Source organism: Pristiophorus japonicus, chromosome 19 (assembly GCF_044704955.1).
Source record: "Pristiophorus japonicus isolate sPriJap1 chromosome 19, sPriJap1.hap1, whole genome shotgun sequence".
NCBI classification, from domain to species: domain Eukaryota; kingdom Metazoa; phylum Chordata; class Chondrichthyes; family Pristiophoridae; genus Pristiophorus; species Pristiophorus japonicus.
Window position 1 is genome coordinate 55855958 of NC_091995.1, and position 144179 is coordinate 56000136.

The 144179-nt window shown below is 45.1% G+C and overlaps 1 protein-coding gene across 1 annotated transcript in view; it reads left to right on the top strand.

Annotated features, from left to right (window-relative positions):
- Positions 1-4312, top strand: part of LOC139229871 (H-2 class II histocompatibility antigen, E-S beta chain-like) — a 41059-nt gene extending 36747 nt beyond the window's left edge. Inside the window, exons 4-6 of the mRNA XM_070861505.1 lie at positions 2170-2286; positions 3340-3369; positions 3719-4312. Of these exons, the coding sequence (XP_070717606.1) occupies positions 2170-2286; positions 3340-3369; positions 3719-3744 (173 nt within the window). The 3' untranslated portion in view covers positions 3745-4312. The remainder of the gene's footprint in view (positions 1-2169; positions 2287-3339; positions 3370-3718) is intronic.
- Positions 4313-144179: the final 139867 nt, after the last annotated feature.

Below are 144179 nucleotides of genomic sequence, written 5' to 3' on the forward strand. Positions count from 1 at the left end.
TCACATTTAACTTTCCCACCTGATCATTTATTTCTCCTATGTGGATCTAGCAATCTCCCTTTGTGGTTACACATGCTGCTGAAGGAGTCCAGTACACATTAGGAACTCCATTGTCACTCTATCCCTCCCTTCCTCATTCAATGAATGTACACCTAAAATCTCCTAAACAATATTTATTCCTACCATCTCCCATCACACTACAGATTTCCTCTCACACAGTTAATGTAACAATCCCTTTTCTTTTCTTTGATCTCTAACCATATTGACTGTCTGGACCTTGTGTAAATCAGTCCTCTCTACAGCAGGTATTCACTCCTGGCACCAATGTTGTCACTGCTTCTCCTCTCATGCCTATTTTAAAATCCAATGTTCATTTTCCAGTCTAGTGTCTGTTCATGCTGTTAAAGACATATCTTAAGATATTGCTTCTAATTTCCCAAATTCAACCCATTGCAATACATGCACTTTTTATTCATAAATTACTCCTTGTTCCTTAAATTTGTTTTCAAGTTAATGCTGCATTGCTTTATCTCGGTCTTTCCCTGATTATTGATTTTGTTTCTTCAGTGTGCTATCTTGCTATTTGTTACTTCCTATATTTACATCTCGATCAACCTTCTCTACTTGTTCTGATTTGCCTTTATTTTCCCTGTGCCTCCTTGCTGGTTTAAATGATTCATCCTCTCTCTCTCTCTCTCTCTCTCTCTCTCTCATGCTTTTGCCAGTTCATTAGCTCCCCTCCTGTTTAGATTTAGCCCATCTTCCTCAGAACTGGTGCCAGTGCCCATGTAATGGAAAGTTTAGTCATGTGTTTGAGCTCCCTAATAGTCCTGCACTTCCCTATTGGGATATCGAGCTGGGAGAGTAATCCAGAGATTACCAACCTGCTTCTTAAACTCCTTTCTCACAACTGGATCCCTTCCCATCTCCATGGCTCCATGTGGATCATTGACTGCTCTCCCTCCCCTTCCATAATCTCTCTAAAATGTCCCTGAACCTAGCCCTTGGGGGCAAACAGGACCCTCTACCTGGACTGCAAAAGATGATTCTCACCACTGGACTATTGTCTCTATTACTGCATTCCTGGCTGAATTGCTAATATCCACCCCCTTGAACCATCTTGTTTTTTTAGTATCACTATAATCCCTCCCTTGCCCTGACCTGTGAACCCTCACCACTCTTGCTACTCACAGCTCCTATGGCTCACTGGAGTGACTACCCTCCTGCTTCAGAAATCTGACTCTCCCTGATGTGTCGACTGTCTCCAGCTCCCTTTCACATTCTGACATCTTCAAACTCGAATATTCAGTTGGAGACATTTCCCAGAGATGTTTGTCTGCTACTCAGCTCCCACATCCTGCAGGGGGCTTCCTGTGCTGCCATTCTTACTAGAAATGGTAGTTCAGTTATAGCTGGATAAGAATATAAATGTCTAATTCCAGTTAAACTGCTCCTTGTTTTCCCAATGTCCACAGTGGAAGTTTTATCCTATTACCAGCTCACTACACTGTCTGCTCTCCACTCAAACTGCTGTAAGAGTGGGTTAGTAGGTTTCTTGAAATTCCTTATTCATTGATGAAATAATAAATATGAAATGTCATGAATTTCTCACTAAATATGCTGTTGTACTACACCAAGTAGCAGTTTATGTTCTAATAAGCTGCACATCAGCATTTCATCTGTCTGAGGATGCTAGACTCTTTCCCTTGAAGCTCACTTTCACAGGAATTGTCACTTGGAAAGGATGTGACCATTGTATGGATCCCATACTTCACCAAAATTCAGATACCCTATAGACACATGGGAACATACTGCCGGAGGTCCAGTACAGTCGGCACCTGACACATTCCCACTCCCAGTTTTTCATTCTTTCTCCTTTGGTGAGATTTCTATCTGTGACCTGCATCTGATGGTGTCCTTTGCACCAGTGTCCCTTCACCTGGAAATTCACAACCAAACACCAGGACATTCTCCCTCTTTCCTCCCCAATTACCTGACCGAGGCTGCTGTAACCATCCCCACCCCCTGCAAACTTCCAAGTGCTTGACTGATTCAGTCTGAACAAGGACTCGAGCTGGAATCCTGTTCCCTTGCGATGTGGCTGCAGGTTCTGTATTTGAATAGGACACTCGGTGCTGATCTAACACCTGGATTGTTTCACTTGGACAGAAGTACAGAGCACGCCTGAATCCGAGAGAACCAAGATGGTCATCGGAGGCCTGGGCTTTGGGTTTGGGCTGATCATCCTGCTGGCTGGAGTGATAATGAGGCTGAAGAATGCTAAAGGTGAGATTCTGTTCCTGCCTCACTGAGGAATCGGGGCACTTTTATCCTCGGCAGTGGGGGGGCTCTGACTGTGTCTGGAACTATCATCCCAGGCAGTGTAAGCTGTGTTCATGCTCTATACAAAGCAAAGCTCAGGCTGGTGGCTGGGAACACAGATTTGTTTGTTTTAAAAAAAAAAAAAAATGTCTTCCCAGCTGCTGAACTTGGTAAAGTGAGCAAGTTAACATTGTGCCAAGACCCAAGCCAATGCTGGCAACAATGTTTTTAAAACTGAGCAGGGCAGTAGCTGTAATGTTCTATTTTAACTTTCCAAGCACATCAAAAGTCAAGTGGGGAATTTCTTACCCCAGAGCAGGAATTTCTGAACATCAGTTGGAATATCACAAGCTGGGGTAGGACATTGCTCCTGAAGATGAATCAGGAAATGAGCCAGATGTATACTGGGCTGCAATAGTAACCCACGTTATAACTGGGGTTCTGCATGGATAGCCCTCCACTAATAGGCACATTTCCTGTATTTTACACTTAGATTTAAAGCCCATCTTTCCAAGGCTGGGAATGATTAAATTGGTTGTACATTAAATTGCAATATAGCCAGATACTAACAGGCTGATTCTAGATGCTGCAGTCCAGTAACTACTTCACATTTCAGTGAATGAGGAATGAGGCAGTTATAGAAGTTCACTGAGCTGGTTAAATGCAGGGGAAGTAGGGTCCTGAATTGGATATAGTGCTCAGGAAAAAACATTTAATGCCACAAACACATGGCATGTGAATTTGATTGGGAGCACTCTTTAGTGTGAAAGTTGTAAATCCCCTGCCATGTTTGCTAAATGTTGGATAGATATGGGGCATTCATGAGTTTCAGCTGATTAATTTTAGTAGTTAGAAAATCAGGGCAATGCCAAATCGGTGTCTCTGACCTCGCTTGATCGGTGTTCCCATTGAGTGAGACTCTGAAGGCAGTCTGACATTTACCTGTTTACCATCAGCTGACTGGTGCTGCAGGAGGCTTGATCTTACTGATCTGACCATGTTTGCTTTCTCTTTCAGCTATCCTGGATTCCAGCAATCCTGGCCCACGTAAGTATCCAGCTGGATGTTTACTTTTAGATGTATTGATGTGGAAGGGGATGTTCCTTAAATTGATTCCATTCTGACTGATTCAATATTTTTGTATCTTAGCAGTCACAGCACACGGTTAGATACAGAGCAAAGCTCCCTCTACACTGTCCCATCAAACACTCCTCGGGCAGGTCATGAAAGGTGCTATATAACTCCCGTCTTTCTATCTGCCCACTGAGGTTAATTGTAGGCTGGCCATGTGCAGTGTGCTGACTCAGGGTCAGTGTGTGTGTGCTGAGTGAAAAGGTGGGACGCTCCCGTCTGGGCCCTGGGATTGCTAACCCAGGAATCTTTTTTTGTGTTTCAGGTCTGATGGGTCCGGCCCTCAGTTAAGTGACTCTCCTCACGTGGATTTGATCTGCAATATCTGTGACACAGGATTGAACAGCTTTAAAATGTTCCTTAACTCCTTCCCCTGACTCTTATCAGACTGCAGCTCGCTGGGTGTAAGGCTGCTTGACCTTGGCGCTTCATTTGTTTGAGATTAACTTTGATGTTGCAGGAGATCTGTACACTGCAGTTTGTTTATATCCTACTCGATAACTCCATTTTTAAATGTATGATCAGTATGCAGCTTGTCCTCTGGGTATTGATCAGTGACTGACCTCCCCCAGTACAGACTGTGTAGGGTGTGACTCTGATCACTGACCCTCCCCCAGTGCAGGTGATGCAGTTATCCATGCAGGGTGCAGATCTGATCGAGGCTCTCCTGGTTAACATTTCCTTGTCTGTCCACTCGGTCTTGTTGGAAATTTACATATTTTTAATTATCAGATTCTCTAGATTTTATCTCTAAATGATTTAAAAGGTTATTAAAAAAATCAAGATTTGCAGTAATGATCTTTGGTAAATTTGTATGTCCTAATGGAACCAGTTTGATTAAAAACCTTTGTACTTGGGACTCCTGCTTGTTGGTCCTTTGCTGTCACACTCACTGCCCTGACACACACTGCTGTCACACTCACCAGTTTGAGGGGTTATTTATTCAACTTCAGGGATGTACAATTAGGAATGATCAAAAGGTGGGGTGGGGGAGGTGCAGATACTGTCCTTCCACCTTTTCTGCTGGCAGTAAGGGGCTGATGTGAATTGAGTTTGGGTAATCTGAGCCATACTGGTGTGCACACCTAAACTGGCCATTGTAAGTGGTTTTGCCCTTGGTGGTTTCGAATCGCCCCTCTTTCAATAGTTCTAAACACTGGAAATATAGTTGTGAACAGTAATATACAGTTAGACAGATCTCTGGTCTCCACTGTCATAATGCTTTTATTCCAGTTAAAACACACCTGCACCCAGTAAAAACACACTCCTGATTGAGTGTAATACAAACAAACACAGTACAACAGTCTGGCCTGTCTATGCAGGCCCCTAACATGAAGTACCCATGTCTAAAATGCCCCTGCTTGGAATCAAAGTGGCACCACTGAATCTGTCCAGCAGAATTGTGTACGCTTATGATCCTTGCAAAAACCTCCCCACTAAAACTACTAAACCTGATTAAGACCACTGCATAGTGTGAAAGGGTGTCGTGTCCCAAAGATATGTGTGGGCTGGAATAAATGCTCACCAATTGCCTCTGGCTTTCCCCATGAGTTGTGTCTTCAAGGCCAGCTTCCCAGTCGAAGTAGCAAGGCGCTCTGGTGTTTCTTTCGTCCCAGACTGAGTGCTCAGTCCTTGTGCGTTGTTGTAAGCAGGCGACCGAGATGGTAGCCAAAACTGTGCCTCATAATTGCAAAAATGCATCTTCTTGTGTCAAGTCAACTTTCTCCTGAGGCTGTGCAACTCAAAAGCAAAATCAAGTCTCTGACATGTTCCTGACAACTGGTCTGTACCTCCCTCGAGATACAAGTTGGCTGAATTGCTGGATAGCTGCTGACAGACATTCCTGGTACCAGGCACTACAGTAAGATAGGGGGGGTCTGGAGAACATCACAAGGGCATGAATCCGCTCCAGCTAAACATGAACTGAGCATGCAGCTCCTGATGTGTAGGGGCCAATTCTATTGGCCCAAAGAAACCTATGTAATCTATAATTGTTGTTCATCCCATGTCAGCTGGACACAATCCAATCATAACTGTAATGAACTGTTGGACCAAAGAAATCCATCAACATTTATGTTTTACAACTCCAGGCACTCCTCTGAACAGAGACTTTATTACACCGGCGGGGAAATAAAGACCGTTTTGATGTTGGAACTGACCCAGAGTGTCGAGTGATTCTTCCAGGAAAACATTTTTGCTGGCAGTGGTCAAATAGCTTTTCCTTTGTGTTTCGATGGCCTGAAACCCTGGCCATTTTACTTAATGTCTCTATGACAAAAGGCGCCCATCAACCATCAGAATCAGAACCCATGATGTTCCTGCTTTCAGCCATTCTCATTCCTGCCCAGCTGACATAGGAGCAGGCCCAAACATGTTCAACTTTGTACAGCAGAAGAGCTATTGTGTATTATTGGACATTGCTACTATATTCACTAAGTGTTTTTTGCTGAATTCTTGCACTATGGGATGGTGTATAAGCTGTCGCAGGGAAGAGGCTGGGGATTCTGTGATGAGTGGCTAACACTTGAACCCTCCTATCCCACTCTATCCTGACTTGTAGATGGAGTATAAAAGCAGAGAAGTCCTGATACAACTGTACAGGGTATTGGGTGAGGCCACACCTAGAGTACTGTATACAGTTTTGGTCTCCGCGTATAAAGGATATACTTGCATTGGAGACTGTTCAGAGAAGGTTCATTTGCGAATAGATTGAGTAGGTTGGGCCTATACTCATTGGAGCTCAGAAGAATGAGGTGATTTTATCGAAATGTATAAGAAGATTGAGGGGGCTTGACGAGGTGGATGCCAAAAGGATGCGTCCACTGATGAAGAGTAGAACTAGAGAGCATGATCTTAGTTTTAAATGGGCAGCCCCTTATTCTGAGATGAGGAGAAATTTCTTCTGAGGCAGTGAATTCCACAGATTCACAACCCACTGAGCTGTGGAAACTATGTCTTTGGGACTTAAATTTATTCAGTTTCTTAAACGATAAGGGGTTATGGGGAATGGGTAAGGAAGTGGAGCTGAGTCCATGACCTTATTGAATGGTGGAGCAGGCTCGAGGGGCCGTTTGGCCTACTCCTGCTCCTATTATGTTATGACCCCACTGTGCTTGTAAGCTATCACCCCATCTCCAACCTCCCTTTCCTCTCGAGTCCTTGAACGTGTTGTCACCTCCAAAATCCATGCCCATTGGTCCCTGGCCACTGACTCCATCCATCTCCCTCGCATCTGTCTAAGGCTGAACCAGGCTTTTCACAACCTAGGTGTCATATGACCCTGAAATGAGCTTCTGGCCACTTCTCTGTGACATAACTAAAACTGCCTATTTCCATCTCTGTACATAACATAAGAAATAGGAGTAGGTCATTTGGCCCCTCGAGCCTGCTCCGACATATCATCATGGGCAGTCCCTCGGAATTGAGGAAGACTTGCTCCTCAGGGACTGTGGTTCTTGTATTGTGGACTATTCAGCACCTGTCACAGGTGGGACAGATAGTTGTTGAAGGAAAGGGTGGGTGGGACTAGTTTGCCGCACGCTCTTTCCGATGCGCGCGCTTGATTTCTGCATACTGTCGGCGATGAGACTCGAGGCGCTCAGCGCCCTCCCGGATTCACTTCTTCCACTTAGGGCGGTCTTTGGCCAGGGACTCCCAGGTGTCAGTGGGGATGTTGCACTTCCTCAAAGCCTCCCTGATAGTGTCCTTGTAGCATTTCCTCTGCCCATCTTTGGCTCGTTTGCTGTGAAGGAGTTCAGAGTTAGAGCGCTTGTTTTGGGAGTCTCATATCTGGAATGTGAACAATGTGGCCTGTCCACTGGAGCTGATCAAGTGTGGTCAATGCTGGGGATGTTGGCCTGGTTCAGGATGCTAAAGTTGGTGCGTCTGTCCTCCCAGGGGTTCAGCTTGGGTTCCATTTCCCTGCTCACTCCCCATAACCCTTTACTGCCTTTATCTTATCACTCAAATCTGAATATATTTAAGGCAGACAATGACCCAACCTCCCAGCTCTCTGCCCCAGAGAATTCCACAGATTTACAACCCTCAAAAGAAATTCCTCCTCATCTCAGTTTTAAATGGGTGCCCCTTATTGTGACTCTGCCCCCTAGTTTTAATTTCCCCTGTGAGTGGAAATATCCTCTCTGCATCCACCTTGTCAAGCCCCCTCATTATCTTACATGTCTTGATAAGATCACCCCACACTCTTCTGAACTGTGTAACATGGTCCATCTCCGCCCCTGCCTCAGCTCATCTGCTGCTCAAACCCTCAGCCATGCCTTTGTTACCTCTAAACTTGACTATTCCAATGCACCCTTGGCTGTCCTGCCACATTCTACCCTACATAAACTTGGTACGAGTTAGGACATGAAGTGATCCAAAACTCAGCTGCCCAAGTCCCACTCCCCCTTCACCCCTGTGCTCGCTGACCTCTGTCGGCTCCCAGTTAAGCAACGCCTCGATTTCAACATTCTCATCCTTGTTTTCAAATCCCTCCATAGCATCGCCCCTCCCTATCTCTCATCTCCTTCAGCCTCACAACCCCTTGAGATGTTTGCACTCCTCAAATTCTACCCTCTTGAGCATCCCGATTATAACTGCTCAACCATCGATGGCCATGCCTTCAGCTGTCTGGGCCCTAAGCTCTGGAACTCCCTCCCTAAACCTCTCCTCGTTACCTCTCATTCCTCTAATACGCTCCTCAAGCATACCTCTTTGACCAAACTTTTGGTTATCTGCTGTAATTTTGTCTTATAAAGCTCGGTGTCAATTTTTTAATCTCATAATACTCCTGTGAAGCACCTTGGGACATTCTACTTCATTAAAGGTGCTATATAAAATGCAAGTTGTTGTCATCCTGGTCTTGCTGCATGCCGGCATGGACTGCTCCATTATCTGTACCGTGTTCAGTTCCATGCACAGCTTCTCAATCATCAGCGAACATCCCCACTTCTGACATGCTGGAGGGAAGGTCATTGATGAAGTAGCTGAAGATGGTTGGGCCTAGGACCCTACCCTGAAGAACTCCTGCAGTGATATCCTGGGGCTGGGATGATTGACCTTTAACAACTACAACCATCTTCCTTTGTGCTCGGTATGACTCCAACCAGTGGAGAGTTTTTCCCTGATTCCCATTGACTTCAGTTTAACTCGGGTTCCTTGATCCCACACTCGGTCAAATGGTCTCACCGCACCTCTGGACCAAGGCTGTAATGAGGTCAGGAGCCGAGTGGCTTAGGGGAGACCATGTGATGTGGTCCAGCTATTTCACTCCACCCATTTCGCTCCCCCTGTCTCACGTTAAACCAGTTGTGTGCCAGTTAGGCTGAAATGTGCGACCTTGGACTTGAGCGAACAAAAATCAGGGTTGTGAGAGAGTAAAGGTTTCACTGGCGGACGAGGGCATCAAAGGTGGAGGTGAGGGAGCGGTTAGACAGAATGACAACTGCAGAACTGCCATGATGAATAGAGGACTACAGGCTAGACAGTTGGTAGTTTGTAAGTGATTTGGGGGAAAGCTTTTTCTAGCAGTAGATGTAGAAAGAAGTGGGTGATGAGCCTCATCTTCCCAGGACTCTACTCATAGATATCTGAAAGAGGGTGCTGTAAATAGGGGTAGGAGAGTTTATATGGAGGGAGAGATTAAGGGTGGACAGGAAGTCAGTGAACTCAGGAGAGAGGGCAGGCTGAGTTGAGATGGAGGCTGGAATCACTGAGGATGAGGAGTCTCTGTGCAGAGCTGAGGGAAGAAACGATTGAGGATACCTTAGTGAGAATCTCGAGGAGTGCTCGAAGGTGGAGAAGGGATCAGAGGAGCAGAGTGACTGACTGGGTGATGAGGGCCACACTGTGGTGTTCTGGGCGGGGCAGGTGGTGGGAGGTATAGCCAGGTGGGGAGCTTCAGTAAGGGGGAAGGTGTGGTCACCCATGAGACAAGTTTCAGTCAAGACCATCATCCACAATAAGGTCCTGAAATGCCAGGTCCTGGTTCACAATTGAACAGAGATTCTGGAGGGAGATGTGGAGAGAGGCGGTGATAGTTAACCCACTGGCTGAGGCAGTGGTGAGTTGGGTCAGCAGGTTTGGAGAAGGTTGGTGAGGATAGACCTCAGCATTAGGCGGGAAGGTCAGTGCGAGATGGGGATGGGGCAGTCAGGGTACAGTGTCAATATACAACATCAAACGGCTCTATACCACTCTAAAAATGGTCTTAACTGTAAAAGCAGGTTTATTGCAACAAGTATAACCCCTCCCCCACACACACACAGTACCGCACACCGACACGCAATCAATTTCAAATCCTCTTTCTTTGGTTCGACACATGGGACTGCTCCATTTTCACTTCCCCATACCAAAGTTCCTATTTTATCTCAAACAATATTCCATTCATGTCCAAATAAGGAAGTGTTTTACTGTACCACAGATAAGCACAAAGAATCACTGTCAGCACAGAGACTGGCCATATAATCATAGTATCTGGGTCATTTCCAAATCGAAGCTGTTTACAGGTGGCATGGTGTAAACACTGGGCCAGCTAACCAATAGGCTCTTCGCAATGACAAATTAGTATTGGAAGGCTCCTGACACATGCAGCGACTCAAACTGAAGCCTCATAGAATCATAGAAATTTACAGCACGGAATGAGGCCATTTCGGCCCACCATGTCCGCGTCGGCCAACCAAGAGCTATCCATCCAAGTATTTTTTTAATGTGGTGAGGGTTTCTGCCATTACCACCCTTTCAGGCAGTGAGACCCCCACAACCCTCTGGGTGAAGAAATTTTCCCTCAAATCCCCTCTAAGCCTCCTAAGAATTAGTTTAAATCTTTGCCCCCTGGTTGTTGACCCCCCTGCCAAGAGAAATAGGTCCTTCCTATCCACTCTATCCAGGCCCCTCATAACTTTATACACCTCAATCAGGTCTCTCCTCAGCTTCCTCTGTTCCAAAGAAAACAAACCCAGCCTATCCAATCTTTCCTCATTGCTAAATTCTCCAGTCCAGGCGACATCCTCATAAATCTCCTCTGTACCCTCTCTAGTGCAATCACATCATTCCTGTAATGTGGTGACCAAAACTGCACACAGTACTTATGCTTGAACTATATAAAATATTAGTTAGGCCACAGCTAAACTTCCCTGCTCTTGTATTCTATGCCTCGGCTAATAAAGGCAAGCATTCCGTATGTCTTCTTAACCACCTTATCCACAGATCCCTGAAAGTAGCAGGCCAGGTAGATATATTCTGTTTCTGTTCCTCTAAATGGTACGACACTGAAAAGTGTAATGTGTATTCCCTTGCTTTGTTAACCCTCCCCAAATGCATTACCTCACACTTCTCCAGATTGAATTCCATTTGCCACTTTTCTGCCCAACTGACCATTATCAATTAACTGAAGAAGAAAGCTGTAGACTGCAGGAAGATATCAACCACACGGCCAACTTCTGCAAACTTCTTAATCATACCCCCTACATTTAGGTCTAAATCATTGTTGTGGTAATATACAAATCAAGGGACCCAGTACTGAGCCCTGCGGAACCCCACTGGAAACATCCTTCCAGTCACAAAAACATTCATCAACCATCACCCTCTGCTTCCTGCCTCTGAACTAATTTTGGATCCAACTTGCCACTTAGTATTGGGATCCAAGGCAAACTGTTTCTACCGTCTCCCTAGGGAGCCCGTTCCATAGATTGACCACTCATTGTGGAAACTGTATTTCAGATAGTTTTGATTTACCCCTTCAAGTGCAGGCTTTGTCCAGAACATTAGAACTAGAGGACAAGACGAAACAGCTTGTCACGGTCGACATTAGAATCCTACAACAGCAATCATATGTTCTTAAGGTTCTGGATAAAGAAATAGGAGCAGGAGTAGGCCATACGGCCCCTCGAGCCTGCTCTTCCATTTATTACGATCATGGCTGATCCGATCATGGACTCACCTCGTAACCTTCTCTTTTCCATGGAGAACATATCCAATTTACATAATTACTCCTCATAACCCAATCTCTCCATCCCCTCACTCACTTTGATTGCTCTCTTCTGTATCCTTCCAATATCTGCAATATCCTTAGAATACCATGTACAGTTCTGGTCACCACGGTATACAAGTGCAGCCGCACCAATGATTTATAAGGGGCAGGATCACCTCACTATTTCAGCATAGTAATGACCTTTGAAGTAAATCAGACGTCGGGATGTTTTCACTCACTGCCACCGAGCATTGTTGCGACTGTTTCAATCTATTGTCAGTCAGGACCCCCAGATCGCTCTCATTTTCCCTGCACATTATTTTCTTTCCATTTAATTAATGATCTCTTCCTGGATTTTCTGTCCCCATGTTGCATTTCTCATTGAATTTCATCTGCCACCTGTCTGCCCAATTCCCAACTTTGTTCAAATGCTCTTATAGCTTAGCCTGGTCAGTTTTGGAGTCTACCACCTTCATTAGCTTTGTATCACCTGCAGATTTAGCTACTGCGCTCATGACTCCTATCTCCAGATCATTAATAACTTCACCAAAGAAAAGAGGTCCCAACACAGACACCTGTGGGACCTCACTGGTAGCAATCTCCCAGACTGAGATAAGCCTCTCAGTTCCAGCAGTCAACCAATGACATATCCATTGTAAAATATTTCCACTGATTCCCATTTTATTTTCAGTACCAGTCTCTCCAGACGAACTGTATCAAGGCCTTACTGAAATCCAAGTTCACTACATCCACTGCCTTACCCGTATCAAGTTCTTTAAGGGTGTGACAAAAGAAAAACAGTGAGTTAGATTGGCGAGATCCTGTTAAACCCCTGAATAAGCCACTGTCCACAGATCTCCAAGAAAGGACACCTGTAGCACACAGACTCCCCATAATATATTAAACACTGACTCCTGAAGGGAGGCAGCATTTTCTGCATTCTCCATGGCTCTGTCAGCTTTCTCCCCAGTTTGGTGCAATGTAATCCTCCCAGCAACATTCCCTATCGGTGAACTTTGAACCTGGCACAGGGGGATCATCAGGGTTGATGCTCTCTTCAGCAAGGGCCCGATCCCACCCTCCCTATACTGAGCAGACAAAGTCTCACCCTCGCCCTACTGTGTGAGCTCCAAGGTAGTCTGGCCCCAAACTGTACCTCCAGCAGAACTCAGCAAACATGTCTTCACCCTGAGCATTTCCATCTCAGAAAATGACACAGAAAGCCTGAAGGGGCCCTGGAAATGAGACAACAACTTGTATTTATATAGCGCCTTTAATGTAGTGAAACGTCCCAAGATGCTTCACAGGAGTCTTATGCGATAAAAATTTGACACCGAGCTGCATAAGTGGAAATTAGGGCAGGCGAGGTCAAAGTGGTATGTTTTAAGGGCCGTCTTGAAGGAGGAAAGAGAGGTGGAGAGGCGGAGAGGTTTAGGCAGGGAGTTCCAGAACTTGGGGCCCAGCCAGCTGAAGGCACGGCCACCAATGGTTGAGCGATTATAATCAAGGATGCTCAGGAAGGCAGAATTAGAGGAGTGCAGACATCTCGGGGGTTGTGGGGATGGAGGAGACTACAGAGCTAAGGAGGGGGAGGCCATGGAGGGATTTTTAACAAGGATGAGAATTTTCAAATCGAGGCGTTGCTTAATCAGAAGCTAATGTAGGTCAGCGAGCACAGGGGTGATGGGTGAGCGGGACTTAGTGCGAGTTAGGACACAGGCTGCCGAGTTTTGCGTGACCTCAAGTTTACGTGGGGTAGAATATGGGAGGCCAGCCAGATGTGCGTTGGAGTAGTCAAGTCTACAGGTAACCCAAAACAGAAAAGCAGAGAGGCGTGTAACAAAGTATACAAAGGTCAATTGAAGATCAAATCCTTAATGTTCCAGAGCCCTCACAACCACCACAAATCCCAGACAGACAGATAGACGCTTCCTTTGGACACAGTCTGTGGCTTTGTACTATCAAGTGCGTTAACAAAATGCATGCACGTTTCTGGACAAATAGGGCAGAGGGGCGGCTTCATACTAAGTGGGCCCCACATCAGCTTCTGCGGTGTGTCAGTGATCTCAGAATCTGCATCACAAACAACCTGGGCAGGATGGTGCTCCATATACATCCTGCTAATTAATATCACATACAAACACCGTTATCTACCCAACAATAGCTTCAAACTACAATTGACAGAACTCTGCCGCCAGACTGACTGTAACTGCAAAAACAAAATACTGCGGATGCTGGAATTCTGAAATCAAAACAGAAAGTGGTGGAAACACTCAGCGGCTCAGGCAGGCGGCATCTGTGGAGAGAGAAACAGAGTTAACTCGATGACTGGACACTGCACAAAGTTAGAGATATCATGGTTTTTAAGCAAGTACAGAGGCAGGGAAAGTGGGGGAGGGAGGAAAGAACAAAAGGGAAGGTCTGAGTTAGGATGGAAGGCAGGAGAGATTAAATGACGGTAGATGATGGTGCAAGGCAAATGGGAGTGGGAATGGGACAAGTAAAGAAACAGAGGCTGTGTCTAGAGGAGGTGTAAGTGGCAATAGCAGAATCAGTACCAACAGCTGCTGTCTGAAAAAGTGGGGGCAGAGGTTATGATCTGAAATTGTTGATCTCGATGTTGAGTCCAAAAGGCTGTAAAGTGCCTAAACGAAAGATGAGGTGCTGTTCCTCGAGCTTGCGTTGAGCTTCATTGGAACAGTGTAGGAGACCGAGGACGGAGAGGTCAGAGTGGAGTGAAGCGGAGAATTAAAGTGACAGGCGACCGGAAGCTCAGGGTCACACTTATGGACTGAATGGAGGTGCTCGCAAAGCGATCACCCAATGTAGAGGAGACCACATCGGCCGTTTGAGGAAAAGAGTGTTTGAAGACCAGGCCCTCAAATCTACCACCAAACTCATGGTCTACAGGGCTGTAGTAATACCCACCCTCCTGAGGTATGGACGATGTATAGAAGCCGCTGGAGATATGTCACCAACGATGTCTCCGCAAGATCCTGCAAATCCCCTGGGAGGACAGACGCACCAACATCAGTGTCCTCGACCAGGCTAACATTCCCAGTATTGAAGCACTGACCACACTCGATCAGCTTCGTGGGCAGGTCACATAGTTCGCATGCCAGATACGAGACTCCCTAAGCAAATGCTTTATGCGGAGCTCCTTCATGGTAAATGAGCCAAAGGAGGATGGCAGAAACATTATAAGGACACCCTCAAAGCCTCCCTGGTGAAGTGCGACATCATCACTGACACCTGGGAGACCCTGACCACAGACCGCCCGAGGTGGAGAAAGTCCATTCGGGAGGGCGTTGAGAAAGAGCGTGAAGAGGCCAAGAGCAGGCAACGGAAGGAGCACGCGGCAAACCAGCCCCACCCACCCCTTCCCTCGATGAATGTCTGTCCCACCTGTAATAGGGTCTGTGGCTCTCGTATCGGACTGTTCAGCCATCAAAGAACTCACTTAGGGAGTGGAAGCAAGTCCTCCTCGATTCCGAGGGACTGCCTATGATGATGACTAAATTGAAAGAAGTACAAGTAAATCGCTGTTTCACCTGGAAGGAGTGTTTGGGGCCCTGGACAATAGGAAGGGAGGAGGTAAAAGGGCAGGTGTTGCATCTCCTGTGCTTGCACGGGAAGGTGCTGTGGGAAGGGGAGGGAGAGCTGGGGGTGACTGCGGAATGGACCAGGGTGTCACTGAGGGAATCCTGAAAGGGGAGGGGAGGGGAAGATGTGATTGATGGTGGGATCAGGCTGGAGGTGGCAGAAATGGTGGAGGATGATCGTTGACCACGGAGGCTGGAGGGGGTGAAAGGTGAGGACAAGGGGAACCCTGTCGTGGTTCTGGGAGGGATGGGAAGGGGTGACAGCAGAAGTGCGGGAAATGGGACAAACACAGTCGAGGACCCCGTCAACAACGGCGGAGGGGAATCCTTGGTTCGGAAGAAGGAAGACATATTGGAAGTACTAATATAGAGGTGGCATTGTCAGAAGAGATGCAATGGAGAAACTGGGAGAATGGAATGGACTGGTCGATAGCCTATCCCCAGAGATGGAGACAGAAGTAGAGAAAGGGAAGAGTCGGAGATGGATCATGTGAAGGTGGGGGAAGGGTGAAAATTGAATGGAAAGTGAATGAAATTTTCTAGTTCAGGGCGAGAGCAGGAAACGGCACCGATACAGTAATCTGTGTTCCAGAAATAGAGGTGATGGAGGGGACTAGAGTAGGACTGGAACAAAGAATGTTACACATATCCCATGAAAAGGCAGGCAGAGCTGGGACCCATGTTCCCGTTTTTCCGCGTGGCCGTGAAGTCGCCCAGTTGTCTGAAGCTCAGGCGCAGGCCACTTGCCGGTGTCTCAATGTAAAAACCCGCATGAGCAGGAGATTGGGCCGAGCAGCCCCTTAAAGGGGCCACGCACCGAAAACCAAATTTCAGGGAACACTGGCTCAGACCCATTCGCATTCCCACAGGACGAAGTGAGTGGACTCAGAGGAGAAGTTGTTCAACATGAGAACAAGTTCAGCCAGCGGTGGAGGGTGGTGCTGAATGGGGACTTTGTTATTAAGGTGCTGGATTGAGAAACACAGATCGTGCGAAGGCAGTTCCGCTTGGGCTGTATTTTGCAGGGAGGGGGAAGGGCTCGAGTGGAAAATCCCCGGCTACAAACAGCAGATAAAGAGATTTAATGCAATGTCTCAACCTGCATGGTGTAACTAGTGTGTTATTAAAAACAAACACACTCCAGCCAATGAAATTGCACATCTGCAATGTGTCATCCGTTGCCAGGTAGGATGTGTTTCTGAAGCATTCATTTGGATACAGAGGATTTCATTACCAGCACATGGCCTGCAGAGAGTGTCCCTCAGTCCCAGGTTGGATCTATCACCCTGTGTTCCCCACAGTGTTCCCCAGGTCGGATATATAGAAACATAGAAAATAGGTGCAGGAGTAGGCCATTCGGCCCTTCGAGCCTGCACTGCCATTCAATAAGATCATGGCTGATCACTCCCTCAGTACCCCTTTACTGCTTTCTCTCCATATCCCTTAATCCCTTTAGCCGTAAGGGCCATATCTAACTCCCTCTTGAATATATCCAATGAACTTGCATCAACAACTCTCTGCGGCAGGGAATTCCACAGGTTAACAACTCTCTCAATGAAGAAGTTTCTCCTCATCTCAGTCCTAAATGGCTTACCCCTTATCCTAAGACTATGTCCCCTGGTTCTAGACTTCCCCAACATCGAGAACATTCTTCCTGCATCTAACCTGTCCAGTCCCATCAGAATCTTATACGTTTCTATGAGATCCCCTCTCATCCCTCTAAACTCCAGTGAATAAAGGCCCAGTTGATCCAGTCTCTCCTCATATGACAGTCCAGCCATCCCTGGAATCAGTCTGGTGAACCTTCGCTGCACTCCCTCAATAGCAAGAACGTCCTTCCTCAGATTAGGAGACCAAAACTGAACACAATATTCAAGGTAAGGCCTTACCAAGGCCCTGTACAACTGCAGTAAGACCTCCCTGCTCCTATACTCAAATCCCCTAGCTATGAAGGCCAACATACCATTTGCCTTCTTCACCGCCTGCTGTACCTGTGTGCCCACTTTCAGTGACTGATGAACCATGACAGCCAGGTCTCGTTGCACCTCCCCTTTTCCTAACCTGCCGCCATTCAGATAATATTCCGCCTTCATGTTTTTGCCCCCAAAATGGATAACCTCACATTTATCTACATTATATTGCATCTGCCATGCATTTGCTCACTCACCTAACCTGTCCAAGTTACCCTGCAGCCTCTTAGCATCCTCCTCACAGCTCACACCCCTCCTCACAGCCACCCAGTTTGGTGTCATCTACAAACTTGGAGATATTACACTCAATTCCTTCATCTAAATCATTAATGTATATTGTAAAGAGCTGGGGTCCCAGCACTGAGCCCTGCGGCACTCCACTAGTCACTGCCTGCCATTCTGAAAAGGTCCCGTTTATCCCGACTGTCTGCTTCCTGTTGCCAACCAGTTCTCTATCCATGTCAGTACATTAACCCCAATACCATGCGCTTTGATTTTGCACACCAATCTCTTGTGCGGGACCTTGTCAAAAGCCTTTTGAAAGTCCAAATACACCACATCCACTGGTTCTCCCTTGTCCACTCTGCTAGTTACATCCTCAAAAAATTCCAGAAGATTCGTCAAGCATGATTTCCCTTTCATAAATCCATGCTGACTTGGACCGATCCTGTCACTGCTTTCCAAATACGCTGTTATTTCATCTTTAATAATTGATTCCAACATTTTCCCCACTACTGATGTCAGGCTAACCGGTCTATAATTACCCGTTTTCTCTCTCCCTCCTTTTTAAAAAAGTGGTGTTACATTAGCTACCTCCAGTCCATAGTAACTGATCCAGAGTCGATGGAAAATGATCACCAATGCATCCACTATTTCTAGGGCCACTTCCTTAAGTATCCTGGGATGCAGACTATCAGGCCCCAGGGATTTATCGGCCTCAACCCCATCAATTTACCTAACACAATTTCCCGCCTAATAAGGATATCCTTCAGTTACTCCTTGTCACTAGACCCACTATCCCCTAGTACATTTGCAAGATTATTTGTGTCTTCCCTTGTGAAGACAGAACCGAAGTATTTGTTCAATTGGTCTGCTGTTTCTTTATTCCCCATTATAAATTCACCTGAATCCGACTGCAAGGGACCTAGGTTTGTCTTCTATAAATATGTGAAGAGAAAAAGATTAGTGAAGCTTTTGTCAGTTTTTATGTTCCCTGTAAGCTTCCTCTCGTACTCTATTTTCCCCCTCTTAATTAAACCCTTAGTCCTCCTCTGTTGAATTCTAAATTTCTCCCAGTCCTCAGGTTTGTTGCTTTTTCTAGCCAATTTATATGTCTCTTCCTTGGTTTTAACACTATCCTTAATTTCCCTTGTTAGCCACGGTTGAGCCACCTTCCCTGTTTTATTTTTACTCCAGACAAAGATGTACAAATGCTGAAGTTCATCCATATGATCTTTAAATGTTTGCTATTGTTTATCCACCGTCAACCCTTTAAGTATCCTTTGCCAGTCTATTCTAGCCAATTCACGCCTCATACCATCAAAGTTGCCTTTCCTTAAGTTCAAGACCCTAGTTTCCGAATTAACAGTGTCATACTCCATCTTAAAAAAGAATTCTACCATATTATGGTCACTCTACCCAAGGGGCCTCGCACAACAAGATTGCTCATTAGTCCCTTCTCATTACACATCACCCAGTCTAGGATGGCCAGCTCTCTAGTTGGTTCCTCGACATATTGGTCGAAAACCATCCCTAATACACTCCAGGAGATCCTCCTCCACCGCATTGTTACCAGTTTGGTTAGCCCAATCAATATGTAGATTAAAGTCGCCCATGATAACTGCTGTACCTTTATTGCACACACCCCTTATTTCTTGTTTGATGTTGTCCCCAACCTCACTACTACTGTTTGGTGGTCTGTACACAACTCCCACTAGTGTTTTCTGCCCTTTGGTATTCCGTAGCTCCACCCAGACCGATTTCACATCATCCAGGCTAATGTCCCTCCTTATTAGTGCATTAATATCCTCTTTAACCAGCAACGCCACCCAGCCTCCTTTTCCTCTCTGCCTATCCTTCCTAAATGTTGAATACCCCTGGATGTTGAGTTCCCAGTCTTGCTCACCCTGGAGCCATGTCTCCGTGATGCCAATTACATCATATCTGTTAGCTGCTGTCTGTGCAGTTAATTCGTCCACCTTATATCGAATACTCCGAATACTCCTCGCATTGAGGCACGGAGCCTTCAGGCTTGTCTTTTTAACACCCTTTGCCCCTTTAGAATTTTGCTGTAATGTGGCCCTTTTTGTTTTTTGCCTTGGGTTTCTCTGCCCTCCACTTTTACTACTCTCATTTCTATCTTTTGCTTCTGCCTCCATTTTATTTCCCTCTGTCTCCCTGCATAGGTTCCCATCCCTCTGCCATGTTAGTTTATCACCCAGTGTTCCGCTCACGGTGTTCCCCAGGTCGGATATATCACGCTGTGTTCCCCTCACAGTGTTCCCCAGGTTGGATATATCACGCTGTGTTCCCCTCACAGTGTTCCCCAGGTCGGATATATCACGCTGTGTTCCCTTCACGGTGTTCCCCAGGTCGGATATAGCATGCTGTGTTCCCCTCACAGTGTTCCCCAGGTCAGATATATCACGCTGTGTTCCCTTCACGGTGTTCCCCAGGTCGGATATATCACGCTGTGTTCCCCTCACAGTGTTCCCCAGGTCGGATATATCACGCTGTGTTCCCCTCACAGTGTTCCCCAGGTCGGATATATCATGCTGTGTTCCCCTCACGGTGTTCCCCAGGTCGGATATATCACGCTGTGTTACCCTAAGTGTTCCCCAGGTCGGATATATCATGCTGTGTTCCCCTCACAGTGTTCCCCAGGTCGGATATATTCACCAGGAGTATACAGTATATATGTATACAGTCAGGAGGGAGTGGCCCTGGGAGTCTCAACATTGACTCCAGACCCCATGAAGTCACATGGCATCAGGTCAAGCATGGGCAGGGAAACCTCCTGCTGATCACCACCTACCGCCCTCCTTAAGATGACGAATCTGTGCTCCTCCATGTTGAACACCACTTGGAAGAAGCACTGAGAGTAGCAAGGGCACAGGATGTACTCTGGGTGGGGGACCAAGAGAGGCTCGGTAGCACTATTACTGACCGAACTGGGCGAGACCTGAAGGATATAGCTGCCAGGCTGGGCTTGTGGCAGGTGGTGAGAGAACCAAGACGAGCGAAAAAAGCAACTTAGAATTATAGAAGGAGGCTATTCGGCCCATAAAGTCTGCACTGGCTCTTTCGAAGAGCAATCCAGTTAGTCCCACACCCCCGCTCTTTCCCCAGATACTGCAGTGTTTTCTCTTCAAGTATTTACACAATTCCCTTTTGAAGGCAGTGCATTCCAAATCCTGACCTCTTGTTGTGTAAAAACATTGTTCCTCATGATGCCTCTGGTTGTTTTGCCAATCACCTTAAATCTGTGCTCTCTCGTTATCAACCCTTCAGCCACTGGAAACAGTTTCTCTTTATTTACTCTATTCATGATTTTATATATCTCCAGCAAATCTCCTCTCAACCTTCTCTGCTCTAAGGAAAACAACCCTGGCTTCTCCAGTCTATCCACTCAATCCTGGAACCATTCTCGTAAATCTCTTCTACACCCTCTCCAAAGCCTTCACGTCCTTCCTAAAGTGCGGTGCCCAGAATTGGACACAATACTCCAGCTGGTGCCAAACTATAATTGGGAACAAAGAAATGGCAGACCAGTGGAACAAATACTTTATTTGTGTCTTCCTTCCTGATGACAGAACCAATCTTCCAGAAGTACGAGGGGACCGAGGGTCTAGTGAGAAGAAGGAACTGAAGGATATCCTTATTAGGCGGGAAATTGTGTTAGGGAAATTGATGGGATTGAAGGCCGATAAATCCACGGGGTCTGATAAGTACTCTGGGATGCAGACTAAGGAAGAGGCTATAGAAATAGTGGATGCATTGGTGGTCATTTTCCAACAATCTATCGACTCTGGATCAGTTCCTAAGGACTTGAGGATAGTTAATGTAACACCACTTTTAAAAAAAGGAGCGAGAGAGAAAACGGGTAATTATAGACCGGTTAGCCTGACATCAGTAATGGGGAAAATGTTGGAATCAATTATTAAAGATGAAATAACAGTGCATTTGGAAAGCAGTGACAGGATCGGTCCAAGTCAGCATGGATTTATGAAAGGGAAATCATGCTTGACAAACCTTCTGGAATTTTTTGAGGATGTAACTAGTAGAGTGGACAAGGGAGAACCAGTGGATGTGGTGTATTTGGACTTTCAAAAGGCTTTTGACAAGGTCCCACATAAGAGATTGGTGTGCAAAATCAAAGCACATGGTATTGGGGGTAATGTACTGACATGGATAGAGAACTGGTTGGCAGACAGGAAGCAGAGATTCGGGATAAATGGGTCCTTTTCAGAATGGCAGGCAGTGACTAGTGGAGTGCCGCAGGGCTCAGTGCTGGGACCCCAGCTCTTTACAATATACATTAATGATTTGGATGAAGGAATTGAGTGTATTATCTCAAAGTTTGCAGATGACACCAAGCTGGGTGGTGGTGTGAGCTATGAGGAGGATGCTAAGAGGCTACAGGGTGACTTGGACAGGTTAGGTGAGTGAGCAAATGCATGGCAGATTCAGTATAATGTAGATAAATGTGAGGTTATCCATTTTGGGGGCAAAAACACAAAGGCAGAATATTATCTGAATGGTGGCAGATTAGGAAAAGGGGAGGTGCAATGAGACCTGAGTGTCATGGTTCATCAGTCACTGAAAGTGGGCACGCAGGTACAGCAGGCGGTAAAGAAGGCAAATGGTATGTTGGCCTTCATAGCTAGGGGATTTGAGTATAGGAGCAGGGAGGTCTTACTGCAGTTGTACAGGGCCTTGGTGAGGCCTCACCTGGAATATTGTGTTCAGTTTTGGTCTCCTAATCTGAGGAAGGACGTTCTTGCTAGTGAGGGAGTGCAGCGAAGGTTCACCAGACTGATTCCAGGGATGGCTGGACTGACATATGAGGAGTGACTGAATCAACTGGGCCTTTATACACTGGAGTTTAGAAGGATGAGATCATAGAAACATATAAGATTCTGACGGGACTGGACAGATTAGATGCGGGAAGAATGTTCCCGATGTTGGGGAAGTTCAGAACCAGGGGACATAGAAACATAGAAAATAGGTGCAGGAGCAGGCCATTCAGCCCTTCTAGCCTGCACCGCCATTCAATGAGTTCATGGCTGAACATGAAACTTCAGTACCCCCTTCCTGCTTTCTCGCCATAACCCTTGATCCCCCGAGTAGTAAGGACTTCATCTAACTCCCTTTTGAATATATTTAGTGAATTGGCCTCAACTACTTTCTGTGGTAGAGAATTCCACAGGTTCACCACTCTCTGGGTGAAGAAGTTTCTCCTCATCTCGGTCCTAAATGGCTTACCCCTTATCCTCAGACTGTGACCCCTGGTTCTGGACTTCCCCAACATTGGGAACATTCTTTCTGCATCTAACCTGTCTAAACCCATCAGAATTTTAAACGTTTCTATGAGGTCCCCTCTCATTCTTCTGAACTCCAGTGAATACAAGCCCAGTTGATCCAATCTTTCTTGATAGGTCAGTCCCGCCATCCCGGGAATCAGTCTGGTGAACCTTCGCTGCACTCCCTCAATAGCAAGAATGTCCTTCCTCAAGTTAGGAGACCAAAACTGTACACAATACTCCAGGTGTGGCCTCACCAAGGCCCTGTACAACTGTAGCAACACCTCCCTGCCCCTGTATTCAAATCCCCTCGCTATGAAGGCCAACATGCCATTTGCTTTCTTAACCGCCTGCTGTACCTGCATGCCAACCTTCAATGACTGATGTACCATGACACAGTCTTAAGGATAAGGAATAGGCCATTTAGGACTGAGATAAGGAGAAACTTCTTCACTCAGAGAGTTGTTAAACTGTGGAATTCCCTACCACAGAGAGTTGTTGATGCCAGTTCATTGGATATATTCAAGAGGGAGTTAGATATGGCCCATACGGCTAAAGGGATCATGGAGAGAATGGAGAGAAAGCAGGAAAGGGTACTGAGGGAATGATCAGCCATGATCTTATTGAATGCTGTTGCAGGCTCGAAGGGCCAAATGGCCTACTCCTGAACCTATGTTCTATGTTTCTAATGTTTTATATAGGTTTAGTATAACTTCCTGGCTTTGTTAACTTCCTGTATTCTGTGCCTGTTAATAAAGCATATGGGATCGTGGGGTTTATAAACTGCTTTGTTAACATAAGAACATAAGAAATAGGAGCAGAAGTTGTCCATTTGGCCCATCGAGCCTGCTCCGCCATTTAATAAGATCATAGCTGATCTGATCATGGACTCAGCTCCCCATAACCCTTCCCTGCCCGCTCCCCATAACCCTTTACTCCATTATCGGTCAAAAATCTGTCTATCGCCGCCTTAAATATATTCAATGACCCAGCCTCCACAGCTCTCTGGGGCAGAGAATTCCATAGATTTACAACCCTCTGAGCAGAAATTCCTCTCCATCTCAGTTTTAAATGGGCGGCCCTTATTCTGAGACTATGTCCCCTAGTTTTAGTTTCCCCTATGAGTGGAAATATCCTCTCTGCATCCACCTTGTCAAGCCCCCTCATTGATAAGATCATCTCTCATTCTTCTGTGTATATAGGCCCAACCGACTCAACCTATCCTCCCTCATAAGTTAACCCCTTCATCTCCGGAATCAACCTTGTGAACCTTCTCTGAACAGCCTCCAATGCAAGTATAGCCTTCCTTAAATAAGGAGACCAAAACTGTACGCAGTCCTCCAGGTGTGGCCTTACCAGTCTCTGCTTTTATACTCCATCTCCCTTGCAATAAAGGCCAACATTCCATTTGCCTTTCTGATTTACTTGCTGTACCTGCATACTAACTTTTTGTGTTTCATGCACAAGAACCCCAGGTCTCTCTGTGCTGTAACACTTTGCAATTTTTCTCCATTTAAATTGTAATTTGCTTTTCTACTTTTACTGCCAAAGTGGATCACTTCACATTTTCCCCACATTATATTCCATCTGCTTAACCTGTCCTGACAGCTTAAACCTTCACTCCCTCCACCACCGGCGCACCGTGGCTGCAGTGTGTACCATCTACAAGATGCACAACAGCACCTCGTGATGGCTTCTCCGGCAGCACTTCCCAAACCTGAATCCTCTACCATCCTGACTTGGAAATATATCGCCGTTCCTTCATCGTTGCTGGGCCAAAATCCAGGAACTCCCTAGCTAACAGCACTGTGGGAGTACCTTCACCACACAGACTGCAGCGGTTCAAGAAGGCGGCTCACCACCACCTTCTCAAGGGCAATTAGGGATGGGCAATAAATGCTAGCCTTGTCAGCGATGCTCACATCCCGGAACAAATAAAAAATAAATCAGGGAATACTGAATGGGAAACAATCACAGGGTGGGGTTACTATAGACAGCACCTATTGTGTTCCTAACACAGATGAGGCTGCACACAAGGAGGTTAAAGTAACAGTGACCTCAGTCTTTAATAAGACACTCCAGAGTGCAGAACAGGCCTTAGGGGCCGGCTTATATACAGTGCTCCCAAGGGATGCTGTGATGCCTTGGGACTACAGGGGATGAGCTCCCTGATGGCAGAACATGGGAGTACATGCTTTACAGATACACAACATCACTCCCCCCGCAAAGTCAAAGTGAAAACTATTTACAAGGTGAGGCGGTCGGGAGCCTTTCTTTCCCTGGTGGACCGCCTCGGTACAAGTGTCTGTTCTGGTGTGTTGGCTGTGCCCTCGCTGGGCTGGCGTGCTGTTGGCCCTGCAGGGCTGCTAGGTGAGCCAGGCCTTGTTGGGCTGTTGGGCGTGATGGGTTCGATTTCCTGGTCCGGTGTGGTGTCGTTGATCTTTTGGGTGTGTGTTGTGGGCTCGAAAAAGGTGGTATCTGCTGTGAGTTGTTCAGGGCAGTCTGTGAACCACAGCCTCGTTTGGTCCAGGTGCTTTCTGCAAATTTGTCCATTGTCTAGTTTGACTACAAACACCCTACTCCCTTCTTTAGCTATCACCGTGCCCGCGATCCACTTGGGACCATGTCCATAGTTTAGCACATACACAGGGTCATTCAGATCAATTTCCCGTGACACAGTGACGTGACCATCGTTTACATTTTGTTGCTGCCGCCTGCTCTCTGCCTCATCATGCAATTTGGGGTGAACCAGCGAGAGTCTGGTTTTAAGTGTCCTTTTCATGAGTAGCTCAGCCGGGGTCACTCCTGTGAGCGAGTGAGGTCTCGTGCGGTAACTGAGCAGTATTCGGGACAGGCAGGTTTGGAGTGAGCCTTCTGTGACTCGTTTAAGGCTCTGTTTGATGGTTTGTACTGCCCGCTCTGCCTGCCCATTGGAGGCTGGTTTAAATGGGGTCGAGGTGACATGTTTGATCCCATTTCGGGTCATAAATTCCTTAAATTCGGCACTGGTGAAACATGGCCCGTTGTCACTGACCAGTATGTCAGGCAGGCCGTGGGTGGCAAACATGGCCCTCAGGCTTTCAATGGTTGCGGTGCTTCCCAACATTATTTCACATTCATTCCATTTTGAAAAAGCATCCACCACCACCAGGAACATTTTACCGAGAAACAGGCCCGCATACTCGACATGGATCCTCGACCATGGTCTGGAGGGCCAGGACCACAAACTTAGTGGTGCCTCTCTGGGCATGTTGCTCAACTGAGCACATACGCTGCATTGCCGTACACAGGACTCTAAGTCAGAGTCGATACCGGGCCACCACACGTGGGATCTGGCTATCGCTTTCATCATTACTATACCCGGGTGTGTGCTGTGGGGATCCGAGATGAACGTCTCCCTGCTCTTTTTTGGTAGCACTACGCGGTTACCCCACAACAGGCAGTCTGCCTGAATGGACAGCTCGTCCTTTCGCCGCTGGAACGGCTTGATTAGCTCTTGCATTTCAACGGGGATGCTGGCCCAGCTCCCATGCAGTACACAGTTTTTTACTAGGGACAGCAGAGGATCTTGGCTGGTCCAAGTCCTAATCTGACGAGCCGTGACAGGTGATTTATCATTTTCAAACGCTTCCATGACCATTAACAAGTCTGCGGGCTGCGCCACCATCAACAAGTTTGCAGGCTGCGCCATTTCCACCCCCGTGGTGGGCAATGGTAGCCGACTGAGAGCATCCGCACAGTTCTTGGTGCCTGGCCTGTGGCGGATGGTATAGTTATATGCTGATAGCGCGAGTGCCCACCTTTGTATGCGGGCTGAGGCATTAGTATTTATCCCCTTGTTTTCAGTGAACAGGGATATGAGGGGCTTGTGATCGGTTTCCAGCTCAAATTTGAGGTCAAACAGGTACTGATGCATTTTCTTTACCTCGAACAAACACGCTAATGCCTCTTTCTCAATCAAGCTGTAGGACCTCTCGGCCTTAAGACAAGCTCCTGGAAGCATAGGCGACAGGTTGCAACTTCCCCACAACGTTAGCTTGTTGTAATACACACCCGACTCCGTACGACGATGCATCACATGCTAGCACAAGTCTTTTACACGGTTTATACAATACAAGCAGCTTATTGGAGCATAAAATGTTTCTGGCTTTCTCAAAAGCAATTACTTGGTTTTTTCCCATACCCAGTTCTCACCTTTGCGCAATAACACATGTAGGGGCTCTAAGAGGGTGCTTAACCCCGGTAGGAAGTTACCAAAATAGATGAGGAGTCCCAGGAACGACCGCAGCTCCATGACGTTCTGTGGCCTGGGCGGGTTCCTGATAGCCTCTGTCTTGGCGTCTGCGGGCCGAATGCCGTCCGCCGCGATCTTTCTCCCCAGAAACTCCACTTCTGTTGCCATGAAGACGCATTTCGACCTCTTCAGCCGCAGTCCTATGCAATCCAGTCGCTGGAGGACCTCCTCCAGGTTTTGTAGGTGCTCGGCGGTGTCCCGACCCGTGACCAATATGTCGCCCTGAAAGACCAGTGTGTGTGGTACCGACTTGAGTAGGCTCTCCATGTTTCTCTGGAAGATCGCTGCAGCCGACCGAATTCCAAACGGGCATCTGTTGTAGATGAACAGTCCCTTGTGTGTGTTGATGCAGGTGAGGCCCTTCGAAGACTCCTCCAGCTCCTGCGTCATGTAGGCCGAAGTCAGGTCGAGCTTGGTGAACATCTTGCCTCCTGCCAGCGTCGCAAATAGGTCATGTGCCCAGGTCTGAATCAAGGCTATGATGAGGTCTGGTGGAACTCGAACTGAGTGTTTGTGACTGGGGATCACTCAACGTCACTGTTGATGATTCCATCACTTTACTGATAACCAGGAGGAGGCTGATAGGTGGCAATTGACCGAACATACGTACAATGACGAACAGGTAAAGACCATCTGGCCCATCGAGCCTGTCCCATACAATTGCAATACCTTGTGTATCACAAAATATGCACTCCACCCCACCCAAAACCATGTGATCTCTTGGGAGAGGCAAAAAAACATTTAAAACCCAGGCCAATCTGGGAAAAGAAATCTGGGAAATTCCTCCACGACCATCTAGGTGATCAAAACTAGTCCAGGAGATCACTTTGGCCTTGAATTCCCTGTAGTACCTACTGTTATGTATGCATGCCAATGATGTTTTGATGTACTGTAACACTAGACCTGAATGTACCTTCGCCCTGCATATACCTTACCTGTACATCAGAGGGTGCTGCTGCTGGAGACCTAAGGGTCACCTGTACACTGCAGGTAACCCAGTATAAAAGGGAGCTCACCTCTTGGTGTCCTCACTCCCGGAGCTGCAATAAAGGACTACAGTCTGTACAGTTCAAGTGCCATACCCCTGCCTCGTGGAGTCATTAACAGAGTGCCTACATACACAATACCTACCTTCTAGAAGAGGTGATCTCCGCCGCAGCCAGAAACAAATCCAGCTTTCGCCTGAAGGAATTCAGCGAGTCTGCATCCACCACATGAAACGACAGCTTGTTCCAGAGGTCTAACTATTCTCTGGGAAAAGAACCACCTCCTGATGTCTGAGCTAGATCTAGCCTTATACAACTTAAATTTGTGCCCCCTGGTCCTGCCTAACCTATTTAATTGAAACAAACTGTCAGCTGGAACACAATCATTATCTTATAAACCTCAATCAGATCCCCGCTTCTCGAAAGTGTAGAGTCCCAACTCTTTTAGTCTATCATGATAACTAAGATGCTTTAAACTAGGAATTAGTCCAGTGGCCCTCTTCCGCATCCTTTCCAGAGTCTCAATATCACCCACCGTGTGAGGAGACCAAAACTGGACACAGTATTCCAAGTGTGGCCTGACTAAGGTGTTGTACAAGGACAAAACAGTATGCCTCGGCTTATACTCAATTGTCCTATGGATACACCCCAACATCCTATTTGCTCTCGCTATCGCTCCACGGCATTGCACGTGTACCTTTAAGGATGTATGTCGGGTTAGATTTAGCCTGTTATAGGATAGACCTGGGCAATTTTCCACATAGTCGGGTAGCTGCCAGTGTCATAGCTGCACTTGGCTACTTGTGGCCATATTGCAACTTTCAGCTCAGGATTACTTTTGAAGTGTAGGTGAATGCAGCGGGCAATTTGTGTACAGCAAGGTTCCACCAACAGCAATGAGACAATGACCAGATCATCTGTTTTAGTGATGTTGATTGAGGGATTAATATTGTCCAGGGCACCGGGGATAACTCCCCTGCTCTACTTCAAACAATGCCATGGGATCATTTACATCCACCTGTTTTTACGTCTCATCCGACAGCATCTCTGACAGTGCAGCACTCCCTCAGCACTGCACTGCAGTGTCAGCCTAGATTATATGCTCAAGTCACTGGAGTTGGACTTGAATCCACACCTTCAGACTCAGAGGTGAAAGTGCTACCACTGAACCATGGCTGTCAGTTTTCAGGTCAGTGGATGGGCGGCCTATCAAGAGTTACATACTAGTCCTTCCCTGCACTGAGTGCACAGTGGAGGCCTGTGGGAGAGTAGCTCCCTCTCGCACAATGAGTAGATAATTGCGCCCTGAATGAGGATAGAACACCCCTCACACACCCTTCTCCTCTGTGCTGAAGAGTTATGGGACTTTCAGCGCAATACCCCTCTCCTGATTTAAAAGAAAGTCCAGGTATGAGGATGGAATAGTTTTCCCCCCTGCCTTTCTTCTGCCCACCCCATCACCCTCCCCTCTGCTGTCCCTACCCCTCCCTCGTTCCCCCTTGCCCACTTCTCCATTGCAGCACAGATTCACCAGAATGATACCAGGACTAAAAGGGTTAAATTACAAGATAGGTTACATAGACGAGGCTTACATTCCCTTGAATATAAAAGATTAAGGGCTGATATAATGAGGTTGTAAAGATGGTTAAAGGAGTTGATAGTGTGGATAGAGAGAAACTATCTCCTCTGGTGGAGGAGTCTAGAACAAGGGCATAACTTCACAATTAGTTCAGGGATCATGTCAGGAAGCACTTCTTCACACAAAGGGGAGTGGAAATCTGGAACTCTCTCCTCCAAAATACTGCTGAGTTTGGGAGTCAATTGAATGTTTCAAGATGGAGATTGATAGATTTATTGTTAGGCAAGGGTATTAAGGGTTACGGAACCAAGGCGGGTTGATGGAGGTAAGATACAGATCGGCCATGATCCAACTGAATGGCAGAATAGGCACGAGGGGCTGAATGGCCTCCTCCTTGTCCTAAGTTCCTAACCCCATCATTCCCATCAACTCCAATTGGAAAAAGGAAAGTCCAACTAACATTATCCAGGGTTGGACACTGTTTATACAAGGACCTTCAGTATGTTGTAGATAGAATAACAGCAGCAGAGACAGCATCATACAACTTCCATCACACAGCTGCTGATACAGAGTTTGTTTTAGAAGGACAGACACGAGTTCAGGCGTGTGTTGGGTAAATTACTAACCATGGACGCTGTAATCTAATGGAAGGGAAGCTTTGTGTTGGATGTGACTCCTGGATTGTTGGGAGAAGACAGCATCAAGCTGTCAGAGGGTGCGTGGTGTCATTTATCATTACTGGCTCTCACACCCACAATCACACGTGCAAGAACACAAAGTCTAAACAACATCCAACCAGGGGAACGTACTGCTGAGACATGGCTTCATACTGGCTCCAGGTCACTTTCCATCGGTCATTACCCACTGTGAGTGCAATGGGACAGTAACATCACAGATCCACTCAGTAGCCACTAAATCCCAGGTGACTGGACGATCTTGTCAGAGGAGCCCAGGGGTAAATAAACAATCGTGGACTGGGGACAGTGTCAGGGGAGGGGGCCCAGGGTAAATAAACAACTGTGGACTGGGGACAGTGTCAGGGGAGGGAACCCAGGGGTAAATAAACAATCGTGGACTGGGGACAGTGTCAGGGGAGGGAACCCAGGGGTAAATAAACAATCGTGGACTGGGGACAGTGTCAGGGGAGGGAGCCCAGGGTAAATAAACAACCGTGGACTGGGGACAGTGTCAGGGGAGGGAGCCCAGGGTAAATAAACAATCGTGGACTGGAGACAGTGTCAGGGGAGAGAGCCCAGGGTAAATAAACAACCGTGGACTGGGGACAGTGTCAGGGGAGGGAGCCCAGGGTAAATAAACAATCGTGGACTGGAGACAGTGTCAGGGGAGAGAGCCCAGGGTAAATAAACAACCGTGGACTGGGGACAGTGTCAGGGGAGGGAGCCCAGGGTAAATAAACAATCGTGGACTGGGGACAGTGTCCGGAGAGGGAGCCCAGGGGTAAATAAACAATCGTGGACTGGGGACAGTGTCAGGGGAGTGAGCCCAGGGTAAATAAACAATCGTGGACTGGGGACAGTGTCAGGGGAGGGAGCCCAGGGGTAAATAAACAATCGTGGACTGGGGACAGTGTCAGGGGAGAGAGCCCAGGGGTAAATAAACAACCGTGGACTGGGGACAGTGTCAGGGGAGGGAACCCAGGGGTAAATAAACAATCGTGGACTGGGGACAGTGTCAGGGGAGTGAGCCCAGGGGTAAATAAACAATCGTGGACTGGGGACAGTGTCAGGGGAGGGAGCCAAGCGGTAAATAAACAATTGTGGACTGGGGATAGTGTCAGAGGAGGGAGCCAAGGGGTAAATAAATAATCGTGGACTGGGGACAGTGTCAGGGGAGGGGGCCCAGGGTAAATAAACAATTGTGGACTGGGGACACTGTCAGGGGAGGGAGCCCAGGGTAAATAAACAACCGTGGACTGGGGACAGTGTCAGGGGAGGGATCCCAGGGTAAATAAACAATTGTGGACTGGGGACAGTGTCAGGGGAGGGAGCCAAGCGGTAAATAAACAATTGTGGACTGGGGACAGTGTCAGGGGAGAGAGCCCAGGGTAAATAAACAACCGTGGACTGGGGACAGTGTCAGGGGAGGGAGCCAAGCGGTAAATAAACAATTGTGGACTGGGGATAGTGTCAGAGGAGGGGGCCCAGGGTAAATAAACAATCGTGGACTGGGAACAGTGTCAGGGGAGGGATCCCAGGGTAAATAAACAATCGTGGACTGGGGACAGTGTCAGGGGAGGGATCCCAGGGTAAATAAACAATCGTGGACTGGGGACAGTGTCAGGGGAGAGAGCCCAGGGTAAATAAACAACCGTGGACTGGGAACAGTGTCAGGGGAGCGAGCCCAGGGTAAATAAACAACCGTGGACTGGGGACAGTGTCAGGGGAGAGAGCCCAGGGGTAAATAAACAACCGTGGACTGGGGACAGTGTCAGGGGAGAGAGCCCAGGGGTAAATAAACAACCGTGGACTGGGGACAGTGTCAGGGGAGGGAGCCCAGGGGTAAATAAACAATCGTGGACTGGGGACAGTGTCAGGGGAGGGAGCCCAGGGGTAAATAAACAATCGTGGACTGGGAACAGTGTCAGGGGAGGGAGCCCAGGGGTAAATAAATAATCGTGGACTGGGGACAGTGTCAGGGGAGGGAGCCAAGCGGTAAATAAACAATTGTGGACTGGGGATAGTGTCAGAGGAGGGAGCCAAGGGGTAAATAAACAACCGTGGACTGGGGACAGTGTCAGGGGAGGGAGCCCAGGGTAAATAAATAATCGTGGACTGGGGACAGTGTCAGGGGAGTGAGCCAAGCGGTAAATAAACAATCGTGGACTGGGGACAGTGTCAGGGGAGGGGGCCCAGGGTAAATAAACAATCGTGGACTGGGGACAGTGTCAGGGGAGGGGGCCCAGGGTAAATAAACAATCGTGGACTGGGGACAGTGTCAGGGGAGGGGGCCCAGGGTAAATAAACAACCGTGGACTGGGGACAGTGTCAGGGGAGGGAGCCCAGGGGTAAATAAACAATCGTGGACTGGGGACAGTGTCAGGGGAGGGGGCCCAGGGTAAATAAACAATCGTGGACTGGGGACAGTGTCAGGGGAGGGAGCCCAGGGTAAATAAACAATCGTGGACTGGGGACAGTGTCAGGGGAGCGAGCCCAGGGTAAATAAACAATCGTGGACTGGGGACAGTGTCAGGGGAGCGAGCCCAGGGTAAATAAACAATCGTGGACTGGGGACAGTGTCAGGGGAGCGAGCCCAGGGTAAATAAACAATCGTGGACTGGGGACAGTGTCAGGGGAGGGAGCTCAGGGGTAAATAAACAACCGTGGACTGGGGATAGTGTCAGGGGAGGAAGCCCAGGGTAAATAAACAATCGTGGACTGGGGACAGTGTCAGAGGAGGGAGCCAAGGGGTAAATAAACAACCGTGGACTGGGGATAGTGTCAGAGGAGGGAGCCAAGGGGTAAATAAACAACCGTGGACTGGGAACAGTGTCAGGGGAGGAAGCCCAGGGGTAAATAAACAATCGTGGACTGGGGACAGTGTCAGGGGAGGGAGCCAAGGGGTAAATAAACAATCGTGGACTGGGGACAGTGTCAGGGGAGGGAGCCCAGGGGTAAATAAACAACCGTGGACTGGGGACAGTGTCAGGGGAGGGAGCCCAGGGGTAAATAAACAATCGTGGACTGGGGACAGTGTCAGGGGAGGGAACCCAGGGGTAAATAAACAACCGTGGACTGGGGACAGTGTCAGGGGAGGGAGCACAGGGTAAATAAACAACCGTGGACTGGGGACAGTGTCAGGGGAGGGAGCACAGGGTAAATAAACAATCGTGGACTGGGGACAGTGTCAGGGGAGGGAGCTCAGGGGTAAATAAACAACCGTGGACTGGGGATCGTGTCAGGGGAGGGAGCCCAGGGGTAAATAAACAATCGTGGACTGGGGACTGTGTCAGGAGAGTGAGCCCAGGGGTAAATAAACATTCGTGGACTGGGGACAGTGTCAGGGGAGAGAGCCCAGGGTAAATAAACAACCATGGACTGGGAACAGTGTCAGGGGAGTGAGCCCGGGGGTAAATAAACAACCGTGGACTGGGGACAGTGTCAGGGGAGAGAGCCCAGAGGTAAATAAATAATCGTGAACTGGGGACAATGTCAGGGGAGGGAACCCAGGGGTAAATAAACATTCGTGGACTGGGGACAGTGTCAGGGGAGGGAGCCCAGGGGTAAATAAACAATCGTGGAATTGGGGTACAGTGTCAGGGGAGGGAGCTCAGGGGTAAATAAACAATCATGGACTGGGGACAGTGTCTGGGGAGGGAGCTCAGGGGTAAATAAACAACCGTGGAATTGGGGTACAGTGTCAGGTGAGCTGCTGATATGGTGTTTGTTTAAGAAGGACAGACACGAGTTCAGGCAGAGCTTTGATCTGATCCGTTGGTTGTGGGACCGCTTTATCTCCGTCTATAGCAAACTGGTTCCACTGTTTAGCGTGTATATCGTCGTGTGTTATAGCTTCAGTGTCAGCTGTGGCTCAGTTTCTAGCACTCTCGTCTCAAAGTCAGAAGGTTGTGGGTTCAAGTCCCACTCCCAATCTAGGCTGACACTCCAATGCAGTGCTGAGGCAGTGCTGCACTGTTGGAGGTGCCGTCTTTCAAATGAGGTGTTAAACCGAGGTCCCATCTGCCCTCTCAGGTGGATGTAAAATATCCCATGGCACTGTTTCAAAGAAGAGCAGGGGAGTTATCCCCGGTGGCCTGGCCAATATTTATCCCTCAATCAACATAACAAAACATCACAGATTATGTGGTCATTATCACATTGTTGTTTCTGAGAGCTTGCTTACGTGCTAATTGTCTGCTGCATTTCCCACATGGGCCAATGGGCTGAAATGGTCTCCTTCCATGCTGTAAATTTCTACAATTCTATGATTACAACAGTCACTACACTCCAAAAGTACTCCATTGGCTGTAAAGCTTTTTGAGATGTTCGGTGATCGTGAAAAGCGTGATATAAATCCAAGTCTATATTTCTTTACCAGGTTGGCATCTCATTTTTAGGCACGCCTGGTGCTGCTCCTGGCATGCTCGTATACATCCTTATTGGAACCAGGGTTGGTCCCCTGGCCTGATGGTAATGGTAGGTCCATGAGGTTACACATTGTGGTGGAATACAATTCTGCTGCTGCTGATGGCCCACAGCATCTCATGGATGCCCAGTTTTAAACTGCTACATCTGTTCTCAATCTATCCCATTTAGCACGGTGGTAGTGCCACACAATTTGATGGAGGGTGTCCTCAATGTGAAGATGGGACTTCGCCTCCACAATGAGGGGAGACCTGATTGAGGTATATTCAATTATGAAGGGCCTGGTTAGAGTGGATAGAAAGGACCTGTTTCCCTTGGCAGAGGTGTCAACAACCAGGGGGCACAGATTTAAAGTAGTTGGGGGGAGGTATACAGAAGATATGAAGGAAAATGTCTTCACCCAGAGGGTGGTGGGGGTCTGGAACTCACTGCCTGAAGGGGTGGTAGAGGCAGAAACCCTCACCACATTTAAAAAATACTTGGATGTGCACAGGGCTACGGACCAAGAGTTGGAAAGTGGGATTAGGCTGGATAGCTCTTGGTCGGTCGGCGTGGACACGATGGGCTGAAATGGCCTCCTTCAATGTTGTAAATGACTATAATTCTATGATTCTAATACTGTGCGGTGATCACGGTTACCAGTTCTGTCATGGACAGATGCATCTGTGACAGGTAGATCGGTGAGGACGAGGTCAAGTAAGTTTTTCCCTTGTGTTGGTTCTCTCACCACCTGCTGCAGGCCCAGTCTGGCAGCTGTGTCCTCCAGGACTGCCAGCTCGGTCAGTACTGGTGCTGAGTCACTCTTGGTGATGGACATTGTAATCCTCCACCCAGAGTACACTCTGTGCCCTTTCTGCTCTCACTGCTTCTTCCAAGTGATGTTCAACATGGAGGAGTACTGAGTCATCAGCTGAGGGAGGGCGGTAGGTGGAAATCAGCAGGGGGTTTCCTTGCTGTTTGACCTGATACCATGAGACCTCATGGGGTCCGGAGTTAATGTTGAGGACTCCCAGGGTCACTCCCTCCCGACTGTATACCACTGTGTCACCATCTCTAATGGGTCCGTCCTGCCGGTGGGATGGTGATGGAGAAGGGGACATTGGCAGTAAGGTACGATATTGGTGCTGTGTATAATAACCCTGCCCCGAGATCACTCCCCATTCTGTTTCACTATTTCTCCCTCTAGTACTCCCCGATATTGGTGCTGTGTATAATAACCCTGCCCCGGGATCACTCCCTATTCTGTTTCACTATTTCCCCCTCTAGTACTCCCCGATATTGGTGCTGTATAAAACTTCTTGCCCCGTGATCACTCCCGTCCTGTTTCTCAGCTGCGTAGCTCTGTGGTCACACACTGAGTCCAATGTCCTACCTACTGACGACAGTACCACACAGTGTCAGACAGACAGCTCTCCGCCCCATTTCTTGCTGTGGGGAAGTGAAAAAGGAAGTTGTTTCAGTGCTTTGGTTTGACCCAAGATCGTTCCAAAGAATATTCCCAAATAAGGGTGTGTTGTGCGTGCCTAGGTTTGGGGGGAGACCATGGTGGCTGTGAGTGAGAGTAGACAAGGAGAACACAGTGTAAAACCACAGCTTCTGTTTGGGCACCTGATAACTTAGTAGATCATAAACAGTGTTGACAGCTACACCGCTAGCCAATGGGATCGGTCAAACGCCAGGCTGTCATCTGTTGCTGAGAGAGGCTCACTCATGGAGTTCACAGATTTACAACAATCATTCTGCTTATGAAATTTCAGGCACTTGGCCTTCTCCAGGATGAGCAGGAGATGCAGGTCCATGAACTTCCCTGTGGTGAAACCCCTCAATGCAAGAGGAATAACTCACACATACAGATACAGGCACCATAGTCCCAGATATAGGTGCACTGTCCCATAGGTCAATACTTGGTTCATCTCCCGAAGAGGAACTACACGGTGTTGGGAACAATCTCACCCAGGGGGAAATGGAGACAGGTGGTGATTTTGATTGAGTGCTAAGGTCCCTGCTATACTGCAATCTGAGAGAATGCAACATTTCACAGCACCCTGTCTGCTTACATAGACAAAAGACAAGGCAATCAATGCCAGATAATAAGAGTCTGCACTGTACTGTCCCAGTATGATCACACCCAGTGTAGTGAGGGACAGTCTGCACTGTACTGTCCCAGTGTGATCACACCCAGTGTAGTGAGGGACAGACTGAACTGTACTGTCCCAGTGAGTGTGATCACACCCAATGTAGTGAGGGATAGACTGAACTGTACTGTCCCAGTGAGTGTGATCACACCCAGTGTAGTGAGGGACAGACTGCACTGTACTGTCCCAGTGTGATCACATCCAGTGTAGTGAGGGACAGTCTGCACTGTACTGTCCCAGTGAGTGTGATCACACCCAGTGTAGTGAGGGACCTTGCAAAGAGAGCACCGAGAAGTTGCCGTCATGGAAAGTATATTGGGGGCCCAGAAGAGCCGAGGGCCCAGGGGCAGCACGGGCCTGCCCACACTGCGATATGTGTGTGCACTAGGTCCGTGCAGCAGAGCTGGTCTCCAGTCATCCTGATTAACCCTTGCCGCTGGATAAAAGCCTAGCTCTGACAAGCCCGTGTGGTGGCTGATGTGCAACGGTCACCACACGTTAAAAAAATCCACGCACAGGCATCTTCCACCCCCTCAACTGGAGTTCAGGACTGGAACATCGGGTCCTTCATTGAAACATCTGTGAACTCTTGTGGAAGCAAATCATCCTCGTTCAAGGGAGCGCCTATGATGATGATGAGTGAGGGACACAATGGACAGTACTGTCTTAGTGAGTGTGATCACACCCAGTGTAGTGAGGGACACACTGCACTGTACTGTCTCAGTGAGTGTGATCACACCCAGTGTAGTGAGGGACAGACTGCACTGTACTGTCTCAGTGTGATCACACCCAGTGTAGTGAGGGACAGTCTGCACTGTACTGTCTCAGTGTGATCACACCCAGTGTAGTGAGGGACAGTCTGCATTGTACTGTCTCAGTGAGTGTGATCACACCCAGTGTAGTGAGGGACAGACTGCACTGTACTGTCTCAGTGAGTGTGATCACACCCAGTGTAGTGAGGGACAGACTGCACTTTACTGTCCCAGTGAGTGTGATCACACCCAGTGTAGTGAGGGACAGACTGCACTGTACTGTCCCAGTGAGTGTGATCACACCCAGTGTAGTGAGGGACAGACTGTATTGTACTGTCCCAGTGAGTGTGATCACACCCAGTGTAGTGAGGGACAGACTGAACTGTACTGTCCCAGTGAGTGTGATCACACCCAGTGTAGTGAGGGACAGACTGCACTGTACTGTCCCAGTGTGATCACACCCAGTGTAGTGAGGGACAGACTGTACTGTACTGTCTCAGTGAGTGTGATCACACCCAGTGTAGTGAGGGACACAATGGACTGTACTGTCCCAGTGTGATCACACACAGTGTAGTGAGGGACAGACTGCACTGTGCTGTCCCAGTGTGATCACACCCAGTGTAGTGAGGGACACAATGGACTGTACTGTCTCAGTGAGTGTGATCACACCCAGTGTAGTGAGGGACACAATGGACTGTACTGTCTCAGTGAGTGTGATCACACCCAGTGTAGTGAGGGACACAATGGACTGTACTGTCTCAGTGAGTGTGATCACACACAGTGTAGTGAGGGACACAATGGACTGTACTGTCTCAGTGAGTGTGATCACACACAGTGTCGTCTTCTTCTGAGGCAGTCCCCCGAAGTCGAGGATGACTTGCTTCCACACTAATATTATCAGGTGACTGATGCGTCCTATGCGGGATCGACAGACTCTGCGACAGGTGGGGCAGGTGGTGGTTGAAGGAACGGGTGGGTGGGGTGCCTTGAACTGGCCTTTTCTTGCCCGTCGTATCTCGCTCAGGGCGGCGATGTCAACGTTGAAGCATCTGTGTGCCTGGGCAATGATAGCGGTTAAGGTGTGTCGCTGTTGTGGTTGTCCATGAGGGTCCTGGCATTCCAGGTCCCGAACTTCATTTTAGAGGATGAAAGATGCCTGTGCGTGAATTCTTTTTACATGGGGTGGCCATTGCACACCAGCTGCCACATGGGCTTGACAGAGCAAGGTCTTTGTCCAGGGGCAAGGGGATCCAAGACAACTGGAGACCAGGCTCTGCTGCATGGGCCTTGCACACACACACACACACACACACATATGTCTGCACTGTACTGTCCCAGTGAGAGTGATCACACCCAGTGTAGTGAGGGACAGACTGCACTTACTGTCCCAGTGAGAGTGATCACACCCAGTGTAGTGAGGGACAGACTGCACTGTACTGTCACAGTGTGATCACACCCAGTGTAGTGAGGGACAGACTGCACTGCACTGTCCCAGTGTGATCACACCCAGTGTAGTGAGGGACAGACTGAACTGTACTGTCCCAGTGTGATCACACCCAGTGTAGTGAGGGACACACTGCACTGTACTGTCCCAGTATGATCACACCCAGTGTAGTGAGGGACAAACTGAACTGTACTGTCCCAGTGTGATCACACCCAGTGTAGTGAGGGACACACTGCACTGTACTGCCCCAGTGAGAGTGATCACACCCAGTGTAGTGAGGGACACACTGCACTGTACTGTCCCAGTGTGATCACACCCAGTGTAGTGAGGGACAGTCTGAACTGTACTGTCCCAGTGTGATCACACCCAGTGTAGTGAGGGACAGTCTGCACTGTACTGCCCCAGTGAGTGTGATCACACCCAGTGTACTGAGGGACAGTCTGCACTGTACTGTCCCAGTGAGAGTGATCACACCCAGTGTAGTGAGGGACAGACTGCACTGTACTGTCCCAGTGAGAGTGATCACACCCAGTGTAGTGAGGGACAGACTGAACTGTACTGTCCCAGTGTGATCACACCCAGTGTAGTGAGGGACAGACTGAACTGTACTGTCCCAATGTGATCACACCCAGTGTAGTGAGGGACACACTGCACTGTACTGTCCCAGTGTGATCACACCCAGTGTAGTGAGGGACAGTTTGCACTGTACTGCCCCAGTGAGTGTGATCACACCCAGTGTAGTGAGAGACACACTGCACTGTACTGTCCCAGTGTGATCACACCCAGTGTAGTGAGGGACAGTCTGCACTGTACTGCCCCAGTGAGTGTGATCACACCCAGTGTAGTGAGGGACAGTCTGCACTGTACTGTCCCACTGTGATCATACCCAGTGTAGTGAGGGACACACTGCACTGTCCCAGTGTGATCATACCCAGTGTAGTGAGGGACACATTGCACTGTACTGTCCCAGTGTGATCACACCCAGTGTAGTGAGGGACAGTCTGCACTGTACTGTCCCAGTGTGATCACTCCCAGTGTAGTGAGGGACAGACTGCACTGTCCCAGTGTGATCACACCCAGTGTAGTGAGGGACAGACTGCACTGTACTGTCTCAGTGAGTGTGATCACACCCAGTGTTGTGAGGGACAGACTGCACTTTACTGTCCCAGTGAGTGTGATCACACCCAGTGTAGTGAGGGACAGACTGCACTGTACTGTCCCAGTGAGTGTGATCACACCCAGTGTAGTGAGGGACAGACTGTACTGTACTGTCCAGTGAGTGTGATCACACCCAGTGTAGTGAGGGACAGACTGAACTGTACTGTCCCAGTGTGATCACACCCAGTGTAGTGAGGGACAGTCTGCACTGTACTGCCCCAGTGAGTGTGATCACACCCAGTGTAGTGAGGGACAGTCTGCACTGTACTGTCCCACTGTGATCATACCCAGTGTAGTGAGGGACACACTGCACTGTCCCAGTGTGATCATACCCAGTGTAGTGAGGGACACATTGCACTGTACTGTCCCAGTGTGATCACACCCAGTGTAGTGAGGGACAGTCTGCACTGTACTGTCCCAGTGTGTTCACTCCCAGTGTAGTGAGGGACAGACTGCACTGTCCCAGTGTGATCACACCCAGTGTAGTGAGGGACAGACTGCACTGTACTGTCCCAGTGAGTGTGATCACACCCAGTGTAGTGAGGGACAGTCTGCACTGTACTGTCCCAGTGTGATCACACCCAGTGTAGTGAGGTACAGACTGCACTGTACTGTCCCAGTGTGATCACACCCAGTGTAGTGAGGGACAGTCTGTACTGTACTGTCGCAGTGTGATCACATCCAGTGTAGTGAGGGACAGATAGTACTGTCCCAGTGTGATCACACCCAGTGTAGTGAGGGACAGACTGTACTGTACTGTCGCAGTGTGATCACATCCAGTGTAGTGAGGGACAGTCTGCACTGTACTGTCCCAGTGTGATCACACCCAGTGTAGTGAGGGACAGTCTGCACTGTACTGTCCCAGTGTGATCACACCCAGTGTAGTGAGGGACACAATGCACTGTACTGTCCCAGTGAGTGTGATCACACCCAGTGTAGTGAGAGACACACTGCACTGTACTGTCTCAGTGAGTGTGATCACACCCAGTGTAGTGAGGGACACACTGCAATGTACTGTCGCAGTGTGATCACACCCAGTGTAGTGAGGGACACAATGGACTGTACTGTCCCAGTGTGATCACACCCAGTGTAGTGAGGGACAGGCTGAACTGTACTGTCCCAGTGAGTGTGATCACACCCAGTGTAGTGAGGGACAGACTGTACTGTACTGTCCCAGTGAGTGTGATCACACCCAGTGTAGTGAGGGACAGACTGTACTGTACTGTCCCAGTGAGTGTGATCACACCCAGTGTAGTGAGGGACAGACTGAACTGTACTGTCCCAGTGAGAGTGATCACACCCAGTGTAGTGAGGGACAGACTGCACTGTACTGTCTCAGTGAGTGTGATCACACCCAGTGTAGTGAGGGACAGTCTGCACTGTACTGTCCCAGTGTGATCACACCCAGTGTAGTGAGGGACACAATGCACTGTACTGTCTCAGTGAGTGTGATCACACCCAGTGTAGTGAGGGACAGTCTGCACTGTACTGTCCCAGTGTGATCACACCCAGTGTAGTGAGGGACACAATGCACTGTACTGTCCCAGTGAGTGTGATCACACCCAGTGTAGTGAGGGACAGTGTGCACTTTACTGTCCCAGTGAGTGTGATCACACCCAGTGTAGTGAGGGACAGTCTGCATTGTACTGTCCCAGTGAGAGTGATTACACCCAGTGTAGTGAGGGACAGTGTGCACTTTACTGTCCCAGTGAGAGTGATCACACCCAGTGTAGTGAGGTACAGACTGCACTGTACTGTCCCAGTGAGTGTGATCACACCCAGTGTAGTGAGGGACAGTCTGCATTGTACTGTCCCAGTGAAAGTGATCACACCCAGTGTAGTGAGGGACAGTGTGCACTTTACTGTCCCAGTGAGAGTGATCACACCCAGTGTAGTGAGGTACAGACTGCACTGTACTGTCCCAGTGAGTGTGATCACACCCAGTGTAGTGAGGGACAGTCTGCATTGTACTGTCCCAGTGAGTGTGATCACACCCAGTGTAGTGAGGGACAGTCTGCATTGTACTGTCCCAGTGAGAGTGATCACACCCAGTGTAGTGAAGGACAGTGTGCACTTTACTGTCCCAGTGAGAGTGATCACACCCAGTGTAGTGAGGGACAGACTGCATTGTACTGTCCCAGTGAGAGTGATCACACCCAGTGTAGTGAGGGACAGTGTGCACTTTACTGTCCCAGTGAGAGTGATCACACCCAGTGTAGTGAGGGACAGACTGCATTGTACTGTCCCAGTGAGAGTGATCACACCCAGTGTAGTGAGGGACAGTGTGCACTTTACTGTCCCAGTGAGTGTGATCACACCCAGTGTAGTGAGGTACAGACTGAACTGTACTGTCGCAGTGTGATCACACCCAGTGTAGTGAGGGACAGTGTGCACTTTACTGTCCCAGTGAGAGTGATCACACCCAGTGTTGTGAGGGACAGACTGAACTGTACTGTCGCAGTGTGATCACACCCAGTGTAGTGAGGGACAGTCTGCACTGTACTGTCCCAGTGTGATCACACCCAGTGTAGTGAGGGACACAATGCACTGTACTGTCCCAGTGAGTGTGATCAAACCCAGTGTAGTGAGAGACACACTGCACTGTACTGTCTCAGTGAGTGTGATCACACCCAGTGTAGTGAGGGACACACTGCACTGTACTGTCCCAGTGTGATCACACCCAGTGTAGTGAGGGACAGGCTGAACTGTACTGTCGCAGTGTGATCACACCCAGTGTAGTGAGGGACAGACTGCACTGTACTGTCCCAGTGTGATCACACCCAGTGTAGTGAGGGACAGACTGCACTGTACTGTCTCAGTGAGTGTGATCACACCCAGTGTAGTGAGGGACAGACTGCACTTTACTGTCCCAGTGAGTGTGATCACACCCAGTGTAGTAAGGGACAGACTGCACTGTACTGTCCCAGTGAGTGTGATCACACCCAGTGTAGTGAGGGACAGACTGTACTGTACTGTCCCAGTGAGTGTGATCACACCCAGTGTAGTGAGGGACAGACTGTACTGTACTGTCCCAGTGAGTGTGATCACACCCAGTGTAGTGAGGGACAGACTGTACTGTACTGTCCCAGTGAGAGTGATCACACCCAGTGTAGTGAGGGACAGACTGCACTGTACTGTCTCAGTGAGTGTGATCACACCCAGTGTAGTGAGGGACAGACTGTACTGTACTGTCCCAGTGAGTGTGATCACACCCAGTGTAGTGAGGGACAGACTGCACTGTACTGTCTCAGTGAGTGTGATCACACCCAGTGTAGTGAGGGACACAATGGACTGTACTGTCTCAGTGAGTGTGATCACACACAGTGTAGTGAGGGACACAATGGACTGTACTGTCTCAGTGAGTGTGATCACACACAGTGTCGTCTTCTTCTGAGGCAGTCCCCCGAAGTCGAGGATGACTTGCTTCCACACTAATATTATCAGGTGACTGATGCGTCCTATGCGGGATCGACAGACTCTGCGACAGGTGGGGCAGGTGGTGGTTGAAGGAACGGGTGGGTGGGGTGCCTTGAACTGGCCTTTTCTTGCCCGTCGTATCTCGCTCAGGGCGGCGATGTCAACGTTGAAGCATCTGTGTGCCTGGGCAATGATAGCGGTTAAGGTGTGTCGCTGTTGTGGTTGTCCATGAGGGTCCTGGCATTCCAGGTCCCGAACTTCATTTTAGAGGATGAAAGATGCCTGTGCGTGAATTCTTTTTACATGGGGTGGCCATTGCACACCAGCTGCCACACGGGCTTGACAGAGCAAGGTCTTTGTCCAGGGGCAAGGGGATCCAAGACAACTGGAGACCAGGCTCTGCTGCATGGGCCTTGCACACAGACACACACACACACACACACACACACACACACACATATGTCTGCACTGTACTGTCCCAGTGAGAGTGACCACACCCAGTGTAGTGAGGGACAGACTGCACTGTACTGTCCCAGTGTGATCACACCCAGTGTAGTGAGGGACACACTGCACTGTACTGTCCCAGTGTGATCACACCCAGTGTAGTGAGGGACACACTGCACTGTACTGTCCCAGTGTGATCACACCGAGTGTAGTGAGGGACAGTCTGCACTGTACTGCCCCAGTGAGTGTGATCACACCCAGTGTAGTGAGGGACAGTCTGCACTGTACTGTCCCAGTGAGAGTGATCACACCCAGTGTAGTGAGGGACAGACTGCACTGTACTGTCTCAGTGAGAGTGATCACACCCAGTGTAGTGAGGGACAGTCTTCACTGTACTGCCCCAGTGAGTGTGATCACACCCAGTGTAGTGAGAGACACACTGCACTGTACTGTCCCAGTGTGATCACACCCAGTGTAGTGAGGGACAGTCTGCACTGTACTGCCCCAGTGAGTGTGATCACACCCAGTGTAGTGAGGGACAGTCTGCACTGTACTGTCCCACTGTGATCATACCCAGTGTAGTGAGGGCCACACTGCACTGTCCCAGTGTGATCATACCCAGTGTATTGAGGGACACATTGCACTGTACTGTCCCAGTGTGATCACACCCAGTGTAGTGAGGGACAGTCTGCACTGTACTGTCCCAGTGTGATCACTCCCAGTGTAGTGAGGGACAGACTGCACTGTCCCAGTGTGATCACACCCAGTGTAGTGAGGGACAGACTGCACTGTACTGTCCCAGTGAGTGTGATCACACCCAGTGTAGTGAGGGACAGTCTGCACTGTACTGTCCCAGTGTGATCACACCCAGTGTAGTGAGGTACAGACTGCACTGTACTGTCCCAGTGTGATCACACCCAGTGTAGTGAGGGACAGTCTGTACTGTACTGTCGCAGTGTGATCACATCCAGTGTAGTGAGGGATAGATTGTACTGTCCCAGTGTGATCACACCCAGTGTAGTGAGGGACAGTCAGCACTGTACTGTCCCAGTGTGATCACACCCAGTGTAGTGAGGGACAGACTGAACTGTACTGTCCCAGTGAGAGTGATCACACCCAGTGTAGTGAGGGACAGACTGTACTGTACTGTCGCAGTGTGATCACATCCAGTGTAGTGAGGGACAGTCTGCACTGTACTGTCCCAGTGTGATCACACCCAGTGTAGTGAGGGACAGTCTGCACTGTACTGTCCCAGTGTGATCACACCCAGTGTAGTGAGGGACACAATGCACTGTACTGTCCCAGTGAGTGTGATCACACCCAGTGTAGTGAGGGACACACTGCACTGTACTGTCTCAGTGAGTGTGATCACACCCAGTGTAGTGAGGGACACACTGCACTGTACTGTCGCAGTGTGATCACACCCAGTGTAGTGAGGGACACACTGAACTGTACTGTCGCAGTGTGATCACACCCATTGTAGTGAGGGACACACTGCACTGTACTGTCCCAGTGAGTGTGATCACACCCAGTGTAGTGAGGGACAGTGTGCACTTTACTGTCCCAGTGAGAGTGATCACACCCAGTGTAGTGAGGTACAGACTGCACTGTACTGTCCCAGTGAGTGTGATCACACCCAGTGTAGTGAGGGACAGTGTGCACTTTACTGTCCCAGTGAGAGTGATCACACCCAGTGTAGTGAGGGACAGTCTGCACTGTACTGTCCCAGTGTGATCACACCCAGTGTAGTGAGGGACACAATGCACTGTACTGTCCCAGTGAGTGTGATCACACCCAGTGTAGTGAGGGACAGTGTGCACTTTACTGTCCCAGTAAGAGTGATCACACCCAGTGTAGTGAGGTACAGACTGCACTGTACTGTCCCAGTGAGTGTGATCACACCCAGTGTAGTGAGGGACAGTCTGCATTGTACTGTCCCAGTGAGTGTGATCACACCCAGTGTAGTGAGGGACAGTCTGCATTGTACTGTCCCAGTGAAAGTGATTACACCCAGTGTAGTGAGGGACAGTGTGCACTTTACTGTCCCAGTGAGAGTGATCACACCCAGTGTAGTGAGGTACAGACTGCACTGTACTGTCCCAGTGAGTGTGATCACACCCAGTGTAGTGAGGGACAGTCTGCATTGTACTGTCCCAGTGAGAGTGATCACACCCAGTGTAGTGAGGGACAGTGTGCACTTTACTGTCCCAGTGAGAGTGATCACACCCAGTGTAGTGAGGTACAGACTGCACTGTACTGTCCCAGTGAGTGTGATCACACCCAGTGTAGTGAGGGACAGTCTGCATTGTACTGTCCCAGTGAGTGTGATCACACCCAGTGTAGTGAGGGACAGTCTGCATTGTACTGTCCCAGTGAGAGTGATCACACCCAGTGTAGTGAGGGACAGTGTGCACTTTACTGTCCCAGTGAGAGTGATCACACCCAGTGTAGTGAGGTACAGACTGCACTGTACTGTCCCAGTGAGTGTGATCACACCCAGTGTAGTGAGGGACAGTCTGCATTGTACTGTCCCAGTGAGAGTGATCACACCCAGTGTAGTGAAGGACAGTGTGCACTTTACTGTCCCAGTGAGAGTGATCACACCCAGTGTAGTGAGGGACAGACTGCATTGTACTGTCCCAGTGAGAGTGATCACACCCAGTGTAGTGAGGGACAGTGTGCACTTTACTGTCCCAGTGAGAGTGATCACACCCAGTGTAGTGAGGGACAGACTGCATTGTACTGTCCCAGTGAGAGTGATCACACCCAGTGTAGTGAGGGACAGTGTGCACTTTACTGTCCCAGTGAGTGTGATCACACCCAGTGTAGTGAGGTACAGACTGAACTGTACTGTCGCATTGTGATCACACCCAGTGTAGTGAGGGACAGTGTGCACTTTACTGTCCCAGTGAGAGTGATCACACCCAGTGTAGTGAGTTACAGACTGAACTGTACTGTCGCAGTGTGATCTCACCCAGTGTAGTGAGGGACAGTCTGCACTGTACTGTCCCAGTGTGATCACACCCAGTGTAGTGAGGGACAGTCTGCACTGTACTGTCCCAGTGTGATCACACCCAGTGTAGTGAGGGACACAATGCACTGTACTGTCCCAGTGAGTGTGATCACACCCAGTGTAGTGAGGGACACACTGCACTGTACTGTCTCAGTGAGTGTGATCACACCCAGTGTAGTGAGGGACACACTGCACTGTACTGTCGCAGTGTGATCACACCCAGTGTAGTGAGGGACACACTGCACTGTACTGTCGCAGTGTGATCACACCCATTGTAGTGAGGGACACACTGCACTGTACTGTCCCAGTGAGTGTGATCACACCCAGTGTAGTGAGGGACAGTGTGCACTTTACTGTCCCAGTGAGAGTGATCACACCCAGTGTAGTGAGGTACAGACTGCACTGTACTGTCCCAGTGAGTGTGATCACACCCAGTGTAGTGAGGGACAGTGTGCACTTTACTGTCCCAGTGAGAGTGATCACACCCAGTGTAGTGAGGTACAGACTGCACTGTACTGTCCCAGTGAGTGTGATCACACCCAGTGTAGTGAGGGACAGTCTGCATTGTACTGTCCCAGTGAGTGTGATCACACCCAGTGTAGTGAGGGACAGTCTGCACTGTACTGTCCCAGTGTGATCACACCCAGTGTAGTGAGGGACACAATGCACTGTACTGTCCCAGTGAGTGTGATCACACCCAGTGTAGTGAGGGACAGTGTGCACTTTACTGTCCCAGTAAGAGTGATCACACCCAGTGTAGTGAGGTACAGACTGCACTGTACTGTCCCAGTGAGTGTGATCACACCCAGTGTAGTGAGGGACAGTCTGCATTGTACTGTCCCAGTGAGTGTGATCACACCCAGTGTAGTGAGGGACAGTCTGCATTGTACTGTCCCAGTGAAAGTGATTACACCCAGTGTAGTGAGGGACAGTGTGCACTTTACTGTCCCAGTGAGAGTGATCACACCCAGTGTAGTGAGGTACAGACTGCACTGTACTGTCCCAGTGAGTGTGATCACACCCAGTGTAGTGAGGGACAGTCTGCATTGTACTGTCCCAGTGAGAGTGATCACACCCAGTGTAGTGAGGGACAGTGTGCACTTTACTGTCCCAGTGAGAGTGATCACACCCAGTGTAGTGAGGTACAGACTGCACTGTACTGTCCCAGTGAGTGTGATCACACCCAGTGTAGTGAGGGACAGTCTGCATTGTACTGTCCCAGTGAGTGTGATCACACCCAGTGTAGTGAGGGACAGTCTGCATTGTACTGTCCCAGTGAGAGTGATCACACCCAGTGTAGTGAGGGACAGTGTGCACTTTACTGTCCCAGTGAGAGTGATCACACCCAGTGTAGTGAGGTACAGACTGCACTGTACTGTCCCAGTGAGTGTGATCACACCCAGTGTAGTGAGGGACAGTCTGCATTGTACTGTCCCAGTGAGAGTGATCACACCCAGTGTAGTGAAGGACAGTGTGCACTTTACTGTCCCAGTGAGAGTGATCACACCCAGTGTAGTGAGGGACAGACTGCATTGTACTGTCCCAGTGAGAGTGATCACACCCAGTGTAGTGAGGGACAGTGTGCACTTTACTGTCCCAGTGAGAGTGATCACACCCAGTGCAGTGAGGGACAGACTGCATTGTACTGTCCCAGTGAGAGTGATCACACCCAGTGTAGTGAGGGACAGTGTGCACTTTACTGTCCCAGTGAGTGTGATCACACCCAGTGTAGTGAGGTACAGACTGAACTGTACTGTCGCAGTGTGATCACACCCAGTGTAGTGAGGGACAGTGTGCACTTTACTGTCCCAGTGAGAGTGATCACACCCAGTGTAGTGAGTTACAGACTGAACTGTACTGTCGCAGTGTGATCTCACCCAGTGTAGTGAGGGACAGTCTGCACTGTACTGTCCCAGTGTGATCACACCCAGTGTAGTGAGGGACAGTCTGCACTGTACTGTCCCAGTGTGATCACACCCAGTGTAGTGAGGGACACAATGCACTGTACTGTCCCAGTGAGTGTGATCACACCCAGTGTAGTGAGGGACACACTGCACTGTACTGTCTCAGTGAGTGTGATCACACCCAGTGTAGTGAGGGACACACTGCACTGTACTGTCGCAGTGTGATCACACCCAGTGTAGTGAGGGACACACTGCACTGTACTGTCGCAGTGTGATCACACCCATTGTAGTGAGGGACACACTGCACTGTACTGTCCCAGTGAGTGTGATCACACCCAGTGTAGTGAGGGACAGTGTGCACTTTACTGTCCCAGTGAGAGTGATCACACCCAGTGTAGTGAGGTACAGGCTGCACTGTACTGTCCCAGTGAGTGTGATCACACCCAGTGTAGACAGGGACAGTGTGCACTTTACTGTCCCAGTGAGAGTGATCACACCCAGTGTAGTGAGGTACAGACTGCACTGTACTGTCCCAGTGAGTGTGATCAAACCCAGTGTAGTGAGGGACAGTCTGCATTGTACTGTCCCAGTGAGTGTGATCACACCCAGTGTAGTGAGGGACAGTCTGCACTGTACTGTCCCAGTGTGATCACACCCAGTGTAGTGAGGGACAGACTGCATTGTACTGTCCCAGTGAGAGTGATCACACCCAGTGTAGTGAGGGACAGTGTGCACTTTACTGTCCCAGTGAGAGTGATCACACCCAGTGTAATGAGGGACAGACTGCATTGTACTGTCCCAGTGAGAGTGATCACACCCAGTGTAGTGAGGGACAGTGTGCACTTTACTGTCCCAGTGAGAGTGATCACACCCAGTGTAGTGAGGTACAGACTGAACTGTACTGTCGCAGTGTGATCACACCCAGTGTAGTGAGGGACAGTGTGCACTTTACTGTCCCAGTGAGAGTGATCACACCCAGTGTAGTGAGGGACAGACTGAACTGTACTGTCGCAGTGTGATCACACCCAGTGTAGTGAGGGACAGTCTGCACTGTACTGTCCCAGTGTGATCACACCCAGTGTAGTGAGGGACACAATGCACTGTACTGTCCCAGTGAGTGTGATCACACCCAGTGTAGTGAGAGACACACTGCACTGTACTGTCTCAGTGAGTGTGATCACACCCAGTGTAGTGAGGGACACACTGCACTGTACTGTCGCAGTGTGATCACACCCAGTGTAGTGAGGGACACAATGGACTGTACTGTCCCAGTGTGATCACACCCAGTGTAGTGAGGGACAGGCTGAACTGTACTGTTGCAGTGTGATCACACCCAGTGTAGTGAGGGACAGACTGCACTGTACTATCCCAGTGTGATCACACCCAGTGTAGTGAGGGACAGACTGCACTGTACTGTCTCAGTGAGTGTGATCACACCCAGTGTAGTGAGGGACAGACTGCACTTTACTGTCCCAGTGAGTGTGATCACACCCAGTGTAGTAAGGGACAGACTGCACTGTACTGTCCCAGTGAGTGTGATCACACCCAGTGTAGTGAGGGACAGACTGTACTGTACTGTCCCAGTGAGTGTGATCACACCCAGTGTAGTGAGGGACAGACTGTACTGTACTGTCCCAGTGAGTGTGATCACACCCAGTGTAGTGAGGGACAGACTGAACTGTACTGTCCCAGTGAGAGTGATCACACCCAGTGTAGTGAGGGACAGACTGTACTGTACTGTCCCAGTGAGTGTGATCACACCCAGTGTAGTGAGGGACAGACTGCACTGTACTGTCTCAGTGAGTGTGATCACACCCAGTGTAGTGAGGGACACAATGGACTGTACTGTCTCAGTGAGTGTGATCACACACAGTGTCGTCTTCTTCTGAGGCAGTCCCCCGAAGTCGAGGATGACTTGCTTCCACACTAATATTATCAGGTGACTGATGCGTCCTATGCGGGATCGACAGACTCTGCGACAGGTGGGGCAGGTGGTGGTTGAAGGAACGGGTGGGTGGGGTGCCTTGAACTGGCCTTTTCTTGCCCGTCGTATCTCGCTCAGGGCGGCGATGTCAACGTTGAAGCATCTGTGTGCCTGGGCAATGATAGCGGTTAAGGTGTGTCGCTGTTGTGGTTGTCCATGAGGGTCCTGGCATTCCAGGTCCCGAACTTCATTTTAGAGGATGAAAGATGCCTGTGCGTGAATTCTTTTTACATGGGGTGGCCATTGCACACCAGCTGCCACACGGGCTTGACAGAGCAAGGTCTTTGTCCAGGGGCAAGGGGATCCAAGACAACTGGAGACCAGGCTCTGCTGCATGGGCCTTGCACACACACACACACACACACACACACACACACACACACATATGTCTGCACTGTACTGTCCCAGTGAGAGTGATCACACCCAGTGTAGTGAGGGACAGACTGCACTGTACTGTCCCAGTGTGATCACACCCAGTGTAGTGAGGGACACACTGCACTGTACTGCTCCAGTGAGAGTGATCACACCCAGTGTAGTGAGGGACACACTGCACTGTACTGTCCCAGTGTGATCACACCCAGTGTAGTGAGGGACAGTCTGAACTGTACTGTCCCAGTGTGATCACACCAGTGTAGTGAGGGACAGACTGAACTGTACTGTCCCAGTGTGATCACACCCAGTGTAGTGAGGGACACACTGCACTGTACTGTCCCAGTGTGATCACACCCAGTGTAGTGAGGGACAGTCTGCACTGTACTGCCCCAGTGAGTGTGATCACACCCAGTGTAGTGAGGGACAGTCTGCACTGTACTGTCCCAGTGAGAGTGATCACACCCAGTGTAGTGAGGGACAGACTGCACTGTACTGTCCCAGTGAGAGTGATCACACCCAGTGTAGTGAGGGACAGTCTTCACTGTACTGCCCCAGTGAGTGTGATCACACCCAGTGTAGTGAGAGACACACTGCACTGTACTGTCCCAGTGTGATCACACCCAGTGTAGTGAGGGACAGTCTGCACTGTACTGCCCCAGTGAGTGTGATCACACCCAGTGTAGTGAGGGACAGTCTGCACTGTACTGTCCCACTGTGATCATACCCAGTGTAGTGAGGGCCACACTGCACTGTCCCAGTGTGATCATACCCAGTGTATTGAGGGACACATTGCACTGTACTGTCCCAGTGTGATCACACCCAGTGTAGTGAGGGACAGTCTGCACTGTACTGTCCCAGTGTGATCACTCCCAGTGTAGTGAGGGACAGACTGCACTGTCCCAGTGTGATCACACCCAGTGCAGTGAGGGACAGACTGCACTGTACTGTCCCAGTGAGTGTGATCACACCCAGTGTAGTGAGGGACAGTCTGCACTGTACTGTCCCAGTGTGATCACACCCAGTGTAGTGAGGTACAGACTGCACTGTACTGTCCCAGTGTGATCACACCCAGTGTAGTGAGGGACAGTCTGTACTGTACTGTCGCAGTGTGATCACATCCAGTGTAGTGAGGGACAGATTGTACTGTCCCAGTGTGATCACACCCAGTGTAGTGAGGGACAGTCAGCACTGTACTGTCCCAGTGTGATCACACCCAGTGTAGTGAGGGACAGACTGAACTGTACTGTCCCAGTGAGAGTGATCACACCCAGTGTAGTGAGGGACAGACTGTACTGTACTGTCGCAGTGTGATCACATCCAGTGTAGTGAGGGACAGTCTGCACTGTACTGTCCCAGTGTGATCACACCCAGTGTAGTGAGGGACAGTCTGCACTGTACTGTCCCAGTGTGATCACACCCAGTGTAGTGAGGGACACAATGCACTGTACTGCCCAGTGAGTGTGATCACACCCAGTGTAGTGAGGGACACACTGAGACAGTACAGTGCAGTGAGTGTGATCACACCCAGTGTAGTGAGGGACACACTGCACTGTACTGTCGCAGTGTGATCACACCCAGTGTAGTGAGGGACACACTGCACTGTACTGTCGCAGTGTGATCACACCCATTGTAGTGAGGGACACACTGCACTGTACTGTCCCAGTGAGTGTGATCACACCCAGTGTAGTGAGGGACAGTGTGCACTTTACTGTCCCAGTGAGAGTGATCACACCCAGTGTAGTGAGGGACAGTGTGCACTTTACTGTCCCAGTGAGAGTGATCACACCCAATGTAGTGAGGTACAGACTGCACTGTACTGTCCCAGTGAGTGTGATCACACCCAGTGTAGTGAGGGACAGTCTGCATTGTACTGTCCCAGTGAGTGTGATCACACCCAGTGTAGTGAGGGACAGTCTGCACTGTACTGTCCCAGTGTGATCACACCCAGTGTAGTGAGGGACACAATGCACTGTACTGTCCCAGTGTGTGTGATCACACCCAGTGTAGTGAGGGACAGTGTGCACTTTACTGTCCCAGTGAGTGTGATCACACCCAGTGTAGTGAGGTACAGACTGCACTGTACTGTCCCAGTGAGTGTGATCACACCCAGTGTAGTGAGGGACAGTCTGCATTGTACTGTCCCAGTGAGTGTGATCACACCCAGTGTAGTGAGGGACAGACTGCACTGTCCCAGTGTGATCACACCCAGTGTAGTGAGGGACAGACTGCACTGTACTGTCCCAGTGAGTGTGATCACAACCAGTGTAGTGAGGGACAGTCTGCACTGTACTGTCCCAGTGTGATCACACCCAGTGTAGTGAGGTACAGACTGCACTGTACTGTCCCAGTGTGATCACACCCAGTGTAGTGAGGGACAGTCTGTACTGTACTGTCGCAGTGTGATCACATCCAGTGTAGTGAGGGACAGATTGTACTGTCCCAGTGTGATCACACCCAGTGTAGTGAGGGACAGTCAGCACTGTACTGTCCCAGTGTGATCACACCCAGTGTAGTGAGGGACAGACTGAACTGTACTGTCCCAGTGAGTGTGATCACACCCAGTGTAGTGAGGTACAGACTGAACTGTACTGTCGCAGTGTGATCACACCCAGTGTAGTGAGGGACAGTGTGCACTTTACTGTCCCAGTGAGAGTGATCACACCCAGTGTAGTGAGTTACAGACTGAACTGTACTGTCGCAGTGTGATCTCACCCAGTGTAGTGAGGGACAGTCTGCACTGTACTGTCCCAGTGTGATCACACCCAGTGTAGTGAGGGACAGTCTGCACTGTACTGTCCCAGTGTGATCACACCCAGTGTAGTGAGGGACACAATGCACTGTACTGTCCCAGTGAGTGTGATCACACCCAGTGTAGTGAGGGACACACTGCACAGTACTGTCTCAGTGAGTGTGATCACACCCAGTGTAGTGAGGGACACACTGCACTGTGCTGTCGCAGTGTGATCACACCCATTGTAGTGAGGGACACACTGCACTGTACTGTCCCAGTGAGTGTGATCACACCCAGTGTAGTGAGGGACAGTGTGCACTTTACTGTCCCAGTGAGAGTGATCACACCCAGTGTAGTGAGGTACAGACTGCACTGTACTGTCCCAGTGAGTGTGATCACACCCAGTGTAGTGAGGGACAGTGTGCACTTTACTGTCCCAGTGACAGTGATCACACCCAGTGTAGTGAGGTACAGACTGCACTGTACTGTCCCAGTGAGTGTGATCACACCCAGTGTAGTGAGGGACAGTCTGCATTGTACTGTCCCAGTGAGTGTGATCACACCCAGTGTAGTGAGGGACAGTCTGCACTGTACTGTCCCAGTGTGATCACACCCAGTGTAGTGAGGGACACAATGCACTGTACTGTCCCAGTGAGTGTGATCACACCCAGTGTAGTGAGGGACAGTGTGCACTTTACTGTCCCAGTGAGTGTGATCACACCCAGTGTAGTGAGGGACAGTCTGCATTGTACTGTCCCAGTGAGAGTGATTACACCCAGTGTAGTGAGGGACAGTCTGCATTGTACTGTCCCAGTGAGTGTGATCACACCCAGTGTAGTGAGGGACAGTCTGCATTGTACTGTCCCAGTGAGAGTGATCACACCCAGTGTAGTGAAGGACAGTGTGCACTTTACTGTCCCAGTGAGAGTGATCACACCCAGTGTAGTGAGGGACAGACTGCATTGTACTGTCCCAGTGAGAGTGATCACACCCAGTGTAGTGAGGGACAGTGTGCACTTTACTGTCCCAGTGAGAGTGATCACACCCAGTGTAGTGAGGGACAGACTGCATTGTACTGTCCCAGTGAGAGTGATCACACCCAGTGTAGTGAGGGACAGTGTGCACTTTACTGTCCCAGTGAGTGTGATCACACCCAGTGTAGTGAGGTACAGACTGAACTGTACTGTCGCAGTGTGATCACACCCAGTGTAGTGAGGGACAGTGTGCACTTTACTGTCCCAGTGAGAGTGATCACACCCAGTGTAGTGAGTTACAGACTGAACTGTACTGTCGCAGTGTGATCTCACTCAGTGTAGTGAGGGACAGTCTGTACTGTACTGTCGCAGTGTGATCACACCCAGTGTAGTGGGGGACAGTCTGCACTGTACTGTCCCAGTGTGATCACACCCAGTGCAGTGAGGGACGGACTGAACAGTACTGTTGTTAAATACATCATCTCCCCCCTTTAGTCTTTTCGTTTCAGAGGTTGAGTCTGTCAGGTGGTCGACACTCTCTCGTGGAGTGCCACAGTTGTGGCTCTGGTGGCTGAGCCTCGGCACGTGTCTCTGTCACTCGAGGTGATTCCGGCCTGGCCGAGCTGGCCGCAGGGACTGTGCATGCTGAGAACTGTCTTTGTTGCTTGTCCACTGGCAGTGTTGTGGGTGCCATCTCATGTTCTTCTTCAGGTTCCTCTTGTCCATGCTGAACCTTTTCTTTACTTGGTCCAAGTGTTTGCGGCATATCTGCCCATTGTTTAGTCGAACCACCATTACTCTATTTCCTTCTTTGCCAATTACAGTACCCTCAAGCCACTTGGGTCCCAAAGCATGGTTAAGAACAAATACCGGGTCATCTAGTTCTATACACCTTCCCCTTGGGCCTCGATCATGGAGCTCGGTTTGGGACTGCCGCTTGTCCTCAACAATGTCTGCCAGGGCTGGGTGAATGAGGGACAGCTGCGTCTTGAGCGTGCGTTTCATGAGGATTTCCGCTGGCGGGACTCCTGTGGGGGAGTGCGGGCGGGACCTGTAGGCCAGCAGGAGGCACGATAGGCAATACTGAAGGGAGGGTCCTTGGATGCGTAGGATGCCTTGTTTTATGATTTGGATCGCTCGTTCCGCCTGGCCATTGGAAGCCGGCTTGAACGGCGCTGTCCGGACGTGCTTGATTAACCACTGCCCGACATAAACTCCTGGAATTCATGGCTGGTAAAACACGGGCCATTGTCGCTGACCAGGATGTCCGGCAAGCCATGGGTCGCGAAAACCGTACGCAGACTCTCCACGGTGATGGATGTCGTGCACGAGTTCAATATGATGCACTCGATCCACTTCGAGTATGCATCGACAACGATAAGGAACATTTTCCCCATGAACGGGCCCGCATAGTCGACATGAATACGTGACTATGGTCTGGTGGGCCAGGGCCACGGGCTGAGTGGGGCCTCCCTGGGGGCACTGCCCAGCTGGGCACACGTCTTGCACCTGCAAACCCAGTGTTCCAGGTCTGAGTCAATCCCGGCCACCATACATGTGACCGGGCAATGGCCTTCATTAACACGATGCCAGGGTGCTTGCTGTGGAGTTTCCTGATGAACGCTTCCCTTCCTTTCTGGGGCATAATTATCCGGCTGCCCCATAGCAGGCAGTCGGCTTGGATGGAGAGCTCATTCATCCGTCTGTGAAACGGTCTGACCTCCTCGGGGCACGCCCCGTGTGCAGGCGCCCAATCCCCAGTCAGGACACATTTCTTTATCATGGATAGGAGGGGGTCCCTGTTGGTCCAGAGTTTGATCTGGCGGGCTGTGATGGGAGAGCCCGCAGTGTCAAAAGCCTCAACGGCCATGACCATCTCGGCGCTCTGCTCTGACACCACCTCGGTGTTAGCCAGTGGGAGCCTGCTGAGCGAACAGCGCAATTTTCGGTGCCTGGCCGGTGCCATGTGGTGTAGTCATATGCAGCCAGCGTGAGGGCCAGCGCTATATGCGAGCTGACGCATTGGCGTTGACAGCCTTGCTCTAGCTCGAACTGTCTACCAAAATGTTACTGGTGCATCTTCTTCACACCGTAAACACATGCGAGTGCCTCTTTCTCGACCATGCCGTATCCACGCTCTGCCTGGGAGAGCGACCTGGAGGCGTAAGCCACCGGTTGGAGTCGGCCGTCATCGTTACGCTGCTGCAACACACACCCAACCCCGTAGGATGACGCATCGCATGTTAAAACCAGTTTTTTACAGGGGTCATACAAAGTCAACAGTTTGTTGGAATACAGCAGGTTCCTCGCCTTATTGAAAGCCCGTTCTTTACAGTCCCCCCAAAACCACACACAACCTTTACGCAGGAGCATGTGTAACGGCTCCAACAATGTGCTTAAGTTCGGCAGAAAGTTCCCAAAATAGTTCAAAAGTCCCAGGAATGATCGCAACTCCGACGTGTTGCCGGGCCTGGGCGCCCAGCGGATCATTTCCGTTTTTGATTCAGTGGACTGTACGGATCCCGTCTGCGGCAACCCTCCTGCCCAAAAACTCGACCTCTGGGACCAAAAACACGCACTTGGCCTTTTTCAGCCTCAAGCCTACCCGATCCAATCGGCGTAGCATCTCCTCCAGGTTGTGGAGGTGTTCCTCAGTGTCTCGACCCGTTATAAGGATGTCGTTTAGGAATACGATCGTTCCAGGGATGGATTTCAGCAAGCTTTCCATGGTTCTCTGAAAGATAGCTGCCGCCGAACGAATGCCAAACGGACACCTGTTGTAGACAAATAATCCCCTGTGCGTCGTGATGGTGGTCAGAAGCTTGGATTCTTCAGCCAGTTCCTGAGTCATGTCGGCCGAAGTGAGGTCCAGCTTCGTGAACAGCTTGCCACCTGCCAGCGTGGCAAAAAGGTCCTCCGCTCTCGGGAGCGGGTATTGGTCTTGCAGCAATACTCGTTTGATGGTGGCTTTGTAGTCGCCACAAATCCTAACCGAGCCATCTGCTTTGAGGACAGGAACGATGGGACTTGCCCAGTCGCTGAATTCAATGGCCGAAATTCTGCCCTCTCTGAGCAGCCTATCCAGTTCACATTCAATTTTTTCACGCATCACATACGGCACCGCTCTGGCTTTGTGGTGCACTGGTCTGGCGTCCGGAGTGATGCGTATCACTACTTTAGTGCCCTTGAACGTTCCGACACCAGGTCGAAACAGTGACCAGAATTTTTGCAGGACCTGTGAGCATGAATTTCGCTCCATGGATGAAATGGCATGCACATCCCCCCATTTCCAATTCATCTCAGCTAGCAACTCCTCCCCAAAAGCGCGGGGCCATTTTCCGGAACAATCCAGAGTGGCAGCCGGTTTTGTAATCTATTATGTGTTACCACCAAGTTTGCACTGCCCAGCACTGGGATGATCTCTTTGGTGTCCGTCCATAGCTGTGTCTCAATGTGGTCCAGTTTGGGCCTGCTAGCTCTGTGTGGCCATAGTCTCTCGTGAGTGACTGGCTAGCTCCCGTATGCAGCTCCATGTGCACCGGGATGCATTTCAGTAAGACTTTCATCATCATGGGTGGCGTTTTAGTGTATGAGCTGTGGACATCAGCCACATGAACCCACTGAACTTCAGCATCTATGGCTTTACCCCAGGCCTCATCCTACAGTGCAGACCCCTTGTCTGGTTCCTCTGTCTTGTAGATTAGCCTCGTTACTGCCTTTTTGCACATCCTGGCCAAGTGTCCACTGACATTACAAATCCTATAGGTGTATTGCTGGAACCTGCAGCTTTTCGCAGTGTGTCTACCCCCGCACCTCGAGCATGAGCTGAGATTGAGATTGCTGTTAACAAAAGGACTATTACCAGGCATTCCTCTCTGATTGGCCATTTGGTTATTTCTAAGCACTCTGATGGTCAGTGTCAATGGTCCCATCGCGGGACGCATTGTTCCTCGAGATGTCGTGAATTGCCGATCCCCTTTCCATTGTCCCTGTTGCGGGCCACCCTAGAGCCTGTTGCTGCCTGAGCGGTTTCGAACTGCCCTTGCCTGCCTGCGGGGTCCCGAGCCGTGTTCACCATGTTAACTCCCTGGTCCATCGCCCTGGTCCAGGGCTGCATGCGTAAATTAGCTTGGTCTCCTCTTCCCCTGCCATAAAGATCTGAGCTATCAACGCCGCCCCTTCTAGAGTCAATCCTTAGTCTTTATGAGCTTCCTGAAAACGCCGGCATGATTAATGCCCTCGATGAAAAAGTCCCTTAACATCTCCCCCCTGCAGGAATCGGAGAACTTACAGAGACTGGCCAAGCGCCACAGTTCCGCCACGAAGTCTGAGATGTTTTGTCCCTCCCGACGCCGGTGAGAGTAGAACTGGTGCCGGGCCATGTGTACGCTGCTCGCCGGCTTGAGATGTTCAATGATCAGCTGGCTGAGCTCTTCAAAGGACTTGTCCGCCGGCTTTTGGGGTGCAAGCAGGTCTTTCATCAGCGCATACATCTGTGGTCCACAGCTGGTCAGTAGATGCGCCCTCCACTTGTCAGCCGCTGTCTCTTCCAGCCAGTCCTTTGTGACAAAGCTCTGCTGGAGTCTTTCCACGATGTCGTCCCAGTCCTCACCCACACAGTAATGTTCCTCTGTGCCACCGGTGGCCATCCTGGTGGTTCGGTGATTCCCTTTTCGCATCGCCAAATGTAGTGTTCCTGCACCTTACTACAAATTCATACGAGGCATAGATATATCAGACACGGTCACTCTGTGACCTTCACCTTTATTGCCAGGACCAAAGAGTCCTGACCCTGGGTGGGACCTCCCCTTTTATACCTGGAAACCCAGGTGAGGAGTGTCTCCCGCAAGTTCACCCCCTGTGGTCAAGGTGTACATTTCTAGGGTACAGGTACAATGTGCATGAGTTATAGTTGAATGACTATGTCATTGCACGATGGTTAAATACATGACAGTCCCAGCGTGTTCACACCCAGTATAGTGAGGAAGTCTTGCTTTCTAGTTCAGCACATGTTGTAATGCTACTAAAGCTGTGGGTTTTATTAAGATTCTTCCTTGTGCTGGCATGGTATTAGCTCACATTCGCTGTGTGAATGATCAGACAGTAATTGTGGGTCATAAAAATCATCATCATCATAGACGGTCCCTCCAATGAGGATGACTTGCTTCCACACGAGTTCATAGAGAGGTGCGGCGAATGTTTATGGCGGTAGTGCGGTGAATGAGGGTACGAGGCCCAGAAGAGCCGAGGACCCAGGGGCAGCACGGGCCAGCCCACACTGCGATATGTGTGCGCACTAGGTCTGTGCAGCAGAGGTCTCCAGTCATCCTGGTTAACCCTTGCCACTGGACCAAAACCTAGCTCTGTCAAGCCCGTGTGGTGGCTGGTGTGCAACGGTCACCACACGTTAAAAAAATCCACGCACAGGCATCTTCCACCCCCTCAATTGGAGTTCAGGACTAGAACATCGGGTCTGTAGGATGAGTGGCTATATATTCATTTGGCGAAATGGTCTTTGACCTGAAACATTGTTGGCCCAATTCATTCACACTGCACAAAGTGTACCTTTCTGCAATGAATGTGGTTCCCAGCATTGTTTCAGAGTCTGGACGGTGAAGGGCTAGTGTTTCAGTGGGTTAAGAGAGCTGTGGTTACCCTCCTGGGATCGGTTCACATGTAACCTGGTATTAACCACTCGATACCAGCAATGAAACTCAGAATCTCAGTTGTGAGAGGTTGGTGTTCGGAGCGGTTTCCTGGTGTGGGGGAAGTTTCATGTGAAAGTCCCTGGCTGCGATTCAATGTCGCTGATACAAATCAACAGTAAACAATAATTTAAACAGAATCAGCACTGTAATTTCATCAGTTTGGATTTGAAGCAATATTTAGCTGGGACTGGCCAATGAGCTGCCTATTCCTGCCAGTGTCATTAGTTGCTAGGTAGAGTTGGTTTGGAACTGTTGCCCAGCGAGAGATGAGGCCTATGCTCCTCCCTGACCTTCCAGCCTTGGCCTGGTGCGAGCCAGTGTTCCTGTAACATGAGCTTTATTCATTTTACAGCGCCTTTGTACTCATTCTGTGTTTGCTTGCTTTGGGTTTTTCACTCGTTGGTAATTGTCGCCCACCTGGTCAGGCTCGCCATTTCCTTTGGGGCCAAAGCACACATCAGGCTACAAATCATCTCAGAGCAGGTAGGCCCGAGGAGGCACGGTCAACATTGGCTCCTCGGGCCTCATGACAATAGGACTGCGGGCTGAGGACTCCTCGGGCTGGATTTTCGGTTGAGGGGGTTTGGAGGCGGTAATGTCGGGCGGTGGGTAAATTTAGCGGCGGGAAATGGTTTGTGTCGGCAGCCACAGAATTCAACAGCTGGGCACTGAGAGCGGAGTGCAGCGCTAAGGGAGGCGCTGCCCCCGTGGGCCGCTCACCCCCCACCCAGGGCCCCCCATGGGCCGCTCATCCTCTCCCACCCGGTCAATAATCATTTCCAGAGCCTCCGGGGCACTAACAGAGACACAATCCAAAGGACAATCCAGCCCCTACTGCCTACACTGCTCCCCGGGGAGGCGAGGAATGAATGGAAGGCAGTGAATCCCAGCAGCAGCCCATGGGGGCACTGGGTGTGGGGGATGAGCGGCCCACGGGGGAGGGGGGCCCTGGGTGGGGGGTGGGATGAGCAGCTCATGGGGGGAGGGGCCCTGGTGGGGGGGGGGGATGAGCGGGGGCAGGAATGGCTAACGGGGGGCCCTGGGTGGTGGGTGAGCAGCCCACAGGGGATCCTGGGGGGGATTGAGGGGTTGGCCAGTAGGGGCTGGGACAGATCCTGAGTCGAGCTGAGGAGTCGGGAGAAGCTCTCCTGCTCCACATTAAGTTAAGTATTGTTACAAATACACCTGCCATGTTGGTGGCAACCTGCAGTGGCCCTTTTAAGGACCAGCGGTTAGGCTGCAGGTGCACCCAGTAATCCTGATGCCTGGTCCACTCAGTGCTAACCAAGGTCCGAAAACAGGTGTTAGGACCTGCATTAGCATATTCAATGTGTAAGGGACATCGATACAGCACCCGAACTAATAGGCAGTCGGTCGTGTTTCCGATACTGTTCAGCACTACAGGAGGGGTAGTACTGAGGGAGCGCTGCCCTGTCGGAGTGGTGGCACTGAGGGAGCCCTACACTGTGGCAGGGGCAGTACTGAGGGAGCCCTGCACTGTGGGAGGGGCAGTACTGAGGGAGCGCTGCACTGTGGGAGGGGCAGTACTGAGGGAGCGCTGCACTGTGGGAGGGCCGTACTGAGGGAGCCCTGCACTGTGGGAGGGGCAGTACTGAGGGAGCCCTGCACTGTGGGAGGGCCTTACTGAGGGAGCCCTGCACTGTGGGAGGGGCAGTACTGAGGGAGCCCTGCACTGTGGGAGGGGCAGTACTGAGGGAGCCCTGCACTGTGGGAGGGGCAGTACTGAGGGAGCGCTGCACTGTGGGAGGGCCGTACTGAGGGAGCCCTGCACTGTGGGAGGGGCAGTACTGAGGGAGCCCTGCACTGTGGGAGGGGCAGTACTGAGGGAGCGCTGCACTGTGGGAGGGCCGTACTGAGGGAGCCCTGCACTATGGGAGGGGCAGTACTGAGAGAGCCCTGCACTGTGGGAGGGGCAGTACTGAGGGAGCGCTACACTGTGGGAGGGGCAGTACTGAGGGAGAGCTGCACTGTTGGAGGGGCAGTACTGAGGGAGAGCTGCACTGTCGGAGGAGCAGTACTGAGGGAGTCCTGCACTGTCGTAGGGGCGGTACCAAGGGAACCCTGTACTGTCAGAGGGGCAGTACTGAGGGAGAGCTGCACTGTCAGAGGGGCAGTACTGAGGGAGCACTGCACTGTCGGAGGAGCAGTACTGAGGGAGTGCTGCCCTGTCGGAGGGGCAGTACTGAGAGAGTGTTGCCCAGTCAGAGGGGCAGTACTGAGGGAGTGCTGCACTGTCGGAGGGGCAGTACTGAGGGAGAGCTGCACTGTCGGAGGGGCAGTACTGAGGGAGTCCTGCACTGTCGGAGGGGCGGTACTGGAGAGTGTTGCCCAGTCAGAGGGTCAGTACTGAAGGGGTGCTGCACTGTCGGAGGGGCAGTACTGAGAGAGTGTTGCCCAGTCAGAGGGTCAGTACTGAAGGGGTGCTGCACTGTCGGAGGGGCAGTACTGAGGGAGCGCTGCCCTGTCGCAGGGGTTGTACTGAGGGAGCGCTGCAACATCAGAGGGACTGTATTGTGGGAGCGGCACTGTCGGAGGGGCAGTACTCAGGGAGAGCTGCACTGTCAGAAGTGCTGTCTTTTGGCTGAGACGTTAAAACGAGGACACGTCAGCACTCTCAGGTGGATGTAAAAGATCCCTTGGCACTATTTCGAAGAGCAGGAGAGTTATCCCCACTGTCCTAGCAAATATTTACACCTCAACTTAGATAACTGAAACAGATTATCTGGTCACTATCACATTGCAGATTACAGCACACAATCGAATCAAGCACAGTTCATGAGAGAATACGGCACACAGCCTGTGCTGGGACAGTGTAGAGGGAGCTTTACTCTGTATCTAAACCGTGCTGTACCTGCCCCTGGGAGTGTTTGATGGGACAGTGTAGAGGGAGCTTACTCTGTATCTAACCCGTGCTGTACCTGCCCTGGGAGCGTTTGATTGAACAGTGTACAGAGAGCTTTACTCTGTATCTAACCCCGTGCTGTACCTTGCCCTGGGAGTGTTTGATGGGACAGTGTAGAGGGAGCTTACTCTGTATCTAACCCGTGCTGTACCTGCCCTGGGAGCGTTTGATTGAACAGTGTACAGAGAGCTTTACTCTGTATCTAACCTGTGCTGTACCTGCCCCTGGGAGCTTTTGATGGGACAGTGTAGAGGGAGCTTACTCTGTATCTAACCCGTGCTGTACCTGACCTGGGAGTGTTTGATGGGACAGTGTACAGAGAGCTTTACTCTGTATCTAACCCGTGCTGTACCTGCCCTGGGAGTGTTTGATGGGACAGTGTAGAGGGAACTTTACTCTGTATCTAACCCCGTGCTGTACCTGACCTGGGAGTGTTTGATGGGACAATGTAGAGGGAGCTTTACTTTGTTTCTAACCTGTGCTGTACCTGACCTGGGAGTGTTTGATGGGACAGTGTACAGAGAGCTTTACTCTGTATCTAACCCCGTGCTGTACCTGACCTGGGAGTGTTTGATGGGACAATGTAGAGGGAGCTTTACTTTGTTTCTAACCTGTGCTGTACCTGCCCTGGGAGTGTCTGATGGAACAGTGTACAGAGAGCTTTACTCTGTATCTAACCCCGTGCTGTACCTTGCCCTGGGAGTGTTTGATGGGACAGTGTACAGGGAGTTTTACTGTGTATCTAACCCCGTGCTATACCTGCCCTGGGAGTGTTTGATGGGACAGTGTAGAGGGGGATTTACTGTGTATCTAACCCATGCTATACCTGCCCTGGGAGTGTTTGATGGGACAGTGTAGAGGGGGATTTACTGTGTATCTAACCCATGCTATACCTGCCCTGGGAGTGTTTGATGGGACAGTGTAGAGGGGGATTTACTGTGTAGAGGGGGATTTACTGTGTATCTAACCCATGCTGTACCTTGCCCTGGGAGTGTTTGATGGGACAGTGTAGAGGGAGTTTTACTCTGTATCTAACCCCGTGCTGTACGTGTCCCAGAGTACCTGTACCTTGTCTATCAGATGGAGGAGTCACCAGTTGCCGGGTAGTTTATGTTGGTGAAGGTTTGATTTTGGAGGGCCTTTGTACAGGGGACAGCAGTGACAGTCCCTCCTCACAGCCCCGGCCTATCCTGCAGGCTTTCCAATGTTTATAAAGTCTGCAGTTAAACAGATCATGATCTAAGAGCAGATGCTCACAGTTCAACATGTCTGTCTCTCAGGCAGACATAAATGACATTATTCGAAGAAGAGTAGTGGAGTTCTCCCCAGTGTCCTGGCAAATATTTATCTCTCAACCAATTATCACTAAAACAGATTATCAGGTCATTTATCACATTGCTGTCTATAGGACTTTGCAGTGTGCAAACTGGCTGCTGCATTTCCTTACTTTATTGGCTGTAAAGCGCTATGGGAGGTCATGAAAGGCGCTATATAAATGCAAGTCTTTCTTTTTAAGCATCCACTCCCTCCACCACCGGTGCACCGTGGCTGCAGTGTATACCATCTATAAATGCACTGCAGCAACTCACCAAGGCTTCTTCGGCAGCACTTCCCAAACCCACGACCTCTAGCACCTAGGACAAGGGCAGCAGGCGCATGGGAGCACCATCACCTGCAAGTTCCCCTCCAAGTCACACACCATCCTGACTTGGAAATACATTGTCACTGGATCAAAGTCCTGAAACTCCCTCCCTAACAGCAGTGTGGGAGTACCTTCACCACACGGACTGCAGCGATTTAACAAGAAGGCTTACCGCCACCTTATCCAGGGCTATTAGGGAAGGGCAATAAATACCGGCCTTGCCAGCGACACCCATATCCTGAGAATGTATGTTGGAAAGTCCCTGTCCCCAGGACTGAAATGAGCATAGTCATTGACTTCTGTAATTACACCAGGTGAATGTAGTTTGTTTGTTGCAGGGGGAGGGCCAATTACATGTCACTGGTGATTGATGGTTTAGTTGGAAAGTCCCTGTTCCTGGAGGTGAACCCAGCCCCACATTGTGCAGTCTAATTGCCGAATGTTGAGAAAACATTACCTTGCCTACCACGCAGCCAATAATATGGAGTAGTCATCAGTCGCCGGATAGAGTAAGTTGGTGAAGGTTCGATCCTGGATGGGTTTGTACAGGGAAGAGTGGTGACAGCCCCTCCTCATAGCCCCAGCTTATCCTGCAGGCTCTCCAATGTTTATAAAGTCCGATACGTTCATAATAAAGGATGAAACTGTGTACAATGAGCAAGAGTGACCTTAGCTCCTTTAATAATACGCCAGAGTGCAGGTACCTCGTGGGTGGCCTACTTATATACCGTGCTCCAAGGGATGCTGGGATCCCTTGGGACTCCTACAGGTAGGCCCTCTGGTGGTAGTGTAATACAGGTTACAAGGGGTTAAATACATAACATCACTCCCCCGTGCAGTCAACAGTACACTTATTTACAAGGTGAGATGATCTGGGGCTTTTCGCTCCCCGTCGCGGTACAAATGTGGGTGTGGGTGAGTTGGTCTGTTCTTCACTGGGCTGTTGGGCAGCCGGCCTTGCCGGGCTGCTGGGGATTGTGAGTTCGGCTTCGTGGTCAACCATGATGTCGGTTGCCACTTGTGTGTGTGTTGGAGGGTCAAAGTTGGCGATGTCTTCTTCGGGTTGTTCGTAGCTGTTGGTGAACCGCAATTTGATTTGGTCCAAATGTTTTCTGCACGTTTGTCCATTGGCCAATTTGACCTGAAACACCCTACTCCCCTCTTTGGCTATGACAGTGCCAGCGAGCCATTTGGGAACATGTCCATAATTGAGTACAGACATAGGATCATTGACCTCAATATCGCGTGATAAATTTGCGCAGTCATGGTACACACTTTGTTGATGCTACCTTCCCTCCACGTGATCATGGAGATCAGGGTGGACAAGAGAGAGCCTTGTTTTGAGCGCCCTTTTCATGAGCAGCTCGGCTGGGGGAGCTCCGGTGAGTGAGTGGGGTCTGGTGCGGTAACTGAGCAACTCGGGATCGTAGGGTCTGCAGGGAGCCTTCTGACACGCGTTTCAGGCTTTGCTTGATGGTCTGAACTGCCCGTTCTGCCTGGCCGTTGAATGCGGGCTTGAACGGGGCAAATGTGACATGCTTGATCCCATTGCAGGTCATAAATTCCTTGAATTCAGCACTGGTGAAACACGGCCCATTGTTGCTGACTAGGACATCAGGCAGGCCGAGCGTGGCAAACATGGTTTGTAGGCTTTCAATAGTGGCCATGGACGTGCTTACAGATATTATTGCACATTCAATCCATTTTGAGTAAGTGTCCACGACAACCAAAAACATTTTGCCTAGAAACTGGCTCGCATAGTCCACGTGGATCCTCAACCACAGTTTGGAGGGCCACAACCACAAACTTAGCGGTGCCTCTCTGGGTGCATTGCTCAGCTGACAGCAAGTGTTGCACTGGCGCACGCATGACTCTAAATCTGAGTCGATGCCGGGCCACCACACATGGGATCTGGCTATGGCTTTCATCATTACGATGCCTGGGTGGGTGCTGTGCAGTTCACAAATGAACAAATCTCTGCCTTTCTTGGGCAAGACCACGCGATTGCCCCACAACAGACAGTCCGCCTGCAGGGACATTCCGTCTTTGCGCCTGTGGAACAGCTTAATTGCCTCCTGCATCTCTGCTGGGACGGTGGACCAGCTCCCATGGAGGACACAGTTTTTTAGCAAGGACAGTAAAGGATCCTGGCTGGCCCAGGTCCTGATCTGGCAGGCCATAACGGGGAATTTTTCGTTTTCGAATGCATCCATTACCATGAACAAGTCCGCTGGCTGTGCCATTTCCACCCCGGTGGTGGGTAATGGCAGCCGACTGAGAGCATCTGCGCAGTTCTCTGTGCCCGGACTGTGGCGGATTACATAGTTGTATGCCGACAGCGTGAGCACCCATCTTTGGATGCGAGTAGAGGCATTGGTGTTAATCCCTTTGCTCTCAGAGAACAGCAATATGAGCGGCTTGTGGTCAGTTTCAAGCTCAAACTTGAGGCCAAATAAGTACTGTTGCATTTTCTTTACCCCGTAAACACATGCCAGAGCCTCTTTTTCAATTATGTTGTAGGCCCTTTCGGCCTTGGACAAACTCCTGGACGCATAAGCGAGCGGTTGCAAAATCCCCGATTCATTAGCCTGTTGTAACACACACCCGACCCTGTATGATGACGCATCGCAAGCTAGCACTAATTGTTTACAAGGGTCATACTGGACAAGCAGTTTGTTTGAACACAACAGATTTCTGGCTTTCTTAAAGGCAGCCTCTTGTGAATTACACCATACCCAGTCATCTCCCTTGCACAGTAGCGCATGTAGGGGTTCTAGCAGGGTGCTTAACCCAGGTAAGAAATTACCAAAATAGTTAAGGAGTCCCAGGAATGACCGCAGCTCCGTCACGTTCTGTGGTCTCGGCGCGTTCTTGATGGCCTCCGTCTTGGCGTCGGTGGGTCTGATGCCGTCTGCCGCGATTCTTCTTCACAAGAACTCCACCTCCTGCGACAGGGAAACACACTTCGAGCGTTTCAACCTGAGCCCCACACGATCCAACCGACTAAGAACCTCTTCCAGATTCTTCAAGTGCTCAATGGTGTCCCGACCTGTAACCAGTATGTCGTCCTGGAAAACCATGGTGCGAGGAACCGACTTTAGCAGGCTCTCCATGTTCCGTTGGAAGGTTGCCGCGGCCGACCGAATCCCGAATGGGCATCTGTTATAGATGAACAGACCTTTGTACGTGTTGCTGCAGGTGAGGCCTTTCGAAGACTGTTCCAGCTTCTGCGTCATGTAGACCGAGGTCAGGTCCAGCTTGGTGAACGTCTTCCCTCCAGCCAGGGTCGCAAATAAGTCGTCTGCCTTGGGTAGCGGGTACTGGTCCTATAGTGAAAAATGGTTAATCGTTACTTTATAGTCCCCACAAATTCTGACCGTGCCATCCTCTAAATACCGGGACAATCAGACTGGCCCACTTGTTGAATTCTACCGGTGCGATGATGCCTTCTCTCTGCAGCCTGTCCAGTTCAATTTCCACTTTCTCACACATCATATATGGTACTGCCCGTGCCTTGTGGTGGATGGGTTGCGTACCGGGAACCAAATGGATCTGCACTTTCGCCCCCGAGAAGCTTCCAATGCTTGGCTCGAACAACGATGGAAACCTGCTCAGAACCTGGGCACATGAGGCGTCGTCGACGGATGAAAGCATTCGGATTCGTCCCAGTTCCAGCGGATGTTTCCCAGCCAGCTTCTGCCAACACAACGTGGGGCCATCCCCTGGCACAATCCACAGCGGGAGTTCATGTACTGCTCCATCATAGGAGACTTTGACCTCAGCACTGCCAATTACAGGGATTAGTTCCTTGGTGTAAGTCCTTAGTTTGGTGTGAATGGGGCTGAGCTTGGGCCCACAGCCTGTCGAAGGCCTTTTTACTCATTATGGACTGACTCACACCCGTGTCCAGTTCCACAGATACTGGAATTCCGTTCAGTTCAACTTTCAACATTATTGGTGGACATTTCGTGGTGAATTTGTGTACCCCGTACACTTCTGTCTCCTCGGTACGAGTTTCTAATTCAGCCTGATCCACCGTGGATCGATCTTCCTCTGCAACGTGGTGGTTTGCAGGGTTTGCAGCTCGCCTGCACATTCGCTGGAGGTGTCCCATTGTTCTACAACCGTTGCACAGATAGTGCTTAAAGCGGCATTGATGGGCCGATGATCACCTCCAGCGCCAACAAGGTGTTAACTGCCTCACATTAACGATCGATGGCAGACTCTGGGTCATCTGGGGTCGGGCAGCAGCAGCCGGCGTGTATGTTCTGCCAGGTATATTTCTACTCGAAAACGATGTTACTTTGTGCACAGTACTGGCTGAAACTTCTTTACTCTGTGAAATCTGTTTGGTGTTGTCGCTGGTGGACATAAATGCCTGGGCTATCGTTATGGCTTTACTTAGATTCGGAGTTTCAACAGTTAACAGTTTGCGAAGGATTACCTCATGGCCAATGCCCAGTACAAAAAAGTCTCCAAGCATTTGTTCTAGGAATCCCTCAAATTCGCAATGTCCTGCGAGGCGCCTTAGTTCAGCGACATAGCTCGCCACTTCCTGGCCCTCCGACCATTGACACGTGTAGAAGCGATATCTTGCCATCAAAACGCTTTCCTTAAGATTTAGGTGCTCCCGGACCAGCGTACACAATTCTTCAATAGGATTTAGCTGTTGGTTTTGCCGGAGCTCGGAGATTCTTCATGAGGCCATAGGTTGTTGCCCCAGACAGTTAGGAGGATCGCCCTTCGTTTGGCAGCGTTCTCGTCCCCTTCCAGCTCGTTGGCCATGAAGTATTGGTCGAGTCTCTCCACGAAGGCCTCCCAGTCGTCCCTTCTGAGAACTTCTCCAGGATACCAACTGTTCTTTGCATTTTCGCGTGGTTGTTTGTTATCTCATCGCCAATTGATACGTTCACAATAAAGGATGAAACGGAGTATTGTGTTCAATGAGCAAGTATGACCTTAGCTCCTTTAATGAGACTCCAGAGTGCAGGTACCTTGTGGGTGGCCTGCTTATATACCGTGCTCCCAAGGGATCCCTTGGGACTCCAACAGGTAGGCCCTCTGGTGGTAGTGTAATACGGGTTACAAGGGGTTAAATACATAACAAAGTCTGCAGTTAAACAGATCGTGATCTAACAGCAGATACTCACAGCTTCATTCCTCCAGCAACATCCTGGCGTCCCTTCCTCCAGCAACATTCTGGCCTCTCCCCGGCCGCTGACCCCACTCAACTGCCGAGTCTGTGTCGAGCACGTGGTGTACACAATGGCTGTGGCCACTCTGACCTCTCCTCCTTCCACAAAGTGGACCTCTGACCATCCCAATGCCTGCCCTCAGTCAGGAGCTGAAGCCTGTGAGAGGGAAGCATTAGCTCAAATCTCTCACCCCCACTTTCCATGTCTCGGATCTCTCACCATCTCACCAAAGGGCGCTGCTTAGCACCGAGCTTACGGCTCGCATTCCGCCATAGGCAACTAGGCTGATACAGCAGAGCCTGGTCTCCAGTCGTCTTGGATCCCCTTGCCCCTGGACCAAGACCGTGCTCTGCTAAGCCCGTGTGGTAGTTGGTGTGCAACGACCACCCCACGTTAAAACATCTCACACACACTCCTTCAAAAAAGAATAGATGGTGGGTGGAGAAAGCACAGGAGATTCAGCAGCTGGCTGACACCCATGATGTGCGAGGATTCTTCATCATAGTTAAGTCCACCTACGGCCCAAGTACCCAAGGCCCCACCCCACTGCTGGCCAAGAATGGGGAGACACTCATTAACGACACCGAGGCAGTCAGGGCCCACTGGAAGGAGCACTTCGAAGATCTCCTTAATTGAGACTCTGCCTTTGACACGAGTGTCCTTGACTCCATCCCGCAGCATGCTACCTGCCACAATCTCAGCAAAATCCCAGCCCTGCACAAGGTAGAAAAGGCCATCTGTCAGCTCAAGCACAACAAGGCATCAGGAGCAGATGGAATCCCTGCTGAGGCATTGAAATATGTTGGAGAAGCACTATTGGCACGAATGCATGACCTCATCTCTCCTATCGGGAGGGTGGAGAGCATGCCGGGAGATCTCAGAGATGCCGTAATCATAACCATCTTTAAAAATGGGACAGGACCGACTGCGGCAACTACAGAGGAATCTCCCTGTTGTCGGCCACTGGGAAAGTCATCACTAGAATCCTCCTCATCCGTCTTCTCCCTGTGGCTGAGGAGCTCCTCCCGGAGTCACAGTGCGGATTCCATCCAGTAAGGGGTACAACGGACATGATCTTCACCATGCGAGAAGTGCAGGAAACAGCACCAACCCTTGTACATGGTCTTCTTTGACCTCATAAAGGCCTTTGACACTGTTAACCGTGAGGGACTATGGAGCGTCCTCCTCCGTTTCGGCTTCCCCCAAAAGATTGTCACCATCCTCCGCCTGCTCCACGACGACATGCAAGCCATGATCCTGACCAACGGATCCATTACAGACCCAATCCACATCCGGACCGGGGTCAAGCAGGGCTGTGACGTTGCACCAACTCTCTTCTCAATCTTCCTCGCTGCCATGCTCCACCTCACACTCAACAAGCTCCCCGCTGGAGTGGAACTAAACTACAGAACCAGTGGGAACCTGTTCAACCTTCATCGTCTCCAGGCCAGATCCAAGACTGTCCCAACCTCTGACGTTGAGCTACAGTACGCGGATGCCGCTTGCATCTGCGCACATTCAGAGGACGAACTCCAAGCCATCGTTAACATCTTCACCGAGGCATACGAAAGCATAGGCCTTACACTAAACAGCCGTAAGATAAAGGTCCTCCACCAACCTGACCCTGCCACACAGCACTGCCCCCTGATCATCAAAATCCACGGCGCGGCCTTGGACAACGTGGACCATTTTCTGTACCTCGGGAGCCTATTATGAGCAAGGGCAGACATCAACGATGAGGTCCAACATCACCTCCAGTGCACCAGCGCAGCCTTCGGCCACCTGAGGAAGAGAGTGTTCAAAGACCAGGACCTCAAATCTGGCACCAAGCTTATGGCCTACAGGGCTGTAGTGATACCCGCCCTCCTGTATGGCTCAGAGACATGGACCATATACAGTAGACACCTCAAAGCGCTGGAGAAATACTCCCAACGCTGCTTTCGCAAGATCCTGCAAATCCACTGGGAGGACAGACGCACCAACGTAATTATTCTCGATCAGGCCAACATCCCCAGCATCGAAGCACTGACCATACTCGACCAGCTCTATTGGGCAGGCCACATCATCCGCATGCCTGACACAAGACTCCTAAAGCAAGCACTCTACTCGGAACTCCTACACAGCAAGCGAGCCCCAGGTGGGCAGAGGAAACGTTTCAAGGACACCCTCAAAGCCTCTTTGATAAAGTGCAACATTCCCACTGACACCAGGGAATCCCTGGCCAAAGACCGCCCTAAGTGGAGGAAGAACATCCGGGAGGGTGCTGAGCACCTCTAGTCTCATCGCCAAGACCATGCAGAGAACAAGCGCAGGCAGCGGAAGGAGCATGCGGCAAACCAGACACCTCACCCACCCTTTCCCTCAACCACTGTCTGTCCCACCTGTGACAGAGACTAATTCCCATATTGGACTGTTCAGTCACCTGAGAACTCACTTTTAGAGTGGAAGCAAGTCTTCCTCGATTTCCAGGGATTGCCTATGATGATGATGCCTCACAGCTCAACATGTGGCTGGAAATAATCCTCAACACTGCCTGGGTCATTCCAGTCACACCTCGTACATTCTGCCTCTGGTTAGTGATAGAAAACTGGGTGCTCACACTAGAATCATAGAACCTTAAAGCACGAAGGAGGCCTTCGGCCCAACGTGCCTGTGCTGGCTCTGTGAAAGAGCTAGCTAATTAGTCCTACACCCCTTGCTCTTTCCCCATAGCCCTGCAAATTCTTCCCCTTCAAGTGTTTATCCAATTCCCTTTTGAAAGTAACTAAAATCTGTGCCCTCTTGTTACTGACCCTTCTGCCATTGAAAACAGTTTCTCCTTATTCACTCTATATGATTTTAAGCAGCTCTATTAAATCTCCCCTTAACCTTCTCTGATCTGAGAACAATCTCACCATCTCCAGTCTCCCCACGTAACTGAAGTTCCTCATCGCTGGTCCCGTTCTAGTAAATCTCCTCTGCACCCTCTCTATTGCCTTGACATCTTGCTAAAGTCTGGTGCCCAGAATTGGACACAATACTCCAGCTGGGGCCTAACCAATGGTTTATAAAGGTTTAGCCTAACGTCTTTCCTTTTGTACTCTATAAGAGCTGGATTTTCGGTCCGTTGCTGCCTTTGTTTTCGCCCTGGAGGGGCAATAATGGTGACAGGCGGCCAGCTTCCAGCGCCCCACCAGGACATTCAGTGGCGGGTTTGCGGGGGCCCAGAACAGGACCGCCCATGAGAGGCGAGCCGGTGTGTAACACCCGTGGTTGCGACACCGGCTCACAATGTGAAACTCGCCCGATCGATAGCGCTCCGCAGCATGGCCTGATGGGAATGCCTGTGAAAGCTGGTGGTCCGAGCTGTAGCGGGCACAGTGAGGGAAGGAATGTGGGTGTTTTAATTTTTTTATTTTCATGCTTCATGTGATTCTGGCCTCAGGAAAGTATTGGGAATGTTTTGGGTTTTTTTCCCCACAGAAACCTCTCAGAGCGCTGTGAGGCCTGCTGTTTAGCTCGGGATTTTCAGTTGCTCAGCCGGCCTAATGCCCCAAAGGAACACCTGCCTTAGCGCTCCGCTCCACACTCAGGGCCCAGCTGGTGAATTTTGCGGCTGGAATCACAAACCATTTCCCGGCCCAAACTTTACCGCCCCCCTCGGTTAACACCGCAACAGAGGCACGGCCGAATTTCCACCCCATGTCTCTTTTTAAAAGTCCAAGGATCTTGTATGCTTTTTAACAGCTTTCTCAACTTGTCCTTCCACCTTCAAAGATTTGTGTATGTACACCCACAGGTCTCTCTCTTCCTGCACCATGTAATCTGAAAACTTTGAAATTATGTCCTCTAAACCCAAGTCTAAGTTATTAATATATATCAAAAAGAGCAGTGCTCCGAATACCGATCTCCGGGGAACAACAGTGAACTTCCCCCTCGTCTGAGAAATAACTGTTCACCATGATGTCAACTGTGGCTCAGTGGGCAGCACCCTCACCTCTGAGTCAGAAGGTTGTGGGTTCAAGTCCCACTGCAGGGATTTAAGGACAAACAATTAGCCAGATGCCTAGTGCACTACTAAAGGAGCGCTGCACTGCTGGAGGTGTCATCTTTTGGATGAGTTGTTAAACCGAGGCCCCATCTGTTCTCGTAGGTGGACGTAAAAGATTCCACGGCACTATTCTGAAGAAGAGCAGGGGTGTTATCCCTGGTGTCCTGGTTGATATATACCCATCAATAAAATCCCTTAAAAAAAAACCAGATTATCTGGTCATCAGCGAGAGCTTGCTGTGTTTCCTACATTACAACACAGACTACACTTCAAAAGTACTTCATTGGCTGTAAAGTGCTTTAGGATATCTGGTGGTCATGAGGTGCTACATAAATGCAAGACTTTCTTTTACCACAACTCTCTGCTTTCAGTCCCTCAGCCTATTTCGTAGCCACTGCCCATTTAATCCCATTGGTTTCAATTTTGCTGACAAGTTTATTATGTGTTACTTTGTCAAACGCCTTTTGAAGGTCCATATACACAAATTCAAATGCCTCACACCACTTCTATGACAGTGTAAAACAGTCACATTGAACCGAGGTCACGGAGCCTCAGCAACAGGGCATTTGATTCACGGGAGGCTACAGCGATTATTCAAAAACATAAACAAACGCGAAAATGGACAGTGCCTGGTTCTCCTTCCTGCTTCTCCCATCATACAACAGCCCCTGAACGGGGGTGGGGGGGGGGGAAGAGTCAGTAACCAGCTGGGGGTATGGGAGGGAGGGTCAGTAACCGGGGGATATGGGAGGGGGGGGTCAGTAATCAGCTGGGGGTATGGGAGGGAGGGTCAGTAACCGGGGGGAGGTCAGGGAGGGGGGGTATGAGAGGGGGGGTCAGTGGGGGGGGGGTATGGGAGGGGGGGTCAGTAACCAGGGGGATATGGGAAGGGGGGGTCAGTGGGGGAGGGGTATAGATGGGGGGGGGTCAGTAACTGGTGGTGGGGGGGGTCAGTAGCCAGGGGGGGGGGGTTATGGGAGGGGGCGTATAGGAGGGGGGGGGGTATGGGTGGGGGGGTCAGTAACCGGTGGGGGCGGTCAGTAGCCGGGGTGGGGGGGGTGGGTATGGGAGGGGGTGTATGGGAGGGGGGGTCAGTAACCGGTGGGGGGGGGGGGCGGGTATGGGAGGGGGCGTATGGGAGGGGGGGGTCAGTAACTGGTGGGGGGGGGGGGCGGGTATGGGAGGGGGCGTATGGGAGGGGGGGTCAGTAACTGGTGGGGGGTATGGGTGGGGGGGTCAGTAACCAGTGGGGGGGAGGGTCAGTAGCCGGGGTGGGGGGGGGGGTATGGGAGGGGGCGTATGGGAGGGGGGGGGTCAGTAACCGGTGGGGGGGTATGGGTGGGGGGGTCAGTAACCAGTGGGGGGGGGGTCAGTAGCCGGGGTGGGGGGGGGTATGGGAGGGGGCGTATGGGAGGGGGGGGGTCAGTAACTGGTGGGGGGGGGGCGGGTATGGGAGGGGGCGTATGGGAGGGGGGTGTCAGTAACCGGGGGGTATGGGAGGAGGGGGGGGTACACAGGACTCTGCCCCAGACATTATTTTGGGTGTGTTGTGGGTACACTGGATGGCAGTGTCAGTGTGCTGCCCTGTGGATGAGATTTTATACCGAGGCCCGATCAGCCTGTTTGTGGGTTACAGACGTTCCTAAGGCACTACTGGAGGAAGAGCTGGGATATCCCCCAGTGTGCTCGACTACATTCCTCGCACAACCAAAACTCGCACAGATTGGTTGCTGCATTTCTCAACATTGCACGGGTGACTAACCTTCAGAAGTGTTTCACTGAGCAGGAAGAGTTTGAGGAAAATCCTGGGGAGTTGGGCAATGCTTTGTGAATGCAAGTTGTACATTGTGTTCGGATTGGAGAGCGCACATTGAGGGTGGTGTGGGGTCAATGTAGGATTGACGTGAGGAAGGGTCACTTCACATACACACAGAGGGAGTGTGCTGAGGTTATCAGTGACTGGCACCTTCAGACTATGATTACCACCCACAGCAGTATGGCAGCTCTCGGCGTTGCTCTCGGTACTGAGAGGGTTACATTTTACTGTATGATCTGTGAATTATCAGAGGCGGGACAGTTGGAAAGTCCCCAGAACTGAAACCAGTCCCGCGGTGAAACCACAGACCAGAAGTACGAATAAATATAAACCAACTGGAAGCCCGGCACTGGCCAATAACAATCCAGCTTCCTGCAGAGTCACCGGTCTCTGGGTGAACCTGTTGGAGCAGTCGGTCTTTTTCTCCACAATGTAGAAGTGCCCTGGTGCCCTCTGGTAGCATAGCAGTGAACTATTTCACACACACAGCAGCGCAAACATTGGGGGAATGGGGGCGGAGGTGGGGGAGAGGGAAAGAACATGTCATAGTCCATGGCACGCAGATACTAGGAGGGGAGCAGACATTCACACAGCCACCCCCAATCCTACCGGTTGGCCCCATACAGTGTCAGCTGTGGCTCAGTGGGCAGCACTCTCGCCTCTGAGCCAGAAAATTGTGGGTTCAAGTCCCACTCCAAGGAATTGAACACAAAAATATTGAGTGACAACCCAAGTGCGGTGCTGACGGAGCACCACACTGTCGGAGGTGCCATCTTTTGGATGAGACGTTAAACCGAGGCCCCGTCTGCCCGCTCAGTTTGATGTTTTTGAAGAGCAGGGGAGTTATCCCTGGTGTCCTGGCCAATGTTTATCCCTCAATCAACACAACAAAAAACAGATTATCTGGTCATTGTCGCATTGCTGTTTGTGGGAGCTTGCTGCGCGCAAATTGGCTGCTGCGTTTCCTACATTACAACAGTGACTACACTCCAAAAGTACTTCATTGATTGTAAAGTGCTTTGAGACATCCGGTGATCATGAAAGGCGCTATATAAATCCAAGTCTTGCTTTCTAAACATGTCGTACATTCTATGAAGCGGTGAAAACTACAGTGCCCGAGATACAGCTGCTTATTAACTGGCCTCAGTGCCCTTCCGCAATCCAACTGTTGATCACCCTCTGTGATATCTGTCCTAAACCTATCCTGAACTTGTGCCACTGGAGGTACTGTTTGGGAGTGTGTCTCTCGACACTGTTAATACCTTATGTTGCTCTGTAACGTCCCCTCTGTTTGAGGTTGAAGACCCCAGAGTTATAGCTTTGGGTCTGCTGCAAATACCGACAGAGGTTGACTCCCACTACCCTGTCGCCCAGTAATGGGACTCAGGAGTGTAGCAGGCGCATAGGACATTAAAAGCAGCACCTCAAGTTGATATGGCCAGAAAGACGGGTAATGTGTCAGCTGTGGCTCAGTGAGTAGCACACTTGCTTCTGAGTCAGATGGTTGTGGGTTCAAGTCCCAGTCCAGAAATTTGAGCACATAAATCTAGGCTGGCACTCCAGTGCAGTGCTGAGGGACTGCTGCACTGTTGGAGGTGCCGTCTTTTGGATGAGATGTTAAACCGAGGTCCCGTCTGCCCTCTCAGGTGGATGTAAATTATTACATGGCACTATTTCGAAGAACAGCAGCAGAGTTATCCCCGGTGTCCTGGCCAATATTTATCCCTCAATCAACATCACTAAGTCAGTGTTTCATTGCTGTTTGTGGGAGCTTGCTGTGCGCAAATTGGCTGCCACACTTCCTATATTACAACAGTAACTACACTTCAAAAGTACTTAATTGGCTGTAATGCAATTCAGGGTGTGCTGAGGTTGTGAAAGGTGCTATATAAATGCAAGTCTTTCTTTGACTGGGTTTTATGGCCAGAGGTATAGAATGTAAAAGTCGAGATGCAATGGTGAATCTAGCAAGGGCACAATTGGAGACTGCGTACAGTATTGGGCTCCATAATGCAGGAAGGATAGTGAGGGTACAGCACAGACGCACTAGGACGCTGCCTGGTACAAGGACACACAAATAAGATCAGAAAACTAAGGCTTCGCTTCACAAAAGAGGTCATGACTGAAATCAGCCACAACTGCAACCGCAAAACAGGGCAGGGACACATTGCCTGTGGCTCTTCACCTTTCTGCATCTGGCTGCTTCCCAGCTGCTGCTGGAGATATGAGCAACATCTCTCAGTTTACAGAGAGAGACAGCTTCTTCTCACTCCCTCTGAGGAGGAGCACGAGGAAGCAGGCAGCCCCCAGCAATTTAGACAGCTCCTTTCTGCCTGGTCTCTATGTGATCAATTAATGAATGCACAATACCAGTAACCTCAACCACATCTCCCCATTCACCAACAGTCCCATAGTCTTTACCACTCTTCTATCACTGATCATCACATTGTCCTCTTTTCGACAACACCAGAAAATGCACATTCTAATCCAATTTGATAAATTCACTCGTTAACGAATGTATACAAACTCACCCTTGTGCACTCCCTCAGTGCCTGTCTCCCGTGTGCCTTTGCCTCTCCTGCTGTTCCTACGAGGTGTTTCACCAGTGGCTGCAGCATGGGTGGTGGAAAGCTGCTGACCTTCAATTGAGGAGTCTGCGAATGGCCTTAGAGGGTGGCCTGGAGAAGCTCTGGGCCTAGAGGGCCCCGCTTCAAACTGCACCGTTTCGGCCTGGGCTGCAGCAGTCTGGGCTGGCTGGCTGACAGGCAACAGCAGAGTGGCAGGGGTGAGGGCAGGAATGCTGTCATCCTGAGGGAGGACAGCAGGAAGTTGTGCTCTATGGTGCCACTGTCACTCTCCCGGGGCGGTACCTCAGCAATCCTACTGGTATGTTGAGGGGACACATTGCTGGACTGCTGTGACACCCTGTAAGCCCCTCTGAACACTGGTATCCAGAGGCATGACAGGAGCAGTCTGAGCTTCCACTGCATCACTCAGACCTTTGGTGGAAGCTGTTTGTGCTGAACTGGAAGCTGTGACATTGACCATCAGAGATGCTGCATCATGGTGGGTTCCACAGGTGTGCCGATGGAGGTGACTACCTGTTCCATGGTAGAAAGGATGGGCCCCATGCTCTGTGCAAAGCCCTGTACTGGTGCAGAACTGCCCCCCGCCCCCCCCCCCCCCCCCCCCCATGCACTGTGTAAGGTCCTGTACTGGAGTGGGACTCTCCCATGCACTGTGCAAGGCCCTGTGCTGGTGTGGGACTCTCCCATGCTCTGTGCAAGGCCCTGTGCTGGTGTGGGACTCTCCCATGCTCTGTGCAAGGCCCTGTACTGGTGCAGGACTCCCCCCCGCCCCCATGCACAGTGCAAGGCCCTGTACTGGTGTGGGACTCCCTATGCTCTGTGCAAGGCCCTGTACTGGTGTGGGACTCCCCCATGCACTGTGTAAGGTCCTGTACTGGAGTGGGACTCTCCCATGCACTGTGCAAGGCCCTGTGCTGGTGTGGGACTCTCCCATGCTCTGTGCGAGGCCCTGTACTGGTGCAGGACTCCCCCCCGCCCCCATGCACAGTGCAAGGCCCTGTACTGGTGTGGGACTCCCTATGCTCTGTGCAAGGCCCTGTACTGGTGTGGGACTCCCCCATGCTCTGTGCAAGGCCCTGTACTGGTGTGGGACTCCCCCATGCTCTGTGCAAGGCCCTGTCCTGGTGTGGGACTCCCCCATGCTCTGTGCAAGGCCCTGTACTGGTGTGGGACTCCCCCATGCTCTGTGCAAGGCCCTGTACTGGTGTGGGACTTTCCCATGCTCTGTGCAAGGCCCTGTACTGGTGTGGGACTCTCCCATGCTCTGTGCAAGGCCCTGTACTGGTGTGGGACGCTCCCATGCTCTGTGCAAGGCCCTGTACTGGTGTGGGACTCCCCCATGCTCTGTGCAAGGCCCTGTACTGGTGTGGGATTTTCCCATGCTCTGTGCAAGGCCCTGTACTGGTGTGGGACGCTCCCATGCTCTGTGCAAGGCCCTGTACTGGTGTGGGAATCTGCCATGCTCTGTGCAAGGCCCTGTACTGGTGTGGGACTCTCCCATGCTCTGTGCAAGGCCCTGTACTGGTTTGGGACTCCCCCATGCTCCGTGCAAGGCCCTGTACTGGTGTGGGACTCCCCCATGCTCCGTGCCAGGCCCTGTACTGGTGTGGGACTCCCCCATGCTCTGTGCAAGGCCCTGTACTGGTGTGGGACTTTCCCATGCTCTGTGCAAGGCCCTGTACTGGTGTGGGACTCTCCCATGCTCTGTGGAAGGCCCTGTACTGGTGTGGGACGCTCCCATGCTCTGTGCAAGGCCCTGTACTGGTGTGGGACTCCCCCATGCTCTGTGCAAGGCCCTGTACTGGTGTGGGATTTTCCCATGCTCTGTGCAAGGCCCTGTACTGGTGTGGGACGCTCCCATGCTCTGTGCAAGGCCCTGTACTGGTGTGGGAATCTGCCATGCTCCGTGCCAGGCCCTGTACTGGTGTGGGACTCTCCCATGCTCTGTGCAAGGCCCTGTACTGGTGTGGGACTCCCCCATGCTCCGTGCAAGGCCCTGTACTTGTGTGGGACTCCCCCATGCTCTGTGCCAGGTCCTGTACTGGTGTGGGATTTTCCCATGCTCTGTGCAAGGCCCTGTACTGGTGTGGGACTCTCCCATGCTCTGTGCAAGGCCCTGTACTGGTGTGGGACTCTGCCATGCTCTGTGCAAGGCCCTGTACTGGTGTAGGACTCCCCCCCGCCCCCATGCACTGTGCAAGGCCCTGTACTGGTGTGGGACTCCCTATGCTCTGTGCAAGGCCCTGTACTGGTGTGGGACTCCCGCATGCTCTGTGCAAGGCCCTGTACTGGTGTGGGACTCCTCCATGCTCTGTGCAAGGCCCTGTACTGGTGTGGGACGCTCCCATGCCCTGTGCAAGGCCCTGTACTGGTGTGGGACTCCCCCATGCTCTGTGCAAGGCCCCGTACTGGTGTGGGATTTTCCCATGCTCTGTGCAAGGCCCTGTACGGGTGTGGGACTCCCCCATGCTCTGTGCAAGGCCCTGTACTGGTGTGGGACTTTCCCATGCTCTGTGCAAGGCCCTGTACGGGTGTGGGACTCTCCCATGCTCTGTGCAAGGCCCTGTACTGGTGTGGGATGCTCCCATGCTCTGTGCAAGGCCCTGTACTGGTGTGGGACTTTCCCATGCTCTGTGCAAGGCCCTGTACTGGTGTGAGACTCCCCCATGCTCTGTGCAAGGCCCTGTACTGGTGTGGGACTCCCCCATGCTCTGTGCAAGGCCCTGTACTGGTGTGGGACTCTCCCATGCACTGTGCAAGGCCCTGTGCTGGTATGGGACTCTCCCATGCACTGTGAAAGGCCCTGTGCTGGTGTGGGACTCTCCCATGCTCTGTGCAAGGCCCTGTACTGGTGCAGGACTCCCCCCCGCCCCCATGCACAGTGCAAGGCCCTGTACTGGTGTGGGACTCCCTATGCTCTGTGCAAGGCCCTGTACTGGTGTGGGACTCCCTATGCTCTGTGCAAGGCCCTGTCCTGGTGTGGGACTCCCCCATGCTCTGTGCAAGGCCCTGTACTGGTGTGGGACTCCCCCATGCTCTGTGCAAGGCCCTGTACTGGTGTGGGACTCTCCCATGCTCTGTGCAAGGCCCTGTACTGGTGTGGGACTCCCCCATGCTCTGTGCAAGGCCCTGTACTGGTGTGGGACTTTCCCATGCTCTGTGCAAGGCCCTGTACTGGTGTGGGACTCTCCCATGCTCTGTGCAAGGCCCTGTACTGGTGTGGGACGCTCTCATGCTCTGTGCAAGGCCCTGTACTGGTGTGGGACTCCCCCATGCTCTGTGCAAGGCCCTGTACTGGTGTGGGATTTTCCCATGCTCTGTGCAAGGCCCTGTACTGGTGTGGGACGCTCCCATGCTCTGTGCAAGGCCCTGTACTGGTGTGGGAATCTGCCATGCTCTGTGCAAGGCCCTGTACTGGTGTGGGACTCTCCCATGCTCTGTGCAAGGCCCTGTACTGGTTTGGGACTCCCCCATGCTCCGTGCAAGGCCCTGTACTGGTGTGGGACTCCCCCATGCTCCGTGCCAGGCCCTGTACTGGTGTGGGATTTTCCCATGCTCTGTGCAAGGCCCTGTACTGGTGTGGGATTTTCCCATGCTCTGTGCAAGGCCCTGTACTGGTGTGGGACTCCCCCATGCTCTGTGCAAGGCCCTGTACTGGTGTGGGACTCTGCCATGCTCCGTGCAAGGCCCTGTACTGGTGTGGGACTCTGCCATGCTCCGTGCAAGGCCCTGTACTGGTGTGGGACTCTCCCATGCTCTGTGCAAGGCCCTGTACTGGTGTGGGACTCCCCCATGCTCTGTGCAAGACCCTGTACTGGTGTGGGACTCTCCCATGCTCCGTGCAAGGCCCTGTACTGGTGTGGGACTCCGCCATGCTCCGTGCAAGGCCCTGTACTGGTGTGGGACTCTCCCATGCTCCGTGAAAGGCCCTGTACTGGTTTGGGACTCTCCCATGCTCTGTGCAAGGCCCTGTACTGGTGTGGGACTCTCCCATGCTCTGTGCAAGGCCCTGTACTGGTGTGGGACTCCCCCATGCTCTGTGCAAGGCCCTGTACTGGTGTGGGACTCCCCCATGCTCTGTGCAAGGCCCTGTACTGGTGTGGGACTCCGCCATGCTCCGTCATATTGAGCGCGGGCATTTTGACAGGCTTCCCAATGCATCAAGCATTTGGTTGTGTACACCGACCGGCCTTCTTCTATAGCCTGGCCCATTGGTGTCCCCACCTGAGTCCTCTGCAGCAGAACCTTTGTACTACCTTGCCCTCAGGTGAACTGGCACCTGAGCTACCCTTTACCCCCCCCCCCCCCACCGCTCTGGCCCCTATGCACGTGTGCCCGGTGTCTCACCACATGCAGATCCATCCTCTATTCAAGCCTCTAAACTATGCACAGTGTCAGTCTCTGAGCTGGTGGCAGCGCGTGTAAGATCGAGTGACAGTGTCTCTTGGTTATCTGAAATGACAAAGGGACAAGGGTTGGGTTGTGATGAGGGGAGAGGAGAAAGTAAGTGTGTGTTTACTCCACCTGAGGATTGAGGGATGAGGGGGCAGTGGGATTAGAGCAGGAACATTAGGTATGATGATGCCCTCATTATCGATCCCTCCAGTCCTGCCTGGCCAAAGTCTCAGTAATTCCCGTTCCCATGATAGCCAGCACTGTCTCCTCTATGGGGATTAAAACATGCAGGCGAGCTTGTCCTCCTCCAGTTCTTTCCTGCTGCCTCCTGTTATGTGCCACCTTCTCGTGCAAGAAAGGGAAGTTTGTCAGTGTCGTGCAATATGTTTGGGTGATGTGGTTGTCAGTATATGTGAGCTGTGGGTGAGAGGCTTGCAACAGTGCTAAGTGTGTGAGGGTGAGGAAAAGCATGTGAAGTGAAGGGCTGAGTCCTGATTGATAGATTGTTGGTAGGTGGGTGATGGGGGTGTGGTGAATTGAGCAATGGACGAGGCTAGTTGTGCAGTTGGGGGATATGCCATTTGAAGATTGAACTCATGCACCTTGGTAACTCATGTCAGATCGTTAAACTTCTTCCTGCACTGCATCCATGTTCTTGGAACACTCTTGCATTGGCCTCCGTTACTACTTGTTCCCACAGTACCCAAGCATGTCTGGAGAGCTTCATGCCCTCCAGTGGATACAGGGCGTCTCTCCTCCTCTCTATCTCTTGCACCCAGGCCTCCAGTGTAGTGTCAGAAAACCTGGGTACACGTTCTCTCCCATGGTCGGCCATTCTTCACTCTTTCACAGGACAGATTCAGGTCTGAAAGGCCTCCCTCCATTTCCTGCAGCCGCAATGCACCTTCCCTTTAAGAGGTGCAAGCTAGCTTTAAGTAGCGCTAGCCACTCGCGATATCGGGGTCCTTGCTGACGCACGCAGCAATGATTTAAAACACGAATTTACCGTCACACAGTGAATGTGCCTGTTAATTGCACACCACCACCTCCACGCCCATTCGTGGGGCCTATCCAAGTGTCAGCTGGGTAGCACTCTCACCTCTGAGTCAGAAGGTTGTGGGTTCAAGTCCCACTCTTGGAACTTGAGCACATAAATCTAGGCTGATGCTCCAGTGCAGTCCTGAGGGAGTGCTGCACTGGCGCAGGTGCCGTCTTTAAACCGAGGCCCCGTCTGACCTCCCAAGTGGACGTAAATGGTCCCATGGCACTATTTTGAAAAAGAACAGGGGAGTTATCCTCGGTGTCCTGGCCAATATTTATCCCTCAATCAACATAACAAAAACACAGATTAACTGGTCATTATCACATTGCTGTTTGTGGGAGCTTGCTGTATGTAAATTGGCTGCTGTGTTTCCTACATTACAAGAGTGACTACACTCCCAAAGTAATTCATTGGCTGTAAAGTGCTTTGAGATGTCTGCTGGTCGTGAAAGGCACTATATAAATGCAATTCTGCCTTTTGCTAGTTTCATAAATTTGCTTACATACTTCTTCCTCTACGTCCCTTCCACTATTGGGTGAGAGGCATGGACGATGTATAGAAGGCACCTCAAGTCGCTGGAGATATACCACCAACGATGTCTCCACAAGATCCTGCAAATCCCCTGGGAAGACAGACGCACCAACATCAGTGTCCTCGACCAGGCTAACATCCCCAGTATTGAAGCACTGACCACACTCGATCAGCTTCGCTGGGCAGACCACATGGTCCGCATGCCAGATACGAGACTCCCTAAGCAAATGCTTTGTGCGGAGCTCCTTTTTGGTAAACGAGCCAAAGGAGGACAGCGGAAACATTATAAGGACACCCTCAAAGCCTCCCTGGTAAAGTGTGACATCACCACTGACACCTGGGAGACCCTGGCCGAAGACCGCCCGAGGTGGAGAAAGTGCATCCGGGAGGGTGCGGAGCTCCTCAAGTCTCATCGCCAAGACCGTGAAGAGATCAAGCGCAGGCAGCGGATTGGAGCGCACGACAAACCAGTCCCACTCTCCCTTACCCTCAACGAATGTCTGTCCCACCTGTGACAGAATCTGTGGCTCTCATACTGGACTGTTCAGTCATCCAAGGACTCACTTCAGTAGTAGAAGGAAGTCTTCCTCGATTCCGAGGGACTGCCTATAATGATGATGATGGTCTGTGCAATACCCCTATTAGCACGATCGATCCCTGCTATCCTTTATCTCAATCCATATGGATCAATAGGATAGCAGTAGACGAATGGACATTATCGCACTGGCCACAATAGTGAGGTCTATTACACGAGGCGTGTAATAGACCTCACTATCGGGTGGGGGTGGGGGGTGGGTTGATTCGATACTGTGCATTGTGCTCATCCGCCCGATACGAATTTCTATCCTGTGATTTTAAACATTATTTTGCACCCTGTTTCCTCTCCAAGTGGTTCCTCTGGTTTTTAACAATGAGAACTTGTGACCTGGGCTGGAAATTCCCGAGAAGTGATACCAGGCACCGAGCCACAGAAACCATTGGCTCCATGGAACATTTCCAGCATTCTCGCTGCCAGCGTTGACCAATCACAATCCGAGTCTCTTGAGCATCATCAGTCGCCGGGTGACCTGTGCCGATCCAGAGCTGAAAAGTCTCAGTAGATGTAGAGTGATCCCTAGAGAGCGGTGGTGGGACTGCAGACAACCCATTGAACCCCTTTCCTTCAATCACCCACACTCTGTGCACTGGACAGCACACAGATCCAATGTGACGATTAATTCAATTACCCATCATAGAATCATTGAATCACAGAAATTTACAGCATAGAATGAGGCCATGTTGGCCCATCGTGTCCATGCCAGCCGACCAAGAGCTATCCAGCCTAATCCCACTTTCCAGCTCTAGGTCCGTAGCCCTGCGGGTTACAGCATGTCAAATGCACATCCAAGTACTTTTTAAATGTGGTGAGGGTTTCTGCCTCTACCACCCTTTCAGGCAGTGAGTTCCAGACCCCCACCACCCTCTGGGTAAAGACATTTCCCCTCAAATCCACTCTAAACCTCCTACCAATGACTTTAAATCAATGCACCCTGGATGTTTACCCCTCTGCTAAAAGAAATAGTTACATCCTATCTGTGAAGTCCTTGCTCTACAGCATGAAACCACACGAGGCACATTCCAGGGACAAGGCCACTCTGTGACCTTAGCTCTTTATTACAGGACTCCAGAAGTGATGATCCTGCGTGGGACCTCCCTTTATATACTGTGTGATCAGGTAAGGTGTCTCCCACAAGTTCACTCCCTGTGGTCAAGGTGTGCATCTAAGTTGAGTGTATACAGTAATAGTGGTGTTACATTGTGGTTACAAACATGACATCACCCGTCCCCCTTCCCCCCACCCAAGTCTTACTGGGATCATAGGTTCAGTCTCCCTCGTGGAGCGCCGCAGTTGGGGCTCTGGTTGTTGGACACTGACGTGAGTGTCTCACCTGTGGTGATTCCGGCCTGTCCGGGCTGACCGCAGGGACTGTGCATTCTTCTGATTGCTCTTGTTGCTCGTTCACTGGTGGTGGTGTGAGCTCCATCTCATGGTCTTCTTCAGGTTCCTCCGTGTTGATGCTGAACCTTTTTTTTTTATGTGGTCCAGATGCTTACGGCATATCTGGCCATTGTTGAGTTTGACCACGATGATCCTATTCCCCCCTTTGTCAATTACAGTGCCCTCAAGTCATTTGGGCCCCATGGCGTGATTGAGGACGAATACAGGATCATTTATTTCTATACATCTCCCCCTTGAATTACGGTCACGGTACTCATTTTGTGACTTGCGCTTGTCCTCAACTATGTCGGTCAGGACTGGGTGGATGAGGGACAACCGAGTTTTGAGTGTCCGCTCCATGAGTAGCTCTGCGGGCGGGACCCCCGTGAACGAGTGCGGTCGGGATCTATAGGCCAGCAGGAGACGCGATAGGCGGCATTGTAGGGAGGGTCCTTGAATCCTGAGCATACCTTGCTTAATGATTTGGACTGCCCGTCCCGCCTGGCCATTGGAGGCCGGCTTGAACGGCGCAGTCCTGACATGGTTGATGCCATTGCCCGACATAAACTCCCGGAATTCATAGCTCGTGAAACACGGGCCATTTTCATTAACCAGGATGTCCGGCAAGCCATGGTTTGCAAAGATCGCACGTAGGCTTTCCACGGCGGTGGATGACGTGCATGAATTCAGGATGATGCACTCGATCCATTTCGAGTACGCATCTACTACAATGAGGAACATCTTCCCCATGAACGGGCCCATGTAGTCAACATGAATGTGTAACCATGGCCTGGTGGGTCAGGGCCACGGGCTGAGCGGGGCCTCCCTGGGGGCATTACCCAGCTGGGCACACATCGTGCATCTGCGAACACAGTGTTCCAGGTCTGAGTCAATTCCAGGCCACCAAACGTGTGACCGGGCAATGGCCTTCATCAGCACAATGCCTGGGTGCTCGCTATGGAGTTCCCTGATGAATGCCTCCCTGCCCTTCTGGGGCATAACTACCCGGCTGCCCCATAGTAGGCATTCAGCTTAGATGGAGAGCTCATCCATCTGCCTGTGGAACGGTCTGACCTCCTCAGGGCATGCTCCGTGTGCGGGTGCCCAATCCCCAGTCAGGACACATTTCTTAATCAGGGATAGGAGGGGATCGCTGTTTGTCCAGATTTTGATCTGGCGGGCTGTGATAGGGGAGCCTGCACTGTCAAAGGCATCGGACAGCCATGACCATCTCAGCACTTTGCTCCGCTGCCCCCTCGGTGGTGGCCAGTGGGAGCCTGCTGAGCGCGTCAGCGCAATTTTTAGTGTCGGGCCGGTGCCGGATGGAGTAGTCATAAGCAGCCAGCGTGAGAGCCCATCGCTGTATGCGAGTTGATGCGTTGGCATTGATAGCCTTGCTGTTTGACAACAGGGATGTGTGTGGCTTGTGGTCCGTCTCTAATTCAAACTTCCTACCGAAGAGGTACTGATGCATTTTTTTTTCACCATAGACATATGCAAGCGCTTCTTTCTCAACCATCCCATATCCCCGTTCTGCTTGAGAGAGCGACCTGGAGGCATAAGCCACAGGTTGTAGTTGACCCTCAGCATTGCCCTGCTGCAACACGCACCCAACCCCATAGGACGATGCATCACATGTCAGAACTAAACGTTTAAAGGGGTCGTACAGGGTCAACAACTTGTTTGAACAAAGTAGGTTTCACGCCCGATCAAAAGCCCGTTCCTGACAGTTCCCCCAAAACCAATCGCTACCCTTACGCAGGAGCACATCTAGCGGCTCCAACAACGTGCTCAAGTTCGGCAGAAAGTTCCCGAAATAGTTCAACAGTCCCAGGAATGAACGCAGCTCCGATGTGTTGCAGGGCCTGGGTGCTCGTTGAATCGTCTCTGTTTTGGATTCGGTGGGCCGAATCCCATCTGCAGCAACCCTCCTGCTCAGAAACTCAACCTCAGGAGCTAAAAACACACATTTAGAATTCTTGAGTCGCAGGCCTACCCGGTCCAGTCAGCGTAGCACCTCCTCCAGGTTGTGGAGGTGTTCCTCGGTGTCACGACCCGTGATGAGGATGTCGTCCTGGAATACGATCATTCCAGGAATGGATTTAAGCAGGCTTTCCATGTTGCATTGAAAAATCACGGCCGCTGATCGAATGCCAAACGGGCACCTGTTATACGCAAACAGTCCCTTGTGCGTGGTGATGGTGGTCAGTAGTTTGGATTCGTCAGCCAGTTCCTGGGTCATATAAGCTGAAGTGAGGTCCAACTTGGTGAACAGCTTGCCGCCTGCCAGCGTGGCGAAAAGGTCCTCCGCTCTTGGGAGCGGGTATTGATCTTGTCGGGACACCCGATTGATGGTGGCCTTGTAGTCGCCACAGATCCTGACAGAGCCATCCACTTTTGGGACTTTTGGAACGATGGGGCTCGCCCAGTCGCTGAATTCAACAGGTGAGATGATGCCCTCTTGCAACAGCCGGTCCAATTCGCTCTCGATTTTTTTCCCGCATCACATACGGCATCGCTCTGGCTTTGTGGTGCACTGGCCTGGCATCCGGGGTGATGTGTATCACTACTTTAGTGCCTTTGAAAGTCCCGATGCCCGGTTGAAATAGTGACTCGAATTGTTGTAGGACTTGTGAGCTCGAACTTCGCTCCACCGAGGACATTGCGTGAACATCCCCCATTTCCAGTTCATCTCGGCTAACCAGCTCCTCCCCAACAGAGCGGGACCATTGCCAGGGACAATCCAGAATGGCAGCCGGTTCACTAACCCATTGTGTGTGACAGCCATCATTGCACTGCCTAGCACCGGAATGATTTCCTTGGTGTAAGTCCGTAATTGTGTCTCAATACATTCAAATTTGGGTCCACTGGCTTTGAGTGGCCATAGCTTCTCGAATTGCTGAACGCCCATGTGTGACTGGCTGGCCCCAGTGTCCAGCTCCATGCATACTGGGATACCGTTCAACAAAACCCTCATCATCATTGGTGGCGTTTTGGTGTATGAACTGTATTCACCGCATATATTCACCGCATGTATTCACCGCATGGACCCGCTGAACCTTGGCGTCCATCGATTTGCCCCAAAAGTCATCCTGCCTCACAGAGCCCTCTTCTGGTCCATCTGTCTCATATATCAGTCTGGTTACAGGTTTTCTACACATTCGAGCTAAATGGCCACTGAGTTTGCCGTTTCTGCAGACAAAATGTTGAAATCTGCAAAATCTGGCTGAGTGTTTTCCCCCAAACCTCCAGCATGAGTTAAAGTTTCCATTGTTGGGGACAAAGGGACTATGGCCAGGAATTCCGCGCTGACTGTCCCACAACTGCTCTTAAGTACCCTATTAGTGGGTGTCAATGGCCCCATCCCGGGCCGCATTGTCCACTGTCCGTTCAGCCTGTCATTGTCTCTGTTGAGATCCTGCTCTGGGATCTATTGCTGCCTTGTAAATGTCGGACTGCCCCTGCCTGCCTGTGGGGCTCTGAGTAGCATTTATGATGTTGACGCCCTGATCCATCGCCGCGTTAGAGGCAGCATTGCGCGCGTAAATCATTTTCGTCTCTTCCTCCCCCGCCAAGAAAGTTTGAGCTATCAACGCCACCGCTTCCAAGGTCAAGTCCTTGGTCTCAATTAACTTGCGAAAAATTCCTGCTTGACTGATACCCTCGACAAAGAAGTCCCTTAGCATCTCCCCCCTGCTGGCATCTGTGAACTTAGAGGCTGGCCAAACGGCGGAGGTCCGCTACAAAGTCCGGTATGCTCTGTCCTTCACGATGTCAGTGGGTGTAAAATCTGTGTCGAGCCATGTGTATGCTGCTCGCCGGCTTGAGGTGCTCCCCGATTAATTTGCTGAGCTCTTCAAAGGTTTTATCCGACGGCTTTTCGGGTGCCAGTAAGTCCTTCATGAGCACATAAGTCTTTGGCCCGCAGCTGGTCAGGAGATGAGCCCGTCGCTTGTCAGTCGCTGCATCCCCCAGCCAGTCTTTAGTTACGAAGCTTTGCTGAAGCCTCTCTACAAAATCGGCCCAGTCTTCTCCAACACAGTACCGTTCCTCTGTGCTACCAGTGGCCATTTTCGTGGGTCGTGAATTCTCGTTTCTCGTCACCAATGTGAAGTCCTTACTCTACAGCATGAAACCACACGAGGCACATTCCAGGGACAAGGTCACTCTGTGACCTGAACTCTTTATTACAGGACTCCAGAAGTGATGACCCTGCGTGGGACCTCCCTTTATATACCTGAGTGATCAGGTAAGGAGTGTCTCCCACAAGTTCACCCCCTGTGGTCAAGGGTACAGTAATATAGTGGTGTTACATTGTAGTTACAAACATGACACTATCCACTCTATCCAGGCTCCTCATAATTTTATACACCTCAATCTCCTCTGTTCCAAGGAAAACAGACCCAGCATCTCCAATCTTTCCTCATAGCCAAAATTCTCCAGTCCAGGCAACATTCTTGTAAATCTCCTCTGCACCCTTTCCAGTGCAATCACATCTTTCCTGTAATGTGGTGACCAGAACTGCACACAGTACTCCAGCTGCAGCCTAACCAGTGTTTTATATAGTTCAAGCATAATGTCCTTGCTCTTGTATTCCATGCATCGACTAATAAAGGCAAGTATTCCATATGCCTTCTTAACCACCTAATCTACCTGGTCTGCTACCTTCAGGGATCTCTTTGTTCCTCTACACTTCTGTGTCGTACCATTAATTTGTATTCCCTTGCCTTGTTGGACCTCCCCAAATGCATTACCTCACACTTGTCAGGATTGAATTCTATTTGCCACTGTTCTGCCCACCTGACCAGTACATTGATATCTTCCTGCAGTCTACAGCTTTCTTCTTCGTTATCAACCACACAGCCGATTTTAGTATCATCTGCAAACTTCTTAATCAAACCCCCAACATTCAAGTCCAAGTCATTGATACATACCACAAAAAGCAAGTGACCCAGTACTGAGCCCTGCGGAACCCCACTGCATACAGCCTTCCAGTCACAAAAACATCCATCAACCATTAATCTCTGCTTCCTGCCTCCGAGCCACTCTTGGATCAAATTTGCCACTTTCAAGCGTAACTATCAGGCATATCTACTATTCTGTTTGAATTCATCCACAGCCAATGTATAAGCACACTGATAGATATCCAACGTGCCATTGCTGAGGCCAGGAATTCAAACCAAGAGCTTGCCATTCCAGCCAGTCCCACTCCAACATGGTGAGAGTCCATCCATCAGTAATCAGCTCCACCGCCCTCCCATCACCCGCACCCAATCAAACAACCCTCTCGCACTGAAGATTGGGATTCAATCGAGTCAGAGCTTTGTGGGTTCAAGCCCTACTCCAGAGGCTTGAACACATAATGTAGGCTGACACCCCCAGTGCACTACTGAGGGAGTGCAGCACTGTCGGACGAACCAACTTCCAGACGAGACATTATACCGAAGGTCCGCCTGGCTCTCAAATGGATGTAAAGGACCCCATGGCATTATTCAACGAGCAGGGGAGTGCACCCTGATGTCCTGGCCCATGTAGAAAGGTGTGTTGTAAATGGGAGGAATCCAGTGTTCGGGTATAATTGTACACACCACCTTGTACACTCCACACACACTCACACCTTGTACACTCCACACACTCACACTTTATGCACTCCACACACTCACACCTTGTACACACTCTTACGTATGCAACACCTTGTAACCAGCATTCTACCGCCACCAGAGAGTGCATCTGTTGGAGTCCCAAGGATGCTGGGATATAAGCACTGCATATAAGCAGGCCTCCCATGCTCTGCCCGCAATCTGGAGTCAGAATAAAGAGACTAAGGTCACACTTACTCACGTCTACAGTACTCAGTCACATTACTTTATTTGAGACACAACAACTGGCGACGAGTAATAGATAACGAACCATCACGCGAAAATGCAGAGAACTGTTGGTATCGTGGAGAAATTCTCAGGTGACGATTGGGAAGCCTTTGTGGAGCGATTCGACCAATACTTCGTGGCCAACGAGCTGGAAGGGGATGAGAATGCTGCCAAACGAAGGGCGATCCTCCTCACCGTCTGCGGGGCAACAACCTATGGCCTCATGAAGAATCTTCTTGTTCCGGCGAAACCGACAACCAAATCGTATGAAGAATTGTGTACGCTGGTCCGGGAGCACCTAAATCCGAAGGAGAGCGTTCTGATGGCATGGTATAGATTTTCTACATGTCAACGGTCTGAAGGCCAGGAAGTGGCGAGCTACGTCGCCGAACTAAGGCGCCTTGCAGGACATTGCAAATTCGGTGGATTCCTGGAGCAAATGCTAAGAGACTTTTTTGTGCTTGGCATTGGCCATGAGGTTATCCTTCGCAAACTATTGACTGTTGAAACACCGAACCTGAGCAAAGCCATAGCGATAGCCCAGGCATTTATGTCCACCAGCGATAATACCAAACAAATTTTGCAGCGTAAAGATGCATTGGCAAGTACTGTACACAAAGCAACGTAGTTTTCAGGCAGGAATGCAAATGGCAGAACGTACATGCCTGCAGCTGCATGATCTCAGATGACTCAGAGTCCGCCATCAAGTGTGAATGCGAGGCAATTAACACCTTGTTGGCGCTGCGGAGATGATCATCGAGCCCATCAATGCCGCTTCAAACACTATGCGTGCAAAGGCTGTGGAACAATGGGACACCTCCAGCGAATGTGCAGACGAGCTGCAAATTCTGCAAACCACCACGTTGCAGAGGAAGACCGATCCATGGTGCATCAAACTGAACTAGAGACTCGAACCGAGGAGGCAGAAGTGTACGGGGTACACACCTTCACCACGAAATGTCCACCGATAATGTTAAAAGTTGAACTGAACGGAATTCCAGTATCCATAGAATTGGACACTGGTGCGAGTCAGTCTATCCTGAGCAAAAAGGCCTTCGAGAGGCTGTGGTGCAACAAGGCACAAAGGCCCAAGCTGAACCCTATTCATACCAAGCTGAGAACGTACACTAAAGAACTGATCCCTGTAATTGGCAGTGCAGCAGTAAAAGTCTCCTATGATGGAGCAGTGCACGAACTACCACTGTGGATTGTACCAGGAGATGGCCCCACACTGTTCGGCAGAAGCTGGTTGGGAAAAATCCGCTGGAACTCGGACGACATCCGAGCACTCTCGTCCGTCGACAACGCCTCATGTGTCCAGGTTTTGAGCAAGTTCCAGTCGTTGTTTGAGGCAGGCATCGGAAATTTCTCTGGGGCGAAGGTGCAGATCCACTTGGTTCCCGGTACACGACCCATCCACCACAAGGCACGGGCGGTGCCATACATGATGCGAGAGAACGTGTATATCGAGCTAGACAGGCTGCAACGAAAGGGCATCATCGCGCCGGTTGAGTTCAACGAGTGGGCCAGTCCGATTCTTCCGGTTCTCAAGGGCGATGGCACGGTCAGAATTTGTGGGGACTATAAAGTAACAATTTACCGTTTTTCGCTGCAGGACCAGTATCCGCTACCCAAGGTAGATGACCTATTTGTGACGCTGGCAGGAGGGAAGACATTCACCAAGTTGGACCTGACCTCGGCCTACATGACGCAGGAGCTTGCGGAATCTTCGAAAGGCCTCACCTGCATCAACACGCACAAAGGTCTGTTCATCTATAACAGATGCCCGTTTGGGATTCAATCGGCTGCAGTTATTTTTCAAAGGAACATGGAGAGTCTGCTAAAGTCGGTTCCGTGCACCGTGGTTTTCCAGGACAACATATTGATCACAGGTCGGGACACCATCGAACACTTGCAGAACCTGGAAGAGGTTCTAAGTCGGCTAGATCGTGTGGGACTCAGGTTGAAACACTCGAAGTGTGTTTTCCTGGCGCCAGAGGTCGAGTTCTTAGGGAGAAGAATTGTGGCAAACAGCATCAGACCCACCGACGGCAAGACGGAGGCCACCAAGAACGCGCCGGGACCACAGAACGTGACGGAGTTGTGGTCATTCCTCAATTATTTTGGTAATTTCCTACCCGGGTTAAGCACCTTACTAGAACCTCTCCATGTGTTGCTCTGCAAGGGAGATGACTGAGTATGGGGGAAATCACAAGAGACTGTTTTTGAGAAAGCCAGAAATCTGTTATGTTCCAACAAACTGCTTGTTCTGTATGACCCATGTAACCGTTTAGTGTTAGCTTGCGATGTGTCTTCGTACGGGGTCGGGTGTGTGTTACAACAAGCAAACGAATAGGGAACATTGCAACCGGTCGCTCATGCATCCAGGAGTTTGTCCAAGGCTGAAAGGGCCTACAGCATGATTGGAAAAGAAGCCCTGACATGCGTTTACGGGGTGAAAAAAATGCACCAGTATCTGTTTGGGCTTAAGTTCGAGTTAGAAACGAACCACAAGCCGCTCATATCGCTATTCTCAGAGAGCAAAGGTATCAATACCAATGCCTCTGCTCGCATCCAAAGATGGGCGCTCACGCTATCTGCACATAACTATGTAATTCGCCACAGGCCAGGCACAGAGGACTGCGCTGATGCTCTCAGTCGGCTACCATCGCCCACCACCGGGGTGGAAATGGCACAGCCTGCAAACTTGCTCTTGGTGATGGATGCATTTGAAAACGAAAAGTCACCCATTACGGCCCGCCAGATCAGGACCTGGACCAGCCAGGATCCTTTACTGTCCTTGTAAAAAAACTGTGTCCTCCATGGGAGCTGGTCCAGCATCCCAGCGGAGATGCATGAAGAGATCAAGCCGTTCCAGCGGCACAAAGACAAAATGTCCATACAGGCGGACTGTCTTTTGTGGGGTAATCGCGTGGTTTTGCCTAAGAAAGGCAGGGAAATTTTCATATGTGATCTACACAGTACCCACCCAGGCACAGTAATGATGAAAGCTATAGCCAGATCCCACGTGTGGTGGCCCAGCATCGACTCAGATTTGGAGTCATATGTGCGCCAATGCAACACTTGCTCTCAAGTGAGCAATGCATCCAGGGAGGCACCGCTAAGTTTGTGGTCATGGCCCTCCAAACTGTGGTCTAGGATCCACATTGATTTCGCTGGCCCGTTCCTAGGCAAAATGTTTTTGGTTGTTATGGATGCTTATTCAAAACGGATTGAGTGTGTAATAATGTCTGTAAGCACGTCCACTGCCACCAGTGAAAGCCTACGAGCCATGTTTGCCAAGCACGGTCTGCCTGATGTCCTCGTCAGCAACAATGGACCGTGCTTCACCAGTGCTGAATTCAAGGAATTCATGACCTGCATTGGGATCAAGCACGTTACATCTGCCCGTTCAAGCCTGCATCTAACAGCCAGGCAGAACGGGCAGTCCAAACCATCAAGCAAAACTTGAAACGCATGTCGGAAGGCTCCCTGCAGACCCGCCTGTCCCGAGGTCTGCTCAGCTACCGCACCAGACCCCACTCGCTCACTGGGGTTCCCCCTGCCGAACTGCTCATGAAAAGGGCACTCAATATAAGGCTCTCTCTAGTCCACCCTGATCTCCATGATTATGTTGAGGGCAGGCGACATCAACAAAGCATGTACCATGATCGCCCAAATTTGTCACGCGATATTGAAGTCAATGACCTGTATTTGTACTCAACTATGGACATGGTCCCAAATGGCTTGCTGGCACTGTCATAGCCAAAGAAGGGAGTAGGGTGTTTGAGGTCAAACTTGCTAATGGACTAACTTGCAGAAAGCATTTGGACCAAACCAAACTGCGATTCACAGACAGCCACGAGCAACCTGAAGAGGACACCACCAACTTCGACCCTCCGATACACACACACACGTGGCAACCGACATCACGGTTGACCACGAAGCTGAACTCATCATCCCAGCAGCCCAGCAAGGACAGCTGTGCAGCAGCCCAGCGAAGGCCCAACCAACTCACCCACAGCTGTGTTTGTACCGAGATGTTCGACTAGGGAGCAGAAAACCCCAGATTCCTCTCACCCTGTAAATAAGTGTACTATTGATTTTGGAGGGGAGTCGGGGGAGGGGGAGGGGGAGTGATGTTATGTATGCAACACCTTGTAACCAGCATTCTACCGCCACCAGAAGGCGCATCTGTTGGAGTCCTAAGGGATCCCAGCATCCCTTGGAGCACTGTATATAAGCAGGCCTTCCATGCTGTGCCAGCACTCGAGTCGGAATAAAGAGACTAAGGTCACACTTACTCAAGTCTACAGTACTCAGTCACATTGCTTTATTTAAGACATAACACACTCCACACACACACACCTTGTATACACTCTCCACACACGCACACACTTTGTACACTCCACACACACACACACATCTTGTACACACTCCACATACACATCTTGTACACACTCCACATACACACCTTGTACGCTCCACACACTCGCACCTTGTACGCTCCACACACTCGCACCTTGTGTACACTCCTCACTCACACCTTGTACACTCCACACTCACACCTTGTACACTCCACACTCACACACACCTTGTACACTCCACACACCTTGGTACACTCCACACTCACACCTTGTACACTCCACACACTCACACCTTGTACACTCCACACATTCACACCTTGTACACTCCACACACTCACACCTTGTACACTCCACATACATTGTGTGAACATATAATTGAAATTTGTATCTGGTTCCTTCAATGCTTTCTATTATCTCTCTATTTTGCTTTACATGTGATGTTACATTTCATCAAATCTGTCGAATTGCATAAGGAACAAAACTGCTTCAGGGCAGGCTGCAGGATTACTTTGCTGTATATCAAGAGTTGTTTTCAGTTGTGTGATGGAGATGCAGTGGTTAGCATGGTTACCTTCCAAGCTGTTGACCTGGGTTCGATTCCCAACCATCACATCCCTTACTTTCTACTTGAGGATGAAATGATCCTCTGATGACTCTGGCCTGTAAGCAGTGCTTACAACAGCATCTCATGGCTTTTGCTTAGCAAACCGATTTTCAAAGGGCCATATACGAATGCTCATAATGCAAAGTCTACATGCCATCAATGTATTGACTACACTGCTACCCAAGTTCATACTATGAGCTCTCACTAGCCAAAGACATCATAGTCAGAGCTGGGGCTCAGGCCATGGGAGTCAAGCAACAGCATTTCAGAGGCTTTAACAACATCAGTGAGATTTTCTAGTTAAGTTCTGGGGAATTGGTCCCTGAGAGGGCAGAGGCAGACAAAATAGGAAGAGTGTAAAGGGTAATATATTACCGTGGCTAACAGAGAATCGGGATAAATGAGTAATTTTCCGGTTGACAAACAGTGACTAGTGGGGTGCTGCAGGGATCGGTGCTGGGTCCTCAACTCTTTATAATTTATATTAATGACTTGGTGACCGAGTGTAATGTAGCCAAGTTTTCTGATGATACAAAGATGGATGGGAAAGCAAATTGTGAGGAGGACACAAAACATCTACAAAGGGATATAGACAGGCTAAGTGAGTGGGCAAAAATTTGGCAGATGGAGTATAATGTGGGGAAAATGTGAGGTTATACACTTTGGCAGAAATAATAGAAAAGCAAATTTAAATTTAAATGGAGAAAAATTGCAAAATGCTGCAGTACAGAGGGATCTGGGGATCCTTGTGCATGAAACACAAAAAGTTAGTATGCAGGTACAGCAAGTAATCAGGAAGGCAAATGGAATGTTGGCCTTTATTGCAAGGGGGATAGAGTATAAAAGCAGAGAAGTCCTGCTACAACTGTATTGGTGAAGCCAAACCTGGAGTACCGCGTACAGTTTTGGTCTCCAAATTTAAGGATGGATATACTTGCATTGGAGGCTTTCAGTGAAGGTTCACTAGGTTGATTCTGGAGATGAGGGGGTTGACTTATGAGAATAGGTTGAGTAGATTGGGCCTATACATATTGGAGTTCAGAAGATTGAGAGGTGATCTTATTGAAACTAAGATAATGAGGGGACTCGACAAGGTGGATGAAGAGAGGATATTTCCACTCATAGGCGAAACTAAAACTAGGAGATATAGTCTTAGAATAAGGAGCCGTCCATTTAAAATTGAGATGAGGAGAAATTTTTTTCTCAGAGGTTTGTAAATCTATGGAATTCTCTGCCCCAGAGAGCTGTGGAGGTTGGGTCATTGAATATATTTAAGGCGGAGATAGACAGATTTTTGAGCGATAAGGGAGTAAAGGGTTATGGGGAGCGGGCAGGGAAGTGGAGCTGAGTCCATGATCTTATTGAATGATGGAGCAGGCTCGAGGGGCCAAATTAACTTATGTTCTTATGTTGTTAACCTGAGAGTAGTACAGAAACTGCATGCATAACATGACATCATTCATATATTATAATGAAATGCCATTAATTACTTTAAATTACCACTGGTTTACACATTCCTCACGTGACGAAACAACGAGATCTGCACCACCACGGGTGGCAGGACAACTGTGGCTGCTCACTAGTGCTGCAGTATGTTCTTCCAAGTCAGTGAGCAGCAGGGCCTCCTCCGGTGCACCTCTGCTCCGCCCGATTTTTAGCTATCATCCTCTGCAAACGTGGCAAGACAATGGCATAAGCTAATTGACGAGGTACTATTACGGAAAGTCAACAGATTCTAACGTTATATGCTAATACGGTTTGTGTCCTCAATGGATGTATGGTTATAACATCTACGTTCAGAGAAAATATTTAATAAGATCGTGTTTAGGAACTAATGCTGGACACCAAACATCTCGCGTACAATCTCCAGGAAGGGCCCCATCCACGGCCCGTTGCATTCGGCTCCTGAGGGGAGGTAGACGCTTTATTTGACTCGCTGGACGTCCCCCAGGGTGGGAATCAGGACCAGTGTAATGGGAGGGGGCACCGTGTCCATGGGCTGTGCTCGGAGACCTCCGTATGGCTGGAGCTAATGTCCCAAAGTGTCCCAGGCCAGCTCTCCCCCAGTCCAGGCTGGGTCACAGTGTGAATGACAGCAGCCGGAGAAACTCACACAGTCTGGGTAAAGGTGACTGGATCCCTCAGTGCTCAGTCGTGCCCTATCCACCAACATAATCAAAAAGGAGACGGACTCCAAATTAGACTTAAAGGGTGCAGGCTCCGACCCCCAGATTACCCAGCTTCATTACAATCCGTCAGATTTACATAATCAGTGGATCATTACAATTTAAAATCTCATAATTTAATACTTACTCTTGCGGAAACAACCAGGCTGTTCCACCTCTTGCGGCACTGGTCCGACTCAAGCCTAGCGTGGGACACCGAGGGAACATCGGCGATTTCACCCCATGTTTTTTGATAAATCCGTGGCGGAGGTTTCCCACGGCCACCCCGGGTTAATTGGCCCCGAGTCTCGACCTCGTTCAGTAAGGCTGTTATATATGTAAACCTGTATTTACACTGTACAGCCACCAGAGGGCTCTTCCCCTGGAGTCCCAAGGGATCCCATAATCCCTTGGGAGCACAGGTATTTAAGGAGGCCTCATAGGTTGGAGAGGCACTCTGGAGACCTGCAATGAAAGACTACGGTCACACTTTACTTTGAGCTCAGTCTGACACTTTCTCCATACATAACAACTGGTGACAAGATACAGATAGCGAACCCAAAGATGCAGAGAACATTGGGCATCCTGGAGAAATTCTCGGAGGGAGATGATTGGGAAACTTTTGTGGAGCAACTCGACCCATACTTTGTGGCCAATGAGCTAAATGGGGAAGAGACGGCTGCCAAACGAAGGGCGATCCTCCTCACCGTCTGTGGGGCACCTGTATAGCCTCATGAAGAATCTGCTTACTCCAGCGAAACTCACGGAGAAATCGTACGATGATTTGTGCACACTGGTCCGAGAGCATCTGAACTCGAAGGAAAGTGTTCTGATGGCGAGGTACCGGTTCTACACCTACAAAAGGTCTGAAGGCCAGGAAGTGGTGAGTTATGTCGCCGAGCTAAGACGTCTTGCAGGACATTGTGAATTTGAAGGACATTTGGAGCACATGCTCAGAGACTTTTCCGTACTTGGCATTGGCCACGAAACCATACTTCGCAAACTTTTGACTGTAGAGACCCCAACCTTGAGTAAGGCCATAGCGATAGCTGAGGCATTCATTGCCACCAGTGACAATACTAAGCAAATCTCTCAGCACACAAGTGCTGCTACAAGTACTGTGAACAAAGTGATGTTGTTTCCAAATCGCAATGTACAGGGCAGGTCATACATGCCTGCAGCTACACGTCCGCAGATGTCTCAGAGTCCATCATCAAGGGTGATGAATGCAAGGCCATTAACACCTTGTTGGCGCTGCGGGGGTGATCATCGTTTCCATTCATGCCGATTCAAAGGGTACGTCTGCAAGGGCTTTGGAACAATGGGCCATCTCCAACGAGTGTGCAGGTGAGCTGCTAATCCTGTTAAAGCTGCAAACCACCATGTTGCAGAGGAGGACAGATCCACGGAGGATCACGACGAACCGGAGCCTCAGACCGAGGAGGCAGAGGTACACAGGGTGCACACATTCACCACAAATTGTACCCCGATAATGCTGAATGTCGAACTAAATGGACTCCCAGTGTCAATGGAGCTGGACACGGGCGCGAGGCAGTCCATCATGGGCAAAAAGACTTTCGAAAGATTGTGGTGCAGCAAGGCCTCAAGGCCAGTCTTAACTTCCATTCGTACGAAACTAAGAACTTACACAAAAGAACTGATTCCTGTAATTGGCAGTTCTACCGTAAAGGTCTTCCACGATGGAACGGTGCACAAGCTACCGCTCTGGGTGGTACCGGGCAATGGTCCCACACTGCTCGGCAGGACCTGGGACGATGTCCGAGCACTATCGCCTGTTGACGACACTTCATGTGCCCAGGTCTTAAACAAGTTCCCTTCACTGTTTGAACCAGGCATCGGGAAATTCCAAGGAGCAAAAGTGAAGATCCACCTAATTCCGGGGGTGTGACCCATCCATCACAAGGCGAGAGCAGTACCGTACATGATGAGAGAAAGGACAGAGATCGAACTAGACCGGCTGCAATGAGAAGGCATAATTTCACCGATCGAGTTCAACGAGTGGGCCAGCCCGATTGTTCCTGTCCTCAAGGGAGACGGCACTGTCAGAATCTGTGGCGATTACAAAGTAACTATTAATCGTTTCTCCCTGCAGGACCAATACCCACTACCAAAGGCCGATGGCCTCTTTGCAACACTGGCGGGAGGAAAGACGTTCACGAAGCTGGATTTGACTTCAGCCTACAAGATGCAGGAACTGGAGGAATCATCGAAGACCTGCATCAACACACACAAAGGTCCTTTCATTTATAACAGGTGCCCGTTTGGAATTCGATCAGCGGCGGCGATATTCCAGAGAAACATGGAAAGCTTACTGAAGTTGGTCCCGTGCACCGTGGTCTTCTAGGACGACATCTTGGTCACAGGTCGGGACACAGTCGAGCATCTGCAGAACCTGGAGGAGGTTCTTAGTCGACTTAACCGCGTGGAGCTCAGATTAAAACACTCGAAGTGCGTTTTCCTGGCGCCTGAAGTGGAGTTCTTGGGGAGGAGGATCGCGGCAGATGGCATCAGGCCCACCGATTCGAAGACGGAGGTAATCGGGAACGCACTGAGGCCACAGAACGTGACGGAGCTGCGGTTATTTTTAGGACCCTTGGCCTACTTTAGTAACTTCTTACTGGGTCTCAGCACAATGTTAGAACCACTGCATGTCTTACTACAAAAAGGGGACAAAAGGGTTTGGGGCAAAAGCCAAGAAAATGCCTTTGTAAAAGCGAGAAAACTGTTATGCTCAAACAAATTGCTTGTGTTGTGTGATCCATGTAAGCGTTTGGTACAAGCATGTGATGCCTCGTCATATGGCGTCGGGTATGTATTGTAACAAGCTAATGATTTCAGGAAACTGTAACCGGTTGCTTATGCATTCAGAAGTCTGTCTAAGTCTGAGAGAGCCTGCAGCACGATTGAGAAAGAAGCGTTAACGTTTGTCTATGGAGTAAAGAAAATGCATCAATACCTGTTTGTGCTAAAATTCGAATTGGAAACTGACCATAAGCCACTTCTATCCCTGTTTTCTGAGAGTAAAGGGATAAATACCAATGCTTCGGCCCGCATCCGGAGATGGGCGCTCACGTTGTCCGCATACAACTACGCCATCCGCCACAGGCCAGGCACAGAAAACTGCGCCGATGCTCTCAGTAGGCTGCCATTGCCCACCGCGGGGGTGGAAATGGCGCAGCCTGCAGATCTAGTCATGGTTATGGAAGCATTTGAGAGAGTAAGCAATCGAGAGTAAGCAATCACCCGTCACTGCCCGGCGGATCAAAACTTGGACGAGCCAGGACCCCTTATTGTCCTCAATCAAAAACGGTGCGCTTCACGGGAGCTGGTCCAGTGTCCCAGTGGAAATGCAGGAAGAGATAAAGCTGTTAGTGGCACAAAGATGAACTGTCTATACAGGCAGACTGCCTTCTGTGGGGCAATTGAGTAGTGGTTCCCAAGAAGGGCAGAGATATCTTCATCAGTGACCGCCACAGTACCCACCCAGACATCGTAATGATGAAAGTGATAGCCAGATCCCACGTGTGGTGGCCCGGTATCGATGCGGACTTAGAGTCCTGCGTTGACAAATGTAATACATGCTCGCAGTTAAGCAATGTACCCAGGGAGGCGCCGCTAAGTTTATGGTCTTGGCCCTCCAAACTGTGGTCTAGGGTACACATCGACTATGCAGGCCCGTTCTTGGGTAAAACGTTCCTTGTGGTTGTAGACGCGTATTCCAAGTGGATTGAATGTGAGATAATGTCGGCTAGCACATCCGCTGCCACTACCGAAAGCCTGAGGGCCATGTTTACCACACACGGCTTACCCAATGTCCTGGTGAGTGACAACAGGCCATGCTATACCAGTGCTGAGTTCAAAGAATTCATGACCCGCAACGGGATCAAACATGTCACATCTGCCCCATTTAAACCAGCGTCCAATGGTCAGGCAGACAGAGCAGTGCAAACCATCAAGCAAGGCTTGAAGAGGGTAACTGAAGGCTCACTGCAGACTCGCCTATCCCGAGTCCTGCTTAGCTACCGCACGAGACCCACTCACTCACTGGGATCCCACCTGCTGAACTGCTCATAAAAAGAGCACTTAAGAGAAGGCTCTCGTTAGTTCACCCTGATCTACATGAACAGGTAGAGAGCAGGCGGCTTCAACAAAGTACAAACCATGATAGTGCAAATGTGTCACGCGAGATTGAAATCAATGATCCTGTATTTGTATTGAATTATGGACAAGGTCCCAAGTGGCTTCCTGGCACTGTTCTGGCCAAAGAGGAGAGCAGGGTGTTTCGGGTCAAACTTTCAAATGGACTCATTCACCGGAAACACTTGGACCAAATCAAACTCAGATTCACGGACTATCCTGAGCAACCCACCTTGGACCCTACCTTCTTTGACCTCCCAACATACACACCAGTGGCAATCGGCACCACGGTTGACCATGAAGCAGAACCCATCATCCACAGCAGCCCAGCAGGACCCAGCACACTAGGCAGCCCAGCAAGGCCAGCTGCACAGCAGCCCAGTGAGGGCCCAACAATTGATTTCACACTGAGACAATCAACCAGGGCAAGAAGGGCACCAGATCGACTCACATTGTAAATAGTTACACTATTGACTTTGGGGGGTGGGGGGTGCAGTGTTGTTATATGTGTAAACCTGTATTTACTTTGTACAGCCACCAGAGGCTCATTCCCTGGAGTCCCAAGGGATCCCATAATCCGTTGGGAGCACATGTATTTAAGGAGGCCTCACAGGTTAGGGAGGCACTCTGGAGACCTGCAATAAAAGACTACGGTCACACTTTACTTTGAACTCAGTGTTCAGTCTGACTCTTTCTCTATACATAACAAAGGCCTCATTAGCCTTGTCGGAGAAGGCTTTTGCTCTCCTTCTCCCTGCAACCTCCTGCAGACTGTCTCCCAAATCTTCCTGGGACATCTGCATCATTTTAACTTTAGCACTCCTTCACAATCAACGTTCTTCAAGAGCTTTCTTCTCCCTCTCCCTCCCTTTGTCTTCTGAGCATGCGCAGATGACCCGACCTCCCGAATCGACGGAAAAGCGTATGCGCAGAACGGCCGTTGCTATGGACACCAGCCTTGCACAACTGAATACATCGCTAAGGCCCATTTCACATCGCTAAGGCTATCACCCAAAATAAAAATCTGAAACTAGCAGTCAAAAAAAAATGGGCAGCATGCCAGAGATCCTAAAACATAAAATAAGGCCGGAAATATCGTCCACTTTTGCGGGATAGCGATCATAGTGGAAGGTCTAGAGCTATATAAATACAGGTTGTTGGTGTTAAAAGCATGATATAAATACAGGTTGTTGTTGTTAAAGGCACTATATAGATACAGGTTGTTGGTGTTAAAGGCACTATATAAATACAGGTTGTTGTTGTTAAAGGCACTATATAGATACAGGTTGTTGGTGTTAAAGGCACAATATAAATACAGGTTGTTGGTGTTAAAAGCATGATATAAATACAGGTTGTTGTTGTTAAAGGCACTATATAGATACAGGTTGTTGGTGTTAAAGGCACTATATAAATACAGGTTGTTGTTGTTAAAGGCACTATATAGATACAGGTTGTTGGTGTTAAAGGCACTATATAAATACAGATTGTTATTGTTAAAGGCACTATATAAATACAGGTTGTTGTTGTTGTTAAAGGCACAATATAAATACAGGTTGTTGGTGTTAAAGGCACTATATAAATACAGGTTGTTGGTGTGAAAGGCACGATATAAATACAGGTTGTTGTTGTTAAAGGCACTTTATAAATACAGGTTGTTGTTCAAGGCAATATATAAATACAGGTTGTTGTTGTTAAAGGCACTATATAAATACAGGTTGTTCTTCAAGGCAATATATAAATACAGTTTGTTGTTGTTAAAGACACTATATAAATACAGGTTGTTGTTAAAGGCACTATATAAATACAGGTTGTTGTTGTTAAAGGCACAATATAAATACAGGTTGTTGTTGTTAAAGGCACTATATAACTACAGGTTGTTGTTGTTAAAGGCACTATATAAATACAGGTTGTTGTTGTTAAAGGCATTATATAAATACAGGTTGTTGGTGTTAAAGGCATTATATAAATACAGGTTGTTGTTCAAGGCATTATATAAATACAGGTTGTTGGTGTTAAAGGCATTATATAAATACAGGTTGTTGTTAAAGGCACTATATAAATACAGGTTGTTGTTGTTAAAGGCACTATATAAATACAGGTTGTTGGTGTTAAAGGCACGATATAAATACAGGTTGTTCTTCAAGGCAATATATAAATACAGTTTGTTGTTGTTAAAGGCACTATATAAATACAGGTTGTTGTTAAAGGCACTATATAAATACAGATTGTTGTTAAAGGCACTATATAAATACAGGTTGTTGTTGTTAAAGGCACGATATAAATACAGGTTGTTGTTGTTAAAGGTACGATATAAATACAGGTTGTTGTTCAAGGCAATATATAAATACAGGTTGTTGTTAAAGGCACGATATAAATACAGCTGGTTGTTGTTAAAGATACTATATAAATACAGATTGTTGTTGTTAAAGGCACTATATAAATACAAGTTGTTGTTAAAGGCACGATATAAATACAGGTTGATGTTAGAGGCACTATATAAATATAGGTTGGTGTTAAAGGCACTATAGAAATACAGGTTGTTGTTGTTAAAGGCACAATATAAATACAGGTTGTTGGTGTTAAAGGCATTATATAAATACAGGTTGTTGTTAAAGGCACTATATAAATACAGGTTGTTGTTGTTAAAGGCACTATATAAATACAGGTTGTTGTTAAAGGCACGAAATAAATACAGGTTGTTGTTAAAGGCACTATATAAATACAGGTTGTTGTTGTTAAAGGCACGATATAAATACAGGTTGTTGTTGTTAAAGGCACGATATAAATACAGGTTGTTGTTCAAGGCAATATATAAATACACGTTGTTGTTAAAGGCACGATATAAATACAGCTGGTTGTTGTTAAAGATACTATATAAATACAGATTGTTGTTGTTAAAGGCACTATATAAATACAAGTTGTTGTTAAAGGCACGATATAAATACAGTTTGTTGTTAAAGGCACGAAATAAATACAGGTTGTTGTTAAAGGCACTATATAAATACAGGTTGTTGTTGTTAAAGGCACGATATAAATACAGGTTGTTGTTGTTAAAGGCACTATATAAATACAGGTTGTTGTTCAAGGCAATATATAAATACACGTTGTTGTTAAAGGCACTATATAAATACAGATTGTTGTTGTTAAAGGCACTATATAAATACAAGTTGTTGTTAAAGGCACGATATAAATACAGGTTGTTGTTATTAAAGGCACTATATAAATACAAGTTGTTGTTAAAGGCACGATATAAATACAGGTTGTTGTTGTTAAAGGCACTATACAAATACAGGTTGTTGTTGTTAAAGGCACTATATAAATACAGGTTGTTGTTCAAGGCAATATATAAATACAGGTTGTTGTTAAAGGCACGATATAAATACAGCTGGTTGTTGTTAAAGATACTATATAAATACAGATTGTTGTTGTTAAAGGCACTATATAAATACAAGTTGTTGTTAAAGGCACGATATAATTACAGGTTGTTGTTAGAGGTACTATATAAATACAGGTTGGTGTTAAAGGCACTATATAAATACAGGTTGTTGTTGTTAAAGGCACGATATAAATACAGGTTGTTGGTGTTAAAGGCATTATATAAATACAGGTTGTTGTTAAAGGCACCATATAAATACAGGTTGATGTTGTTAAAGGCACTATATAAATACAGGTTGTTGTTCAAGGCAATATATAAATACAGGTTGTTGTTGTTAAAGGCACTATATAAATACAGGTTGTTGTTAAAGGCAATATATAAATACAGTCTGTTGTTGTTAAAGGCACTATATAAATACAGGTTGTTGTTAAAGGCACTATATAAATACAGGTTGTTGTTAAAGGCACTATATAAATACAGGTTGTTGTTGTTAAAGGCACGATATAAATACAGGTTGTTGTTCAAGGCAATATATAAATACAGGTTGTTGTTAAAGGCACTATATAAATACAGGTTGTTGTTGTTAAAGGCACTATATAAATACAGATTGTTGTTGTTAAAGGCACTATATAAATACAAGTTGTTGTTAAAGGCACGATATAAATACAGGTTGTTGTTGTTGAAGGCACTATATAAATACAGGTTGTTGTTAGAGGCACTATATAAATACAGGTTGGTGTTAAAGGCATTATATAAATACAGGTTGTTGGTGTTAAAGGCATTATATAAATACAGGTTGTTCTTCAAGGCAATATATAAATACAGTTTGTTGTTCTTCAAGGCAATATATAAATACAGTTTGTTGTTGTTAAAGGCACTATATAAATACAGGTTGTTCTTCAAGGCAATATATAAATACAGTTTGTTGTTGATAAAGACACTACATAAATACAGGTTGTTGTTAAAGGCACTATATAAATACAGGTTGTTGTTAAAGGCACTATATAAATACAGGTTGTTGTTGTTAAAGGCACGATATAAATACAGGTTGTTGTTGTTAACGGCACGATATAAATACAGGTTGTTGTTCAAGGCAATATATAAATACAGGTTGTTGTTAAAGGCACGATATAAATACAGCTGGTTGTTGTTAAAGATACTATATAAATACAGATTGTTGTTGTTAAAGGCACGATATAAATACAGGTTGTTGTTAAAGGCACGATATAAATACAGGTTGTTGTTAGAGGCACTATATAAATACAGGTTGGTGTTAAAGGCACTATATAAATACAGGTTGTTGTTGTTAAAGGCACGATATAAATACAGGTTGTTGGTGTTAAAGGCATTATATAAATACAGGTTGTTGTTAAAGGCACTATATAAATACAGGTTGTTGTTGTTAAAGGCACTATATAAATACAGGTTGTTGTTCAAGGCAATATATAAATACAGGTTGTTGTTGTTAAAGGCACTATATAAATACAGGTTGTTGTTAAAGGCAATATATAAATACAGTTTGTTGTTGTTAAAGGCACTATATACATACAGGTTGTTGTTAAAGGCACGAAATAAATACAGGTTGTTGTTAAAGGCACTATATAAATACAGGTTGTTGTTAAAGGCACGATATAAATACAGGTTGTTGTTGTTAAAGGCACGATATAAATACAGGTTGTTGTTCAAGGCAATATATAAATACAGGTTGTTGTTAAAGGCACTATATAAATACAGGTTGTTGTTGTTAAAGGCACTATATAAATACAGATTGTTGGTGTTAAAGGCATTATATAAATACAGGTTGTTGTTGTTAAAGGCACTATATAAATACATATTGTTGTTGTCAAAGACACGATATAAATACAGGTTGTTGTTATTAAAGGCACTATATAAATACAAGTTGTTGTTCAAGGCACGATATAAATACAGGTTGTTGTTGTTAAAGGCACTATACAAATACAGGTTGTTGTTGTTAAAGGCACGATACAAATACAGGTTGTTGTTAGAGGCACTATATAAATACAGGTTGTTGTTAAAGGCACTATATAAATACAGGTTGTTGTTGTTAAAGGCACTATATAAATACAGGTTGTTGTTCAAGGCAATATATAAATACAGGTTGTTGTTAAAGGCAATATATAAATACAGGTTGTTGTTGTTAAAGGCACTATATAAATACAGGTTGTTATTGTTAACGGCACTATATAAATACAGGTTGTTGTTGTTAAATGCACTATATAAATACAGGTTGTTGTTGTTAAAGGCACAATATAAATACAGGTTGTTGTTCAAGGCAATATATAAATACAGGTTGTTGTTAAAGGCAATATATAAATACAGGTGGTTGTTGTTAAAGATACTATATAAATACAGGTTGTTATTGTTAACGGCACTATATAAATACAGGTGTTGTTGTTAAAGGCACTATATAAATACAGGTTGTTGTTGTTAAAGGCACGATATAAATACAGGTTGTTGTTCAAGGCAATATATAAATACAGATTGTTGTGAAAGGCACGATATAAATACAGCTGGTTGTTGTTAAAGATACTATATAAATACAGATTGTTGTTGTTAAAGGCACTATATAAATACAAGTTGTTGTTAAAGGCACTATATAAATACAGGTTGTTGTTCGAGGCAATATATAAATACAGGTTGTTGTTGTTAAAGGCACTATATAAATACAGGTTGTTGTTAAAGGCAATATATAAATACAGTTTGTTGTTGTTAAAGGCACTATATAAATACAGGTTGTTGTTGTTAAAGGCACTATATAAATACAGGTTGTTGTTCAAGGCAATATATAAATACAGGTTGTTGTTGTTAAAGGCACTATATAAATACAGGTTGTTGTTAAAGGCAATATATAAATACAGTTTGTTGTTGTTAAAGGCACTATATACATACAGGTTGTTGTTAAAGGCACGAAATAAATACAGGTTGTTGTTAAAGGCACTATATAAATACAGGTTGTTGTTAAAGGCACGATATAAATACAGGTTGTTGTTGTTAAAGGCACGATATAAATACAGGTTGTTGTTCAAGGCAATATATAAATACAGGTTGTTGTTAAAGGCACTATATAAATACAGGTTGTTGTTGTTAAAGGCACTATATAAATACAGATTGTTGGTGTTAAAGGCATTATATAAATACAGGTTGTTGTTGTTAAAGGCACTATATAAATACATATTGTTGTTGTCAAAGACACGATATAAATACAGGTTGTTGTTATTAAAGGCACTATATAAATACAAGTTGTTGTTCAAGGCACGATATAAATACAGGTTGTTGTTGTTAAAGGCACTATACAAATACAGGTTGTTGTTGTTAAAGGCACGATACAAATACAGGTTGTTGTTAGAGGCACTATATAAATACAGGTTGTTGTTAAAGGCACTATATAAATACAGGTTGTTGTTGTTAAAGGCACTATATAAATACAGGTTGTTGTTCAAGGCAATATATAAATACAGGTTGTTGTTAAAGGCAATATATAAATACAGGTTGTTGTTGTTAAAGGCACTATATAAATACAGGTTGTTATTGTTAACGGCACTATATAAATACAGGTTGTTGTTGTTAAATGCACTATATAAATACAGGTTGTTGTTGTTAAAGGCACAATATAAATACAGGTTGTTGTTCAAGGCAATATATAAATACAGGTTGTTGTTAAAGGCAATATATAAATACAGGTGGTTGTTGTTAAAGATACTATATAAATACAGGTTGTTATTGTTAACGGCACTATATAAATACAGGTGTTGTTGTTAAAGGCACTATATAAATACAGGTTGTTGTTGTTAAAGGCACGATATAAATACAGGTTGTTGTTCAAGGCAATATATAAATACAGATTGTTGTGAAAGGCACGATATAAATACAGCTGGTTGTTGTTAAAGATACTATATAAATACAGATTGTTGTTGTTAAAGGCACTATATAAATACAAGTTGTTGTTAAAGGCACTATATAAATACAGGTTGTTGTTCGAGGCAATATATAAATACAGGTTGTTGTTGTTAAAGGCACTATATAAATACAGGTTGTTGTTAAAGGCAATATATAAATACAGTTTGTTGTTGTTAAAGGCACTATATAAATACAGGTTGTTGTTAAAGGCACGAAATAAATACAGGTTGTTGTTAAAGGCACTATATAAATACAGGTTGTTGTTGTTAAAGGCACGATATAAATACAGGTTGTTGTTGTTAAAGGCACTATATAAATACAGGTTGTTGTTCAAGGCAATATATAAATACAGGTTGTTGTTGTTAAAGGCACTATATAAATACAGGTTGTTGTTAAAGGCAATATATAAATACAGGTTGTTGTTGTTAAAGGCACGATATAAATACAGGTTGTTGTTGTTAAAGGCACTATATAAATACAGGTTGTTGTTCAAGGCAATATATAAATACAGGTTGTTGTTAAAGGCACTATATAAATACAGGTTGTTGTTGTTAAAGGCACTATATAAATACAGATTGTTGTTGTTAAAGGCACTATATAAATACAAGTTGTTGTTAAAGGCACGATATAAATACAGGTTGTTGTTGTTAAAGGCACTATATAAATACAGGTTGTTGTTAGAGGCACGATATAAATACAGGTTGGTGTTAAAGGCACTATATAAATACAGGTTGTTGTTGTTAAAGGCACGATATAAATACAGGTTGTTGGTGTTAAAGGCATTCTATAAATACAGGTTGTTGTTAAAGGCACTATATAAATACAGGTTGTTGTTGTTAAAGGAATTATATAAATACAGGTTGTTGGTGTTAAAGGCATTATATAAATACAGGTTGTTCTTCAAGGCAATATATAAATACAGTTTGTTGTTGTTAAAGGCACTATATAAATACAGATTGTTGGTGTTAAAGGCACGATATAAATACAGGTTGTTCTTCAAGGCAATATATAAATACAGTTTGTTGTTGTTAAAGACACTATATAAATACAGGTTGTTGTTAAAGGCACTATATAAATACAGGTTGTTGTTAAAGGCACTATATAAATACAGGTTGTTGTTGTTAAAGGCACGACATAAATACAGGTTGTTGTTGTTAAAGGCACGATATAAATACAGGTTGTTGTTCAAGGCAATATATAAATACAGGTTGTTGTTAAAGGCACGATATAAATACAGCTGGTTGTTGTTAAAGATACTATATAAATACAGATTGTTGTTGTTAAAGGCACGATATAAATACAGGTTGTTGTTAAAGGCACGATATAAATACAGGTTGTTGTTAGAGGCACTATATAAATACAGGTTGGTGTTAAAGGCACTATATAAATACAGGTTGTTGTTGTTAAAGGCACGATATAAATACAGGTTGTTGGTGTTAAAGGCATTATATAAATACAGGTTGTTGTTAAAGGCACTATATAAATACAGGTTGTTGTTGTTAAAGGCACTATATAAATACAGGTTGTTGGTGTTAAAGGCACGATATAAATACAGGTTGTTCTTCAAGGCAATATATAAATACAGTTTGTTGTTGTTAAAGGCACTATATAAATACAGGTTGTTCTTCAAGGCAATATATAAATAAAGTTTGTTGTTGTTAAAGGCACGATATAAATACAGGTTGTTGTTAAAGGCACTATATAAATACAGATTGTTGTTAAAGGCACTATATAAATACAGGTTGTTGTTGTTAAAGGCACGATATAAATACAGGTTGTTGTTGTTAAAGGCACGATATAAATACAGGTTGTTGTTCAAGGCAATATATAAATACAGGTTGTTGTTAAAGGCACGATATAAATACAGCTGGTTGTTGTTAAAGATACTATATAAATACAGATTGTTGTTGTTAAAGGCACTATATAAATACAAGTTATTGTTAAAGGCACGATATAAATACAGGTTGATGTTAGAGGCACTATATAAATATAGGTTGGTGTTAAAGGCACTATAGAAATACAGGTTGTTGTTGTTAAAGGCACAATATAAATACAGGTTGTTGGTGTTAAAGGCATTATATAAATACAGGTTGTTGTTAAAGGCACTATATAAATACAGGTTGTTGTTGTGAAAGGCACTATATAAATACAGGTTGTTGTTAAAGGCACGAAATAAATACAGGTTGTTGTTAAAGGCACTATATAAATACAGGTTGTTGTTGTTAAAGGCACGATATAAATACAGGTTGTTGTTGTTAAAGGCACGATATAAATACAGGTTGTTGTTCAAGGCAATATATAAATACACGTTGTTGTTAAAGGCACGATATAAATACAGCTGGTTGTTGTTAAAGATACTATATAAATACAGATTGTTGTTGTTAAAGGCACTATATAAATACAAGTTGTTGTTAAAGGCACGATATAAATACAGGTTGATGTTAGAGGCACTATATAAATACAGGTTGGTGTTAACGGCACTATAGAAATACAGGTTGTTGTTGTTAAAGGCACTATATAAATACAGGTTGTTGTTGTTAAAGGCACTATATAAATACAGGTTGTTGTTAAAGGCAATATATAAATACAGTTTGTTGTTGTTAAAGGCACTATATAAATACAGTTTGTTGTTAAAGGCACGAAATAAATACAGGTTGTTGTTAAAGGCACTATATAAATACAGGTTGTTGTTGTTAAAGGCACGATATAAATACAGGTTGTTGTTGTTAAAGGCACGATATAAATACAGGTTGTTGTTCAAGGCAATATATAAATACACGTTGTTGTTAAAGGCACTATATAAATACAGGTTGTTGTTGTTAAAGGCACAATATAAATACAGGTTGTTGGTGTTAAAGGCATTATATAAATACAGGTTGTTGTTGTTAAAGGCACTATATAAATACAGATTGTTGTTGTCAAAGACAGGATATAAATACAGGTTGTTGTTATTAAAGGCACTATATAAATACAAGTTGTTTTAAAGGCACGATATAAATACAGGTTGTTGTTGTTAAAGGCACTATACAAATACAGGTTGTTGTTGTTAAAGGCACTATATAAATACAGGTTGTTGGTGTTAAAGGCATTATATAAATACAGGTTGTTGTTAAAGGCACCATATAAATACAGTTTGATGTTGTTAAAGGCACTATATAAATACAGGTTGTTGTTCAAGGCAATATATAAATACAGGTTGTTGTTGTTAAAGGCACTATATAAATACAGGTTGTTGTTAAAGGCAATATATAAATACAGTTTGTTGTTGTTAAAGGCACTATATAAATACAGGTTGTTGTTAAAGGCACTATATAAATACAGGTTGTTGTTAAAGGCACTATATAAATACAGGTTGTTGTTGTTAAAGGCACGATATAAATACAGGTTGTTGTTCAAGGCAATATATAAATACAGGTTGTTGTTAAAGGCACTATATAAATACAGGTTGTTGTTGTTAAAGGCACTATATAAATACAGATTGTTGTTGTTAAAGGCACTATATAAATACAAGTTGTTGTTAAAGGCACGATATAAATACAGGTTGTTGTTGTTGAAGGCACTATATAAATACAGGTTGTTGTTAGAGGCACTATATAAATACAGGTTGGTGTTAAAGGCACTATATAAATACAGGTTGTTGTTGTTAAAGGCACGATATAAATACAGGTTGTTGGTGTTAAAGGCATTCTATAAATACAGGTTGTTGTTAAAGGCACTATATAAATACAGGTTGTTGTTGTTAAAGGCATTATATAAATACAGGTTGTTGGTGTTAAAGGCATTATATAAATACAGGTTGTTCTTCAAGGCAATATATAAATACAGTTTGTTGTTCTTCAAGGCAATATATAAATACAGTTTGTTGTTGTTAAAGGCACTATATAAATACAGGTTGTTCTTCTAGGCAATATATAAATACAGTTTGTTGTTGATAAAGACACTACATAAATACAGGTTGTTGTTAAAGGCACTATATAAATACAGGTTGTTGTTAAAGGCACTATATAAATACAGGTTGTTGTTGTTAAAGGCACGATATAAATACAGGTTGTTGTTGTTAACGGCACGATATAAATACAGGTTGTTGTTCAAGGCAATATATAAATACAGGTTGTTGTTAAAGGCACGATATAAATACAGCTGGTTGTTGTTAAAGATACTATATAAATACAGATTGTTGTTGTTAAAGGCACGATATAAATACAGGTTGTTGTTAAAGGCACGATATAAATACAGGTTGTTGTTAGAGGCACTATATAAATACAGGTTGGTGTTAAAGGCACTATATAAATACAGGTTGTTGTTGTTAAAGGCACGATATAAATACAGGTTGTTGGTGTTAAAGGCATTATATAAATACAGGTTGTTGTTAAAGGCACTATATAAATACAGGTTGTTGTTGTTAAAGGCACTATATAAATACAGGTTGTTGTTCAAGGCAATATATAAATACAGGTTGTTGTTGTTAAAGGCACTATATAAATACAGGTTGTTGTTAAAGGCAATATATAAATACAGTTTGTTGTTGTTAAAGGCACTATATACATACAGGTTGTTGTTAAAGGCACGAAATAAATACAGGTTGTTGTTAAAGGCACTATATAAATACAGGTTGTTGTTAAAGGCACGATATAAATACAGGTTGTTGTTGTTAAAGGCACGATATAAATACAGGTTGTTGTTCAAGGCAATATATAAATACAGGTTGTTGTTAAAGGCACTATATAAATACAGGTTGTTGTTGTTAAAGGCACTATATAAATACAGATTGTTGGTGTTAAAGGCATTATATAAATACAGGTTGTTGTTGTTAAAGGCACTATATAAATACATATTGTTGTTGTCAAAGACACGATATAAATACAGGTTGTTGTTATTAAAGGCACTATATAAATACAAGTTGTTGTTCAAGGCACGATATAAATACAGGTTGTTGTTGTTAAAGGCACTATACAAATACAGGTTGTTGTTGTTAAAGGCACGATACAAATACAGGTTGTTGTTAGAGGCACTATATAAATACAGGTTGTTGTTAAAGGCACTATATAAATATAGGTTGTTGTTGTTAAAGGCACTATATAAATACAGGTTGTTGTTCAACGCAATATATAAATACAGGTTGTTGTTAAAGGCAATATATAAATACAGGTTGTTGTTGTTAAAGGCACTATATAAATACAGGTTGTTATTGTTAACGGCACTATATAAATACAGGTTGTTGTTGTTAAATGCACTATATAAATACAGGTTGTTGTTAAAGGCAATATATAAATACAGGTGGTTGTTGTTAAAGATACTATATAAATACAGGTTGTTATTGTTAACGGCACTATATAAATACAGGTTGTTGTTGTTAAAGGCACTATATAAATACAGGTTGTTGTTGTTAAAGGCACGATATAAATACAGGTTGTTGTTCAAGGCAATATATAAATACAGATTGTTGTGAAAGGCACGATATAAATACAGCTGGTTGTTGTTAAAGATACTATATAAATACAGATTGTTGTTGTTAAAGGCACTATATAAATACAAGTTGTTGTTAAAGGCACGATATAATTACAGGTTGTTGTTAGAGGCACTATATAAATACAGGTTGGTGTTAAAGGCACTATATAAATACAGGTTGTTGTTGTTAAAGGCACGATATAAATACAGGTTGTTGGTGTTAAAGGCATTATATAAATACAGGTTGTTGTTAAAGGCACTATATAAATACAGGTTGTTGTTGTTAAAGGCACTATATAAATACAGGTTGTTGTTCAAGGCAATATATAAATACAGGTTGTTGTTGTTAAAGGCACTATATAAATACAGGTTGTTGTTAAAGGCAATATATAAATACAGTTTGTTGTTGTTAAAGGCACTATATAAATACAGGTTGTTGTTAAAGGCACGAAATAAATACAGGTTGTTGTTAAAGGCACTATATAAATACAGGTTGTTGTTGTTAAAGGCACGATATAAATACAGGTTGTTGTTGTTAAAGGCACTATATAAATACAGGTTGTTGTTCAAGGCAATATATAAATACAGGTTGTTGTTGTTAAAGGCACTATATAAATACAGGTTGTTGTTAAAGGCAATATATAAATACAGGTTGTTGTTGTTAAAGGCACGATATAAATACAGGTTGTTGTTGTTAAAGGCACTATATAAATACAGGTTGTTGTTCAAGGCAATATATAAATACAGGTTGTTGTTAAAGGCACTATATAAATACAGGTTGTTGTTGTTAAAGGCACTATATAAATACAGATTGTTGTTGTTAAAGGCACTATATAAATACAAGTTGTTGTTAAAGGCACGATATAAATACAGTTTGTTGTTGTTAAAGGCACTATATAAATACAGGTTGTTGTTAGAGGCACGATATAAATACAGGTTGGTGTTAAAGGCACTATATAAATACAGGTTGTTGTTGTTAAAGGCACGATATAAATACAGGTTGTTGGTGTTAAAGGCATTCTATAAATACAGGTTGTTGTTAAAGGCACTATATAAATACAGGTTGTTGTTGTTAAAGGAATTATATAAATACAGGTTGTTGGTGTTAAAGGCATTATATAAATACAGGTTGTTCTTCAAGGCAATATATAAATACAGTTTGTTGTTGTTAAAGGCACTATATAAATACAGGTTGTTGGTGTTAAAGGCACGATATAAATACAGGTTGTTCTTCAAGGCAATATATAAATACAGTTTGTTGTTGTTAAAGACACTATATAAATACAGGTTGTTGTTAAAGGCACTATATAAATACAGGTTGTTGTTGTTAAAGGCACGACATAAATACAGGTTGTTGTTGTTAAAGGCACGATATAAATACAGGTTGTTGTTCAAGGCAATATATAAATACAGGTTGTTGTTAAAGGCACGATATAAATACAGCTGGTTGTTGTTAAAGATACTATATAAATACAGATTGTTGTTGTTAAAGGCACGATATAAATACAGGTTGTTGTTAAAGGCACGATATAAATACAGGTTGTTGTTAGAGGCACTATATAAATACAGGTTGGTGTTAAAGGCACTATATAAATACAGGTTGTTGTTGTTAAAGGCACGATATAAATACAGGTTGTTGGTGTTAAAGGCATTATATAAATACAGGTTGTTGTTAAAGGCACTATATAAATACAGGTTGTTGTTAAAGGCACTATATAAATACAGGTTGTTGTTGTTAAAGGCACGATATAAATACAGGTTGTTGTTGTTAAAGGCACGATATAAATACAGGTTGTTGTTCAAGGCAATATATAAATACAGGTTGTTGTTAAAGGCACTATATAAATACAGGTTGTTGTTGTTAAAGGCACTATATAAATACAGATTGTTGTTGTTAAAGGCACTATATAAATACAAGTTGTTGTTAAAGGCACGATATAAATACAGGTTGTTGTTGTTAAAGGCACTATATAAATACAGGTTGTTGTTAGAGGCACGACATAAATACAGGTTGGTGTTAAAGGCACTATATAAATACAGGTTGTTGTTGTTAAAGGCACGATATAAATACAGGTTGTGGGTGTTGAAGGCATTCTATAAATACAGGTTGTTGTTAAAGGCACTATATAAATACAGGTTGTTGTTGTTAAAGGCATTATATAAATACAGGTTGTTGGTGTTAAAGGCATTATATAAATACAGGTTGTTCTTCAAGGCAATATATAAATACAGTTTGTTGTTGTTAAAGGCACTATATAAATACAGGTTGTTGTTGTTAAAGGCACGATATAAATACAGGTTTTTCTTCAAGGCAATATATAAATACAGTTTGTTGTTGTTAAAGGCACTATATAAATACAGGTTGTTCTTCAAGGCAATATATAAATACAGTTTGTTGTTGTTAAAGACACTATATAAATACAGGTTGTTGTTAAAGGCACTATATAAATACAGGTTGTTGTTAAAGGCACTATATAAATACAGGTTGTTGTTGTTAAAGGCACGACATAAATACAGGTTGTTGTTGTTAAAGGCACGATATAAATACAGGTTGTTGTTCAAGGCAATATATAAATACAGGTTGTTGTTAAAGGCACGATATAAATACAGCTGGTTGTTGTTAAAGATACTATATAAATACAGATTGTTGTTGTTAAAGGCACGATATAAATACAGGTTGTTGTTAAAGGCACGATATAAATACAGGTTGTTGTTAGAGGCACGATATAAATACAGGTTGGTGTTAAAGGCACTATATAAATACAGGTTGTTGTTGTTAAAGGCACGATATAAATACAGGTTGTTGGTGTTAAAGGCATTATATAAATACAGGTTGTTGTTAAAGGCACTATATAAATACAGGTTGTTGTTGTTAAAGGCACTATATAAATTCAGGTTGTTGTTCAAGGCAATATATAAATACAGGTTGTTGTTGTTAAAGGCACTATATAAATACAGGTTGTTGTTAAAGGCAATATATAAATACAGTTTGTTGTTGTTAAAGGCACTATATAAATACAGGTTGTTGTTAAAGGCACGAAATAAATACAGGTTGTTGTTAAAGGCACTATATAAATACAGGTTGTTGTTGTTAAAGGCACGATATAAATACAGGTTGTTGTTAGAGGCACTATATAAATACAGGTTGGTGTTAAAGGCACTATATAAATACAGGTTGTTGTTAAAGGCACTATATAAATACAGGTTGTTGTTGTTAAAGGCATTATATAAATACAGGTTGTTGGTGTTAAAGGCATTATATAAATACAGGTTGTTCTTCAAGGCAATATATAAATACAGTTTGTTGTTGTTAAAGGCACTATATAAATACAGGTTGTTGGTGTTAAAGGCACGATATAAATACAGGTTGTTCTTCAAGGCAATATATAAATACAGTTTGTTGTTGTTAAAGGCACTATATAAATACAGGTTGTTCTTCAAGGCAATATATAAATACAGTTTGTTGTTGTTAAAGACACTATATAAATACAGGTTGTTGTTAAAGGCACTATATAAATACAGGTTGTTGTTAAAGGCACTATATAAATACAGGTTGTTGTTGTTAAAGGCACGACATAAATACAGGTTGTTGTTGTTAAAGGCACGATATAAATACAGGTTGTTGTTCAAGGCAATATATAAATACAGGTTGTTGTTAAAGGCACGATATAAATACAGCTGGTTGTTGTTAAAGATACTATATAAATACAGATTGTTGTTGTTAAAGGCACGATATAAATACAGGTTGTTGTTAAAGGCACGATATAAATACAGGTTGTTGTTAGAGGCACTATATAAATACAGGTTGGTGTAAAAGGCACTATATAAATACAGGTTGTTGTTGTTAAAGGCACGATATAAATACAGGTTGTTGGTGTTAAAGGCATTATATAAATACAGGTTTTTGTTAAAGGCACTATATAAATACAGGTTGTTGTTGTTAAAGGCAATATATAAATACAGGTTGTTGTTCAAGGCAATATATAAATACAGGTTGTTGTTGTTAAAGGCACTATATAAATACAGGTTGTTGTTAAAGGCAATATATAAATACAGTTTGTTGTTGTTAAAGGCACTAAATAAATACAGGTTGTTGTTAAAGGCACGAAATAAATACAGGTTGTTGTTAAAGGCACTATATAAATACAGGTTGTTGTTGTTAAAGGCACGATATAAATACAGGTTGTTGTTGTTAAAGGCACGATATAAATACAGGTTGTTGTTCAAGGCAATATATAAATACAGGTTGTTGTTAAAGGCACTATATAAATACAGGTTGTTGTTGTTAAAGGCACTATATAAATACAGATTGTTGGTGTTAAAGGCATTATATAAATACAGGTTGTTGTTGTTAAAGGCACTATATAAATACATATTGTTGTTGTCAAAGACACGATATAAATACAGGTTGTTGTTATTAAAGGCACTATATAAATACAAGTTGTTGTTCAAGGCACGATATAAATACAGGTTGTTGTTGTTAAAGGCACAAAACAAATACAGGTTGTTGTTGTTAAAGGCACTATATAAATACAGGTTGTTGTTAGAGGCACTATATAAATAGGGTTGGTGTTAAAGGCACTATATAAATACAGGTTGTTGTTGTTAAAGGCACGATACAAATACAGGTTGTTGGTGTTAAAGGCATTATATAAATACAGGTTGTTGTTAAAGGCACTATATAAATACAGGTTGTTGTTGTTAAAGTCACTATATAAATACAGGTTGTTGTTCAAGGCAATATATAAATACAGGTTGTTGTTAACGGCAATATATAAATACAGGTTGTTGTTGTTAAAGGCACTATATAAATACAGGTTGTTATTGTTAACGGCACTATATAAATACAGGTTGTTGGTGTTAAATGCACGATATAAATACAGGTTGTTGTTGTTAAAGGCACGATATAAATACAGGTTGTTGTTAAAGGCACGATATAAATACAGGTTGTTGTTGTTAAAGGCACTATATAAATACAGGTTGTTGTTGTTAAAGGCACGATATAAATACAGGTTGTTGTTCAAGGCAATATATAAATACAGGTTGTTGTTAAAGTCACGATATAAATACAGCTGGTTGTTGTTAAAGATACTATATAAATACAGATTGTTGTTGTTAAAGGCACTATATAAATACAAGTTGTTGTCCAAGGCACGATATAATTACAGGTTGTTGTTAGAGGCACTATATAAATACAGGTTGGTGTTAAAGGCACTATATAAATACAGGTTGTTGTTGTTAAAGGCACGATATAAATACAGGTTGTTGGTGTTAAAGGCATTATATAAATACAGGATGTTGTTAAAGGCAATATATAAATACAGGTTGTTGTTGTTAAAGGCACTATATAAATACAGGTTGTTGTTCAAGGCAATATATAAATACAGGTTGTTGTTGTTAAAGGCACTATATAAATACAGGTTGTTGTTAAAGGCAATATATAAATACAGTTTGTTGTTGTTAAAGGCACGATATAAATACAGGTTGTTGTTAAAGGCACTATATAAATACAGGTTGTTGTTAAAGGCACTATATAAATACAGGTTGTTGTTGTTAAAGGCACGATATAAATACAGGTTGTTGTTGTTAAAGGCACGATATAAATACAGGTTGTTGTTCAAGGCAATATAAAATACAGGTTGTTGTTAAAGGCACTATATAAATACAGGTTGTTGTTGTTAAAGGCACTATATAAATACAGGTTGTTGGTGTTAAAGGCATTATATAAATACAGGTTGTTGTTGTTAAAGGCACTATATAAATACAGGTTGTTGTTGTTAAAGGCACGATACAAATACAGGTTGTTGTTAGAGGCACTATATAAATACAGGTTGTTGTTAAAGGCACTATATAAATACAGGTTGTTGTTGTTAAAGGCACTATATAAATACAGGTTGTTGTTCAAGGCAATATATAAATACAGGTTGTTGTTAAAGGCAATATATAAATACAGGTTGTTGTTGTTAAAGGCACTATATAAATACAGGTTGTTATTGTTAACGGCACTATATAAATACAGGTTGTTGTTGTTAAATGCACTATATAAATACAGGTTGTTGTTGTTAAAGGCACGATATAAATACAGGTTGTTGTTAAAGGCACTATATAAATACAGGTTGTTGTTGTTAAAGGCACTATATAAATACAGTTTGTTGTTGTTAAAGGCACTATATAAATACAGGTTGTTGTTAAAGGCACGAAATAAATACAGGTTGTTGTTAAAGGCACGATATAAATACAGGTTGTTGTTGTTAAAGGCACGATATAAATACAGGTTGTTGTTGTTAAAGGCACTATATAAATACAGGTTGTTGTTAGAGGCACTATATAAATACAGGTTGGTGTTAAAGGCACTATATAAATACAGGTTGTTGTTAAAGGCACTATATAAATACAGGTTGTTGTTGTTAAAGGCATTATATAAATACAGGTTGTTGGTGTTAAAGGCATTATATAAATACAGGTTGTTCTTCAAGGCAATATATAAATACAGTTTGTTGTTGTTAAAGGCACTATATAAATACAGGTTGTTGGTGTTAAAGGCACGATATAAATACAGGTTGTTCTTCAAGGCAATATATAAATACAGTTTGTTGTTGTTAAAGGCACTATATAAATACAGGTTGTTCTTCAAGGCAATATATAAATACAGTTTGTTGTTGTTAAAGACACTATATAAATACAGGTTGTTGTTAAAGGCACTATATAAATACAGGTTGTTGTTAAAGGCACTATATAAATACAGGTTGTTGTTGTTAAAGGCACGACATAAATACAGGTTGTTGTTGTTAAAGGCACGATATAAATACAGGTTGTTGTTCAAGGCAATATATAAATACAGGTTGTTGTTAAAGGCACGATATAAATACAGCTGGTTGTTGTTAAAGATACTATATAAATACAGATTGTTGTTGTTAAAGGCACGATATAAATACAGGTTGTTGTTAAAGGCACGATATAAATACAGGTTGTTGTTAGAGGCACTATATAAATACAGGTTGGTGTAAAAGGCACTATATAAATACAGGTTGTTGTTGTTAAAGGCACGATATAAATACAGGTTGTTGGTGTTAAAGGCATTATATAAATACAGGTTTTTGTTAAAGGCACTATATAAATACAGGTTGTTGTTGTTAAAGGCAATATATAAATACAGGTTGTTGTTCAAGGCAATATATAAATACAGGTTGTTGTTGTTAAAGGCACTATATAAATACAGGTTGTTGTTAAAGGCAATATATAAATACAGTTTGTTGTTGTTAAAGGCACTAAATAAATACAGGTTGTTGTTAAAGGCACGAAATAAATACAGGTTGTTGTTAAAGGCACTATATAAATACAGGTTGTTGTTGTTAAAGGCACGATATAAATACAGGTTGTTGTTGTTAAAGGCACGATATAAATACAGGTTGTTGTTCAAGGCAATATATAAATACAGGTTGTTGTTAAAGGCACTATATAAATACAGGTTGTTGTTGTTAAAGGCACTATATAAATACAGATTGTTGGTGTTAAAGGCATTATATAAATACAGGTTGTTGTTGTTAAAGGCACTATATAAATACATATTGTTGTTGTCAAAGACACGATATAAATACAGGTTGTTGTTATTAAAGGCACTATATAAATACAAGTTGTTGTTCAAGGCACGATATAAATACAGGTTGTTGTTGTTAAAGGCACTATATAAATACAGGTTGTTGTTGTTAAAGGCACTATATAAATACAGGTTGTTGTTAGAGGCACTATATAAATAGGGTTGGTGTTAAAGGCACTATATAAATACAGGTTGTTGTTGTTAAAGGCACGATACAAATACAGGTTGTTGGTGTTAAAGGCATTATATAAATACAGGTTGTTGTTAAAGGCACTATATAAATACAGGTTGTTGTTGTTAAAGTCACTATATAAATACAGGTTGTTGTTCAAGGCAATATATAAATACAGGTTGTTGTTAACGGCAATATATAAATACAGGTTGTTGTTGTTAAAGGCACTATATAAATACAGGTTGTTATTGTTAACGGCACTATATAAATACAGGTTGTTGGTGTTAAATGCACTATATAAATACAGGTTGTTGTTGTTAAAGGCACGATATAAATACAGGTTGTTGTTAAAGGCACGATATAAATACAGGTTGTTGTTGTTAAAGGCACTATATAAATACAGGTTGTTGTTGTTAAAGGCACGATATAAATACAGGTTGTTGTTCAAGGCAATATATAAATACAGGTTGTTGTTAAAGTCACGATATAAATACAGCTGGTTGTTGTTAAAGATACTATATAAATACAGATTGTTGTTGTTAAAGGCACTATATAAATACAAGTTGTTGTCCAAGGCACGATATAATTACAGGTTGTTGTTAGAGGCACTATATAAATACAGGTTGGTGTTAAAGGCACTATATAAATACAGGTTGTTGTTGTTAAAGGCACTATATAAATACAGGTTGTTGTTAAAGGCAATATATAAATACAGTTTGTTGTTGTTAAAGGCACGATATAAATACAGGTTGTTGTTAAAGGCACTATATAAATACAGGTTGTTGTTAAAGGCACTATATAAATACAGGTTGTTGTTGTTAAAGGCACGATATAAATACAGGTTGTTGTTGTTAAAGGCACTATATAAATACAGGTTGTTGTTCAAGGCAATATAAAATACAGGTTGTTGTTAAAGGCACTATATAAATACAGGTTGTTGTTGTTAAAGGCACTATATAAATACAGGTTGTTGGTGTTAAAGGCATTATATAAATACAGGTTGTTGTTGTTAAAGGCACTATATAAATACAGGTTGTTGTTGTTAAAGGCACGATACAAATACAGGTTGTTGTTAGAGGCACTATATAAATACAGGTTGTTGTTGTTAAAGGCACTATATAAATACAGATTGTTATTGTTAACGGCACTATATAAATACAGGTTGTTGTTGTTAAAGGCACTATATAAATACAGGTTGTTGTTCAAGGCAATATATAAATACAGGTTGTTGTTAAAGGCAATATATAAATACAGGTTGTTGTTGTTAAAGGCACTATATAAATACAGGTTGTTATTGTTAACGGCACTATATAAATACAGGTTGTTGTTGTTAAATGCACTATATAAATACAGGTTGTTGTTGTTAAAGGCACGATATAAATACAGGTTGTTGTTAAAGGCACTATATAAATACAGGTTGTTGTTGTTAAAGGCACTATATAAATACAGTTTGTTGTTGTTAAAGGCACTATATAAATACAGGTTGTTGTTAAAGGCACGAAATAAATACAGGTTGTTGTTAAAGGCACGATATAAATACAGGTTGTTGTTGTTAAAGGCACGATATAAATACAGGTTGTTGTTGTTAAAGGCACTATATAAATACAGGTTGTTGTTCAAGGCAATATATAAATACAGGTTGTTGTTGTTAAAGGCACTATATAAATACAGGTTGTTGTTAAAGGCAATATATAAATACAGTTTGTTGTTGTTAAAGGCACTATATAAATACAGGTTGTTGTTAAAGGCACTAAATAAATACAGGTTGTTGTTAAAGGCACTATATAAATACAGGTTGTTGTTGTTAAAGGCACGATATAAATACAGGTTGTTGTTGTTAAAGGCACGATATAAATACAGGTTGTTGTTCAAGGCAATATATAAATACAGGTTGTTGTTAAAGGCACTATATAAATACAGGTTGTTGTTGTTAAAGGCACTATATAAATACAGATTGTTGTTGTTAAAGGCACTATATAAATACAAGTTGTTGTTAAAGGCACGATTATAAATACAGGTTGTTGTTGTTAAAGGCACGATATAAATACAGGTTGTTGGTGTTAAAGGCATTCTATAAATACAGGTTGTTGTTAAAGGCACTATATAAATACAGGTTGTTGTTGTTAAAGGCATTATATAAATACAGGTTGTTGGTGTTAAAGGCATTATATAAATACAGGTTGTTCTTCAAGGCAATATATAAATACAGTTTGTTGTTGTTAAAGGCACTATATAAATACAGGTTGTTGGTGTTAAAGGCACGATATAAATACAGGTTGTTCTTCAAGGCAATATATAAATACAGTTTGTTGTTGTTAAAGGCACTATATAAATACAGGTTGTTCTTCAAGGCAATATATAAATACAGTTTGTTGTTGTTAAAGACACTATATAAATACAGGTTGTTGTTAAAGGCACTATATAAATACAGGTTGTTGTTAAAGGCACTATATAAATACAGGTTGTTGTTATTAAAGGCACGACATAAATACAGGTTGTTGTTGTTAAAGGCACGATATAAATACAGGTTGTTGTTCAAGGCAATATATAAATACAGGTTGTTGTTAAAGGCACGATATAAATACAGCTGGTTGTTGTTAAAGATACTATATAAATACAGATTGTTGTTGTTAAAGGCACGATATAAATACAGGTTGTTGTTAAAGGCACGATATAAATACAGGTTGTTGTTAGAGGCACTATATAAATACAGGTTGGTGTAAAAGGCACTATATAAATACAGGTTGTTGTTGTTAAAGGCACGATATAAATACAGGTTGTTGGTGTTAAAGGCATTATATAAATACAGGTTGTTGTTGTTAAAGGCACTATATAAATACAGGTTGTTGTTGTTAAAGGCACTATATAAATACAGGTTGTTGTTCAAGGCAATATATAAATACAGGTTGTTGTTGTTCAAGGCACTATATAAATACAGGTTGTTGTTAAAGGCAATATATAAATACAGTTTGTTGTTGTTAAAGGCACTATATAAATACAGGTTGTTGTTAAAGGCACGAAATAAATACAGGTTGTTGTTAAAGGCACTATATAAATACAGGTTGTTGTTGTTAAAGGCACGATATAAATACAGGTTGTTGTTGTTAAAGGCACGATATAAATACAGGTTGTTGTTCAAGGCAATATATAAATACAGGTTGTTGTTAAAGGCACTATATAAATACAGGTTGTTGTTGTTAAAGGCACTATATAAATACAGATTGTTGGTGTTAAAGGCATTATATAAATACAGGTTGTTGTTGTTAAAGGCACTGTATAAATACAGGTTGTTGTTAAAGGCACTATATAAATACAAGTTGTTGTTCAAGGCACGATATAAATACAGGTTGTTGTTGTTAAAGGCACTATATAAATACAGGTTGTTGTTAGAGGCACTATATAAATACAGGTTGGTGTTAAAGGCACTATATAAATACAGGTTGTTGTTGTTAAAGGCACGATACAAATACAGGTTGTTGGTGTTAAAGGCATTATATAAATACAGGTTGTTGTTAAAGGCACTATATAAATACAGGTTGTTGTTGTTAAAGTCACTATATAAATACAGGTTGTTGTTCAAGGCAATATATAAATACAGGTTGTTGTTAACGGCAATATATAAATACAGGTTGTTGTTGTTAAAGGCACTATATAAATACAGGTTGTTATTGTTCACGGCACTATATAAATACGGGTTGTTGTTGTTAAAGGCACGATATAAATACAGGTTGTTGTTAAAGGCACTATATAAATACAGGTTGTTGTTGTTAAAGGCACTATATAAATACAGGTTGTTGTTGTTAAAGGCACGATATAAATACAGGTTGTTGTTCAAGGCAATATATAAATACAGGTTGTTGTTAAAGGCACGATATAAATACAGCTGGTTGCTGTTAAAGATACTATATAAATACAGATTGTTGTTGTTAAAGACACGATATAAATACAAGTTGTTGTCAAAGGCACGATATAATTACAGGTTGTTGTTAGAGGCACTATATAAATACAGGTTGGTGCTAAAGGCACTATATAAATACAGGTTGTTGTTGTTAAAGGCACGATATAAATACAGGTTGTTGGTGTTCAAGGCATTATATAAATACAGGATGTTGTTAAAGGCACTATATAAATACAGGTTGTTGTTAAAGGCAATATATAAATACAGTTTGTTGTTGTTAAAGGCACGATATAAATACAGGTTGTTGTTAAAGGCACTATATAAATACAGGTTGTTGTTAAAGGCACTATATAAATACAGGTTGTTGTTGTTAAAGGCACGATATACATACAGTTTGTTGTTGTTAAAGGCACTATATAAATACAGGTTGTTGTTGTTAAAGGCACTATATAAATACAGGTTGTTGTTCAAGGCAATATATAAATACAGGTTGTTGTTAAAGGCAATATATAAATACAGGTTGTTGTTGTTAAAGGCACTATATAAATACAGGTTGTTATTGTTAACGGCACTATATAAATACAGGTTGTTGTTGTCAAATGCACTATATAAATACAGGTTGTTGTTGTTAAAGGCACGATATAAATACAGGTTGTTGTTAAAGGCACTATATAAATACAGGTTGTTGTTGTTAAAGGCACTATATAAATACAGTTTGTTGTTGTTAAAGGCACTATATAAATACAGGTTGTTGTTAAAGGCACGAAATAAATACAGGTTGTTGTTAAAGGCACGATATAAATACAGGTTGTTGTTGTTAAAGGCACGATATAAATACAGGTTGTTGTTGTTAAAGGCACTATATAAATACAGGTTGTTGTTCAAGGCAATATATAAATACAGGTTGTTGTTGTTAAAGTCACTATATAAATACAGGTTGTTGTTAAAGGCAATATATAAATACAGTTTGTTGTTGTTAAAGGCACTATATAAATACAGGTTGTTGTTAAAGGCACTATATAAATACAGGTTGTTGTTAAAGGCACTATATAAATACAGGTTGTTGTTGTTAAAGGCACGATATAAATACAGGTTGTTGTTGTTAAAGGCACGACATAAATACAGGTTGTTGTTGTTAAAGGCACGATATAAATACAGGTTGTTGTTCAAGGCAATATATAAATACAGGTTGTTGTTAAAGGCACTATATAAATACAGGTTGTTGTTGTTAAAGGCACTATATAAATACAGATTGTTGTTGTTAAAGGCACTATATAAATACAAGTTGTTGTTAAAGGCACGATTATAAAAACAGGTTGTTGTTGTTAAAGGCACGATATAAATACAGGTTGTTGGTGTTAAAGGCATTCTATAAATACAGGTTGTTGTTAAAGGCACTATATAAATACAGGTTGTTGTTGTTAAAGGCATTATATAAATACAGGTTGTTGGTGTTAAAGGCATTATATAAATACAGGTTGTTCTTCAAGGCAATATATAAATACAGTTTGTTGTTTTTAAAGGCACTATATAAATACAGGTTGTTGGTGTTAAAGGCACGATATAAATACAGGTTGTTCTTCAAGGCAATATATAAATACAGTTTGTTGTTGTTAAAGGCACTATATAAATACAGGTTGTTCTTCAAGGCAATATATAAATACAGTTTGTTGTTGTTAAAGACACTATATAAATACAGGTTGTTGTTAAAGGCACTATATAAATACAGGTTGTTGTTAAAGGCACTATATAAATACAGGTTGTTGTTGTTAAAGGCACGACATAAATACAGGTTGTTGTTGTTAAAGGCACGATATAAATACAGGTTGTTGTTCAAGGCAATATATAAATACAGGTTGTTGTTAAAGGCACGATATAAATACAGCTGGTTGTTGTTAAAGATACTATATAAATACAGATTGTTGTTGTTAAAGGCACGATATAAATACAGGTTGTTGTTAAAGGCACGATATAAATACAGGTTGTTGTTAGAGGCACTATATAAATACAGGTTGGTGTAAAAGGCACTATATAAATACAGGTTGTTGTTGTTAAAGGCACGATATAAATACAGGTTGTTGGTGTTAAAGGCATTATATAAATACAGGTTTTTGTTAAAGGCACTATATAAATACAGGTTGTTGTTGTTAAAGGCACTATATAAATACAGGTTGTTGTTCAAGGCAATATATAAATACAGGTTGTTGTTGTTAAAGGCACTATATAAATACAGGTTGTTGTTAAAGGCAATATATAAATACAGTTTGTTGTTGTTAAAGGCACTATATAAATACAGGTTGTTGTTAAAGGCACGAAATAAATACAGGTTGTTGTTAAAGGCACTATATAAATACAGGTTGTTGTTGTTAAAGGCACGATATAAATACAGGTTGTTGTTGTTAAAGGCACGATATAAATACAGGTTGTTGTTCAAGGCAATATATAAATACAGGTTGTTGTTAAAGGCACTATATAAATACAGGTTGTTGTTGTTAAAGGCACTATATAAATACAGATTGTTGGTGTTAAAGGCATTATATAAATACAGGTTGTTGTTGTTAAAGGCACTATATAAATACATATTGTTGTTGTCAAAGACACGATATAAATACAGGTTGTTGTTATTAAAGGCACTATATAAATACAAGTTGTTGTTCAAGGCACGATATAAATACAGGTTGTTGTTGTTAAAGGCACAAAACAAATACAGGTTGTTGTTGTTAAAGGCACTATATAAATACAGGTTGTTGTTAAAGGCACGAAATAAATACAGGTTGTTGTTAAAGGCACTATATAAATACAGGTTGTTGTTGTTAAAGGCACGATATAAATACAGGTTGTTGTTGTTAAAGGCACGATATAAATACAGGTTGTTGTTCAAGGCAATATATAAATACAGGTTGTTGTTAAAGGCACTATATAAATACAGGTTGTTGTTGTTAAAGGCACTATATAAATACAGATTGTTGGTGTTAAAGGCATTATATAAATACAGGTTGTTGTTGTTAAAGGCACTGTATAAATACAGGTTGTTGTTAAAGGCACTATATAAATACAAGTTGTTGTTCAAGGCACGATATAAATACAGGTTGTTGTTGTTAAAGGCACTATATAAATACAGGTTGTTGTTAGAGGCACTATATAAATACAGGTTGGTGTTAAAGGCACTATATAAATACAGGTTGTTGTTGTTAAAGGCACGATACAAATACAGGTTGTTGGTGTTAAAGGCATTATATAAATACAGGTTGTTGTTAAAGGCACTATATAAATACAGGTTGTTGTTGTTAAAGTCACTATATAAATACAGGTTGTTGTTCAAGGCAATATATAAATACAGGTTGTTGTTAACGGCAATATATAAATACAGGTTGTTGTTGTTAAAGGCACTATATAAATACAGGTTGTTATTGTTCACGGCACTATATAAATACGGGTTGTTGTTGTTAAAGGCACGATATAAATACAGGTTGTTGTTAAAGGCACTATATAAATACAGGTTGTTGTTGTTAAAGGCACTATATAAATACAGGTTGTTGTTGTTAAAGGCACGATATAAATACAGGTTGTTGTTCAAGGCAATATATAAATACAGGTTGTTGTTAAAGGCACGATATAAATACAGCTGGTTGCTGTTAAAGATACTATATAAATACAGATTGTTGTTGTTAAAGACACGATATAAATACAAGTTGTTGTCAAAGGCACGATATAATTACAGGTTGTTGTTAGAGGCACTATATAAATACAGGTTGGTGCTAAAGGCACTATATAAATACAGGTTGTTGTTGTTAAAGGCACGATATAAATACAGGTTGTTGGTGTTCAAGGCATTATATAAATACAGGATGTTGTTAAAGGCACTATATAAATACAGGTTGTTGTTAAAGGCAATATATAAATACAGTTTGTTGTTGTTAAAGGCACGATATAAATACAGGTTGTTGTTAAAGGCACTATATAAATACAGGTTGTTGTTAAAGGCACTATATAAATACAGGTTGTTGTTGTTAAAGGCACGATATACATACAGTTTGTTGTTGTTAAAGGCACTATATAAATACAGGTTGTTGTTGTTAAAGGCACTATATAAATACAGGTTGTTGTTCAAGGCAATATATAAATACAGGTTGTTGTTAAAGGCAATATATAAATACAGGTTGTTGTTGTTAAAGGCACTATATAAATACAGGTTGTTATTGTTAACGGCACTATATAAATACAGGTTGTTGTTGTCAAATGCACTATATAAATACAGGTTGTTGTTGTTAAAGGCACGATATAAATACAGGTTGTTGTTAAAGGCACTATATAAATACAGGTTGTTGTTGTTAAAGGCACTATATAAATACAGTTTGTTGTTGTTAAAGGCACTATATAAATACAGGTTGTTGTTAAAGGCACGAAATAAATACAGGTTGTTGTTAAAGGCACGATATAAATACAGGTTGTTGTTGTTAAAGGCACGATATAAATACAGGTTGTTGTTGTTAAAGGCACTATATAAATACAGGTTGTTGTTCAAGGCAATATATAAATACAGGTTGTTGTTGTTAAAGTCACTATATAAATACAGGTTGTTGTTAAAGGCAATATATAAATACAGTTTGTTGTTGTTAAAGGCACTATATAAATACAGGTTGTTGTTAAAGGCACTATATAAATACAGGTTGTTGTTAAAGGCACTATATAAATACAGGTTGTTGTTGTTAAAGGCACGATATAAATACAGGTTGTTGTTGTTAAAGGCACGACATAAATACAGGTTGTTGTTGTTAAAGGCACGATATAAATACAGGTTGTTGTTCAAGGCAATATATAAATACAGGTTGTTGTTAAAGGCACGATATAAATACAGGTTGTTGTTAGAGGCACTATATAAATACAGGTTGGTGTAAAAGGCACTATATAAATACAGGTTGTTGTTGTTAAAGGCACGATATAAATACAGGTTGTTGGTGTTAAAGGCATTATATAAATACAGGTTGTTGTTGTTAAAGGCACTATATAAATACAGGTTGTTGTTGTTAAAGGCACTATATAAATACAGGTTGTTGTTCAAGGCAATATATAAATACAGGTTGTTGTTGTTCAAGGCACTATATAAATACAGGTTGTTGTTAAAGGCAATATATAAATACAGTTTGTTGTTGTTAAAGGCACTATATAAATACAGGTTGTTGTTAAAGGCACGAAATAAATACAGGTTGTTGTTAAAGGCACTATATAAATACAGGTTGTTGTTGTTAAAGGCACGATATAAATACAGGTTGTTGTTGTTAAAGGCACGATATAAATACAGGTTGTTGTTCAAGGCAATATATAAATACAGGTTGTTGTTAAAGGCACTATATAAATACAGGTTGTTGTTGTTAAAGGCACTATATAAATACAGATTGTTGGTGTTAAAGGCATTATATAAATACAGGTTGTTGTTGTTAAAGGCACTGTATAAATACAGGTTGTTGTTAAAGGCACTATATAAATACAAGTTGTTGTTCAAGGCACGATATAAATACAGGTTGTTGTTGTTAAAGGCACTATATAAATACAGGTTGTTGTTAGAGGCACTATATAAATACAGGTTGGTGTTAAAGGCACTATATAAATACAGGTTGTTGTTGTTAAAGGCACGATACAAATACAGGTTGTTGGTGTTAAAGGCATTATATAAATACAGGTTGTTGTTAAAGGCACTATATAAATACAGGTTGTTGTTGTTAAAGTCACTATATAAATACAGGTTGTTGTTCAAGGCAATATATAAATACAGGTTGTTGTTAACGGCAATATATAAATACAGGTTGTTGTTGTTAAAGGCACTATATAAATACAGGTTGTTATTGTTCACGGCACTATATAAATACGGGTTGTTGTTGTTAAAGGCACGATATAAATACAGGTTGTTGTTAAAGGCACTATATAAATACAGGTTGTTGTTGTTAAAGGCACTATATAAATACAGGTTGTTGTTGTTAAAGGCACGATATAAATACAGGTTGTTGTTCAAGGCAATATATAAATACAGGTTGTTGTTAAAGGCACGATATAAATACAGCTGGTTGCTGTTAAAGATACTATATAAATACAGATTGTTGTTGTTAAAGACACGATATAAATACAAGTTGTTGTCAAAGGCACGATATAATTACAGGTTGTTGTTAGAGGCACTATATAAATACAGGTTGGTGCTAAAGGCACTATATAAATACAGGTTGTTGTTGTTAAAGGCACGATATAAATACAGGTTGTTGGTGTTCAAGGCATTATATAAATACAGGATGTTGTTAAAGGCACTATATAAATACAGGTTGTTGTTAAAGGCAATATATAAATACAGTTTGTTGTTGTTAAAGGCACGATATAAATACAGGTTGTTGTTAAAGGCACTATATAAATACAGGTTGTTGTTAAAGGCACTATATAAATACAGGTTGTTGTTGTTAAAGGCACGATATACATACAGTTTGTTGTTGTTAAAGGCACTATATAAATACAGGTTGTTGTTGTTAAAGGCACTATATAAATACAGGTTGTTGTTCAAGGCAATATATAAATACAGGTTGTTGTTAAAGGCAATATATAAATACAGGTTGTTGTTGTTAAAGGCACTATATAAATACAGGTTGTTATTGTTAACGGCACTATATAAATACAGGTTGTTGTTGTCAAATGCACTATATAAATACAGGTTGTTGTTGTTAAAGGCACGATATAAATACAGGTTGTTGTTAAAGGCACTATATAAATACAGGTTGTTGTTGTTAAAGGCACTATATAAATACAGTTTGTTGTTGTTAAAGGCACTATATAAATACAGGTTGTTGTTAAAGGCACGAAATAAATACAGGTTGTTGTTAAAGGCACGATATAAATACAGGTTGTTGTTGTTAAAGGCACGATATAAATACAGGTTGTTGTTGTTAAAGGCACTATATAAATACAGGTTGTTGTTCAAGGCAATATATAAATACAGGTTGTTGTTGTTAAAGTCACTATATAAATACAGGTTGTTGTTAAAGGCAATATATAAATACAGTTTGTTGTTGTTAAAGGCACTATATAAATACAGGTTGTTGTTAAAGGCACTATATAAATACAGGTTGTTGTTAAAGGCACTATATAAATACAGGTTGTTGTTGTTAAAGGCACGATATAAATACAGGTTGTTGTTGTTAAAGGCACGACATAAATACAGGTTGTTGTTGTTAAAGGCACGATATAAATACAGGTTGTTGTTCAAGGCAATATATAAATACAGGTTGTTGTTAAAGGCACTATATAAATACAGGTTGTTGTTGTTAAAGGCACTATATAAATACAGATTGTTGTTGTTAAAGGCACTATATAAATACAAGTTGTTGTTAAAGGCACGATTATAAAAACAGGTTGTTGTTGTTAAAGGCACGATATAAATACAGGTTGTTGGTGTTAAAGGCATTCTATAAATACAGGTTGTTGTTAAAGGCACTATATAAATACAGGTTGTTGTTGTTAAAGGCATTATATAAATACAGGTTGTTGGTGTTAAAGGCATTATATAAATACAGGTTGTTCTTCAAGGCAATATATAAATACAGTTTGTTGTTTTTAAAGGCACTATATAAATACAGGTTGTTGGTGTTAAAGGCACGATATAAATACAGGTTGTTCTTCAAGGCAATATATAAATACAGTTTGTTGTTGTTAAAGGCACTATATAAATACAGGTTGTTCTTCAAGGCAATATATAAATACAGTTTGTTGTTGTTAAAGACACTATATAAATACAGGTTGTTGTTAAAGGCACTATATAAATACAGGTTGTTGTTAAAGGCACTATATAAATACAGGTTGTTGTTGTTAAAGGCACGACATAAATACAGGTTGTTGTTGTTAAAGGCACGATATAAATACAGGTTGTTGTTCAAGGCAATATATAAATACAGGTTGTTGTTAAAGGCACGATATAAATACAGCTGGTTGTTGTTAAAGATACTATATAAATACAGATTGTTGTTGTTAAAGGCACGATATAAATACAGGTTGTTGTTAAAGGCACGATATAAATACAGGTTGTTGTTAGAGGCACTATATAAATACAGGTTGGTGTAAAAGGCACTATATAAATACAGGTTGTTGTTGTTAAAGGCACGATATAAATACAGGTTGTTGGTGTTAAAGGCATTATATAAATACAGGTTTTTGTTAAAGGCACTATATAAATACAGGTTGTTGTTGTTAAAGGCACTATATAAATACAGGTTGTTGTTCAAGGCAATATATAAATACAGGTTGTTGTTGTTAAAGGCACTATATAAATACAGGTTGTTGTTAAAGGCAATATATAAATACAGTTTGTTGTTGTTAAAGGCACTATATAAATACAGGTTGTTGTTAAAGGCACGAAATAAATACAGGTTGTTGTTAAAGGCACTATATAAATACAGGTTGTTGTTGTTAAAGGCACGATATAAATACAGGTTGTTGTTGTTAAAGGCACGATATAAATACAGGTTGTTGTTCAAGGCAATATATAAATACAGGTTGTTGTTAAAGGCACTATATAAATACAGGTTGTTGTTGTTAAAGGCACTATATAAATACAGATTGTTGGTGTTAAAGGCATTATATAAATACAGGTTGTTGTTGTTAAAGGCACTATATAAATACATATTGTTGTTGTCAAAGACACGATATAAATACAGGTTGTTGTTATTAAAGGCACTATATAAATACAAGTTGTTGTTCAAGGCACGATATAAATACAGGTTGTTGTTGTTAAAGGCACAAAACAAATACAGGTTGTTGTTGTTAAAGGCACTATATAAATACAGGTTGTTGTTAAAGGCACGAAATAAATACAGGTTGTTGTTAAAGGCACTATATAAATACAGGTTGTTGTTGTTAAAGGCACGATATAAATACAGGTTGTTGTTGTTAAAGGCACGATATAAATACAGGTTGTTGTTCAAGGCAATATATAAATACAGGTTGTTGTTAAAGGCACTATATAAATACAGGTTGTTGTTGTTAAAGGCACTATATAAATACAGATTGTTGGTGTTAAAGGCATTATATAAATACAGGTTGTTGTTGTTAAAGGCACTGTATAAATACAGGTTGTTGTTAAAGGCACTATATAAATACAAGTTGTTGTTCAAGGCACGATATAAATACAGGTTGTTGTTGTTAAAGGCACTATATAAATACAGGTTGTTGTTAGAGGCACTATATAAATACAGGTTGGTGTTAAAGGCACTATATAAATACAGGTTGTTGTTGTTAAAGGCACGATACAAATACAGGTTGTTGGTGTTAAAGGCATTATATAAATACAGGTTGTTGTTAAAGGCACTATATAAATACAGGTTGTTGTTGTTAAAGTCACTATATAAATACAGGTTGTTGTTCAAGGCAATATATAAATACAGGTTGTTGTTAACGGCAATATATAAATACAGGTTGTTGTTGTTAAAGGCACTATATAAATACAGGTTGTTATTGTTCACGGCACTATATAAATACGGGTTGTTGTTGTTAAAGGCACGATATAAATACAGGTTGTTGTTAAAGGCACTATATAAATACAGGTTGTTGTTGTTAAAGGCACTATATAAATACAGGTTGTTGTTGTTAAAGGCACGATATAAATACAGGTTGTTGTTCAAGGCAATATATAAATACAGGTTGTTGTTAAAGGCACGATATAAATACAGCTGGTTGCTGTTAAAGATACTATATAAATACAGATTGTTGTTGTTAAAGACACGATATAAATACAAGTTGTTGTCAAAGGCACGATATAATTACAGGTTGTTGTTAGAGGCACTATATAAATACAGGTTGGTGCTAAAGGCACTATATAAATACAGGTTGTTGTTGTTAAAGGCACGATATAAATACAGGTTGTTGGTGTTCAAGGCATTATATAAATACAGGATGTTGTTAAAGGCACTATATAAATACAGGTTGTTGTTAAAGGCAATATATAAATACAGTTTGTTGTTGTTAAAGGCACGATATAAATACAGGTTGTTGTTAAAGGCACTATATAAATACAGGTTGTTGTTAAAGGCACTATATAAATACAGGTTGTTGTTGTTAAAGGCACGATATACATACAGTTTGTTGTTGTTAAAGGCACTATATAAATACAGGTTGTTGTTGTTAAAGGCACTATATAAATACAGGTTGTTGTTCAAGGCAATATATAAATACAGGTTGTTGTTAAAGGCAATATATAAATACAGGTTGTTGTTGTTAAAGGCACTATATAAATACAGGTTGTTATTGTTAACGGCACTATATAAATACAGGTTGTTGTTGTCAAATGCACTATATAAATACAGGTTGTTGTTGTTAAAGGCACGATATAAATACAGGTTGTTGTTAAAGGCACTATATAAATACAGGTTGTTGTTGTTAAAGGCACTATATAAATACAGTTTGTTGTTGTTAAAGGCACTATATAAATACAGGTTGTTGTTAAAGGCACGAAATAAATACAGGTTGTTGTTAAAGGCACGATATAAATACAGGTTGTTGTTGTTAAAGGCACGATATAAATACAGGTTGTTGTTGTTAAAGGCACTATATAAATACAGGTTGTTGTTCAAGGCAATATATAAATACAGGTTGTTGTTGTTAAAGTCACTATATAAATACAGGTTGTTGTTAAAGGCAATATATAAATACAGTTTGTTGTTGTTAAAGGCACTATATAAATACAGGTTGTTGTTAAAGGCACTATATAAATACAGGTTGTTGTTAAAGGCACTATATAAATACAGGTTGTTGTTGTTAAAGGCACGATATAAATACAGGTTGTTGTTGTTAAAGGCACGACATAAATACAGGTTGTTGTTGTTAAAGGCACGATATAAATACAGGTTGTTGTTCAAGGCAATATATAAATACAGGTTGTTGTTAAAGGCACTATATAAATACAGGTTGTTGTTGTTAAAGGCACTATATAAATACAGATTGTTGTTGTTAAAGGCACTATATAAATACAAGTTGTTGTTAAAGGCACGATTATAAAAACAGGTTGTTGTTGTTAAAGGCACGATATAAATACAGGTTGTTGGTGTTAAAGGCATTCTATAAATACAGGTTGTTGTTAAAGGCACTATATAAATACAGGTTGTTGTTGTTAAAGGCATTATATAAATACAGGTTGTTGGTGTTAAAGGCATTATATAAATACAGGTTGTTCTTCAAGGCAATATATAAATACAGTTTGTTGTTTTTAAAGGCACTATATAAATACAGGTTGTTGGTGTTAAAGGCACGATATAAATACAGGTTGTTCTTCAAGGCAATATATAAATACAGTTTGTTGTTGTTAAAGGCACTATATAAATACAGGTTGTTCTTCAAGGCAATATATAAATACAGTTTGTTGTTGTTAAAGACACTATATAAATACAGGTTGTTGTTAAAGGCACTATATAAATACAGGTTGTTGTTAAAGGCACTATATAAATACAGGTTGTTGTTGTTAAAGGCACGACATAAATACAGGTTGTTGTTGTTAAAGGCACGATATAAATACAGGTTGTTGTTCAAGGCAATATATAAATACAGGTTGTTGTTAAAGGCACGATATAAATACAGCTGGTTGTTGTTAAAGATACTATATAAATACAGATTGTTGTTGTTAAAGGCACGATATAAATACAGGTTGTTGTTAAAGGCACGATATAAATACAGGTTGTTGTTAGAGGCACTATATAAATACAGGTTGGTGTAAAAGGCACTATATAAATACAGGTTGTTGTTGTTAAAGGCACGATATAAATACAGGTTGTTGGTGTTAAAGGCATTATATAAATACAGGTTTTTGTTAAAGGCACTATATAAATACAGGTTGTTGTTGTTAAAGGCACTATATAAATACAGGTTGTTGTTCAAGGCAATATATAAATACAGGTTGTTGTTGTTAAAGGCACTATATAAATACAGGTTGTTGTTAAAGGCAATATATAAATACAGTTTGTTGTTGTTAAAGGCACTATATAAATACAGGTTGTTGTTAAAGGCACGAAATAAATACAGGTTGTTGTTAAAGGCACTATATAAATACAGGTTGTTGTTGTTAAAGGCACGATATAAATACAGGTTGTTGTTGTTAAAGGCACGATATAAATACAGGTTGTTGTTCAAGGCAATATATAAATACAGGGTGTTGTTAAAGGCACTATATAAATACAGGTTGTTGTTGTTAAAGGCACTATATAAATACAGATTGTTGGTGTTAAAGGCATTATATAAATACAGGTTGTTGTTGTTAAAGGCACTATATAAATACATATTGTTGTTGTCAAAGACACGATATAAATACAGGTTGTTGTTATTAAAGGCACTATATAAATACAAGTTGTTGTTCAAGGCACGATATAAATACAGGTTGTTGTTGTTAAAGGCACAAAACAAATACAGGTTGTTGTTGTTAAAGGCACTATATAAATACAGGTTGTTGTTAGAGGCACTATATAAATACAGGTTGGTGTTAAAGGCACTATATAAATACAGGTTGTTGTTGTTAAAGGCACGATACAAATACAGGTTGTTGGTGTTAAAGGCATTATATAAATACAGGTTGTTGTTAAAGGCACTATATAAATACAGGTTGTTGTTGTTAAAGTCACTATATAAATACAGGTTGTTGTTCAAGGCAATATATAAATACAGGTTGTTGTTAACGGCAATATATAAATACAGGTTGTTGTTGTTAAAGGCACTATATAAATACAGGTTGTTATTGTTAACGGCACTATATAAATACAGGTTGTTGGTGTTAAATGCACTATATAAATACAGGTTGTTGTTGTTAAAGGCACGATATAAATACAGGTTGTTGTTAAAGGCACGATATAAATACAGGTTGTTGTTGTTAAAGGCACTATATAAATACAGGTTGTTGTTGTTAAAGGCACGATATAAATACAGGTTGTTGTTCAAGGCAATATATAAATACAGGTTGTTGTTAAAGTCACGATATAAATACAGCTGGTTGTTGTTAAAGATACTATATAAATACAGATTGTTGTTGTTAAAGGCATTTTTAAATACAAGTTGTTGTCAAAGGCACGATATAATTACAGGTTGTTGTTAGAGGCACTATATAAATACAGGTTGGTGTTAAAGGCACTATATAAATACAGGTTGTTGTTGTTAAAGGCACGATATAAATACAGGTTGTTGGTGTTAAAGGCATTATATAAATACAGGATGTTGTTAAAGGCACTATATAAATACAGGTTGTTGGTGTTAAAGGCATTATATAAATACAGGTTGTTGTTGTTAAAGGCACTATATAAATACAGGTTGTTGTTGTTAAAGGCACGATACAAATACAGGTTGTTGTTAGAGGCACTATATAAATACAGGTTGTTGTTAAAGGCACTATATAAATACAGGTTGTTGTTGTTAAAGGCACTATATAAATACAGGTTGTTGTTCAAGGCAATATATAAATACAGGTTGTTGTTAAAGGCAATATATAAATACAGGTTGTTGTTGTTAAAGGCACTATATAAATACAGGTTGTTATTGTTAACGGCACTATATAAATACAGGTTGTTGTTGTTAAATGCACTATATAAATACAGGTTGTTGTTGTTAAAGGCACGATATAAATACAGGTTGTTGTTAAAGGCACTATATAAATACAGGTTGTTGTTGTTAAAGGCACTATATAAATACAGTTTGTTGTTGTTAAAGGCACTATATAAATACAGGTTGTTGTTAAAGGCACGAAATAAATACAGGTTGTTGTTAAAGGCACGATATAAATACAGGTTGTTGTTGTTAAAGGCACGATATAAATACAGGTTGTTGTTGTTAAAGGCACTATATAAATACAGGTTGTTGTTCAAGGCAATATATAAATACAGGTTGTTGTTGTTAAAGGCACTATATAAATACAGGTTGTTGTTAAAGGCAATATATAAATACAGTTTGTTGTTGTTAAAGGCACTATATAAATACAGGTTGTTGTTAAAGGCACTATATAAATACAGGTTGTTGTTAAAGGCACTATATAAATACAGGTTGTTGTTGTTAAAGGCACGATATAAATACAGGTTGTTGTTGTTAAAGGCACGATATAAATACAGGTTGTTGTTCAAGGCAATATATAAATACAGGTTGTTGTTAAAGGCACTATATAAATACAGGTTGTTGTTGTTAAAGGCACTATATAAATACAGATTGTTGTTGTTAAAGGCACTATATAAATACAAGTTGTTGTTAAAGGCACGATTATAAATACAGGTTGTTGTTGTTAAAGGCACGATATAAATACAGGTTGTTGGAGTTAAAGGCATTCTATAAATACAGGTTGTTGTTAAAGGCACTATATAAATACAGGTTGTTGTTGTTAAAGGCATTATATAAATACAGGTTGTTGGTGTTAAAGGCATTATATAAATACAGGTTGTTCTTCAAGGCAATATATAAATACAGTTTGTTGTTGTTAAAGGCACTATATAAATACAGGTTGTTGGTGTTAAAGGCACGATATAAATACAGGTTGTTCTTCAAGGCAATATATAAATACAGTTTGTTGTTGTTAAAGGCACTATATAAATACAGGTTGTTCTTCAAGGCAATATATAAATACAGTTTGTTGTTGTTAAAGACACTATATAAATACAGGTTGTTGTTAAAGGCACTATATAAATACAGGTTGTTGTTAAAGGCACTATATAAATACAGGTTGTTGTTGTTAAAGGCACGACATAAATACAGGTTGTTGTTGTTAAAGGCACGATATAAATACAGGTTGTTGTTCAAGGCAATATATAAATACAGGTTGTTGTTAAAGGCACGATATAAATACAGCTGGTTGTTGTTAAAGATACTATATAAATACAGATTGTTGTTGTTAAAGGCACGATATAAATACAGGTTGTTGTTAAAGGCACGATATAAATACAGGTTGTTGTTAGAGGCACTATATAAATACAGGTTGGTGTTAAAGGCACTATATAAATACAGGTTGTTGTTGTTAAAGGCACGATATAAATACAGGTTGTTGGTGTTAAAGGCATTATATAAATACAGGTTGTTGTTAAAGGCACTATATAAATACAGGTTGTTGTTGTTAAAGGCACTATATAAATACAGGTTGTTGTTCAAGGCAATATATAAATACAGGTTGTTGTTGTTCAAGGCACTATATAAATACAGGTTGTTGTTAAAGGCAATATATAAATACAGTTTGTTGTTGTTAAAGGCACTATATAAATACAGGTTGTTGTTAAAGGCACGAAATAAATACAGGTTGTTGTTAAAGGCACTATATAAATACAGGTTGTTGTTGTTAAAGGCACGATATAAATACAGGTTGTTGTTGTTAAAGGCACGATATAAATACAGGTTGTTGTTCAAGGCACTATATAAATACAGGTTGTTGTTGTTTAAGGCACTATATAAATACAGATTGTTGGTGTTAAAGGCATTATATAAATACAGGTTGTTGTTGTTAAAGGCACTATATAAATACATATTGTTGTTGTCAAAGACACGATATAAATACAGGTTGTTGTTATTAAAGGCACTATATAAATACAAGTTGTTGTTCAAGGCACGATATAAATACAGGTTGTTGTTGTTAAAGGCACTATATAAATACAGGTTGTTGTTAGAGGCACCATATAAATACAGGTTGGTGTTAAAGGCACTATATAAATACAGGTTGTTGTTGTTAAAGGCACGATACAAATACAGGTTGTTGGTGTTAAAGGCATTATATAAATACAGGTTGTTGTTAAAGGCACTATATAAATACAGGTTGTTGTTGTTAAAGTCACTATATAAATACAGGTTGTTGTTCAAGGCAATATATAAATACAGGTTGTTGTTAACGGCAATATATAAATACAGGTTGTTGTTGTTAAAGGCACTATATAAATACAGGTTGTTATTGTTCACGGCACTATATAAATACGGGTTGTTGGTGTTAAATG